Here is a 139103-nt window from a genome sequence, read left to right as displayed (position 1 = left end):
AGGAGGGATGGATCGGGTCTTGTCTCTTGGACACTAAAAGCTTAGCACCAAATCTGGGTTTCACCCCGTGGCACAGGCTAGTCCTTCCGGCAGAAGTTTCTGCCGAAGCCCCAACCCCCAGTTCCCGTTGATCACCCTGCCCTTGCTTTCTCTTTGTTCTGCTTACCTCCAACTACCTTACGGTATAATCCGTGTCTGGCTGTCCTTCCAGGCAGCCGACCGAGTGTCTCCTGTCAGAGCCAGATGGGAGGAGAAGCTCTACAACAACTAAACTCTATTTAAAGTTACTCTCCTCTCCTCATATTTGCACACCCCCAAAGACCCGGCCCAGCTCCCTGGGGAGCTGAACAGCACACCAGGGCTGACCCCCTGCCCCAAATCCCAAAGCAAATCCCTGTGGCAAGGGCCTTGCCGTGGCGTGTTGAGCAAGCCCCGCGGCTGGCAGCCCCTGAGAGAGGGGGAGACAGAATCTAGCTGTGGCCCCGTGTCGGGGGCGCCCTGTGCCTGGGAACCCAGACCCCACCACCGGGGTCAGGCAGCGCCTGGAGGCCGGGGCTGGCAGTCACGGGGGTCACAAGGAGGTGTCAGTAGAAGCCCTACCACACTCTGCAGTTAGAAAGTCCAGGGGGCTTACAGAAGGGGGTTGATTCGGGGTTTGGGGTTTGTCCTGGTTTTTTTTTTTTTTGAAAAATCAAATCAGCAGAGGGTTTGCCATCCAGAAGGAAGGTTTCAGAAGCCTCAGGAACCCTCCCACCTCTTTGAGTTGGAGTATGCCCCTTCCAGAAGCAGCTTGTTGAGTCCTCAGCAAGTAAAGGAAGGCAGCGGGCTTTTCCAAGGGAAACTGAGGCCAGGATCTAGGGAGGGCCTGGGAAGGCTGAGGCAGACCCGGGTTCCCGGCTCTCCTGGGTGTTGTCTGCGCTGGCAGGCTGCTGACGACAGCTCCACGCTGACTCTCCGCTCCACTCCCATCTGCATGCCAAATGCCCCCTGCCCTGGGTGGGGGCCTCCCTGTAGAAAATTCTTTGTGGCCCAAAGGGTGGAGATGGGGCGGCTGGCAGCAGGGTCTCCCCTTCAAAGGGCAAGGACAAGCCACACACAAAGGGGAGGAACTGCCTGCCTGAGAGGCTGGGCGCAGCCTTCCAGGGGCACACGGGGCCCCTGTCTCTTCTCCTAGAGCCTATTGTGGGTTTTCCTGAGGCCCCGGGTGGCTAGATCCCACCCAGCCTGGGCCTCTGCTGCTTCTTCAGCCCCCTCAGCACCCCTGCCCACCCCAGCCTCTGGCCTTCTCAGTGCCCCCAGGCCAGTCTTGGACTTCCCTCTGCTCAGCCGTTCCCCTGTCCAGCCCGCCCTCCCACCACGAGGCTCACGCCTATCTGTTGGTTCAGTTACAGCAGGGGAGGGCTTGCTGCCCCCAGAGGACACATCTTCCCCAGGAGCGCTGCTGCAGGGCCTGGGGCTCTGCCATCCAGGGCACTCTACTCCTGTACCTGCCTGTTACGCTGCAGATGCCCTGGGAAGGTGCCTTTTAAGCCATCACTTGGGGGGAGGGGAGGGGGGTTCTGCATCGGGTCACGCTCTGACAAGGTGTCCTGGAGGGCAGGATGGGAAGGGGGACCTCTGGGGGCAAGGATGCAGAAAGGGGGCTGGTTAAAGGGGCATTAGTTGGGGCTCTTCCACGAAGAGCCTTCGTCCCTGCGAGCTGGCATTTGTGGTTTTCGGAGGGTAGGGGGAGACTCAGAGATAGGGGAGGTCAGAGGATAGTCCTGCTGCCTCCAGCCTCTCCCCCACTCCATAGAATCAGAGTGTTGGAAGAAAGGGAGCCATGAACTATACCAGGAATCCCCCACAATATCCCTGGTTCTCAGGCTTACACACCCACAGTGACAGGGAGCTCACTACTTGATGCAGCTGACTATTGAGGCTGTAATATGTGTGTTCCTCATCTTGTCAGAGCACCAGACCCTTCTCGACACCTACCACCCCACCCCTCCAGCATGTCTTGAAAGCAGCTCAAACTCAACATGCTAAACTGAGCAGGAAGCCCGCCCCTCCCCAGCACCCCTTCCTCTGGGGAGGCGCTGGCCTCCAGCTGCACCTACTCCAGGCCCAGCCACCTGCACCGCTCAGCCTCCTGCAGACCTGCCCCCTTCTCTCCGTCACTGAGTGCCCTTCCCCAGCCGGCTACCCGCAGTCTCCTGGGCCGTGGCAGGAGCCTCCTAACTCACCCGCTCCCGTTCACTCTGCCCTGTCCCTTTCAGCATCCACACAGCAGCCAGCGTGACCTTTTAAAAGCTCTAAATACAGTCACCACATCCCCTAATCACAGCTCTTCAGGAACTTCCCATTGTTCTCAGGCCTGAGACTACATTTCTTAATGTGGTCCATGAGGCCTGAAGAGCTCGGCCCTTGCCCCCCTCTCTTGCCTCAGGGCTCCCCTTCCCCCACGTTCAGAGTCCAGCCACAGGGCCGCACCCTGTCATAGCTAGGAGCACAGACTCTAGAGCCAGATTGCTGGGTTCAAGTCCAGCTCTGCTAGTTCCTGGCTGTGTGATGTTGGGCGAGTTGTTTAACCTCTCTGTGCTTTGGGTTGTCCCTCTAAAAAATGGGGTGATGATAATAAAGAGTATCTCCCTCTTACTGAGTTCTGTTTTTAGAATTTAAATAGGTAAAACGAGTGCTTTGAGCAGTGCCTGGCCCTCCACTAATCGGTATGGCAGTCTCCTGGAAAGAGTCAAGCCAGATCCCCCTCCCCGCCCCACCCCGCCCCCATCACAGGTGTGCAGTGGAGGGACAAGGGCTCTGAATCTGGTTTCCTGGTTCAGATCCCGCCTCTGCCCCTCCTGACTCCCGGTCATTATGCAGTCAGTCCCTCGTTCACAAGTGGCTGCTGAGAGTGCCGAATGGATTCATCTAGGCAGGAGCCCTGCCTGCTTCATAAGAAGCCCATGATGGTGTCAGGTGTCAGCCGGTTCCCTGTGCCTGGGCCGCTGTCCCCTTGGTTAGTTGCTGGTCCTCCTCAGGTCTCGGCCCTGCCCTGCTGTCACTCCCCCCAATGAACCAGCCTGGAGAGCCTCACCCTTGCTCACCACAGCTTGGTGACAGTGGCTGCTGCTTCTTGGGGTGCGGGGTTTGTAGACTCCGGGTGCCGTGCCTGGAGAGTAAGCGCCACGGGCAGTGTCTGCCACAGCTCTGTTCCCGCACGTCCAGGCGCTTTGCACCGCTCTGGTCTGTATAGATGCTCAATGCCCGTTGGTGGCAAGGCAGGAAGAAGGGAAAAGGCTCTTGGCTTTCTCTCCAGCACCCTCTCCCCAGTCCCTCCTTACTCCGTGTCGGGGACCCTGCTTCATCCTGCACCATGCCCCGAGACCACCCCAGGCCCCTTGAACCTGTGGTCCCAGGCCCCATTGACAGCCTGGCTCCCACCCATATCCACATAGTTCCAGGGCCCCCCCTCCACCGACTCCCTGAGGCAGCAACAGGGCCGGAGGTTAGCTGAAAGGAAGGACTTTCTCACAGGAAGGCTGGAAAGCTCACACAGGGGCACTCACCTCCTTCCCCCGACTTTTTCTGATCTGCAGAGCCCTGGGGAACACTGCTGCGTGGGTCTGGTGAAACGGGGACAGAGCCAGCCTATGGCCTCTGCCCGACTCTGGGGCCCCAGTGTCCTGGCCCTGAGAGCCTGTGATCGGATGCCAGGTCTGTGGCACAAAGAGAATTGTGGAGGGAGGAAGAGGACGGTTCCCCAGGCACACCCCATGGCACCCACTCCCGGCCCCCAGGGCAGCCCGGGCCAGTCCAGTTGGGGTGGATGCGGTCGAATGTCTCCATTTCCTCCGTTTTGATTTCCCTGCGTTGACCTGCCTGTGCTCCGGGGCATGCAGCCACCCATGGGCCTGTCCCCTTAACAAAGCCGGTCCGTGGGGCCAGCCCCTCCTGCCATCCCTGCGACTGGGCCCAGGGGCTGGGTCTGCACAGCTTCCGTCCTGCCTCTGCGCCTTTGCTCCTCACCGGAACGCCCTCACTCTCCCATCTCCGTCTCTCCAAATGCTGCCGAAGCCCACGTCCCCCAGCACCCGTTCTTGGGGTGCTCAGGGGCAGACCTCAAAGTGTGGTTCAGTTCAAGTGTGGATCAAAACACCGGGCCAGTCCCTGCCCTCAAAAAACTGGCTCGGTCTCCAGCAGCGTGGCACAGGGTAATGGAAAGGGCTCTAGCAGATGGCATCGAGCGCCACGCCGTGCCAGGCATTGTAATCAGACGCTGCTGTGGGGACGGGAGCCTTGCTCAGTGTGGTTGTCTCAAAGGACAGCTCCTTCTTTCAGCCTCTAGTCATCAAGGTCAAAGGGCAGGGCGGCAGGCAGGAAGGACCCTCACTCACCCTCCCTCTTCCAGGAAGAGGGGTTCGGAGTTTCCCAGGAACAGAGGCATGGCAGGAGACTCGACCACATGTCCACAGCAGCACCTGAGGCCGGGCCAGCCTTACTGGAGCAGATGGGAGGCCTGGTACCAGCTCAAGAGACAAGGGGCCTCCGCCTGGCCACCAGACAAAATGAGCAAGCGTCACAGGTGCTCACCTTCTTCACATCTGGACACTCTGTTTGTGTTTCGATCTCATCTCGTTGTATCGCTCTATGTGTCCTGCGTAGTCCAGTGGATAACTGATATTAGCCCCATTTTATAGATGAGGAAATCCAAGTCTGGAGGGATTGTATCTCTTGCTTAATACACAGTGGGAGAGCCGGGACTGGAGCCCAAGGTCCTGGGACTCCCAGATGTCGTGCAGGCCCACAACCGCGCTGCCCGGCTCCGCTCGTGCGGCTTCTTCTGCAGAGTCTGAGGCTGTCTGTGCTGACCCCAAATAGAGTCCTACCGCAGCCTCCATGGGCAGGTGGGTCCTGATAGGAGCCGTAGACAAATAATATCAAAAATTAACTACTAAATGACGTTTTCCACCAAAATACTCAGCACAATGCCTGATATATACTGCTCAATGTGTGTAGCTATTATTATTAATATTAACATATTTAATAATTCCTCCTGGTAAGTGCTTTATGGTTTCCAAGGCACTTTCCACAGCAACACCTGGGTAGTAGGCTGGGGGGGCAACAGCCCCATTTTACAGATTCCCCAGGGGAGAGGTGCCAAGGTCAAGGTCCCAGCCCTGGCGTGTGGAGCTCACCTGCTCTGGGCTGCAGTGTCCGCACCACGACTTGGACCCGCCCACCCATTACAGAGGCCCAGGTAGAGCCTGAGCCCTTTAAGAGCCCTGGGATCAAGCACAGGGAGGGAGTGGCCCTGAAACCCAAGGCCAGGCCTCTCTGCATTCTCTGGGGGGAGTAGTGAGTAGCCGCCTGGCATTTTCCCTTTGATACTGATACCGGCATTTTAATAGCTGCAAAGATCAGGCGGGTGCTGTTTCGGCTCTGGCCGTGCAGCGCATTCCAGGAGGCCCTGGCCGCCAGCAGGGGTGGAGCGGGAAGGCTGCTGTGTCCAGGGCAGCTGGGGGTCCATACCGGGGTCTTGGAAGGTTTTCCCCAGACCCCTGAGGCTCAGGCTGGGCCTGTCCCACCAGGAGTCTCAAACTCAGGTGCCTAAGGGGGCAGGCTGGTGGGCCACATAGGTGAAGCTGGCCAGGGGGAGGGCATGGTGGTGACCTGGGCAGCACGTGCCCACCTAACAGGGGAGCAGCCATCACTCAGTACCACCCGGTCATCACCGTGGCCCAGTATCGCAAGACCCTTCCATTGCACAACGGAGACTGGAAATCCAGACCTTTATGTGAAATCTCCTGATTTGTAAGCTGTTGCTATTTACTGATCACCTACCCTGTGACAGGACTTGTTCTAGGCCCTGGGGAGGGGGCAGTGAACAAAATAGACCAAAATATCCATGTCCTTGTGGAGCTTACCTTCTAGTGATCAGGGTAGAAGGAAGCAAGATAAATGAACCAACAGTACAACAGAATCCAGAGGGAAAGACAAACAGGCAAGAAGGATAGTAAGTATATTGCAGGACGGTGCTGGGGGCAGAGGAGGTCTCCCTGAGCGCGAGATGCTGGTTAGGCAGGAAACGAATATCCCAGGCAGGCAGGCCCGCCAGTTCAAAGGCCCTGAGGTAGGAGGAAGCCTGGGGCGCATCTAGGAGGCCTGTGTGGCCCCCTGGCGGCCGTGTTGAGAACGCTCTGTGGGGCAAAGGCAGGGGACCCATCAGAAGGTTATGGCGGTGACAGGGCCAGAGATGAACAGGCTTGAACTGGGTGTAGGGTGCAGGTGGTGGAAAGGGGTCAGATCCTGGATGTGTCTAGAAAGAAGAGAGCAGGAGTTGCTGACCAAATGGGCGTGGAGTGGGAGAGAAGGAGGCATCACTGATGATCTCCAGGGTCTGGCAAGATGGAGCCATCATTCCCTGTGACGAGGAAGACATCGGAGGGGCAGGCCTGGGGGAGTGGGGACAGAATATGAGGAGGCCGGTTTTGCTGAGCTAATTCTGAGATCCTCTCAATGGAGATGTCAAGCAGGCAGCTGGATATGTGCATCTGGTTCTGGAGGAAGCTCCGGGTTAGAGGTGCAGGGAGGGTGGCCATCACGTACAGATGGCCTTGAAGACACGAGCCGGGGTGAGGGCCCCTAGGAGCCAGAGCAGAGAGCAAAGCAGTGAGGCTGGGCCTTGCGGCCTCCACACAGGTGAGAAGCAACCAGCAGAGGGGACAGAAGGAGCACAGAGTGGCAGCAGGAAAACCGGGAGGGGGGCATTCTGGCTGGCTAGGGAAGAGAGTGTGTCAGGGGAAAGCAGGGCCAGCAAACACTGCGACAGGCTGGGGTGAGAAGGACTGTCCCCTGGGCTTAGCAGGTCACCAGTGACCTGAGGGATAGCACTTGGCCGAGGGCGGGTAGGAGCCTCTCGGGGGGACTCCAGGACAGAGAGGAGGAGCTTGGTCCAGAGAGGATTTTCTTTTCCTTTCTTTTTCACGGTGGGAGGAACACAGCATGTTGGCCCAGTGTCATGTCAGGGGTGGGTAAGCGACTGCTACATCCCGCCCAAAGCCTGTGTGTGCACTTATGTCTTTATGGGAACACAGCTGTGCATGCTTGGTTTTCGGGTGTTCTATGGCTGCCTCTCGCCTCCGACAGTAGAGCCTCGGGGTTGTGTCGCCGAGCGGCTTACGCAGCCCTAAACATTCACTCGCTGGCCCTTTACAGAGACAATGGAGCCCTATGCGAGCCAGGGATGGAGTCTAGAGGAGACCATTGCTGATGCGGGCGGCTGGGGAGGGCCCCGGGCGCAGCTGGACGGTTGGCCTCCCGTGGGAGGAGCAGAGAGAAGGGGCAGGTGTGGTCACAGGCACGGGTGGCCGGGATGCTGGTGGCCGGAGCCTCTGTAGGCCTCTTCTGCTTGCTTTTCTCTCAGAACCGTGCGTTGACAGGGGTGTGGGGGGAAGGGCACTGGGGTTGGGAGGGTGGAAGGCAGGAGATGCAGGGGCAGCGAGCTGATGGGGCCAGGAAGACCCCGTGTGCCTGCAGGGCCCTCATCGGGATCGTGGTGGTGAATGAAAGCCAGGCCAGTCGGCGAGGCCTGGATGGTTCATCACTGCATCTAACTGGTGCTTGAGTTCCGTGGCCGTCACGAAGCCATGGAAATGTCAGGGGTCTGTGTCACTAGAAATTCGGTCTCTGCCCGTGAGGAGGTCAATGATGGAGAAATGTTTATGGCGGCCAGCTGGCCTCCTAACCACTTCGTATGGCAGGGGCTTTAGTATTCTGGTCATAGTCAGTAACTATGAGCTGCGGGACAGGCCCCCCGTGGTCAGTGAAATCAGTCACTTCTAACTGCTGGAAACAAATCCAATGAAAAAAAAATCACTGTAGGAACCAAATAAAATACATCTAAAGGCCGATTTGGCCCCAGAGCTACCAGGTTCTCACTGCTACGCTGGCATCAGAGAGCACAGTGCCATTGTCCACCTCTGACCTTGGCTGTGTTCGTCTCCCTGCCCCCCTGCCCCGCCTTGCGCCTCGGGTTCCTCGCCTGTACCACGAGTATCACAAGAGCTAACATCCACTGTGTGCCTCCCGGGTGTCCGGCACCGTCCTATGCATCGACCACTCCAGTCATCCCACAAACCCAGGGGGGTAGGGACTCAAATCTGCCCAGTTCTGAGAACTGCATAGAAACCTAGGCAGCCTCTCCCCGGATGTGTCCCTCGCAGTCCCTGTGCCAGTGCGGCCCACCCTGTGTGGTTCAGCGAGCTGCCCTTTGAAAAGCAGGCAGTCCAGGCGCTGGTGCTCAAGGCCGTGTGCCTGTCCGTTTGCCACCATGGAAGTGACGACTCCTGGGGAGCAGGAGATGTCCCGGTCTACTTGTTGCCACGTCCTTGGGGCCTTCCCGATTGGTTCAGTGATTTGCAAAAAAGAGGTTTGGTAGTGGGGCCGGTGGGCTGCTCAGCCCCCTATCCCCTACGCCTGCCCAGCCTGCCCAGCCTGGCTGTGAGGCACCCTAGAACAACAGTCACTGTCCCTGTCGCTGGGATCAATCAGGAGCCCAGACCTAGACAGGAAACAATTAGCAAAGAGCTGAGAAAAGCAGGTCATTGTGCCCATGATGGTGGGGTGCAGGAAGGCCACAACTGGTTTATAGGGCCCTGGGGTTGGGGTTAATTTCTTTAAGAGCGCTCCGAGGACATCAGACACTGAGATTCCCTAGATGGGACGTTCTCCATCTGCTTCTTATTAACGCAGACGCCCGTGGCCAGTCTTTGATCCAGGAACAGTCCTCCTGCCAGCCCCCAGGCGTCCCTTTCTCCCCCTCCATCCCCACCAGCCCGCAGACCCTTCCCAGGGCTTGGTCTTCCAATTCACTGACTCCTCTCCTCTGTGTCCTTTTGCAGAAATGGAAACTCCACTCTCGGAGGCGCCGGGAGGCCCTCCCGAAGACGTCTCCAGGGTGTCACTGCCCGCCAGGTAAGGAGCTCTGCGAATAGGGCACCAGGATGGGTACGGGCACCAGAGGCCCCCTTAGTGGGTGTGCTGTAGCCGCATGTGCTCAGAGGGTCGCTTTTCACGTGAAAGATGGGAATGACAAAACTCGGTGCTGCTTACCTTCCCTCTGCGGGGCTTGGCCCGCCCACCGTCCCACCTGTCACTCATTTATTCAAGTTCATTCATTCGTCGACTCTTCTATGGGGGTGCGCGCCAGGTCGCAAAATCAGATATGATGATGGGCGTGGCCACGTTCAGAAAATCGTGAAGCGTCACCACGAGGGCAGGGACCTGGCTCATCAAGTTCCCTGTTGTGCCCCCAGCTCCGACACATAGTAGGTGTACAAACGTGTTCCACGGAAGAATGGATTACTCCATCCTTGTAAACCTTGCCCGCCTAGCTAGACCGCTCGGGGTGCTGTGTGTTCGCTGCGTGGCATCCAGGCTGTCCGCATAAACGTGCACGTGCACACGAACTAAAGGCTGCAAGGTGATGTGGGGCGTCATCTGCACTCGGATTCTGCTTTTGCCTTTCACCGGCCCTACTGCTCCCACCACTGCCGAGGATGCCTGTTCGGGTACTCTTCCTCCGCTGCTCACCTGGAGCTCCTGCTCTGTGCTGGGTGCCCCGCTGGGTGTTGGGCTCAATGGCACTGTCCACTGTTAATAATGGTAACTGGGTTATAGCTCCTGAGGACTTTTCTAGGTTGCTGGCCATTATGATTAAGTTATGAGAATGACAGACAGGCAAGTCTCATTGTTCCCATAATTGGAATGGGTTGTCCCTCTTTGGGGGTGAGGAAAGAAGCTCCAGAAAAGGACTTGGTGGGGGGACACTTTGGAGTCATCACAGAGGGCCTCTGCCAGCTCCAAGTAGGCCCTTTGACACCCTCTGTGAGCATGTGATGTAGGCAGGACACCCGCAGGGCACAGGCGCCCAGGGGCCCTGGTAGTCCTCACCCAGAAACCCCAGGCCAGGGAATGGAGGCCAACAGGTGGTGAGCATGTGGGAAACGGAGAGCCCATGTTCTCAGAAGAGTGAGGGAGCTGGGGTGGGAGTCACAGCCCAGGGCGCTGCCCAGGGAAACGGTGGGGCCCTGATGGGATTCAGCTGGTCCGTCGGGAGAGGGTCACCCGGGTTAATTAAAAGGGTGTCCAAGTCCTGGGAAGCTCCCTCCCTCCCTCAGGGCCCAGGAGATTGAGCCCTGGCATCTGGGAAAGCTTTTGGGAGAAGAATGCCAAGATTAATGAGATGGGATGAAGGTGAGGGAAGGGTGGCAGGTCCTGGGCAGAGCACCTGTAGCATTGGGGTTTCTAAGGCAGCCCATGCCTCGGGTAAGCCTGTCTGTTCAGATAAGCCTGACTCGTAGCTCTCAGTCGATTGCAATTATCTTTTGCTTAAAGTCTAGAATGCTGCTGAAGGGCAGGACATTTGGAGCCACAGAAAATAGAGGCTTGAGGTTCAGCTCTGACATTTACCAGGGGCATGACCATTAGAGAATGATTTAACCTCTCTGCCTCAGTTGCCTGGTGTGAAAAGTGGGGATAATAGCCACTTTGCAGGTGTATGGTGGAGACCCAGTGAGATAATCATGGAAGTACTTAGGAAGCACCATTGCCATTATCTCCTCAATTCCTCTTGTACTTAAAGATGTGCAGAAATCCTATCAAACACCGTGTCCTGGTGTGGGAGGGGCCGTGGGCTGCACATTTATGATAAGGCAGAGGCTTGTCCTTCTCCCTCTCCTTCCTGATTGGGCTTCACCTGTCCTGCCCACCCTCCAAGTGGGTGTCTAACCAATAGGCATCAATTTTGTGCTTGGGAGAGACTGGCTCAGGTGGTCCTGGGAGGCTGGGGGCTGGGGAGGGATGTGGCGGGAAGGAGGAAAATTCCAAAGCTGCTTCATCTGTCCTCACTTCTGGGAGTCTGTGGGTGCCCAGGGGTCTTGGACAGGGAGGAGGAAGTGGCAAAGCCACGGTGAGCAGCTCAGAAGTGGTGGGAAGGAGGGATGCGGTGGGGAGCAAAAAAGGCTTGACGCTGGACCTCTGTGGGGGTCAGCCACCAGCAGGGACCCAGCTGGCAGGAGACCGGAGGAAAGAGCCAGGGCTCCTGGGAGAGGTGTTCCGGGTGTTTGAGAATCACCCAGACGGCAGTATGGCTCAAATTAGAGATCAGAACCAGGAGAATTTAATCGAAGAGCCTAAAATTAAGACAAAATCGGGAGGAGACTAAGATGCTCTCCCAGCTTTTGGGAGAGGCAGCAGGAAGGGACTGGAAGGGCTGCACAGAGGCATCTCAGACAAGGGAACCACGGAGTAAAATGCATCTGCTGGGACGGGCTAGGTCCTGTTGGGCGGTCCCCGCACCTGCCCCTTCTGCCCAACCTGGGGTTCTCACCACACGGGGAAGTTACCGCCTCCACACTGGAGGCTGCCCACCGGGTTGCTGCCACGCTGTCGTGAGAGCCGCACTTACCACCACAGCCCGTAACCCAGTACCCGCTGCTTCCCAGGAGCAGTACCGAGCACTTCATACTGAAGCATGACCTTCCCCAGGACACTCCAAACAGGCAGAGTGGGTTTTGATGTTCTGAACTAGTCGCAAGTCTCCAGACTCAGGAGTAGAACGCCTCCCTCCTTGGGCCTGAACGATGCATCTCAGATGATTTCCTTAAGGTCAGAGTTTACAAACCACTTTAGGAACCACTTTGAGGTTCCTGATATTGGCAGAAGGACTTACACAACTGGAAAGTGCTGCCCACAAAGTCAGAGCACTACCATTTGTATCTTGCCAGCATCTAATAGCGTGCCCGTGCATAGTAGCATCTCCAATAAATAATCGTTAATTACCCTTCCTGAGCTATTGGATTCTTTCCTGTGCTCTCCCTCTGCCCTCTGGCTGGCTTCGGATACCCTGCTTTCACACGCCACACACCGCGTGCCACCCCACCCCAAGATGGCCCTGCATCTTGCCTGATGCTGATCTTTCACCGCTGTTGGGACACAACACAGAAACACGCATTCTTTCTGCCTTCTGTGGCCGCTGGGATCCGAGCCTAGGATCTTGAGCCCGTGCCCGCCCCCAGTCCGCCTCTGCGGCTGGCTGGGCTAGGGCGGAGTCCTGGGTGTGTTCTTCCTAGTGGCCGTCTTGGGCCCCTGGACGGCCTCCAGAGGGCTCGGGACACATAATCATGGACAGAAAACCCACCTCCTTCCCTTCCTACTCTGACCTCGCCAGCATCCTCCCAGGATCCTCCCTGTTCCAAAATAGCCATGCACTCGCTGAGAGCTGGCTGCTCCTGGGTCATAGGCACTGTTTTCCACGGTTGTGACGGGCCTGCAGGCCTGGGCCAGGGTGCTGAAGGGTGGGCCTCACTAGGACAGTCCAGCCTCCAGGAGTTCAGAGGAGTAAGCATGGGCCGTTCGTAAAGCATAAGGCCCTGGTGGGACAGGAGAAGGGCCTTGGGAACAGAGAGACGCACCGTGAGACTTCCCAGGCCACTTGAGAAGAAGAATACGGAGGCTAGGGAAACTCCCATTTCAGTCCCTGTTCCCAGTAACGAGTGAGCAGCAGGACAATATAGGCTCCAGCCAGCAAGGAAGCAGCTCCTCCACGCCCGCCGCGCCGGGGCTGGGGGGCTGGCCGGGTGAGGGGTCTCACACGGAGCCACGTCCGCTGAGCTGCTGGAGTAGGTGACTCCACTGTGTGGGCCTCACCTCCGAGGCGAGAGAGGAGCCCAGAGTCCAGGCGGTTTGGACCGCAAATGCAGGGGCGAGGGGGAGGCATGGTGAGGTCTGCGCCTTAGCGCCTTGGCCAGCCGTGGTGCGGAGGCGGGATGAACGGAAGAGAAGCTGCCCTCAGCCTGGCTTGTGGGAGAGACCACGGCCATCCACCGGCTTACAGTGTGCTAATGAGAGGAGTGTGGAGTGCCTGGATCCCAGAAGAGCCTGGGACTCGGGGAGAACTTGACTGAGGAGGTGACCCTGGAGGTTGGCGGAAGGGCATCTGGTCGGGGTGTAGACTTAGGTGCCGCCATAACAACAGAGCTCCCAGTACAGGCCGTCAACAAGGCAGAGGGGGGTCCTCTTCCTTAGCAGGCCAGAGGACAGCGGGGCCGCGCTGGGAAGGTGGCCTTGCCTTCTTCATGAGGCCGGATGCTGGCAACTGCCTTGTTCTCACCATCCCTGGCTAGTGTGAAAGAGGAAGGAGGCTGGGGGAATATATGCCCAAACCCTCAAGAGCAAAACTTGAAGGGAAAAAAAATCCCAACACGCATCACTTCTGCTCATGTCCCATTGACCAGTACTTAGTCACAGGGTTGCCAGCTCCCCGGGAGCCCGGAAAGAGGATTTTTCTGCTGGGCAGCAGGACTGCCAGACGCAAGTCTGTTGCTGTGGGAGGGGGGAGAACAGGTAAGGGAGGACCAACTAGCAATCTGCATAGACGTCATTCCAGCCAGAGGCACCCGCATGGACAGAGGCTCTGAGAATAAGAAAAAGGCAGAATATTTGGGAAAGACGAGCAGTTGGAGGAAGCTGGAGCATAGAAGCAGTGATCTGAAATAAGGGGGGGGGGGAAGACAGCAAAGGGCCAGGCCGAGGAGTTCCAGCTCTCCCCCTTCGGAGAGAGAGAATCGGTTTTCATCCTGAGGGTGATTGATTAGTAATGGCTGCCCGGGGTGGGCAGAGTCCGATTGGGAGGCTCCACCCAGGCTCAGTGGAAGATGCGGTCATCACTTAATGATGTCTGTTGTGAGTGCAGGCGTGGGGAGCAGTAGCACCTGTGTCCTGGCTTTGTTACCCCTCAGGAGGTGATGTGGCATCAGAGAGGGGCCGGGGAGCAGGGATGTGACCTCATCCAGTTTGTATTCTAGAGCAGTAAGTAGCAATGATGTGGAGGGTGGCTTGAGGGCAGAGAAGCCCCTTCCAGCCACGAAAGCTGCCAATTGATGTTCAGGTTGAAACTGCCTCTCCGGGCTTGATTATCTTCCAGAGGTGGAAGAGCTGGTGTCCCCATGTCCGGAAGCCCTTCCTTTGTGTAGCCTTGCCCTGTTTGCACAGGGGGCAGATTCCCCCCCTTCCCAGCAGTCTCAGGGCATTTTCATGGGCAGGGACTGTGGCCAGAGCCTACCTTCTACACTGGGCCCCCCTCACCTCTCTTGGGCAGCAGCAGAGCAGGCCCACAGCCCCTGTCCCTTGTGGTTCTCCTCCTTTTAGACTCGGCTAACCCAGAAAAGGGAGAATTTAGACCAAAGTGCCCCAAAGTGCCCCATCATTAATAAAGAAAAAGACGCCAGAGCTGATGGTTTTATTAGGCAGAACATTTACACTAACGAAATACTGTTTTCAGGTAAACTCTGCTTTATATGCCAATAACGGATGGGTTAATTCTGAGTCACCCCTGGCTAATCCTTAAAGCACATCCCTGAGGGCCAGCCTGATAAGAGACCCTCCTGTTGGATTCCAGCTCTCCCTCTTTCTGCCTCGGCCAGGCTTTTGTGTTGTGTCGGCTTCCTTCCCCTCTGCCACCCTCGCCTCCTCCTCTTGCCTTTGCAGTCCCATCTCACGGCCCATCTGACCTCCCGGACCCCCAGGCTCTGACCCAGTGGCAGCATCAGTGCCTCCTGCTCCTTCACCCAGATACTCCATCATCGCTGGGTCCTTTCAATGCCACTCAACTGCTCAGAAACCATCCATGGCTCCCTAGTGCTCATACGCCCTCTCCCCCCCAAGTAATAGGCCATTTGTCTCTTAAGCCTAGGCTCTGACCAGTCTCCTCTTATGTTGTACTCCTTTTCTCTCAGTAAAACTGGACCACTCGCCTGCCCTGCCCCTACACTGGTGTCTCACCCGTTCACATCCACTCACGCCTTTCTGATGGCTTTTTTCTGTTTCTACCGGATGGACTCTGAACCCCACCAGGCCTGCTACGGCATCCCCGCAGCTCCTTCCATCCTTCTCTCCTAGCAGAGCCTTGCTCCTTGGTTCTGCTATTTGGCTACCTTGCTAACAGAATGCCTGGTGTGCGTTCAGTGCGTAACCCGGGCCAAACCACCTGCTGGACAAGTAATGTGTCTTCAGAGGGGAAGTGAAAGCAGACCAGGGTGTACACACCTGTGAGGTTTCTCTTCGGCTGTGATCACTGACCATTTGCTTCAGGTTCGACAGATGCCTGACAGCAAATCTCAGCGTGAGCCTCTTACACACAGAGAGGAGGCTTTGTGGGTTTCCGGGTGGGGAGAACCCTCGACCCCACCTACAAGCCACACCAGGAAGGCTCCGTGACATCTCCCCCTGGATGTGTCACGGGTCTCCTGTCCTCAAAGCACACACAGCTGAAACCAGCGTCTTTCTCCCGAACCTGGCCCATAGCCAACACCCCCAGTCCTGGGGAATGGCCCTGCCACCACCCCACGGGCCCAGCACCTAGGCCGGAACCTGGGATTGAGCCCGGACCCCGCCATTTCCCTCACATCCCACCCACCACCAAGCCCCACTGATCTCCCCCGCCGATTCTGGCCACCACCAGCACACCTGTCCCAGCTGCCACCGTCTCTCACCTTACTCCCTGAAGGAGCCCCCCCCTCAGGGCCCCTCCTCGGATCCCTGAATGGTGTTTGAGAAAAGAATGCACAGCCCTACTTAAAGCACTTCCTTCTTTCATTCGCCCTTAGGTTAAAAGTCCCGACCTCTAATGCGGGCCTGCTGCCCCCTCAGGCCTCGCCTCCTGCCAGTGTCCCTTCTTAATGCCCAAGCAGCCTCCCTAGGGACACCCATGTGCTAGAGCAGAGGCTGTGGGTAAAGGGAGCCAGGGCCGACCCAGAGCCAGGATGTCGTGCTTTAGAAATCAGACAGCCAGTCAGTGAAGCTCAGACCCTGGGCTCCAGATGCAGGCACTTCCTGTGGCCTTTTGGCTCCATTTCAGGCAAGCAGCTTGCCCTATGGGAGGCTGGCTGTTACCTCCAGGAGGTAAGGAAGTCCCCAGCCAGGGGAGCCAGCGTGGGAAGGGCTTCTCCTCCCAAGGCTGCCCTCTCGGCACTTCAGAGCCGCCTGGGGCATTCTCCAAAGTTCATTTCTTCCCTATTTCCTCCGGAAAGCACTGCCAGATCCCCAGCCCTCCTGGACAGCACTGATAATGTGTTTCTCCTAGATCGGCTCTGATAAGGCCTGCTGGGTGGTCGCTGGGATTTGTAGTGAAATAAAAATAAGGAAATGGAGGGTTCTGGAAAGGCAGTGTGCTGTGGCTAGAAGAGCGCTGGACTGGGCATCGGTCCCTAACCCTGAGGCACTCTGAGCCCGTCACATCCTCTCTCTGGGCCTCAGTTTCCTCATGTGTAAAGAGAGGTAAATAATGGCACAGTATCTGGTGAAGTGCGGGGTGGCCCCACAGAGCCGCCCCTGCTGAGAAACACTCTCTCGTGCATAAGGGAGGAAAGGGTGTTCCCTGCAGCCCGTGTGCACTGCGGGGAAAGGGAAAAGAAAACCTAAATATTTGTCAGTAGCAGAGTGGAGACACATTGTGGGATGTGAAACTGCGGTACTTTCACCGCTGAAATACCATATACAGGGAGCGTGAATGAGCTTGACCTTCAGGCCGAGCAATGCCACGGATGAATCTCATCTTGTTGAGGGGGGAAAAAGCAAATTACAAGAGAATATGTACAATATAATTTATTTATATAAAGTTGAAAAACGTAGAAAACAGCAGGACACGTTATTCGGGGAATATACGCCTAAGTGATAGGTTTATCGAGAAATGCACAGGGGTGATAAACATCATATTCCAGGGGGAGGAGGGACGAGGTAGGGCTGGGGTCCCTGAGGGTTTGGCTATATGGGTAACTCTTCTTTATTTCTTTGTAAAGATTTTATTTATTTATTTATTTAGGGAACTCCCATGAGTGGGGGAGGGGCAGAGGGAGGGGAATAAAGAATCTCAAGCCGACTCGCTGTTGAGCGTGGAGCCCGAAGAGGAGCTCGATCACACAACCCTGAGAGCACCAGCCCAAGCTGAAATCAGGAGTCGGACACCTAACTGACTGAGCCACCCAGGCGTCCCTATATTGGTAACATTTAAGCTAGATGGAGGATATGCCAGGTTCATGCTCTTTCTTGGTAACAACGTTATTGAGATATAATTTGCATATACAATTTATCCACTTAAAGTGTACAGTTCAGTGGTTTCGATCTGTTCGCGGAGCCGTGCAACCATCGCCACAATCAAGCTTGGAATATTTCATCACCCCCGAAAGAAACCCTGGACCGTTCAGCTGTCACCCCCACGTCCCCGCTAACTACTGCCTAGTTCTACGAATTTTAGTGGTAATATCCATGCTATAACATGTTACGGTCTTTCATTCCTTTTTATTGCCCAATAATACATTATATTATGGTTATAGCTCTTTGAAATATTTCAAGATAAAGCGTTATTTAATCATAAGGCTGAACAGAGGATGTTGTTGGCTCAGAGGAAGTGGGAGGCGCCCTTTGGGCTGGGCTCGGTAACTAACTGGCATTCTCCACCAATAAGGCTAGGACACTGCTTGGGGCTTCTATCCCGTGTGGGGGGCCTTCAGCCCCTCCGGGCTGGCAGTAATAGTGCCAGCCCTACCAGGACCCACGTCCACAGGGCCAAACCCGGCTCGACTGGACTCTAACACCCAATCCCCCCAGCCCTCCCTGATGCTGTGCAGTCCCCTTTCCCCTCCTCCACCCTGCTCTCTGTCCCTACCTCTGAGACATTGCCGTGACTCACCCAGGCATGGCTGGTGGCCTTTGCCTCTGAGCTTTCCCCAGAGCTGTGCTCCCACAGCTGTTTGGCCCCATGGCGAAGGGGCAGCAGCCAGCCCTGCAAGGTCCTTAGCTTTTCTGAGCATCGGCCTCTCCCATCATAACATGAAGGTTCCCGTGCCCGCCTGCTGGGCGGAGAGGAACGTTCCCTGAAATAAGTCGTGTGTCCGTTATACTCGTCTTGTCTTGTTCAGGATGGGCTTCTCCCAGTCTGACTCCCGCGTCACAGGGAATGGTCCCAGCAGCACTGTGCCGTCTGTCAGGAGGAGCGCTCACGGGTTCGGCAGCCGTGGTACCCAGGGGACCTGCCTGAGGAGAGGCAGGCGAACCCAGCAGCTACAAACGTGGGCCCTGACTCCCGGCAACCCTGGGTTCAAATCCCAGTCATCCTCTTCTACTCATTAGTCACGGGACTATGGATGAGTTAGCTCTCCACCCCATGCAAAGTGGGGGTGATGCTAACACCCAGCTTTCCAGGCTCCAAACGGACCCGACGCATACTTGGCTCTACAAGACTATTAGTTGCGGTGATGAGGGGGGTCGTGTTGAGTGGGAAAGGGTCCTGGTGAGATGAGGTCACGAGGACAAGCAACAGCCTCCACCCAGCTGCACCTGGCCACGTGAGGTCCTAGAGGAGAGTGCCACACCATGCCACCTAATGTGGTGGGGAAACGTGGCTCGGGCTGCAGAAGGTGTCAGCTCTCTCCTGCTTTCCTTTCCGCCCCGCTGGAGACGAAGTCATTCCGACACTGAAAAATTCTGGATGCCTCTATCTGCAGGACGCCGTGCAACGCACCGCAAGGGACACAAGATGGGTGATGCGCAGGCCTGCCCTCAGAGAGGGCGATGGGGCGGGAGCCCCCCGTGTGAACCCCAGCTCTCTGTGTCTTGCTCTTCAGCACTGAAAAAGCTACTAACCCCTCTGAGTTTCCATTAGCTCATCTCTTACATATAAATAATGATCTCACAGGGTTACTGCAAGAGCGCTCGGTCAACTGTGGAGTCCTCCACCATTGACCGCATTAGAGGAAAAGCAGCCAGACTGGCCCACAATGCAGTTACTTAGTGGGATGTAGGCTGTGTGAGTACTCGGGGACACAGAGAGCCATGGACCATGGCAGAGGGAGGGGTAGTCACAAGTGGGATGAAGCTTGGCCCCTTGGATGGGGCGTTTGAGATCACCGCTGATGCCAGGGGCCGGAGGACCTTGCAACTGGGGTTTAGGAAGAGCCCCACCGTCCTGCATGCCACTGGGTCCAGCCACAGCCTGGAGCGGGAACCACCGGGCGGTGGGATTTTCTGAAAGGTCGTGTTCACGCTCCTCACCCACGCGGAGGCAGGCCGTCTGCTCGGTCTGTGTCCTGAGAGAGAAACGAGCCACATTTGTAGCAGCTGTTGTTTGGGCTGCGGGTGACTCTGGAATTTTGCAGAAACTCCAGAGAATCGGGGATAGCTATCTGGCAGGGGGGACTCACGGGTGGGCAGCAACACCCTCTGTGTGTCCATTTCTCCCTGTCTGTCCACCTCCCTGTGTCAGAGAGGCCAGCAGAGGAGATGAGGAGAAAGAAGAAAGCATACTGCCCAGGTCCCAGAGAGCCACCCGCGCCTGTGATGATTCCACACATCTGTAGCAGGAGCTCAGCTGTCAGTCTTTCCCTTACAACTGCCCTGTGAGAGCAGACACTGTGGATGTGGAATTAAGTGAACCCCCACCTCCCACCTCCAAACCCCAACCCAGCGGAGGCAGGCCACACCCCAGCAGCCAGACTTCTGGGCTGACTATATGTTCTTTACAGCTCTGGGCTGCCCGTGGGCTCCATCAGCAAGTGACCTTGACCCCCGGAGGGTTATCAGCTGCTCAGTGCCCTGGGGCTACCAGGCGAATCACAGTCCCTCCTGTCCAGGGTTAGGTAAATGCTCAACAGGGTTGGAAAATGCAAGAGAAGGAGTGATTGCTCTTAAAGGGAGGAATCTAGAAAGGCTTCGAGGAAGAAGCATTTGAAGCACGCCTTGAAAGACAAGTAAATCACCAGTAAATAAAAACATATATAAAGACATCGTGAGCTAAGGAAACAGTGTAGTAAAAGTCTAGAGATCTAAGGAATGGGCTTTTTCGCTCCCTCCCCAATCTGGAAATGGAGGAATGATCCAGAATGACTGTAGCAAGCTCCCACGGAGAGATGGAGGAAGAGATAAGGCTGGAAAGAAAAGTTGGGGTGGGGGAGGTAGCTACGGAGGGGGTTGGACATCACCCCGAAGAGGCCATGAGGGTCTCTAGGAAAGGGTGGGACAGGATCCAGCTGTGAGAAGCTGCAGCTGAGAACGAGCTAGGGCCGAGGAAGGAGCCAGGACGAGGCTGCAAGGCCCCACTAAAAGAAACGTGGAGTAGCATGTGGAAGGGGCCACGGGGAGTGGTAAAATCACAGAAGGAAGATGGGCAAGTGTTGGCCATTTGTTACATGTGGGCAAGGGGCAGTGCGAGGAGCGGCAAGCCTGTGAGCCCTGGTAACCACCAATGACCGTGCAGATATTGAGATGAGGAGAGAGCATCATACCTCCTGCCTGCAACACAGTACAGCTGACAAGCAGGCTGCGATGTGGGGCTGTGGTTCTTCCCAGTTCGAAGCTGAGGCCACTGAGTCTCCGATGTCTGGGGATCACACAGGTGGTGACAGGGAGGCGGAGCCAGGACTTGAGACCAAGCCTTCGAAGGCTAGTGCCTTTGCCCACAGGGGCAGAGCAGAAGGTCGTCAGGTAGAGAGGAAGGATACAGAGCTCTCTTCTGGACAATCTGGGGGTGGGGTGGCTGGGGAGGCAGGATGTCCCCGTGGAAGTGCTGAGGGCCCTGGAAGGGCTTGTCCCGGGGACAGTGGGGTAGGAAAGCTCTGATCCTTTGGCCTTAGAGAAGAAAAGCCTTCATCTGGCCAGCTGCTGAGGTCCCTGCTCAGGGCACAGGGAGGGCAGGGGCACAGAGAGTGCTGGAGAGTCACTCCTCCCACACCAGCTCCAGCCCCATGTGTGCCGTAGAGCTAGGGGCTTGTGCCAGGCTGCCGAGGGCGGAGGGGATCCCCACCCCAGACTCCGTGGAGGGTGCCCGGATCTAGCCTCTGCCTACTCTGCCCCTCAGGGTCCCAAGGGATGGCTCTACCATAGTGTTGCTAGAATATCAATGCTGCTTTACAGAAAAGGAGCAGTCAACAAGAAGGGCCCGCGGCCCTTATAAGGGACTGGAAGGTGGGATATGCTGGGAACGTGGCTGCAGCCCTCACTTTCTCCTCCTGGAGCTTCCCGGCTGCCCACTCTGTCACGGGCTGCCCCCATGCCTCGTCACAACCCAGCCAGCCTCCCACCACAGAGACTCCCTCGCGGGGTCCTGTTCCGTACCAGGCCAGCCTGGATGCTCCCCGATCCAGCCAGTGTGATTGCCCGCATTGTGCCTTGCACACCTCACGTCCTCCTCCCCACCTCCCTCCGAGGTAAAGGCTCCCATGAGCATGTTTTCCAGATGAGGACCCTGAAGCCCAGAGTGCTTCCATTGAGGACACAGGGCCAGGCAGGGGCAGGGCTGGGCCTGAAAACCGAGTCCAAAACACCCGAAAATGCGTGCTTCCAATGCGCGTCCTCTGGGGTATGTCCGGCAGCTGGCAGAGTGCTGCCCTGCGCCACGGCAAGCCGACGAGGACTTGGCAATGGCCAGAACACTCGTCCAGGGGGGGCGGTGCCAGATGAGGCTGGAGGACATTCACTGATAGTGGCAACAGCGCGTGTCTGTGCCAGGCGCCGGTGTAAGCACCGTATCGCATTATCTCATGCAAGCCTCATATTTACTCAAAATGGCAGATACTATGGTTATCTTCGTTTTACATGGAAGAAGGACCGAGGCCCAAGGACGTATGCAATGCGGCCAAGGCCCCGGAGCTGGCGTGTGCTGGAGCCACAGCGATTTCACGCAGAGGGAGCCAGAACAGCCAGAATGCAAACTTGCTTTCCCTCTCTCTGTCTGTCTCCGTGTCTTTCCATCGCTCACTCGGCAAACAGGTCTTGAGCACTGGTTCTGTGCCCTGCCCTGTCCTCAGGAGACTGAGAGGAACTCACAGTCTGGGTAAAGAGATGCACGGGTCTAGCAGCGGCTGCTGCAGAGACGCAGCGCGCAGACGAGGCCGGCCCGCAGGTGAGGCAGGTGCGTGCTTTGCGAGCTGCCCAGCTGCAGTCCTGGGCCCGGCCCTGGGATCCCAGCCCTGGGAAGTGAGCCACAGGCAGGGCAGAGACCAAGGGAGGGATGCTGTGGCGACCCACACGGTTGATGGTGGCCTGCAAGCTGGCGTCTTGACTTAAGGCACCAGGGCCCCGGGACTCAGCTCCTGGGTGAGAAGCAGGAGAGGCCCCCAGTGCAGAGGGGAGCTGGCTGGGCATGCAGGGGTGCAGCAGAGGTGGGTAGGGGCAGGGCAGACAAAGAAAGGAGGAGAGGATTACGAGAGAGTCCGACCCTCCAGAAGCTGAGTGGCAGCGGGGCTGGCTCAGGGCCTGGCATCATTCTTTCCAGCTCACTTCACGAACTTGCTTTTGGACTTCTTGCCATCCCCTCCAGCCTCTGCCATCTGTGTGCGGTGGGTACGGCAGGCCGGGCACTGTGGGCATGTCTCCAGGGGGGCAGGGATGCGGCTGAGGGAGCCAGAGGTGGCTGGGCCGATTCCTCCACCCAGTGGAGGCCCTGGGGAGGCTCCCGGCGGCGGGGCTGGGGGTCGAGCCCGAGAAAAGGGCTCCAGGAGGAGCCCGCCCGCCGCTTCAACTGCCCAAGTGGGGAGGAAATGCAATGAGCCGGCCTGGCGTGAAGCCCTAGGAAAGTGCCCAGCGACGGGTATATAAGTAGACTCTGGCTGTCCGCATAGTTATGCGAGCTGTCACAGCGTGGCCAGCCCACCACAACAAGACAGCAGGGAGGGTGGGGCAGGCTCCAGACGTCTTGGGAGCAGCGTGTGCGGGGCGGAGTGGCCATGTGTCCCCAGACCTTCTTGCGTGTGGGCACGGCGGGCTGACTCGTCTGCATCCCCAGGCTCTGGGGCGCCTGGGGCTCGAGGGCTTTGGCAGCCGAAATGCCTCCGTTGTTGACCTTTAGGCCTGGAACCTGGTGCCAGTCCTTCTCAAATGAAGAATTTCCGTTCCCGCACGATGCTCGTGAGTCTGGACATGGTGGCCTGACCCATTAATCACGGTTGGCGTTGGTTTGGGCTGATGGGTCCCGCATTCTCAGAGTTCCAGACACTTGACAACATCACCCCTGGCTCTGTGGTTCTTTGCTGGGCGGCTCTCAGAGGCAACGAGCAGCACGCAATGCTCTGTTTTTACCTTAAGGAATGGGGGTAGATGACTCACTGGGCTGAATGGGCACTGACCCTGAGACACGGCACTGGAAACCCAGGAGATCTTTCTTTCATGGCTATTATGTCATTGTTTTGAAGTTATGTGCCCCGTTCTCCTAAAAGGGCAGCGTTCTGGATAATCGAGTTTCCTTTCTGCTTAATCGAGGTTGTGCGTGTCCGTGATGCCTGTTGCGCCTAATTTTTTGTAGGTGTAGACCATTCATTTCCCGTCTCCACTTCAGCCCTTTGTTTCTCCTCCATCAACCATGAGAGAGAACCTGACTTTGGAAAGTGTTCAACCCTAGAAGAATACAGCTCCCAACACATACAGTTATAATATTGACATCTGCCAATGTGCTCCCCAACTTAGCTGAGGGAGAAACAAGAGGAGCTAGCCGTGCATTAGGGGAGGGGGGGCAAGAAGGCTTTACTCTGGGGCTGGGTTGGCCTAATCGTGCATCCAAGCAAGCCCTCCGACCAGGGATGGAGCAGGAGTGTCTGCCTTCCCAGTCCTGCCAATGCCCCGTTCCACCCGAGGGGACCTGCCATCCCTTTGCTGTGAATGGGGCAGCTGTATAGGGGACGCATGCGCCTCTTTGGGATGTAAAACCCACTGGTGTCCACTCGCTCATCTTGCAGTTGGAGAAAAGGAGGCCCCCAGAGGGCGAAAGGAGGTTGCCCTAACCTGCATGACCACATGGGGACTGGAGGCATTCTCCATTCCCGCTGGACTCGTTCCACCACATCCTGTCCCCCAGATGGTCCCCAGAGCCACTGCGGGTCACAGGGAGGTGGGAGTTTTACGGACACAAAGGCAAGGCAGAGGGATACAGAACAGCCCATGGCCAGTGTCAGCCAGCGCCACGGGTCCTTGCTGCCCCTCGAGGCCAAGAGCTCCGGCCAAGCTGGGTGTCTGGTTCCGGATACCAGCAGACAGCCTGTTCTTCCTGACAGGACTAAACACGACGCCACATCCCTAAAACCGACTGGCCCCTAGAGCCACCGCCCACTGCACAACTATTTCTAGGAATGAAGTCAGGTCCAGCCTCCTCTGCTCTCCCCGGGGCGCTTGCTCACTCAGGCTTCTACTGGCCTCTGCAGAGGATAATGGATCCCACAAGACTTAGGAACTGGCCGTGGCTCTCAGTTCTCCGTCCTCCATGCCCAGCCCCTTGGGGGTGGACACTCCGGGCCATGCAATTATGTTTCTATAGAACAACGGGCTCAAAAATTCAGGGAAAGGAGGGAGGGAGGGGAGGAAGGAAGGAAGGAAGGAAGGAAGGAAGGAAGGAAGGAAGGAAGGGAGGAAGGGAGGGAGGAAAGAAGGAAGAGAGCGAAATAGAGAGACGGTACCAGAAGGGGAGGTCATTTCTGATACTCATTTCAGTGGTTCTGCAATGGGGTACGCGTTCCTCATAGCATTTGCCCACCTTAACGCCCCCTTCCTCTCCACGGATATGATGAGTCACTTTCTTGGTAGCTCCAAGCTCTCCCAGCCCTTCTCCACTCCTGTGTACCCCTGGTCTCTGTCATCCAGCCAGCACAGGAGCCAGGGCCCTGGGGATGGATTGTCCCTAGACACCGCGTCCGTGGTCCCCCGGGCAGAGCACGGTCTGCCCCTGCTCCAAGGCAACGAGGCAGGCCCTTCCCCAGATTGCAGGGCCCACAGAAACAGCAGTGGCCACACATCTTGTCTCGTCCCTCCCTGACTCGTGTTAGAGTCGGCCAGGCCTAGACAAGATCCTGTATGAGCCGGGGCTTTAAAGATAGGCTCTAAAACCCAGAGAAGACAAGAGGTTCTTTCAGGGTCACCCAGCCACTTCTGGAAGTGCCCTGACTAACCAGTGACACGACTGTCTGCTGGCTGAGTTCCGGGATCCAATTGTGTTACACTGGGAAAGTGACGTGAGCTCTCAGAGCCTCAGCTTTCTCATCTGTAAGATGGGGGCAATGACAACATTTACACGGCACTGTTGGGGGCATTAAGGAAATGTGTGTAAAGCACTTGGTACAGTGCCTGGCACAGGGGAACTGCCTAATAAATGGTATTGAGCTGCTGTCACCCCGCTGTCCTGAACCTCAGCCCAGCACCCTTTTAACTGCTCGCATTGCCCCTCTGCCCAAGTGCCCTGGGGACCAGCCCTTCCCACGGACTGTGAGTAAGAGCCCCCCTAGGCTGCCCAGCGGTTGCAGCAAATGTGACTCTCTCCACTGAGCCCCATGCTGTCTACAGAGCCCCCGTGCTCAGGTGGACCCTTTATAAAGGCTTGAGATCAATGCTGGGAGATGGGGGCAAGTCCTGGTTTTTGTGCACATGGCGTGGCCCTGACTCTCTGGACCTCAGCTCCCACATCTGTAAAACGGGGCTATGACAGCCTCACGGAGTAGCTGGGAGAGGCCCAGCAGTTCCTGTCTGGGAAGGTCCTTTGAAAGCTCTGCAATGGGTTGCCATTTGCTCTGAACCTGCCAGTTGTTGTTTTCATAGTTATATGAAGGTGGACAAGACCTGACCCCCTCCTTCTAGAAGCCCATCCCCTCACTGGGTCTCTAAACAGTGTCCATAGGAAACAGTCCCACTTGGATCCTGCAATTTGTACATGCCAGCTGTGGGGTTTAGAAAGCATGGTGGTCTTAGAAGCCTCTTGGGGAGAGGGGACCCCTTCGTTCATTCCTTCTTACGGGCAGACGCGGTGCAGGCTCTAGGGGTGTACAGATCAGTCTGACAGACAGGTCTGCCCTCCTGCAGCTTCCGGTCTGGTGGCAGAGGTACCAGTAAGCACATATGGAAATAAATAAGAAAAGACCATTGATTGTTACAATGAAAGTGAACCAAGATATATTTTCTATAGGGTCTGGTTGGCGGGGAGCAGCATATCTATGTTTGATGGTGATCAGGGAACACCCCCACGAGAAGGGGGCATTGACCTGACAACAGGGAACCAGCCGTGCGAAGAGGTAACAAACGATTCTGAACTCAAAATGTATCGAAAGTAAGCCTGGCATAGAATAAAGCACCATAGAAGTGCTGATTGAATAAATGAATTAAATAGTTAAATCAGAGGCTGGGGAGTGAGTGTTCTGAGTAGGAACAGCGTGTGCAAAGGCCCTGAGGTGGAAATGAGCTTGAAGTGTCCAAAGAAGAGAAAGGTCAGAGTGGCCTGATGGAATGAGGGAAAAGGTCAGACCGGTCGTGGGGCCAGCCCTGCGGTACCTTGCACACCTTGGGCGGTGGTTTTGTAAATTTCACCCTCAATGAGCCAGGAAGCTACTGGAAGATTTTAATAAGGGGAGCCACACACTCAGGTTTACATACTACCTTCCTCTTGGCCCCGGTAGAGAATGGATTACAGAGGTGGAAAAGCAGGAAGAGGAGAGCCCGTTGTGGGTGCCCAGGTGAGAGGCGACAGTGACAGAGGAGATGTTTTGGAGATGATGCTGGCCCGCCTTGTTCACGGGCTGCCTGTGGGGGTGGAAGACGCAAGCGTGCAGCTGGGCTGTGAAGGGGCAGTGAAGAGGGGCTGCAGCCCGAGGTGCTGCGGTGGGGGCCAGTGTCCTGGAGGGATGGGTGAGGACTGGAAGAATAGGCTGGACGGACAGGACAGTCGGTGGCATTGAAGGAGTCTGGTTGCTTGGGGGCCCTGTAACGGACACACACGCCCAGCAGTGGCGCCAGTTTGCTAGAGCGAGAAGTCAGCTGAATGGCCTGGTTTCACCTCTGGTTCATCAGGATTGCCCGGCTTAGACCCCGCAGAGAGGGCCTGGACTTGGGGGCAGGAAGAGACCAGCGGCCCGTCCTTACAGTTGTGGGAGTATAGCGTGTTGGCTGATGAGAAGCAGAGGGCCCTGGAGTCAAAGATGTCCCGAGTTCCCCTTCCTGCATTTCCTTCCCCACTGACTCCCAAAATACTAGGATCATGGGCCCCCCTTTGAAACTTGAGCGAGGTAAGTTTAGACAAATTAAAGGAGGTCCTTCTTCTCACAGTGACTCAGGAGCTCAGGGGACTGGTTACCCACGAGGGGGTTCAGGCTGGGAATGTCACAGGATCCCAAAGGGATCTGGGTAAAAAGACAAATTGGAGCCCTAAGTGGCTCCTGAGAAGAGACCTGGGATCTGTGTGACCTTTACGTTGACGTCAGAGAGGAAACCAGTCCCCTGAGGCTTCTGCTGGCAGTGGACTCCGGAACCTTCCCAACCTAGCCCCATGGGCCTCATACCCCCGGGCGCCAGAGCTGGAGGGCCCCTAAACTGCCCGCTCAGTCCTCTCCTTTGACGCAGGACACTCCTCTGTCGCCCCTCTGCCTGAAACCCCGCAGTGGCTCCGGTGCCCTCAGAACAGATTCTCACTCGGCCGTCTGGCCCTTCTCTCCCCACAGCCCCCCGTCCACCTTACAGCCTCGCTGCTGCTCAGCCTTCCTTGGGCTCTGTCCCTGCCAGGCCTTTGCCCCTGCTCTGCCCTTGGCCAGCGGGTCCTCCCACAGAAGCTTATCTAGGGACGCCCTCCCCGATTCCCAGCCTTCCCCCCACCAAATGCCTCTGTTAAATGTTTGCAGGTCTTCTGAGCAAAACCTCACCCTGCTGTGTCATCATGGCCTGTTTGCATGTCTGTCTCCTCTCTAGACAGTCAGTTCTGTGCCCTTTCCAGCATCTGGCATGGAGAAGACTCTCGCCAAGTCATAATTTAAGGTATCAGGCCCAGAGAACAGAATTGCTTGCACGAAATCACAATAGCACCCTTTCATCCGTGCACGCGTTCATGCATTCAACTCCTACTATTGAACACTCGCCCCACGCCAGTCCTTGCTAGGTGCTGGGGACCCAAGGGTGAGCAAACCATGACACCTGCCTGACCTTACAGAACTTATGGTTTAGTGGGGGAGGCAATTCCATCGATTGCACCAGCAAATGTAAAATTGCAATGGTAACCAGCCCTACCAAAGGGACATACAGGGTTTCATGAAAAACTAGAAAAATTCCTTAAGGTCAGAGAGGTCTAGGAAGACTCCCTTGAGGCAATGATCCTTAAGGAGTAGAAATTGAGGGCTCCTGGTGGCTCAGTTGGTTAAGTGGCTGCCTTCAGTTCAGGTCATGATCCCAGGGTACTGGGATCAAGTCCCACGTTGGGCTCCCTGCTCAGCGGGGAGCCACCTTCTTTCTCTGCCCCTCCCTCCTGCTCTGCTCTCTCTTGTTATCTCTCTCTCTCTCAAATAAGTAAATAAAATCTTAAAAAAAATAAAGGAGTAGAAATTGACCAAGCAAAGAGGAATAGCTTGTGCAAGGGCCCTGGGGTGAGAAGGAATATGGCAAGAATGAGGAATGGAAGGAAGAGCAGGGTGGCCAGAGCAGGGAGTTTGGGAGACAGAGTGGTATGAGACAGGTTCGGAAGACCAGCAGCAGCTGGAGTGTATGGGGCTTTGCAGGCCACGTTACGGTTTTGGTCTTTATTTTAAGAGCAACAGGGAGCCAATGAAGTGTAGGGAGCAGAATCATGACCTGATCAGGTTGGTGTCGTGAAAAGCTCCCTGGCCTCTGTGCAGAGCAGGGACGAGAACCAGGTGCCTGGTACCCAGCCCCCATGTGATGTTCATATTCTGTAGCCCTCCCCCCCCAGGTCATGGCATCTCTAAGGACGGCATCCCTCCCCCCACCCCCCACAGCATTCATCTGCCCAAGCTCACAGGGCACTAACATAATCCCCAGCCCAAACGCCGGCTTTCGATGATGCCTTCGTCCTCTCTACACCCTTGTTTCCAGCAGCCAGCGCAGGCTGTGGGCGCCCAGATGCTGACCCCCATGCACTGAGAGTAAACTGTTTATGTTCTCCAGCTTCAGAGCCTGTGGCCAAAGGCTCTTGCAAAAAAAACCTGTGGTTTGTGGGATGTCAGTTCGGGAGGATGTGGGATCATCTCCTCCAGTGCCCACTGTCAGAACAGGAAGGGGGGGTGCCTGGGGGGCGCAGTCGTTAAGCGTCTGCCTTCGGCTCGGGTGTGATCCCAGCGTTATGGGATCAAGCCCCACATCAGGCTCCTCTGCTGGGAGCCTGCTTCTTCCTCTCCCACTCCCCCTGCCTGTGTTCCCTCTCTCGCTGGCTGTCTCTATCTCTGTCAAATAAATAAAATCTTAAAAAAAAAAAAAAAGAAAAAAGAACAGGAAGGGGACCCAGGGAGGTCCAGAGTCTCACAGAGTGTCCAGGATTCACCTGGGGGCCGCAGAGGTCCCGCCCGCACTAGACCTGGTGTGATGTTAACTCCTCCCCACTCACCCACAACCTAGGGGTGAGGCAAGAAGATGGAGTTACAGCACGGGGCTGGGGAGTCCAAGTCTGGGTGTCGGGGCGCAACACCCCTGGCCGTGAGTCCCACCTTTATCGATGCGGGCTCTTGGACCAATTACCTAACCTCTTGGGTCTTCCTTCGTCGACACTGCCATGTCCATTATGGCTGCCACTAGCTACGTAGGAGTCTCTATTTCAATTAATTAAAATTAAATAAAATTGAAATTTTAGTTCCTGGGTCACACCTACCATATTTCAGGTACTCGTGGAGCTTGTGGAAATTGTATGGGACGAGCACAGATGTAGAACATTCCATTACTGCAGAATGTTCTATTGGACAGCTTTCAGCTGTAAAGACCATGAGAAGGCTCCCTGTGGATCGTGACAGGATGAAATGAGGCAATGGGTGCACAGCCAGTCACACGGCCCCAAGCATACAGTAAGTGCTCAACTAAAGCTTACCGGGACGGTGAGGATGGTGATGAGGTTGAGGGCGGTGCACTGACTGCTGCACTGATCAAAACATGCCGGAGCTCGGCATCAGTAAGCCCGGATGTACTTGTCAGGAAAACGGTGTTGATCGTCCGCTCTGGGCCAGGCACTGTGGAAGGTCTGTGATAGGTCCCAAACTTAAGCAAGACACGGTGCTCATCACCTAGGAGAGAAGCCCACCAACACACGGGGGTGATACCCCACGAAGGGAGGTGAGAACGTCCCGCCATCAAGATCGGTCCCGTCGCAAATCCCAGGTGATCTGAACTTGGTGCTTCAGTCCTCGTCAGCACAGTAGGGACATAATAGTAGCCAACTCCATTGGATCGTTGCGCAGACTTGAGCGGGTGAACGCTGCGGCGTGCTTAGCACAGCAGCAGACACAGAGTGACCGCTAAGGAAGGGTCAGCTGTCCACGCGGGCAGGGTGACGACCGAGATTGTCATTTCTGTCTCGGAGAAGGGAAGGGTTAGCTGACCTGTTTGATCATTTGAGCAGGGCTTAACATCGTGGCCGGCCATGAGTCCCCTAGCTTAAAGGCGTCTGAAACCATAAAGTCCCTCTGCTAGGCGAGCGCACACTGGAGAGAGGAGGGCCCCCCACTGTCAATTACGGCCGTGCTGGGGAAGCAGGCGGGAGCGAGTCTCAGGTCCTGAGCTGGTATGCTGGCTTTGTTCTGGAGGGCCTGGCTTCCATCTGGGGAATCCCAGCAGAGGTGACGTCATATGGGTTTTGAGAGTTGAGTAGGAGTTTACTGGAGAGGACTGCAAGAGAACCATGTCACTAATCCCTCACCTAATGAGTCATTTGATTCTCTGTCCCTCAGTTTCTTTACTTGCAAAATAAGATATTTGGTTGGGTGGTGCCTAAGAACTTTTCTGAGTCGCATCTTCTGATTTGTTCTGTGGAAGGTTCGGCACTTCTCCGGAGGTCCTGTCCCAGCAGGTGCCAGCCTGGGGCAGGCCACAGGCCTTCTCCCATCTCCCATGACATCTGTGTCCAGTGATGTGCGGGCGTCAGGGAGGACGGAGGAGTCACGGGAGGGGCAGTCTGGGCATGAGTTGCAAAGGAAGTGGCTGATGCCAGAGGGGCCATTGGCCAGGTCTTTGGGCTCTGGCAGGCTCTGAGCCCACCGAGCACCTCCAGTCTCCAGCTTCCCATGCCTTTCCAATATTCAGATTCCAGGACATAGTCCTGACTTCTGTACCCCAGAACTGCTCAGTCCTAGAAGTCTGTGGGAAGTGGATGGTAGACCTCCCTGGCCCCTGATACTGTCTGCTCTGTGTCAAGGCCGAGATAACTTCTACTCACTCCCCAGGCCTTGGATGACATGTCCCATGCTAGGGGAGTTATCTCGAACCCTCACCCGATTAGTTTAGGTCCCCCTTGGTTCTGGGCCTGGCACAGGGTCTGGCACATAGTAGGCCCTCAGCACATGAGAAGAACCTCAGCTGAGGGGACAAAGGCTCTCGGTCCTCAGCACACGTGTCCTACTCAGCTGCAAGCAGGCCTCGAGCACGAGCAAGGGTGAGAACACACGTCTCTCCCGTGACCTCAAGAGGCCACATACACTCTATAGAGATGGGATAACAGGCCAGGGGCTGAGGAGCAGAGATAGGCGGAGAGAGAGTCCCGGGTCTCCTTGGGTGTGGCCCCAAATCCCCTCAGGCCTCAGTTTCCCTGCCTGTAGCATGCCCAGAGTGCCCCTGAGGCCTCTTCCTATGCTGCCCTTCTCTGAGTCTGGGCCAGGGCCGGGGTTCCAGGCTCCGCTCAGCCGTGCCCTGCTGGGTCCCACGTGTTCTTCAAACTTCACGCTCTGAGACGTCTCTGCTGCCTCCTTTCTTCTCAAAATGTTCTCCTCTCTTCCGGGACCCTGTTTCTCCTCGGTTTGCTCGTGCCTCCCTTCTTGGTCACCTTTGCTGCCTCCTCATCTCCTTGCACTGTTGGGGCCCCTTGAGCCCACCCTGGCCCCCAAACCCTCCCCCCTAGGGACCTTGTTCATTCCAATGACTCCCATTTCCACGCACGTCAGTGTTTCTCAAATTGCGGGTCCCAGCCTGTCAGTGTACAATCAATTTAGGGGGCTGTGACCAGCATTGTTTTTAATTAAATGAAATCATATAAAGACAAGTGAAATAGAAAATATTACGCGCATCGCCCCTGGTAGGGGAGCTACTGTTTCACGAGGTTTTTTGCTTCTGCGGGTGACTGACCTTCTTATCCTAGGTGAGTCAAAAATTGGAAAGACACAAAGACTTGGGCTCTGCCATCTCCCAAATCCCCATCTTTAGCCTGTTTCTCTTCCCTCGGTCTGGATCTGTATGTCCAGTTACCTGCCCGCTGCCCATCTCTCCTGGGATGGCCCACAGGGAGCTCCCAGTTACCGAGTCCAAAACAGAAGGACGGGCCCCATCTTCCCTCTTGTATCTCCAGCCTCAGCGAGAAGCAGCCCTCTCCACCCACCTCCAAGACTAGAAACTTGAGAGTCACTGCAGCTTCTTCCCAGGCCCTCCCCCTCCGTCCTCCAGACACCGTGCCCTGTGGACTCAACCTCCTTGGCATTCCCCGTGACTGTCACCTCCTCCTCACCTCCTGCCACCACCTTACTGCTCCCTACCATCGGCCCTCGTGGGAAGTCTTGCCATGGCCTCCTAATACCTGCCCCCTCCTCTGTTCTGGTCCCCTCCACCCATTAGACTTTGCAGCTAGAAAAGTCTCCCCAAACTACAAGCCCAGGCAAGACGTCCTTGCTGAAGACATTAAACTCCCCGGGTGCTTCCAGGATTCCACTTCCAGCTCAGCGTGGTCTCCTCCTGTGTTCCAGCCATGCCACTTTGGCCTCTGCACCCCGCCAGCCTGCTTCACCCTTCCTCTGCTCAGCCTGCACCCCCTCCCCAGCAGGAATCAGCTCAGGCCACCAGATCTGGAAACCTCTTCCTGCCTCCTGCCCCCTCCCCTACCCCCCCTTCCTGGCGCTACCCCTGTCCCCTACATGTCAGCCTTCTTCCAAAACAAAGCCGACATCCACCTGTAGCAGAATCACCCGCTCTGCTTAAAAGTGCAGATGCCCGGGTCCCACACCAGACCTACAGCCTCAGAATCTCCAAGGGCATGGCCTAGAAATCTGCATTTGGATAAGACTTCCGGTCATCCTTTTCCTGTTCTGGAAGCCACTGTTTTATATACATTTCATTTGAGCGAATTCTTTATGTTCATCTCTCTTCCCCCCCCCACTGGATGGCCGAGGTCCCGGGGCAGGTCCTAAGGCAGGGACAGACACAGGGCCTCGCTATCCGTTTCCCAGAGCCTGGCACAAGCCCTGGCACAGAGCCGTGCCCAGGCAGTTCTGAATGAACCATTCCTGGACGTGGCACGGATCCAGCCCCCCCTTCCAGCCTCTGCCGGAAATAACCTTTTATGCAGGCTTTCCTGAGTAGTTTGCGATCTCTCTGGGAGGCCGGGCACGTTTCCCTTGGTTACGGGGGAACCTAGATGAAGAGTGGCCCTGCCCTGGGTGACAAGGGGCTGGGGGTAGCCCCAGGACAGGGAGCCTGGATGAGGAAGGGGTCTGGTCAGGCTGGAGGGGGATTGGGGGAAGGCGTCCCGGTTCCTAATCAACAGGAAGGGCCTTCTTCCTCCAGGATCACTTTTCAGCCCAGCTGCTTGGACATAACCTGAGCTGGGGTTGGGGCAGTGGGGGAGGGGCGACGACAGATAGACGGGCTGATGGGCAGGCCAGCATCTGGACACACAGCCGAGGGCCCCGCACGCCTGCCGGGCTCCCACACACCCCCAGTGCCCGGGAAGGCCTGTCCAGGGAGAAGGCTCAGCTGGTTAATACTTACTGCCCTCCTGTTCCCCTCCCCCAGTGCTTTCCTCCCCTCCTCTGCTCTCTCCAAGCCCAGGGACATTCAATCCTTCCTTTGATGGACAGCCAAGAAAAGACTTCTTCCACATCCTAAATTTGTTAGCACCAGCTAATCATCTTAACCTTACTCCCTCCTGCGCTCCCAACAGGCGCCTCCTTAAAGACACAGGGTGCTTTTTTGATTCTCAGCAAGGAGCCCCCAGGGAGAGGTGGGGGGACCAAATTCCCACCCCCTGAGGTCCCTCTGCAGTGAGCAAGCTGTACAGGAATTTGGGGTGGGGGCAGCCGTGGCAGCTCTCCTGCTCGGAACCCTCTGGTTGCGCCTCCATCATTCTTAGCTGGGCCTTCCCAGCGGGAGCTGCCATCTGCCCTCCTCCATCCGCCACCGCCATCCTTTAGGGGCTCCTCCCCACGACACTGCTAGAAAACAGAAGCTGGCTAACTCCCAGGTGGAGACAGGCCATGAGTTCTCATGCTCAGACACTTCACCTTACCCTCTCTTATTTTTTCACTTTTTCTATCCTCCGTCTTTCCCGGCCTCTCCCCCTCCTCCTCATGACAGCCCCCCTTTCCTACAGGCTTTCCAGTGTGCCACACACCATGGTGGGGGCTTGACTCCAGCTTCTCTAGAGCTGTGGGAAGTGGAAATTCTCACACCCATTTTGCAGATGACAAAACGAAGGCTCAGAGAAGTGAAGGACTGTGTCTGTATACAAGGTCAGCCCTCGAGGCAAGGCGAGTGCTTGGACCACAGCCTGACTCAGGAGCCGTGCTGTTGACCACGACACCATCCGATCTCCCAGCACGCCTCTGCACTGCTCACGCATGCACGCGGATTAGTGACCTACCACAATCCGTTCAGCGTTCAGCGTAAGCACCTGCGAACACCTCATCCAAGACCAGGGGCGCACTAGGCCCTCCACATAGGAGTGCCCCCTCCCCCATCCCGTCCCCTCATCTCTCTCTCTCTCTCTCTGCCCTTTCTCTTTCCCTCCCTGCTTACAACCCAGGTGAGAAGAGCCAGGACAGAAGAGAATGTGGCCACAATCTCCTTCTGGCCCTAAGCCTCTCAATAAATAACGCGTCTGTGTATAAACCACGGGCTCTGCAGCATCTCAGCTAGGGAGGACAGGCCTTTGCAGGGGAGGGATTAGAAACCCTGCGAGGGAGGGACAGGGGCTTTTGGCCAAGGTGGGGGAGGGGCTCTTACTCCCCTCTACCCTCCCCATCTGTGACCCACAAAAACCATGTGGCAGACCCCACAAAATTACCCAAGAAACTTAAAGAACATTCGATAGATTTTCCCCGTCAAGGTCCTGGGGGGGGGGGGGCTGGCCCACTGGGAGAGAGGGAGGGCAGGGCGGGGGGAGGCTCTCCCTGCACAAGGCTAGATGCACACCCAGAGGAATGAGAGTCAGCAGCACAGCCCTTCTCAACCCCCGGCTCCACCCTCCTTCCTCTGCCCGCATGTCTGGGTGCTATAGTGGGCTGTCTGGCCCCCTTGGGCTTCGGGTCATCTGCTCAAGCCTCTAGATCAAGGTGGGGGGGCCACTAGCAGCAGCCGGGCTGGGGGGCTCTGGGGGAAACATTGCCCAGCAGATGGGCTCAGATGGCTGCGTGAGTGTCCGAGGTGACTGACAAAGTGTGAGCAAACCAAGCCTGAAATACGTTAAAGTCACCCTGTGGCGGACATCCTCAACCCACGGGGTGGCTTCCTAGCAAGAAGCAGAGCTGAGTTTTTTGAGTGCTTAGTAAGTGCAAGGCCTTTACGTCCCTATGTCCTGCCCTCGTGGTAGATTGCAAGCTGGTACTATTCGTTCCATTTTACAAATCAGGAGACGGAGCCTCAGGGGAATGAAACTTGCTGGGGGCTCCATACTTACTGAGAGGCACTGGGATTTGAACCCGGGTGTGTGAGGCTCCACAGCTCAGGCAGCTCCGAGGACACGTCGGATCCGGCATTGTGAGGATGTCGGGAGTATAAGCAAACCAGGCTGCGTGCAAGAGAGGTCAGCCCGCAGCGCACCCGGACTTCCCGGGTCTCCTAGACGGCCTCTGCTTCACCTGTCTCCCCCGCCCCAGACCTCTGCTGGGTCATTCTGGAGACGCATGGAGCAGGGTGTTTCATTAGACCAAAAAGGGATCCCCCTCCCCTATGAAAACAGAACGAAGCACCCCCCACAGAAGAAACAGCTGGCGCTCTCAGGGAGCAGGAGGACAAGCAAGGAGACACCGTCACCGCTGACCACCCCTCTGACGGCTCCCCTTCACCTTCCGTGTCACAGGCGGTCTGGACGTTTGTGAGCCACGGGCTGCCACATCCAGCCCACATGTGCTTCTGCAGCACTGTCCCCACGGGACTTCCTGCTGTTGTCGCCGTGACCCACTGCCCAAGATACCCTGACCCCCTCTCTGCCTGAGCCATGAGGGGAGTTTGTCTCCACGTTCCCCTCCGGCTCAGACCGACTACAATTGCCTGAACGGTTTTAGCAAAAACAAAGTGAAATATCCAAACCATGTTTTTATATGGCTTAGAATTTTAAAAGCATCTTGAGTCACCATGCTTACAACAACAGGTTTCTGGCCTGCAGGTCCTCGCCAGGCCGCACCCTGCTTAGCCTCTGAGATCGGGTGTGTTCAGGGTGATAGGGCCGTAGACTCGAGCAACGGGTTTGCGGCCCTAAACCAGAGGAAGCTCATTTCCAGGCCTCAGCCCCATTCTCTGGTCCCACCAGGGACATGATAGAATTTCTCTCCCCTGGAATCCCTTTCCCACTTCCTCTAGGAGGGCAGCAGGAGGCTGGCAGAGATGCCTTGGTGCCCTCGTTGGGCCCTCGTCCTTTCCCTCCACCCGCCATGGAGGCCCACGGTGGGGACCAGACTCAGCGGCCAGGTCAGCCCTCTGCTCTGCTCTTGGGGAAGGGCTGTGGGATTATTCCCTCATGCTAGCAACTTCCTATTTTTATTTCCTTATGATAAGAGGAGAGGCTGTTGCTTCTTTTTTTTTTTCACATCTCTGTTTGATCCTGGCCCCAGCCCTCCCCCACCCCGGGCCCCCATTCGGAGGATTTTCTGGCCCTAGTAGCATAGAGGAACTGGTTTTTCAGAAGTCTTGTGTAGCCTTGTATTGTCTCGTGTCGTGTTCAGGGGCTGGCAACAAGGAGAGTATCTCCTGACATCTTCCCAGGCTGCCTCATCTTGTCCCCAGGGCGGGTCACCGCTGTCATCCCCAAGTGACTCTTTTATGGGTGTTTTTTCCCATCTGCTGAAGTCACAATGTTCCTGGCCTCCTTCCAGGCCTTGCCCACTGTGGGCTGCCTAGCGGATTGCAGCTTCCCTGAATTGTCCTGCCCCCGTGCCTGGGATATGCACCGGTCCCACAGCCAGCTCCCAAGTGAGGTCAGAGGTCAGGGGAGCAGCCTGGGTTGACCATCCTGGGCTCCAGCAAGTGATTTATTAGCCACTGTCTCCATTAGGGGCTGTTAGCACATCAAAGCGGTGTTTGAAAAGCATGGAAAAGTAGAGACCATGACAGATGACAGACAGTAGCTGTGGCCACACCATCGAGCCCGCTCAGTGAGCAGGGGGTGGAGGGGAGGGTGTCACTTTGGTTCTTGACCCCAGCACAGGTAAGATGAGATCCAAATGTCCATGCTCCTTAACATGGATTCATCCTTCAATGCACGAACCCTTGGGTGTGGAACTCTGGGAGTCTAGGCTGCATGGCGCCGTGCAGGCAAAAAGAGTGGATTCTGGAATCTTTAAGACCGGAGTTCAAATCCCAGCTCTGGCCTCTGGGAGCCGTGGGAAATGGGGCTCATCACGGACTGTCTCAAAGCCTGTGCCTTGCTTCTAGCAGGATGCCGATTACAACACGGCTCCTGGAGGCCTGCAGAGGGCCGGAGAGGGGACAGGGGCCCACAGGTGCAGACTGCGTGGCTGGGGGCGCTTGGCAGATAGGATCTCTCAACACAGGGCCCGGTGGGGGCCTCCCAGTGGCCACCCCCACTCGGAGGAGGACGCTGCCTCTGGTCAGGGCTGGGCTGGACGTCGTGCTGCCCTCGTGGGGACCCCTGTGCTCCGGCTCCTCAGCCGTCTCCCAGCCGTGCGCTGACAGACAGGCTGCTCTCCCGAGGCGGATTGTGGCCCCGGGAAGCTCCTGTCCCATGTGGGAGGGAAGAGAGGAAGCCAGCGGGCCAAGGGAGGGGCGGAGCTGTGATGTGCTCACCCCAGGTAGCTCGGCGCCGCTGCCTTCCCACATGGGGCGTGGGGGCCAGGCCACTGAGGGGGCCCTTAGACGAGCTGGTTCTCTTCAGCCAAGGCAGTTCCTGAAGAGATCTGACAATGGCAGCACTTTCAGCGTCTGGGGGGCTGGACTTCACCCTCTGAAGGGAAGTGGGGGGCAAAGCACAGCACCCAGCACTGGGGCCTTTGTCCAAGCGCCAGGACAAAGCCTGGACCAGACGCTCCACCTCGGCCTTCCCGATGGGGAGCCATGCATCCCTTGGGGAAGTGCCAGGTCCCTGGAAGTTTCTGTGGCCTTCCGCTTTACTCTTCAGAACTGGGAGGTTTATCAGACTCAGTGAACACATCTGTTCCCCTTTGGCTCTGACTTTTGAGGATTCTTCCAGCTCAGACAAGTGGGAGAATCAGAGGGAGCTCTTCCTCTATCCCTAAGCCAAAGTCTGGACACCCCCAAAGGTCTCCCAGTGCACTGGGGACATACCAAGCTCCTTAGTCTGGCCTCCAAGATCCTTTGAGTTCTGGCCCCTGCCTGGCCTTCCTACCGAATCTCGTGTCGATCTCTTCTTTTCTCCCAAAGCTCTAAGGCAGAGCTGCTTAATGGAACTTTCTACCATGATGAAAATATTTTATACCTGTGCTGTCTGATACAGTAGCCATTAGTCACATGTGGCTATTTAATACTTGAAGTGTGGTTAGTGACACTGAGGAACTGAATTTTAATTTTATTTAATTTTAACGTAATGGCCACAGGTAGGTACTGGCTACTATATTAGACATCACAGTTCTAGCCACATAGGCCTTTTTCTCTATTTCCCTGAGACACAAGCTTGTTCGTACCTCAGGACCTTTGCACTTGCCATGGTTTGTGTGGAATGATCAGCCCTTGGATCCTCTCACAATGGCTCCTTCTCATTTCTTAAGTTTCAATTCCAATCACTTCCTCGGAAAAGTTTTTCTCTACCACTGAGGTTGAAGCGTTTTCCCCAGTCCCAGCCGTCTCCAGTGCATTACCATATACTTTTTCATAGCAGTTATCAATGCCTGAATTTTCTCACTTAATTACTTCTGTTTACTGTTTGTTGCTTGCAACTAGAAAGAGTAGTAACCATGTAAAACACACTGATTTACACGGACGGACTGTGTGCTGGGTACCGGTTTGAGTGCCTCACATACACTGTCTCATGTAATTCTCACCACACCCCCATGAGGCTCGTGCTGCTTCATCCCCATTTTACAGATGAGGACACCAAAGCTCAGAGTTTGACTTGCCTGAGGTCACACGCCAGGACTCACTCTCTTTTTTAGTTCTGTAACCCCAGTGGCAACTTTGGAAGTGCCAAGCACTGAGCGCCAGGCCTCCAGAAGTAACTGTTGACCCAGGGCTGGCTAGGACTCTGCTGGGTGAGGAAGCCCCGGCCCTGGGTGTGGGCACTGGCTCTGCAGCTCCGTGGAGCTGGAGCAGTGAGCTGGGCGCGGGGTCCGGGATGGCACTGCATATGACCTAGAGTCGAACCCCTTCGACCCTAGGAGACTCCTGTGGGCTGAGTGGGGAGAGGATTGGGCCCGGCTGGGCTAAACGGACAGATCTTTCTCCTGGGTAGTAGAGTGTGCTGTCAGCCAAGGTGCACTCTCAGTGGCTAAGGCTGGGCTGGGGTCGGGACTGGGGCAGAGACAGGGCTGGGGCAGAAGCAAGGGCTGAGCTGGGCCTAGGGCAGAGGCGGGGCAGAGGCCAGGCTGGGGCAGAGGCTGGGCTGGGGAAGAGGCAGGGGCAGGAGCTGGGCTGGGGAAGAGGCAGGGGCAGGGCTGGGCTGGGGAAGAGGCAGGGGCAGGGCTGGGCTGGGGAAGAGGCAGGGCTGGGGCTGGGGATGAGGCAGGGGCAGGGCTGGGGCTGGAGAAGAGGCAGGGGTTGGACTGGGGCAGTGGTTGCTCCGTCTGTGTTTATTGTGCTTTCCTGGTGCCTCAGGCAGAAAAGGACCAGAACTTTGGAGACCACCCAGCTTTCCCGTCTGCACAGAGCTCTCACACTCTCCTGCCGTCCGCACCAAAGCCCCAGCCTGGGGCTGTCCAGCTGCAGGAAGGTGGGGTGGAGGGGCTGTGTGCAGAGCTGCAGTGGGGAGAGGCTTCTCTGCTGTGAGCTCCTTCATGGGAATCAGCACCTGATAACACAACCTGCTGTCCTGGGGGACCTGCCCGCTCCCCCCCACCCCCCACCCCCGCCCAAATGGCATCTTCTCCTATTTAGAAAGTCAGATGGGGCCTCCTGTGGGGAAGGGACTTTCCAGGAGGAGGGGATGCTGGTGGGCACAATTGAGAGACACTTCCCCCTCCTCTTGTTTCTGCAATTCCGTCCGCATTTCCTGTACAGTCTGCGTAGCACCCCTTCCCCCTGAACAACCCCCCACCCCCGCCACTGCACACAGGGCATAGAGGGGTGAGGAGCTTTGGACAAGGAGCCTGAGGCACACGGGCTAGTTCCAGCAGAGCCTTTTTTCTGCTGGGTGCCCTGGAGGAAACTTCCCAACCTCCAAGCTCCAAGTACAGTGCTCTGAAAACTCTCGGGAGTTTAGACGTGTGAGGTCAAAAGCAAGCGAAAAAAGTCAAAAACAATCCCATTTCCTTAGCCTAAGAAAATAATTTATCAAAGGTGCTAAAGGCACAAAGGTATTCATTGCAGCATAAAATAGGAAAAACCTAGAAACTTCCAGATCTAGCAGCCAACACATCCAGGTAAATCATGATCTATTGTGCCGCCCTTTGAAAAATGGCATTTGGAAGGCTGTGCGATGTGGGAATGTGTTTACCTTGTCACTTAGGGGCAGGGGGCGGCGCACCACGGTACGTGCCCGCTCCCTCCCACCCTGCAAACGTAAGGCTGCATGTGGAGGAAGATCAGAGGCAAGAAGAGAAACTGGAAACAGTTGTGGGAGAGCAGGGGGCTGGGGGTGAGGGACGATGCTTTTCTTTCACAAAATGTCCTTTAATGTTCTTAAAGAGCTGTTTTAACAATAAATAAATGTCAGAAAAACAAACCAAACTTTTTTTTTTAGAAAGCAAAGCCAAATGTAAGATCCAAAGTGTTTTCACTCTTCTCAGCTCAGATGTCTCCAGTTCCTGGCTCCTCCTTCACCCCCGGCACCCCACAGCCCCAACCCGTACTTGCAAGGTCCCGGGCCAGCCTGGCCCCCAGCCTGTCTGGCCTGGCACACAGCCTACAGGGCCTCACCTCATCCTCTCCTTTTCCTCCTGTCCCTTCCCCTGTCACATGACTAAGATAGCGGTTTCCACCTCTCTCTGCTTGTCACCGGACTCTGGCTAGAGCTTCCTCCTCCTCTGTTATGAAAGTTCTTTCCCTTGCAGCTGCCCTGAGACCCTGGCCAAGGAAGGCAACTATGTTTCCTCACAGGGTCAGCTCCAACTGATTGGTTGTCGCTGCCGAAAATATAAGATGCAGCTCAGAAATCGACTAGTTATGTCTGCCATGGACCCCGGATAGAGGTAGTGGTATGTGTCTCGGGTATCTGCTCTCCCAGAGTGTTCTGGTACTAAAAATAGGGCTCTGACATCTGGGTTTCATCTCAACCCTGCCAGTGGTTCCCTGGAGAATGGTGGATGCTGTACCCCTTTGTCTTGGGTCAGGAAGAGGGGAAGCCCCCAGTGCTCCGGGCAGTGCACTGGTGTGGAAAGAGGATGAGCTTTGCAGTCTGACAGACCCGGGTGAGAATCCCAGCCCCACCGTTTATTAGCTATTTGATCTTAGACAGTCAATTTAACTTCATTGAACTGTCCTATTTCTACCTGGAAGTGACCACATTTGCAGAAACCTTGTGCTACAAAAATGAGAAGTCGTGACTAGAAAGCACCCAGTCTGCTGCCTGGCACACAGTAGGTGTTTTCATGGCCGTCCTGGGGCGCAGGGGTGCGGTGGTGCTGTTCAGGCAGGCGGTGTGACGGAAGGCCCACACAGAGGCTCCAGGTGGCTGCCCGTGAGTGCACGTATTTCTTTCTGGCTCCCTGTTCCATAGCTACACACGGGTGCCTTAACCCAGCCCTGTGGGCAAAGAACACGGCTGTTTGAGACACAACTAATTGAAAGAAACAAGCAAATTTTTCACTAGATTATGCCATTATAAATGAAAACACTCTGTACTGCGACCAAGCATTAACATTTATTAATTACTAATCATGGTGTATACACACACACACACACACACACATATATATATTCTTTTAAAATTGTGTACAATTTAAAGATAAGAAAAATAGATAGCCAGGTCAGGTAAGTACCTCACTGATTATTATTTTATCCCAGTTATGGCTCCAGGTAACCCTGCTTCCCCTCCAGGCCTGAGTAAAGCTCCACTTTCTTACTCACCTGATATCCTGAGGTTTGGGCCTTGGTCACTGCTAGTCTTCAGCTCTGGGCTTCCATGCCTCGTGGAAGGAGGGAGGCAAAGAGGGAGAAACGTAAGCACTCTCGACGGCGGCATAACCAAACATTCCGCACTGGGGTAAAGCTGACGCTGCAACGCAAGTCTGTTTCCAAACACGGCGATGACATTGTTGCTTCATAGAGCCTTAGTCGGGTGCTAGCCCGTGGGCCTGCCCACGTACGCATTCTCGAATTCAGCAAGGATTTGCCCAGCACACATTCTGGGCCAGCAGCTCCGGGCTGTGAAATTGGAACACGGCAGGCCTGGAAGGCCCCCAGAGACTGTGTATTACAAACTGGCAACTTGCGGCCCAAATGCAGCTTCTTTTTTGGCTTGCAGAGTAGTTTTTTATATTTTCTTCAATTAACATCAACATTTAGAAACCAGAGGAGTTTGCATCAAACATCCCATTTTTCTTGAATGTTTTCAAGATCCAACAATAGTGAGACTGCACCCCACCCTGGCAGTATTTGGTTGGAGCTGACGAGTGGTGATTCCACTGTGGGCACACAGGCAAGCCCTTAGCACTTTGCCCCGGTCTCTGTCCTGCCCTATCACACCACACCTGGCCTGCTTCATTCGTTACTTATCCGGCTTCTTGCAGGCGATGGGGTTTGCAGCATCCGATCTCCCTCAGCTCCTCTCAGACAAGTGACTACAAAACAAACGAGCGTCCCCATCAGAAATCTTACATTCCAACAGAAAAGACAAAGAAGGAAAACAGGGAATTAGCATTTGTACACAGAAATGAGAATGACAACTAACTGACTATTTGGAGGGCTTGGGAGAGAATTGAGCATGGTACCGTGGGGTCGCGGTAAATCAAGGCCAACTGCTTGGAAGAGGCGGTGCGCAGCTGCGGTATTTATGCTGCGACCTCTGCTGGAGAACCTTGTGTGCATTTTAGATGTGGCAAGGGAGCGCCGTATGCTCAACTGCTGACTTCCTCAGCGGCTCACTTCCTGGAAGGACCTGAGGGGACGGGTGGGGTGGGAACTCTCCTAGAGAGCTATCTCCAGGTCACAGGGGAGGACCTCACTGCTTCTCAGAGAATCGGTCAAAGGTGACAAGTTCAAGGGAGACTCCAGAGCCATATCGAAATAGACTCGGGGGTCGGATCCCGTAGAGCTTGATGGGTGCCCCATCCCTGATGGATCTCCAGCCCAACTACACAGAGGGGTGACTTGATGGGTACTTCTCCCCAGCCCCCCGGCCCCTCTGCCCTGAGCCCGAGGCTGTTCCAGGAAGCTCGTGGCAAGAGAACAATGCCGGCGGCCCTTGGCCTAAATATGCAGCATTGGGCCTGTAATCTCCACCAGCAAGACCTACCCCCCAGACTTCCTCGCTCAGGACTTCTGAATCTGACCCCGACATGGAAGTGTCAGGGGCCCAAGGAAGCAAGAAAATGCGTAATTTGTCCCGCTGGTTCAAAGCTGGCGACTTTAATCTGTACTGTTTGAGTCAAATGGTCACCAGCCCATCCTGCTCTGCTGATCTCAGCTTGCTCTGACCCCTGTCTGTTTGTTCTCCCTGGTTTCCCGGGTTTCGGGGGCTCGTCTGAGAGGCAGTGCAGCAGTGAGACTAACAGCCGGGGGCCCTGGAGTCAGCCTGCCCCAGCCTGTGACCCCGAGCAGCGGCGTACCACCTCTCTGCGCCTCCGTCTTCTCGTCTGTGGAATGAGAGTGATAAAGGTGCCCATCTTATAAGGCTTAGGAAGGGTTGGGTACGGTAATATCCCTAAAGCATGAAGAACGATGCTTGGTGCATGGAAAGAGCTGAGTGTTAGTTGTCCTTCTGGTTAGAACACAGAAGGTAGCATACCCTTCCAGGAAAGGACATCATTATTCACAACCAGAAGAATTGTCCGAGCTCTCATCTACTGAGTGCTTCCTCTGAGCCAAGACCCGTGCTAAAACCTCTTACCTGTATTCTCGCATTTACTTCTTGAAATCCAATGAGGTTGGTACCATCGTCACCCCATTTTACAGAACAGGACACTGGACCTCAGAGAAGTGAAGTGACTTGCTCAAGGTCACACAGCTAGCAAGCAGCAAAACTGGGATTTGAACCAGTGGCTCTTTGTCTCCCAAACCAATGCTCTTACCTACCATTCTGTGCGGGGGCCCAGTTTGATAAGCAAAAGACCCAAGTGGTCAAGTCACGTTTCTATTCCATTACTTCTCCGTAAAGGAGGGATGAAACCCCGAGACCACATGTGTAGGCGGCTGGCTGGGGCTCCTGCTCGATGCGCAATGTCTGCGTGGGGTTAGCAGCCGTCCTCGGTGGGGGCGCTCAGGGCACTGGCTGGAAGGAAGAGATGACGGGGGTCTGAAGTAAGCCGGTAGGTGAGGTCGCGCAGTCCTCAGAGGGACTAGAAAGGGCATATTGCAGATTGTCTTTCTCCACAGTCTGACCCTCTCGCCCCACCATCTAAGTTTTGTTGACTCTTACTTGCTTCCACGGTTGAAGCAATACATGCAGGGGTTAAAAAGAAAAGCTTTAGGGTGTAGCTAATTCCGGCTGTCAGCTCGGCCACTTACCAGCTGTGTGACCTTGGATAAATTAAGTAACTTCTCTGTGCCTCAAGAGCCCCATCTGTAAAATGGAACAATAACCGGACGGAACCTGCCTGCCGGGGTTGCCGTGGCTCTTTGGTGAGGAACGGCATAGCTCCGGGGCTACGGATACTCTCGGGTGCCCCCGTGTGACCATGGGCCTGTAACTTGGCCTGGGCCTCAGTTCCCTTATCTGTTAGGTGTGGATCCTAGGAGTGTTACCTGTAGGGCTGGTATCAGCGAGACGATGCGTTACACGCTTGGCTCCTGTTACAGATTGGTGAGTACTCAGGGCCTATTAGTGTTGACGACAGTGCTGAGACGGAAGACTCAGGATGCCAGCCCCTCCTGGGTCATCAATAACTGTGACTTGAAAATAAAAAAGCCCTTCCCCGGGAGGTAGAGGCCTGTGTGTAAAGATAAGACTACAAAGCCTACGGCATGGCCCGGCCTCTGAGGGATAATGTCCTGTGTGGGTCTGACCGGAGCCGCGACCCCGGGCTGGCCGCCCCTCCTTCTCTCCTTCCAGCAGTTGCCCCATGGGGCCCTGCCCGCAGGCTGGTGACGTGTGAGCGCCCCAAGCAGGGCCTGCCACAGGAACATCGGATACGGGTGGCCAGATCCGGTGTCAGGAAGAAGGTCCAGGGTCAGAGGTGTGGTCCTCCTGCAGGGACCGATGTGACAGCCCAGGGAAGAAAGTAAAGCCCGGCTGGGGGCTGGGAGGGGCAGTGCAGCGTCTAGTGAGGACCACCGGCCCCTATGGCACCGGCTCTGTCCGTGAGCTCGACTCTGCAGGCGGGGAGCCGCCCAGAGGACTGGAGCCAGGGCCCGCTGGCCGGGCCGTCCCCAGGAGGCTGTGGGGCAGCACTGCCTGTATCATGGTTCGTCCCCCATAAGCACGCCCACCTTTCAGGGTTTTTTTGTGGCTCAAATGAGGGAAGGTGAAACCAGAGCCTTGAGAAGGCACAACCCAGCCACAGAGCCCCCAGGCAGGAGCTCCCTCGGGAATGGGCGCCCAGCTGGCTGAAGGCCCTGAGGGGGAGGGCACAGCAAGGCCCGCAGCAAACCTGGCCCAGATGGCACTCAGGGTCTGGGGCTGAACCCGGGGGGCAGCATGGGGGTCCCGGGCTGACTCGGGGGTCTGGGAGGTCCGCGGGAGGCAATAGGTCGGACGACCAGCACATGGCTCTGCTGGAGGGAGAAGCCGGCCGGAAGCTCAGGCCCAGGGACGGAGTGTTGGCGGAGGGGGGTCACTTGGAGTGGGGAGGCATCTCCCGAGCTGGAGAAGCAGCCCCCAAGAACAGCGGCAGTGTCTGAGTCTCGCCCATCCAGCACAGCTGGCCCCGCGGCTGGCACTGCGTGGATGTTTGCGATAAGAAACGTGTGCAGCGAGCATGGTGGGGACGCAGCTCAGTCGTGCCAAGACACACTCCTCACCCTCCTAATCCCGCGCCCAGCGCTGCCCTCAAGCCCCGGCCTCCGCTGAGGGTGGGCAGACAGGGCCGGGCTAATTCAGCCACTTCGCCCACTACTTAGCCTTCCAGGCCCCCTGCTCCCTCTGGCTCCCAGGGCTGCTGCAGCTGAGGGAACACAGGGGTGGCCGGTGGCCATCTCTGGTCTGAACTGTTGTCCATCCCACCTGGGGCTGGGCATGGCCCTCTGTCCCCTGGCAGGGTCCCCACAGCCAGGTCCCCATGCTTCTTCTCCTCCCCACCTATAGGAGCCCTCCCAGCAGCCCTCCAGCCACTTACCGGAGCCTGGGGACTACTGCCCTTGGGGACAGGGCTGGGGGTCTGGGGTGGAGGGAACTGCAAGCCTTCCCTGGGGAGCAGATCCTCCATCCCTTGGTGTCCTCAGCTGTGGGCTTTCCCCCTTGGCCTGCTCAAACTGACCCCATCAGAACTATCTTCACAAGGACCCTCACCTCTTCCTAGCTGGGCCTGGGTTGGGCTTCTCTGTAGACCTAGGGCTGCGTGGAGAATGGTGGAGACCCGAGGAAACTCAGGGTTGCGTTAGAAAGGAGGCAGGGAGCAGAAGTTTTGGAGAGGCCACCAACAGAGAGTCTGTGACCCAGGCACACCTCTGCGTCCCCACGTGCGGGGCAAGGCACGGAGCCTGCCCTCATCCCACCACCCTCTGTCAGTACCCAGGCACCCACCAAAGAAGATGGGAAGCCAGGACATGAAAGGGGACAATCTCCAGATTGAAGGGAAGGGTTTGCCAATGGCAGAATGCTCCAGAAACCTCTGGAGCTGACCTGAGGCCCTGCCAGGAATGAAGGTCACCTCCGTGGTGTCTTCAGGAAGATGGCCACTTGAGCTGCCCTCTGATGGCTCCCTGCTGAACCTGGGGACCTCCTGAGGCCAGAGCCTGAAGTGAACTGGAGGGGAATCTCATTGGCTGCTCCCTCCTCTGCTCACGCCTCCCACTCCCTCTGCCATTCCAGACAGCTGGATGGGGTGAGGGGGAGGGCTGCAATGAATGCTAGTCTCACCCCTGGTGTGAGGTGTATCTGGGGGGTCCTGGGTAGCCAGCCTCTCCACCTCCATCTCTGCTGTGCCCCAAGGTTAGACTACTCAGCTTGCCCGATAAGTCAGAAAAGGACCCTCATGCTTCTCCTACTGGCTTCCCCATTTCTCAGCCCCCAGGTCGCTCTAGTTCCAAGATGACTAATAGGTTCCATCTCACGTGCCAGTTCCTGCTGATTTATAGTGGCTGTGTTGGAAAGAATGATGAAGGCTTGTCAAGGCTCATTGGGGAAAGACTAGCTGTGATTGATTAGCAATGTCTGCAATGAGTGCAGAAGGAGAGCATGTGGTGTGTGTGATTTTAACTGCTGCCTGCTCCTCTCAGGACCTGTTACTCTCCACCAGCCACACTGGGAAGGTCTGTGGATGACCGGTGGCCAAGAGACATCATCATGGAACAGATCTAAGAGCTGCACTGTGCTGGGAAATGATTAACAGATGGCTCTTGGGGAGGCGGGGCTACTTTGTAGCTTTTGCCAATTTCTGTGGTGTGAATACTCCCATAATGGCCAATTTCCAGCTGCCAATGTGAAGTCACTGAACACGGAGTTGGAAAGAGATGCGTACAGTCGGCTCTCGCAAGACTATAGGGCGACCTGGCTTCAGTAGTTATGTATTTTTTCTCAGAAATGTAAAGCCTCCTTCCTCCCCTCAACACTCTGCCAACGGTAGGCTGGGATGAGCACTGGACTAGGATTCAGGATCACGTACCAGCCATGAACCATAGGCAAGTAGGTCCCTTCTGAGCCTCAGTGTCCTCATCTGTAAAATGGGAGTTGGGTTGGGGTGAAGCTCAATGAGTACTCTGTCCGTTGCAAAGCTGGGTTTGTCAGGCCCGCTCCCAGAGCACCGCATCCAGGGGGCTTCCCAGAAGTCAGCCTTGGCCCTCCCTTGAAAGCCAGTGTCCCTGCCGTGGGGCTGGAAGGGAGAAGGCCTTGTTGTTCTCTTTGATGTCGGCCTCAAAAGATGGAGGCTGCCTGGGAGCTCGTCCAGCTTCCCTTAGCAGCCCATCGGGATGAACGTGACTGTCACTGATGAATTTCTCGCGATGGCTCTTAAAGCTACTCATGTTTCTCTCCTTTACCACCCCTTACGACAGAAGTGGCTCCATTTATTTCTCATGCACGTACCTTCGAGCTTCAGGGAGCCCGTGGTCCTGGAAGGCTGGGCCACGCTGTGGTCATGCCGCCGTGGCATCAGACAGATCTGGGGTCAAGTGCCAGCTCAGGTGTGCATGAGCTCTGGACCGTGAACATATGTCTTAAACTCTTCCCGGGCCTCAGCATTTTCATCTGTAAAATGGGAATAATAATAATAATAATAATAATAATAATAATAGCTATTTCACTGGGCTACTGGGGGCACTAAGGGACATAAAATACCTAAGGTTCTTTGCATAGCGCCAGGCACAGAGTAAAGGCTCAATACAGGAATTGTTATTTGTCCTAACAAGGTCTTGAGTGGGGGTAGAGCAGGCCGACCTATAAAAGAATGGGATCCCCGAGTTGGCAGACCACAAGGCTGAGTGAAGCCTGGGGCCTCAACATAGGGGCACAGGCGGGATGCAGGTGCAAGGGGCCCAAGGCGGGACCGGTCCCATTAGTCCGGGGCAGGTTTTCTCGCCCCAGCAGAGCTGACACGGGCCACCTCATTGTTTGTGGCAGGGAGCTGCCCGTGCATCTCGGAATGTTCAGCAGCATCCCCGGCCTCTACCTACCAGAGACCAGAAGCAGCCTCCCGGGTGTAATAATCAGAAAGGTCTCCAGATATTGCCAACTGACGATCCCCTGGGGTGCAAACTTGCCCCCCCTTGAGAAACCCGGCTCCAGCAGGCACAGCATGCCCAGCGCTGTCCGTCACCCCAGCTCCAAGGGGAGCCTGGAGGCAAAGCATTTGTCCTGGCAGAATGGGTGCGTCGGCACGTGGCAGAGCCAAGCGGCAGGTGTCAGCCGCAGGCGGCTGGCAGCAGGCAGCAGGAGACATGGGTCGAGGCTAGGACCCCAGCTGCTGGGAGCCCCGCGGCCAAGCAGGGTCAGATGGCGGCTCATATGACGTGGAACCTGGGTACACCCTGCGGCTCTCTGCTTCCCTGTCCAGGGCCAGACTGGATCCGGGGTCTGGGCAGGCCAAACCCTCAGAGGAGGTGGGAAGAGGCTTACCTGCCCACATTAGAAGGGTAGGAGGCTGAGGGCCAGGCCTTCCTTTCCACCCCTCATGACTTTCTTGACCTCTAGCTCGAGAGCACAGGCTTCTGGGTAAGAGAGGCCTGGTTCAAATCCAGGCTTTGCTGTGCGGAAATTCAGCCTAAAACACACACACACACACACACACACACACACACACACACACACACACACACGTAAAAGCCAGACACCACTCTTTAAGACAAGGAGGCGACCCTAGCTGGTCACTTGGCCTCTAAGCCTCAGGTGCCTCGCGTGTGATGTGAGGATGCTGGTGGCACCTCACGTAGTCGTCGTAAGGACTGAACGTGCGGTTCTAATGACCCTGCCCAGCAGGACACCTGGCACATAGCAGGCACTCCGTAAATGTTGATTGATTGACTGGACACACCCTCCCGTGACAAACTTTCTCCCTAAATCCTTTTATTCATTATAGTTCTCTTCTCTGGAATTTCTCCGGCTTTCTAACGTAGGAAACCGTTGTCTTCTCAAGGGGAGGAAATGAGTTATTCATCTCTGTGTCACTAGAGCTTAGCCTGGGGCTTGGTAGGTATTAGGTGCTTAAATAATGAAGTTTTTCTTCCTCAAAGGGCAATGACTGTGCCTTATCCTTCTCTATATAGCCACAGCCCGGCACAGCGAATGACACACAGGAGGCGATCATCAAATGTTTGTTGAATGAATGAATGAATGAATGAATGAATGAATGAACATACAAAAAATGGTTGAAGAAACGCATGACCCAGAATGCTACCCCGGGACTCTTCCTAGAAGTCCATTCCTCCACGTCCATTCAGGAGGAATATCGCTGTTTACTTGAAGGAGGTCAGCCAAACCCTGGAGAAGACAGCAGTGTCCTCCCCGAGGTAATAGGTGACAGATATCAGACAGAGGGAGGAGGGTCTCAGGCAGAACCGCTGCTGTGGACCCTGCCTTGGGAGCCTCGCTGCAGGCTGCTCTGCTTGCCCCAGGCCACTGGGATGGTCTTGGAAATTCTCCGAGCTGTGTCAGACCCCAGGGTGGAGTCAGGTGTCCTCCTCCTCCCTCCTCCCTCTGGCTGCGGCAGTGTGGGCGCGGCTTTGTGAGGAAGACCCAGGGCTGGGGAGTCAGGAGGCCTGGGCTCTGGCCCCATCCCTATCGCCCAGCCACACAGTGACTGCATGGTCACTTCCTTCCCGGGGCCTCTGTTTTCCCCTCCGTACATTGAGGACTTGGTATGGCCTTGGGGTGCGCCTACCCTTCTGTGCCTGGCCGTGGGACAGGTCGGTCAGCAGCCATGTTACTGAGGATGGCCAAGTGGCCACATGGGAGACCCCTCTGTAACATCAAGGCACTGGTGGATTTCACAAGCCACCTGCCAGCTGCTGGGCACTGCATACGGCATTAGTGGCGTCCAGTGCTGGTGGGCGGCAGGGCGGCAGTGAGGTTTTCCAAGGGATCACTTGAGCATCACCAGTGACAGGGGAAGCATGTTTATGATAGAAATAGTCTTTTTTTTTTTTTTTTTAGTAATTCCCCTATCCTACTTTCCCTTCCTAAGGTATAGAGTCAAGTAACAAACAGGGGTTCTCCCCATTCCTGAAGCCTGGTTGGGGGAGTGGTGGCCTGGAAGAGATTGACACAGCCAGATGCCCCTTGCATAAGAAAAAGGAGCCTGTAACCAAGAAATGGGAGGATCTAGAGAAAGGAGCCAGACGCTGAAAAGCTGGGCATGCAGGCGAGGGAGAGGTGCAGAGACGGGGCAGATCTGTGGGCAGTGTTGGGGGAGGTGCAGAGAGAGGCGCGGTAGTGAAGGGCCCGGGGACGGTAGCTCAAATTTTCTGTGCCTCAGTGTCTTCATCTGCAAAGTGGGCATAGGAGAAACTTTCCCCGAATGGGAAACACTTGAATCAGGCCGGGCACCTAGCAAGGACCATGGAGATGTGTGCCGTGACGATGGTGGTGAGGATGATATAAAAACCCTTGAGATCTTCAGTAGAATTTCTATCACTCTGGGTGGACCCAACAGACGGGTCTCCTGGGTCAGCTGCCCAGCGGCATCACACACACACAGCAGGGGCAGCTGACAGCAGGCTGGGCCATTGCCGAAGCTAGGCTCTTGTCCCCGGGGATTCCTCTAGAGCTTGCGGCACCAGCATCTGGGACGCTGTCAGGCCCAGAAGGTACAGGGCATCTGCTCTCCATGTGGCTAACCCATCCCACACTTGCCGGGGACCGAACGTTGTCACCGGCCTGCTTCTCCTGGAGGCTGGCCCCTCCAGCAAGCTGCACTCCGGGGATATTTTCAGATTCTGGGTGACATGGCCCTGCCCCTCTGCCTAATAGGTCCCAGATGCTCCCCTCCTCCCGCCACCTCCCTCCCTCTGGCTGTTCTGCAACCATGCCGGCCTGCCTCGGGCCTCCCCACCCAGTCACTACTCCTCTTGACTTATTATTTTCTTAATTTAAAACATTTTGTTCCCCCTTAACGTGACAGCTTGACAGGGGCCAGCATGAAAGCGGCTATTTCCTCCTGGTGGGACAGAGAAGCAGGCAGAGGAAGGCAGAGAGAGGGAAGCCGGCTCCGGGGAACGCGAGGAGCCAGGGAAACATGAGGAGTCTTTCTTGGCCGAGCATAAAAGAAGCAACAGGAGTAGCAGCTGTGTTAACGTGGCCATGTCACTAGGGGCCCCACAGACGCACCAGGCCCAGCTGGGAATCCCGTGGGCCCTGGGGGTCTCATGACTCACATTGGGCTGAAATGCCTTCAGTTCACTCTCCTGTGGCCGTGGCTTCTTCTCCACCTTCCCTCCGCACCCATCCTCCTGCCCCCTTCCTGGAACACTGGAATTTGTGATTCTTGGCTGTCATGGGCATTGAGATGGGGCCACTGCTGAGGCCTGGGGGTCAGGTGGGGGGGTGGGGACAGGGGGGACAGAAGAAGGAGAGAAGAAAGAGAGGCGTGGAGGGAGGGGACCCCTGGGCACAGGAGGGCAGGGAGGAGGAGGGCGTGGGCAGCAGACCCAGGAGGGTAGAAACGCCTGACTCACCGCGTAACAGAAACCAGGACAGGCCAGATAGCCATCAGGCAGGGAACCCAGTACGGAACGTCGTTTGCCCCTGCTGCTTCCTGCTTGTTTTCTGTCGTACTTCATGGAAGCATGGAGAGGACCGCAAGCAAGCTAGTAACCATCATCTCTTGAGCTTTCGACGTTTTGCAATGTGGCCTCGGTGCCTATGGCCCTGAGTTCTGCAAAGCGACCCGACCGTGTCTCCAGGTTGGGGTGGGGCCCCGAGGAGCCCATGTTATGGGGCGGGAAGTTAGGGCCCCAGCCAGGCTGCGCCTGGGGCCCAGACCTCTGGATTTCTCATCCAATAATGAAAATATGGAGATGAAATAAAGGGGGAGAGATTATATTGGTGAAAGTGGGCCAGGAAAATACAAACGTCGAAGACCAGCTGGAAGGCCCTCAGCCGAAGGATTTTTGGACGCTGCTTCTGAGGCGGCTGTGCCTGTCCCCAGCGGCCCACTGACCCTGGCATTTTCTCTGTCTCTTTCAGGACCTCCTGTAAGTAACTCCAGCCGCAGCCCAGGCTTGCACATCTGAAAGGCCTCGTTCCCTGCTGGTAACCGGGCCCTGGGAGGGGGGACTGACAGCTGGGCCCACCGCCTTCCCAGGGAGCCCCTGTGTTCTCCGCACAGGTCTGCAGGGTCCCTCCGGAGTGCTGACCCAGGCAAGGAGGCCTCCATTTCCCTTTCCAACCACCTCAGCACCTCCCCGGGCAAGACAATGGCTGCCCCCAGGGCACAGCAGGTCCCAATTTCAATCGGAAAGCCTGGCGTGGGCCATTGTTAGGGCAGCTCCTTTGTCCCCAGAGGAGCCCCTGGACTCAAAGAAGCTCCAGGTATTAGAAAGAAGAAAGATAATCTCTACTCCGTCCTGGTCCTGAAGGGTCTCCAGGCCTTTCGGGAACAGGTCCGCGTGTGGCTGTGCGTGCGGACTGCTCTTGAGGGCCTGCCGTCCACACGGCTGTGTGGGCAGCTCCAATCCGGCCAGCTTACCTTGGGCCGGTGGTCATGGCTGGTGGTGCTGGTGCTATTTTGACGTGAGAGATCAGTTTCAGTGGGCTAGACAGTGCGAGACAACACAGATACGGCAGGTCGGGCTCCTTCCCCTGGCGTCGCCCTAAGGCCCAGGGCGGGGCGGGGAGCCCAATCACTTCCAGAGAACCTGAGAAGGGCCCAAGGAGACTGTCTCCCCGAAGTAATGGATCCAGTGAATAGGAGCGCGTCTTCTTTGAGGACAGCATTTGATACCCCAACAAAAGGCCCAGAGGTTGCAGGGGGACCTGGGGATTGGAGCTGAAAGGGCGGAGCCCCCACACCAGATCTTTGTCAAGGTTCCTGAAAGCAGCCTTATCCCTGGCCTTGCTCAGAGCCACCATTGCATGGTCGGTCCCCTCTCGGTCTGTCCTTGGAGGGCAGCTGGCCCCATTTACAGTCAGACCGTTATTTACCATCACCTCTGGTCCTGAAAAGGCACATTGAACCCGTGCTGCCATCCTGCCCAGCTCTCTGTCTGCCGGCTCGCAGAGGGAGGAAAATCGTGTCAGTCCCCGAAAGCAGGGGGATGATTTATCATAGCATGTTTTAGATGTCAGATCTCAATTCCTGTCATCAATCTTCCAAAATAAACTCCGCCATAGGAAACTTCAACAGACCACCTGCTGGGAACGGGCTGCTTTTCCCCTTCATTCTTGACAAAGCCAAAAAGAGTCCTCATTTTCCCCACTCCTGGGAGCTCCCCCAGACACCCGGCCCGCCCCCGTCCCCCGCCCCCCAGGCCAACCTGCCAGGGTCAGCTCCAGCTCGGGGTCCCTGCCTCACCAGGAATGTAGCTTTCTGAGAGTGTCCTCCGGCCTCATCGCCAGAGGGTTCCCAGCCAGAGAAGGTGTTGGTTCCCCTGGGGGCTATGCAGTGCGAGAGCAAATGAGTGGGGATGGATATGGCTCTCCCTCAGTCCCTGCCCACCGGGCCACCATCTGAGCCAGGAGTAAGGGGCAGGAGCCCAGGTAGCTTCCCAACACGGCCTCTGTGTGCGTCCTGCACCTTGGTTGAAACTGCCAGGAGGAAATGGGAAGCTGGCTGGGGTGGGAGTCACCTCTCAGCCCTGGTCTATCTGCTTTCCGCAAAGGGAGAATGCTGTTGAGGGAGGCAAGGGATAGAGAGATGGCAGCTGGTGGCAGAGCCGGTCACCACCCTCTGAGTGTCTCTTAGGAGCCCTTCCTGGGGTAGCTCTGTACTCCAGTTAGAAGACCCAGGTTCCCACTGGCCCAGGATGGCCACTGCCTAGAGAACGCAACCAAGGAGGATGGATTTAAGTAACAGCAGGAATCATTTAGATGGTAGAAAAACTGTGGACACCAGCGCCCCACCCTTCGTGCCCATGGCAGACATTGCTAATCAATCAGGAGGCTTCTTAACATAACATGTTACCCAGTCGCTACCAATCCATTGGAGTCTGCGCATTGGAGCTGACACCTGCCGGCCACGCCGGCTGTGGATTTCAGAGCACTTCTTAATGGAAACTGTGAGGCTGAAACAGGTGGCAGAGGGAAGTAGGGAGGTCTCTCTCTCCAGAGGAATACAGGGAAATATGTGATGTCCCGCGGCCACCCTGGCTGAAGGTGGTCCTTGCCGAAATCCGAGCTAGCAGTTGCTACGTCTTAGGTGCTGCTGCGTTTGCACGGTGCATAGGCTGTGCCTGCGTCCGAATCCTGGCTCTGTCACTTCTAGCTACGTCACCTTGGGCGAATTGCTTTAATCTCTCTGTGCCTCGGTTTCCTCCTCTATAAAATGGGGTTAGTAATAGCGTCTGCCTCTTCCAGGAGTTGTGAGGAACATACATGTCGTGATATGTGTGTATGCATGTATATATGTATGTGTTAGAATATGTGTTAGAATATATTTCCAGTTAGAATATATTAACTCATTTAAATCCTAGATGATCCACATTCTGGGAAGCCTTTAACTTTAAGGAAGAAATGATTATTCTGTGGGTTTTTATTCATTTATGTATTATTTCATCTATTTCTACCCACCTGATTCTAAAATATATTTTGGGGTGATTTGCAAACGCGATGTGGAAACAATGGAAGAGGGTGGAGAACAGAGGCGGGAAGGGATCCAGAACTGATGACGTGACAACCTCCTATGCAAGATGAGCCACTGAGTGGGCTCTGAGCTTCCTGGTGACCAGAGCAAAGAGGAAAGCAGAGTTGTTCAAGTCAGGCTGCAGGAAGGTAGGAGCGCCCCTGGCGCTTCAGTGAAACACAGCTGTTCCTGGTACTGAGACCCAAGACAAGTCCCTCCCATGTGCAGATGAGGTAGGATGAGTAGGTAGTGGGTACACAGGAGCGGTTGTAATCTGGCCCTTCCGTCCCTAGTCGGGGTAGACCCACAGTGTGGAGTTGGAAACCCTCAGCAGGCCTGTTCTTTTCCCTGGGATGTGAAGGAGGTGGCGCCCCGAGTCTTGCCCCCCTCCCTGGTGGCATCGGAACCAGGCAGCGTAGAAGGGACGGGAAGAGGGTATTGGCTCGGTGCGAAAGCTCTGGGTTAAGGAGGCAATCTGGTGCCCGAGTTATCTTTGTGGGGGCCTGGGGAAGGAGGCTGAGTTCCCAGGTTCAGAGCATCCACCCTCAGGTTCATTCATTCACAAATAGGAATGAAGGACTGACCATGAGCTCAGCACTCCTCGAGGCACTGGAGACACATTCATGAACAGAACAGAAAAATCCCTGCTGCGGGAGCTTATGTTTTCGAGCCGTGGGGGCAAAATCAAGCAGAGTGAAGAGATGGGGAAGGGTCCTGTGCCCATGAGAGCCCTTATCCAGCATTCCCCAAGGACTCCCTGATGGGGCCTGACCTGGGTTCTCTGTGGGGGAGTCCCTGCACCACCTCCTCTGGGATGTCCTCAGGAACAAGGGCCAGAGAGGGGATGACTTATTCCTGATGCTGCCCGGGTTTGCCTGAGCAGCCCTGTAGCAAATGGGCTTGGACTCCAGGGAGCACCCCGAGCCCCACTCCTGGTTCTACCTGGGGTTCACAGGAAGAGCAGGATGTCTGGAAGGAGAGAAACCACATCTGGTAGCAAAGTCTCTGCAGGGAGACCCCAAGGCCAGCTCCACACACCTGCCGATGCTCTTCTCCAGTAACCATTATAGCTAGCATTTATTTAGCACTTGCTGTATGCCAGCCCCTATGTCTCACATACATTATCTCATGTGATCCTAAGAGATAGCTGTCATTGTTCTCCCATTTATGAGATGAGGAAACTGAGATACAGGGGGGCCGAGCAGCTCATTCAGGTGCTGACTCGGGAGTGACAGGGCCAGGATTTGAGCACAGGCAGCCTGACTCCAGAGCCCAGGCTTGTAACGAAATCCTTCCTACTGTCTCTGTTACCACCTCTCCTGGACCCCGTGCTCCAGCCCTGCCAGCGCCGCGTCTCAGCTCCAGAAGCTCTCTGCAGGTGTTTCCTCCCCTTTACGAGGTGCTCCATGATGCCCCGAGGCATCATTTGAGCCCTTTCTCGGCCAGCCTCTTGTAGCAGATCCATCTGGAAGTTGAGTACCAGAACCAAAAAGACATGCTTTTCTCGGGATTTGCTTGGTTTCGGAACCACCTGCTCTGCATGTTGCTCTGATGGAAACTATCAGCACTGGTAGACATGCTGTTGAAGGTCTTCCTCTTTCTCGTGGGATTTCAGATCTGTTACATGGAGCCTTTACTCTGGGCCCAGGTCTGTGCGAGGCAGCAGTACTAGGGCAATCGGGAAAGGGCTGAAAGACACTGCTGTGGTCAGTGAAGACGCTCCGGGAACCACACAGGGCCAGGCCTCACGCATGATGGAGACCAGGTTCCTGCCTCCCGCCCAGCACTGGCTTGTCACGGAGAGGCCTGAAGCTGGTTGGAGGCATCAGAGGAAGGATGTCCACCTGCCTCCCTCACCTACCATCCAAACAGAAGGGAAGAGGCCCCTGGAGCGCCCCCCACCCCCACCCCCGGCTCCGTGGTCATGTTCCATGAACACAGATGGAGCTGTGGCAGTTCATCAGAGCAGACATCTGGCTTCTGTGTGGTGGGACAGAGAAGACCCAGCCCTGACCCCCTCAGGCCCTTTCCCAGGCCAGAGCCAGCACGCTGGAGGGGTAGAATATCGCACTGCCTGAGACAGAAGGCTCAAAGAGGGGGGAGGGGTCGGTGAGACCCACAGCCCTAATGATCCTTGAGTTATGAGGGGCAGAGACATGGGAGGGAACATTCTAGTCCTTCTTTTCCTTGTATCTTCCCTGGGTCTGACATGGAGGAGACCCCCACTAACTGCTTTTCTGAATGAATGAATGAATGAATGCTAAAACTGAAAGGAAGCTTAGTGATCAAGGTCCTGCCTTCCTTTTGTTCATAAAATAACAAAGGCTCCGCGAGCACAAGTGACTTCAGGCCACACAGCTGGCTGGGCAGTGTGGAATGCTCAGGTATTAATACCTTGACCTTCGAAAACCTCGCTCTTTCCCCCCTTTATTTCAGGGTCCCGCTGGAAGACCTGGCCTCCCAGTAAGTAGCTTTCATTTCTTCCTTCCTGCTGTCCTCCCACCAAGGGCTGGCTAGGTGGGCTGGCGGCTTTCCTTCAGGTGTGGCTGGTGAGGCCTCGCTCCAGCCCCTCTAACCTACAGCCGAGGGCAACGCTCCTGGGTAGCCCTCCTGGGGCCCCAGGCAGGCAGATGACAGCATGCAGGCCCTTCCAAGGCTGGACCTGACCTCTAGACTGAAGACCCTCCAATGGGGGGCGGGAAGGGGAGGCAGCCCCCTGGCCTTACTGCCTATCCTCCTACATACCAGTTTAGCTTAAGACTGCTGCCCCTCCTTTGTTCTGTGACCTCTCGTGAAAGGAGACTCAAAAACTTTGTCCCCTTCCCCCCAGTTACTGTTTCTGAATGCTAGAGAGGCTGAGCCAAGTAACCATGGGGCCTTTGGATTAAAAGTAGAAGTAATACTAATAGCCGTCTCTTATTGAGACCCTAGCACAGGCCAGGCACTACGCTCGTCACTCTCCGTATATCAGATTTGTTCAACTCAGTGAAATGGCTGTTATCATACTCATATTATAGATGAGGAAACTGAGACTCAGAGAGGTAAAATACCTTGTCCAATTGTCCAAGCTTCAGTTGACACCTGTGGGCACCATCTTGTCACACACATTTCATACTCTGTTTCCTGCGGTCTGTGCTTGACCTTTGAGAACGGTCTTTAAAGTCTTCAAAGACATGGCTCTGTGGGATGTAGCCTGGGGCATAGATGCATTGAGCGCTAGATACCGTGAGCCCTAGGATGGCTGGGGAGTCGGGCAAGATGCGGTTGCCAGCCAGAGGGCCAAGGTGGGGTGTGGAGGGCAAACCGGGGCTGGCATCAGGTTGCCCTCCCTGCGCAGAGGGCCACATCCATTGGATTCCAGACCCTTCTGTGCATCCCAGTTACTCTTCTTTTAGACATGAATTACACTGTAACCCCTGGACTAATCTAGCAGCTTCTAGAATTCATGTCCAGCAGTGACTTTCTTAATGAAATGCATGTGGGAGGGTGTTTAGCCTTGAAACTGGAAACTCTCCCTGTAAGTACTGAGCCCCGGAGCAAAGGAGGACGGGCCAATCAGTCCCATGAAATCCAAGGAGGGGGAAAATCAGATGACTGGGGAGAACGTGGGCAGAGTTTGTTTTTTCTGACAATGTCCACCTTTAAAAAGCATTTGGGGGCAATTCACAGAGCAGGGGCTGCTGCACGGAGTTCCCAGTCTCTGGCCCTTCCATGCCTGTCCCTAACCCGAGCATTTTATGGCCAGGACTGCAAAGAACATTAGTTTTAAAAAAGAAATGAAGAGAAACCAAAACACACATCCTGCAATATCATTCAAAAGCCCAAGAGTGGGTGGGCCGTGTGGGTGCCATAGCCAGCATGCGGCAGGCCTGGTGTCCTCAGCAGGAAGGGTGGACCGCCGATCCCCAGGTCCTTGTCCCCCTCATACTTCCATGTGGGGGAAGCTGGGAGGGACCCGCCAAAAGATTTGCTGCTGCCAGCCCCTTGTGAAATGCAAAAAGTGTGAAGCACACGCATGCTTGCACAATTCACTTGCCCGCAGCCGTGCTGGGCTCACTCCCCATAGACACGGCTTATGCAACAAGCCCCAGGTGCCAAGCCCCGGGAGAAGGATTTCCAGGGGCACCATCTCCTGACCTCCTCCCAGCAGCCCCTTGAGAGAGACACAGGTGCTCAGGCAGGTACAGAAACAGATCCAGGCTTATCACCAACACCGCTGCCCCGCCACACTTTTGCAAAGGTGAACGATTTACAAGCGACACCACCGGCCTGTGTGTAAGACCCTAATTTCAGAGCCCTTGCTGTCCCCGGGTGCATCCACATACATCCTGAGATGCTAACTGTCCCTCAAGGCATGTTGCCTCGATGGGGTCAGCAGACACAGAACCGCCCCAGAAGTGCTCACAGCCTTCAGGGGAAGCCACAAGCCCAGCCCTCTCCTGCCCAGGAAGCCAGGACAAACACCGTCTGATTTTTGGACCCCGTTGCTTTCCGTCCTTCTAGACTCCTAGCGAACCCCAGGCCCCACCCCAGATTTTACGATGTCTGCACACGTATGATTGCAAAAAAATATTTTCTACCAAAAGGGAGAGGAACAAAATTTACTAAACAGATTTCCAGAGTGAGAAGATGTAAACCCTGGCTACGAAACAAAGCGGATCCCTTTGAGCCCTGAAACTCGTGATGCAGCCATAGCCACGTGACTCACCGTCCTTCCTGTCAGTGCCAGGGTTGGCCGAGAGGAGGGCAGGGAGAAGGGCTCTGTCATAGCCTTCTCGGACAGAGGGCCTGGGGAGGAGTCGGGGGACGTGGGCACTGCGCCTCAGCTCTGGCACGGAGAGACCGCTCACCTGTCACGTGGGGCCACCACTGCCCCAGCTCTGTGCCTTGGAGTTGAGTGGGACGAGGATACGGCACATCCTGGCCATAGCCGGACTAGACTGTGACAGCAGAAGTCTAAGAGAGGAAGGGCCTTGGACCCCTCATGAAACACATAGGGAAACTGAGGCTCAGGCTGGGGACCAGACTCCCGCGTTAGTGCACTTTGCGCCGCACCGTGCTGAGTACAGATGGTGACGGGGGCGGTGGCTTGCCTGACAGTCCTTGGGGGCTGAGTGGGCATCATCCCAACCCTCCGTGCAAAGCAGGTCTTGGGGGCATAGCCAGCCCACGGGGTCCTTCCCACGCTGGCCCGGCTCCAGCCACATCTAATTGTTTCTGCCTCCTTCATCAGGGGGACAAAGGTGCCATTGGGATGCCTGGACGTGTGGTGAGTTGGCGCATTCGTACCCGCTTGGGTGGCCGTCGCTTGCTTCTTTGTGCCGGCCTGCCCTGCAAACCATGGCAACCCCCCAGCCCCAAGGAGGGGGTCAGACCCCTCTCTTCCCCCACCCGAGTCAGCTTCAGAGAGGGACAGGAGGAAAGAAGTTTTATTCCAATCCTTCCCTGCGTGTGACTTTACTCTGCAGACAGCTGCCATGGCAAAGGAAAAATCCAAGAAATGGCACTGATAAACTTCTTTGTCGATCACCTGCCGGCCGGTTGGCAAGATGAGGCCCAAGCCCCTCCTGACATCAGGAGGACTCCCGCCCACTCCTTCCCCACCCCCGAGGCCGGAGCTCACCGAGCTCACCGTCAGATTTGCAGCTGCTCTGCGACCACCCCCAGCAAGAGCAGCAACCAAGGGCGAGAGAGGCCGCCTAGGGAAGCACTACAGAAGCTGCAGTGGAGCGGGCGCCCAGAGGCGCCCTCCCTAGACAGAGGCAGAAGCCGCGGGGACAGTGCTGGCTCCCAGGCGGTCCTCCAAATCCTCCCCGGGAGCCTGGGAGTTAGACGCTGAGTGTTTCCTGCTGAAAACTCCAGATGAAGAAAGGGAAACTGGACTGTTGGACAGGGAGGGTATAGCTCGGAAGTGGGACAGCCGGCACTAGGCCTCAGGGTCCCAGCGCCAGGCTTGTCCCGGGTGGCTGCCGGCCTCCAAGGGGCTAGAAGGAGCAGCTCAGGCCCTGGGGGCAGCCCGAGGGGCTGATGGCCACACGCCGGCCTCACCAACACCGAGCGAGTCTAGGACGTGCCCAAGCTACTCTCTCTGCCTACCCCCAACTCCCCGACAGCCATCAGCCTCCACCTCCACCCCGGCTCCCCGGGGCCCCCCGATTACCCCCACACCATCCTTCTATGCCACTCACGTGGCTTGCCTCCTGACTTCACCTCCTCTCGGGTTGGGGTTAAGGCTGGGTATGGCACCCTTGCGGGAGTTGGCTTGCCTGGTGTGAGCCCGGTGCTGGGAGAAAAGGCTTCCGAATCACAGCTAGCGCCCGAGAGCACTCACTGTGCGCTGGGCGTCGTGCGGAGAGCCTTGCACATTAGCTCATTCGGTCCCAAGAACAGCCTGAGGTAGGAACACAATCTGCCCCCATTTCTCAGATGAGAAAAGCGAGGCTCAGAGGTTAAGTGTCTTTCTTGAGGTCGTGCCTGACCCTATCCTTCCGCTTCAGTTCTCTCACTCCAAACCCTGAGTCCCCCAGGCTGTCACTGGTCCTTTCCTGTGCGCGGCGGGGAGAAAACAGCCAGCCAGCCTTTCTCAGGGGCTCGCTGTGCATGGCCCTGCGGCAGGCACGCTCTCCACCGGAGCCTCCCAGGAACCTGTCCTATTGATAAGCATGTAAAGACTCAGTTTGCCCAGGATTGGGGGGGTGTGTGGAGCTGGGGTTGGCACCCAAGCTGTCAGACACTGAGATCCTGGCTTCTAACAGGTAGGCCTCAGGAATTTCTACCCTGAGTGCCGCTGCCAGCCCGCAGAGAAGGCTGCAGAATGCAAAGGCCTCCCTCCTTCCTGCCCTCCTCCTTGGGCCCTCATGGACATGTGCCCCCAGGAAGTGTCCGTCTGAGCTGAGTTTGGACCCTCAACAGTGGGGCCAGGAGGGAGGGCCACAGGAGGCCCCCAGTTCTTTCTACAGAAGGCTATTTTCAAGCCACTTGGGGGTTTTCATGCTGCTTCTGCTATTTTCAATGTGACAATGGACCCATTTGGCTGCCCAGTGGGAGTCCTGGCCCGAGCCACCTGATAAGAAGGGCGGCCCCTGGGTGTGAAATGCCTGAGTTGACCTTGTGGTTCTCACCAGAGCGGGACCACTGGCTTCTGTGGGTTAGGGTAGATTGGAGCCGTCTATCTGCGGATCGCCATGGTTACCGGCACCCTCGGTGACCGCCCAGTTTCCTCTGCATCCCAGACCCACTCTCCATCCTCCCAGATGTCTGCGTCCTACTGTCTGTCGTCCGTACTCCTCCATTCCCTCTCCCGCCATCTTGCCTGGCCGGCCCTGACGACTCCTGGCGTGTGCAGCTTGGCAAATCTTTGTGCTTGGTGCTCAGCTGGACCTTCAGACCAACTAAACGCCACCTCGCAACACAGTCCTCGGGCAAGCCTCCCTCACGCCCACTCCCCCCAAGCCGCCACCCCCTCAAGTGACCCAGTCAGCTGGGGACATGTCTTCTCATGGCTTCTCAGGCAGATTTTCTGACCTGGATGCGTTTCTCTCTTACTCTCTCTCTCACACACACACATAAGGCTCCTGCCGCTGTTTCTCTCGGTTATCCAGAAGGCCCGCTGGGGCCAGACCCCGGGGTGGGGCAGTAGCCATCCATGCGCTGTGCTTCTTGGATGTGGGACCTGTCGTGTGTCAACATCTGTGTTTTGTTTTGTTTCTTACTTCACAGCGATTTCCTGTGTTTGGTCATTGTGCCTTTAACACGGATTCTTGCGTGTGCCTCTCTCATCCTTTCTTTTTTCTCCTCCCCCTCCACCCTGTGTTGCATGTGGCTGCCCCAGGGAGTAAAGGGCCAACCAGGCGAGAAGGTGAGTCCTCACTTTGCCCTCCACTCTTCCGCCCCAGTCTCTTCCCCTTGGACTCTTGGGGATCCTTCCAGAGGCCCCCATCTCAGCAACTCCCCCCGCCCAGCACGCAGGCCCCAGCACTCTGCCCTCACAGGCTCTCCTGGCCCAGTGTCCAGGCCCCTGACTCCTGTCTAAGGGCCCACCTTCCCTGCTGCATGGGTCTCCCCACACCGAGGCTGCCTATGGCCTCGCCGTCTCCCTTCCCCGAGGCAAGGGGAGCACAATCGCTGTTTGGGGCAGCTGGTTCTATCCCTCCCCAGCACTGCTGGTGCCCTCGGACATAGAAATTCTCTTCGTGCTGCCCCAGAGAGACTCCCAGGGCCATAGAGCAGAGCCCCCTCAGAAGCCAGAAGCCCAAGAGACCATTCTGGAGCATTAGCCCTGGTGGATCCTGAGGGATCAGAGAACAGCACATCTAACCAGTTCACTTTACAGAGAAGGAAACTGAGGCCCAGAGCGGGGGTGGGGCTTGCTGAAGGTCCCATAACAATAACGACAAGTGGGGCTAGAAGCCAGACCTCCTGATGCCCAACTCAGCACTTCCTTGCCTGTACGTGGCCGTGTGCGTTTTCGAGAGTCCCTCCGTCTCCAAAAGAATGACAATGGCAGCAAAACATGAGCAGCTGTGACGTACTAAGCTGTCAGGTGCAGAGGTGTTTTGCCCCCATTCTCCCAACTAACACTCATACAGCCCTTCCAGGGAGTTGAATATTCTTATTTACATGAGAGAGAACTGAAGCACAGAAAGGCAGCTTCACAGACCCAAGGTCACACAGCAGCAAGTGACAGAGCTGGAGAGGAGCCCTGGTGCGTCTGATTCCAAGGCTGGGTGTCCTCACCGTTGTGCTATGCAGTCCTCCAAATAGAACGAAAACTGTCATTCGGTCCCACCCTCACAGGGTCCCCTCCTGGGGCTCCACGCTGCCCGGGAGAAAGACGAGGGACACAATCATTGCATAAGGACAATTGCAAACACTTGTTAGCCCCTTCATGCACCAGGCATCCTTTTAAGCACTTTACAACATCATCTCATGAAACTTTCACACCCGTCCTATGAGACAGGTACTACTATCCCTCTCTCTGGTTACAGATAAGGAAACTGAGGCAGAAGGAAGTTAAGTAGCCCACGGTGACACAGCTGGGAGGGAGCAGAGCCGAGCTTCAAACCCAACGGTTCTGGCTGGTTCCTAGCCATTACACTACCCTGCCTCGTGTAACAATTACTGCGTCATTGCCGTGGTATAAACAGTTACAAATTGGAGATCACTGCTCACCTGGGTGTGAGGCATGACAGTCACAAATGCATTTAGGCCCTTTGCTTCGGAGGGTAGCAGAGCAGCCCTCAGCATCCAGTTCGCAGAGGACGGATGTGGGCTGGGAGAGCTTGCCTGGCAGACTTGCCTGGCAGAGCGAGGCCTGGGAGTGAGGCCCCGGGCCTTTCGTCTGCCAGGAGCGGGGTTCCCTGTGGGAAGCAGCAGCCGGCGCTCTGCGCAGCAGGGCACGCTCTGGGTCCTCTGCCCGGGCATCATCTCTGACCCCCCATCTGCATCCCATACACCTTCGTCTTTGTGTCTCCCTCCCTGCCCCCAGCACCTACACGCACGTGCGCGCGCACACACACACACACACACACGTGTAGATATCTGGGCAGCTCGGCCACCTTGGGTGGCACTTGGAGCTCCCAGCTCAGCAGCGGCCACCATCCTCTCGGGGCTGAGAATTCTGGCCCCACTTCACCCCTCTGTGTCACTCACATCAGAGCCAGGAGGCCCGAGGCAGCCCCGCCTGCAGCCTCAGGGCCGGGGGCCCCGCACAGCGAGTGTGTTCTTGCCCCCATTCTGTTCTGAGCAAACGCACCCACATGGCAGCCGGCTCACCTGTTGCGGGCCATGAGCCTCCTGGGCGTCTGGGGGCTGGGGAGGGGACCAAGGGGCTCTGAGGCCAGGGTGGGGCTGGGCCAGATTGGAGGGCGCAGAGCAGGGCAGGGGTGGGGGCGAGGCCCCAGGGGCCTGAGCTGTGTGCCCTCCCCCTCCCTGTGTTGCCTGTTGCTCACCCCTGCGCTGAATCCCTTCCTCCCTCTTCTGCCTGATCCCACCCCCCTCCATCCCTGGTCCCACATCTCATGCTACCGATCACCTCTCTTCCCTCTTCCTCTGGCCTCCCGCTACCTGCTGCCCTTCTCACTCCCTCCCCTCACTCCCTCCCGGATGCACCCCTGTGTCTCCTCTTCTCTGATCCCCCCACCTCCCTCCACACCCTCCGACCCTCTCTGTCCTTCTGGCCTCTGGCTGCGCACCCCACTCCCCTGCGCCCCTTCCCCACCTGTCAACTACTTTCTTTTCCTCCTCCTTTGCCCGCCCCTCTCCCCTCCTGTCCCTGCTCCTGTCCCTGTCCCTCTCCTTTCTCTCTCTCTCTCTCCCACAGGGGGCCCCAGGAGATGCCGGCATGTCCATCATCGGCCCCCGCGGCCCCCCTGTAAGTGGGTTTTGCTCTTCTTCAGGGTGGGGGTGGCTGGGCCATTTAATGACAAGGGTTTGGGTGGAGGGGAGGTAGTCCTGGCTGTGCCTCTGGGTCTGGTGGCCACCGCCTGCAATGTGGTCAACCAGGCCAGGCCTGCCTAAATATACCTAAATTACAGCCTCTCAGAGCGTTCGCGAGGGCCACCCTTTGGCCAGGAAACCAGCAGCTGTGAGGTGGCCCTGCTGTTTACAGGCAGGGGAGAGAGTTCTCGCTCTTCCCCAGATGGGCTGCTCCAGCTTTCCAGGGGGCAAGCCTTGTTTCCAGAAGCCCCTGGAGCAGATACCCAGCATCCAGACCCGCTGCTCCAAGCACGCGCTCATGGTCTCGGCAGAGGCCCGACCCACCACTCGTCCTCAAAGCACGCTGGGCACACTGCTGGGTTCCTGGTTCTTAGTCGCCTCTACCCAGTGGCCCGGGGCTCAGGGAAATCAGAGGGTTCCCCTTCAATATGTTTCCTTAGGGACCAAAAGAGGACATGGGTGATGGTGTGGGAAGATGTTGTGACTATGGGAAGGAGAGCCCAAACCAGGGGGCTTCAGTACAATCAGCAAATGTCAGGGTAGAAAGGACCTCAGCAATGGTCTAGCACAGCCCCCTGGGAAACTGAGGCTCAGTGAGGGGCCAGGGGCCCACACATAGAGGCTGGGGCAGGATTAGAACCCAGGACCCTTGGCACCCAGGGCTTCCCCCGTAGATCAGGCTACCATCTCCATGCTCTTCTGTGCACGGACTAACTTCTGGGGGTCTGAGGCTAGCCCAGTGGAGGTGTGGAGTCCAGCCTGCCCATTCCCCTGCCTTCACCAGAGGGAGCCAGTAGTAAGCGGGAGCACCTCCTACCCACAGTCTAGGGAGCGGGGTCAGAGAGCAGATTGCTAAGTCCCATCCAAAGGAGGGGCTGTGACGAGAGGGAGGAGCTGAGGCTCAGCCATTCAGGGCTGCTTGGAGGTGGGGGGGAGCAGGTCAGAGTGGGGAGTCAAAGAGCAGAGCTGGGGAGTAGGGCTGGCAGACTGGTCAGGGGCCTAGGCTGGAGGCAGGGTTGGAAAGGGCCTGGGCTGCCGAGACCTGGCCTCCTGGTCAAGATTCCCTCTGGCTCAGACCCCAGCAACGATGTTAAGGACTCACACTGGGCACTGAACTGTTGGCAGGCAGCGTCCTGAGACCGCTACACGCTGTAACTCACCCAATCCTCACGAGAACCCCAGCAGTAGGCACTATCAGCACTTCCATTTCATGGATGAGAAAAGCCGGGCGCAGAGAGGCCGAGTGACTTTTCCAGGATCATTCACTCGAGTGTGGCCATGCAGGGATCCAGTCGCTCAGCCTGGGCCGTGTGGCTCGGAGTCTGCACTCTGCACCCTCCAGTCGTGGCAGGCCGCCAGGCCGCAGGGTTACTGGCCTCCTCTGGGCCTCTGGGCTCACGTGGCCACTGCACCAATGGGGCCTTAGGCTTCTGTGTGCATTACAGCCGCCGCCGTGTGCCTGTCCTGAGCCCTGCCGCTCCTGGCAAGGTCACCGAGAAAGGACACCGAGAAAGCCAGTCTCCAGATTCTAACGGCCGGGACCAAACCTGGGGAGGGCCTGTTAGGTGGACAGAAGAGTAACAGAACATGGGCCCTACCCCTTGGCCACCACCTCGGCCTGCCTCCCGGTCTGACCACAGGTCCCACTGTGTCGAGCACGCCGTCCTCCAACACCCTTTTGGCAGTACCGTGCCAACGAGCTACCCAGAAGTTGTTTGGTGCCCCTTTGGAGAACATGCTCGGGGGCAGGGGTCTGCCTCAGCTCCCCTGGCTTCTGGCTCAGTGCGCGTGATGAGGAACCATACCATCAACCAACCAGGGATGATGAATCCCCCTGCATGGGATTTGACTCCGGTGGCGAAAAGTAGCTTCTATTCCCCTAATAGTGATAAATTCCATCCCCTGGGCACCTATCCTGTCCTCGGGCCTATGCTGAGAGCCCATCTATGCTCAGGCCTCTGTCGGTCCTCCCAACAAAGCTGTGGGGCAGGCCCTCCAGCCCATCTTCCAGAGAAGGAGACTGAGAGTTTCCTAACTCACCTGAGGCCGCTCAGCAAGTCAGTGCTAGAGTTTGGGGCGGGCCAGCTTCGCCTCTTTCCAAAGCCAGCATTCTCGCTGCAACCCTGCCTTCCCTGTTTCAAGCTCTACCCTGTAAAAGAGATATTTACCTTTAGAAGAAGAAATAGTTCTCCTTGTGGGGGCAGCTTGGTGGTACGGAATGGATTTTAGTACCAGGAGGCTTAACCAAGCCCAGCCTCCTTCTACCTTGGCCTGTGTGGGTGACCATCACCCCAATGACTGGGCCTCACTAGAGACCAGTGCGACCACCTCAACTCCTCCCGGGAAGCCACCCAGAGCTGGTGAGAGCAGGGGGCAGGGGAAGACACAGGGGACGTTTGTCATTAAGGGGGAGAGACCAAGTGGGCAAGTGCTCTGTGGCCGAGGATTATGGGGAACGTGTGGCTTTCCACTCAGCCAGAAAGGGCTCAGAATAAATGCCCCTAATAAGAACCAGCCCTGCTACTCTCGGGGGCCACCTGCATCCTCTCTTGGGGCTTCTTCCTAAATAGTCCGAGCCAAGGGGGAACCAGCCAGGAACTTTGGGAAAGGATGAGGGTGGTTACATTCCAGTGAGGCAAGATGCTGGAGTGGTGTGCCCCATTAAAGCGAGGGGGAGGCCAGGACACTGGCTGGCCCAGCAGACACTGGGCAGGTCATCTGCCAGGCTAGGAAACACCGTGCATCTCACGGGGAGCTCACTCCCTCCCTGAGCCCCCCAGCTTGTCTGCTTGCCTGAACGTTCAGCCCTCACTCACAAGGAGATGCCCATGCTGGGTCGATACACCTGCTGAGTGTTTCTTCATTTATTCATTCCACGAACATTTGTTAGGCACCGACTGGAGTCTAGGTGCCGGGTAGACAATGAAAATCTGACCTCAGCCTGCTTGTCCCTGTGCAGAGAGGCCAGCAATGCCGCAGTGATTACGATGTAGCCCGTGCTCACCCATGACGGTGAGGGAGTTGTGCCGACATGGACGAGGCACCTGCCGGGGTGGGGGAGGGGGCACATAGAGAAGGCTTCCAGGAAGGAGGGGTAACTAAACTGTGATCAAGGAAGAGCAGAGTTGGGCCACGTTGTGAGGCTGGGGAGGAGCCCCCGAGTTAAGACAGGCTCTTATAAACCACCGGAGAAACAGGGAAAATGCATTGTATCGCAAAGCAAGGGCGAGCCTGGCGAGGGGAGCAAGGGCCCAGTCGAAAAGGACTTGGACAGGGTCTTCAGGAGCTGGGACTCCATCCTGAGGGCAGTGGAGAGCCTTGGTCTGTGTGCAGCTGCAGATGGCCATGAGCAGATTTGCAGTTTAAAAAGATGTCCTGAGCCCCCTGCTCCAGCGCGGAACGTGTTTAGAAGCGGCTGCAGGTAAGGGACGGGCTGGTAGGCATTTGCCGTAATCAAGGGCTGGGCTGGTGGGACCTTTTGGAGGTGGATTTGGCCAATTCACTGATGATAAAAGTGAGGATTGAGAAAGAAGGAGGAGTTCAAGATGACTCCACGTTTCCGACTTGAGTAACCAAGTAGATGGTGGTGTCCTTCTCCAGATAGGGGAGCGGAGTTTGCTGGGGAAGAGAGTCTAACCAGAACTTGAGATGTCCTCATAATGTCCAAAGGGAGACGCTTGGCCCCCCATTTGTGGCTGGAGGTCAGAGTTGGAGCTGACTCGCTTGGCTCACGAGAGCAGATCATGGCCCCCCCTCCTGACTCCGCGTTCAGTGACATCACGGTGGTAGCTTAAAATCAGCCGTGGTGGGAGCTTTATTTACACCACAGAGATTAGCAATTGCTGTACAAAGCAGGGCTCTTCTCTCCCACTCTCTGTCACCTCAGCCAACGATTAAACACTGACCAGCGTCTTGTTGGAAAGATAGTCAGCACGGACTTGGAGTGAGAGGTCAGCTCTGGGCAAATACAGGACTGACCCTCTTTCAGGGTCAGAGAGAAGGGAGGGAGAATTAACCTTCTGTCTGTCTATGTGGATTCGCCCCACACGAATTGCGGGTAGGAGTAGACATCGGGGTCTACTTCCAAAGAGCAGGGCTCCACTTGGGTCCCTCTCCACCCTGGCCTTGAATTAAGGGAAGAGATTTTGGAGAGCAAGGTAAACTTCTCCCCTTGTTCTTACATGGAAGGACATAGCATTAATCTATTGTTAACCTATGAATAAATCGATAATCCGTAATTTTAATAAGCTCCCAATCCCAGTGAATTCTTTATGGGGTTGGGAGTCCAACAAAATAATGCTCATTTCATTTGGGGGAAAAAGTAAGCTTTCAAAAGATGTCAGGAAAATTCAGAAAAATAGAGTAAGAGGAATAGGGGAGGACGGGACTGGTTGTCCTACTAGATACCCAGTGTATTATAAAAACAGAGCAGTTGAATAGAACAGAATGGGAAGCCAGCAATAAAGCCAAACGCATCTGGGAAGTTAGTCCGTGGTAAAGGTTTCATTTCACAGTAGGAAGAGAAAAATAGATTGCTTAGGAGAGGAGGCTGGGACAGGGGACAAGCCATTTACCAAAAGGTAAAGCCCCCCCCAAAAAAAGAAAAACTAAATCTGTACTTCACTTGTTCTATCAGAATAAATACCAAATGGATAAAATACTTAGATATGAAACATGAAACCATAAAACACGAGGACAAAATGCGAGCGGACATTTATGAAGTCCTCACTGGGAAAGGCCCTTGGAAACATGCATAAAACCCAGGAGCCATAGGAGAAGATCGATAAGTTTGTCCACCTAAACGCAAAACTTCCACTGGGCAGGAAATACAGCGTGAGAAAGACAAATGCCAGATTGGAAGGAATACTGGCGAGGCACGTGACTCTCAAAAGAGTTGCCCTCCTTGACAAAGAGCTGTCCTCGGGTCAGTGGGAAACGAACAAGCGAGGGGAAATTGTTGGTAAGGGACACAAACAGGCAGTTCGCAAGGCAATGACCGGCCCATAAACACTGAAGAGAGGTCCAACTTCAGCGGGTCATTGAGAGACCTTAAATTAAAATTGAGTTCCAGGCCTCGCCGAGTGCCTTACCCAGCCCAGCATCTCCAGGAAGTAGAGTCCCAGTTTCCATTTGGTCAATGACAACATTCTTCCCAAGATCCTGAAAAAGCCTTGGTTAGCCCAAGGTTTGGCTCAGAGTTGGGGAGAAGCATCCCACTCCCGGGCAGGCTCTGTAATTAGCAAACCATGTGATTATCCTTCCCGTGTAAACATTATCCCAAGTGGGACTTGAAGATGTTTCTTGGAATCCTCTCCTCCTGACCTTTTTTGCTCGGGCCTCTCGGCATTCAGAGTAGTTGAAAGTTTACACTGCGAGGTTCCAGAGGCCACATCGCAGGGTTTCCGGGTTTTCTCCTTAGTGCTATTTTTAGCATCACTTACGCTTGAGAGGAGCGAAGCCCTGGGTTCTCTGATATGTGAAAGGCATCTCCTCCCTCCTGCCCTTGGGCTGCCTGCCACAAGCCCATCCTGACCCTGTAGGACACTGCAGCTCGCTCCCCACTTGACCGACGTTTTCATCCTGATGGCAGGGTCCCCGTCCCACTCAGCCGTGTACCCCGAGCAGACGCCTCTGGGCACTCCTGTCTGTGGCTTTAAGGAAGACCCAAGCAGCCTGCAGATGTTCCCAGTTCACAGCAGATGGGTGCGGAGAAATCTTCCTCCAGATGGGGTCTGATTCTGAAACTGCCACTTGGCAGGGACCCTCGTCTATGGCTCCGAAGGCTTTATCCTGGTGCTCCTCAGTTCGGTTCACTCCAGCAAACACCAGTGGTGGCAGCTACCATCTCAGCAGCCTTTACAAGTACAATCGGATGTGATTCAGTGACTCGTGAGGTTACGCCGTTGTCCCCAATCCTATAGGAATGAGGAAAGGGAAGCCTAAGGACTTAGTCACCCAGCCAAGGCTGCTGGAGGCAGAACTCCGCCAGACTCAGAGGCCCAAGCTTGAGAGGACATTGAGGCCATCTCGGTCAAAGGGAGACTCCCAGCTGAGGGCTGATCGTGGGAAAGAGGGGGTGTGTCCGGGGAAAGCAGGGGAACCGTGTGCCTGAGCTAGGACTAGGGGAGATGGGGCAGGAACGGGGCTAGTGAGACCAGGGTGGGCGGTGAATGACATGTGAGGAGAGGGGACCCTCCTGCTCAGCCCTCCGCAGCCCTGGGTCCGCCCGGCCCCATGCTGCTGCTGACCTCAGCGCATCTCTGTTGTCTTGAGTCTGGACCAGAGGCCCCCAGGCTGTGACCAACGGCTTCTAGTCTCCAGCCTGAACACCTACCCGCGTGGCACTCTGCACCTGCAGGAGAATGGGCGTGAATGGAGATTGCCCAGCAGTGGGGGCAGGGGGCTGCTGGCCAGGGCGAGAGGAAAACGAGTGATCTGACCGTATGGCCTGAAAACACACCTTCTGAATGTCAGCTACTGCTATCCAAACCGTCCTTACTAAGGGGCCCTGGGCAACGACTGTGTGAAAAAAAGGACTCAGAAGATCGCAGCCCGGGAGTTCAGGGGGGGGCAAACCGGTCCCCACTGTCCACGCTCTCTAGCTACCTGTTCACATGTCGGGGTTCAAGGCATGGAGACCGTGAGGAGCTCTCAGATGACTTCCCAGGAGGAACCCAAGGATGCTGGGCCCCTCCTTTTCCCCAGACCCCGGAGGAGGCTTCCTCTGGTGTTCCTTTCCATCTTTCTCCAGCCTCCCTGCTAGCCAGCTCGCTGGGGGGAGCATCTCCCCCGGAGGACCCCAGAGGAGTGGGAGGGAACCCACGGGCCGTCTGGGAGCAAAGGGGACTCGGTCTAGCTTCAGCCCCTCCTCACCCATCCTCACTCCTCTCCTGTTCTTTCCAGGGTCAGCCGGGCACTCGAGGTTTCCCTGGATTTCCGGTAAGTAGGGAGGGCCGGGATGAGCTGTGTCCCTGGTGACCTCTGGGCCTGGCTGGGTTAAACTTCATGTGGGGCCAGCCCTCAAGCTTCTCTTGACCTTCCAAACTCTGGCCAGTAAGGACCCTTTCCTGAAACCTCTCCAGAAGAGCCACTGAGGAGAGTAGCTGGCCCTCAGCCCAGAGTGCAAGAGAGGACAGGGACAGTCATAGAGAAACGAAGGGACAGCAGGATAGGTGAGGAAAGTCACAGGCTGGGGAAAGCCCAGCAGGACACTGGAACGTGGAACAGATGACGCACTTCAGGGAAGCACCCTCCAGCCTGGCTGAGAGGAGACCCGCCTACAGGAGGCAATCAGGTGGCCATCTGGATGTCCCGTGACCCCCGCCCCCAGGGTCCAAGACAGTTCTAAGAGGGAGGGCAGGGAGCAGCTAGCCATCCTTTTCCCCGGGCCTTGGTGCTGGCCAGCCCCAGGCTTTCTAGCAACATACAGTTCACTTTGCACTCGGGGTAAGGAGGAGGAGGTAGGTCTGTGATCGCCACGGTGACTGTCATCCATCAAGTTGTCCCTCGTGCCAGAGGCTGGACAGGTGACATTCCGTTCACTCCTCACAAAGACCCCTTGTGCAAGACTCTATTATCCCTATTGTAGGATAGGAAACTGAGGCTTAAGTTTACCCATGGTCATATAACCAGTAAGGGGTTGAGCAGACACTTGAACTCCAACTTGGAGGCCAGAGCCTATGACCTTAACCACCACCCTGGCCACCTCTTTGGCAGGAGACCTGTGCTGCTATCTTTACATGTGGCCTCTTTCCTCTTTCAGGGTCCCATTGGGCTCGATGGCAAACCGGTGAGTGGACCCTCTTGGGCTGTGAGCTCCTCTCCCTCGCTTGATCCAGGTCACTAACCCCGGGTCCGCAGTCCTTCTGCAAGACCCCAACTCCATGGGAGAAGCTCCAGAGAGAATGAACGTTCCTGGGGCGGGAAATCATTGCCGGTGGGAGGCGGGGATGGGTCATTAGATGAGTTGCCCCAGACCCCAGTGGGCCTTCCCTGGGCACAAGCCCCCGGCCACCAAGCTGGGCTCTCAGCGTCTGTAGAAAGAGCCACCCCTAGAAGCTGGTGTTTCTGAGGGGTCCTTGGAAGGGGCTGCAGTAGGGAGTGAGGTGGGGGGGCTGCAGGGAGGGAAGGGGGTGGAGAGCTCAAGCCGCTGAATCTAAATGGAGCGTGGGCACCTGTCCTCTCTGCTCCCCGGCACCAGGGTGCCCCCTGCGCCTCCCAGTCTCCTCGGGTCTCCCGCCCCGGTGGAGCCCCCCGCACACCCACCGCCACAGGGAGTCTGTGTCCCCATCTGTAGCTCCTCTCTCCGTCCATTTTAATCCTTTGGACATGCGCCCCAGACCCAAATGTTCCTGAGGGAAAGAAGACCCCTCCCCACTCCTAGGATAGAGAGTGGGGGAGAGCCGGACTCCTCTGATGCCCTCAGAGATGACAAGGGAAGGCAGCGAGTGCCAAGCCCAGCCCCACGCACTCCCCTCGCCCCCGACCGCTGGCATCCTCCGGATGAGGGCTGGCCACCCACCTGGTCAGTCCCCCACTGCAGGCCGGAGCTGAGCACAGCAAGGGGTCTGGCGGCCTCTTCCACTCAGCTCCCAGGACCCTGCATCCCTCCAAGCTGCCCGGGGTGTGTGCATGGGGCAAGGGCTCTTGAGAGGCTGGCAGCTGCTAAGTCGTACCCAGCAAAGGGCAGCGGGCAGGTGACCTTGCCCAAGCCAGCGGGTCCAGGATGGGGAACGAGAGAACAGGTGAGGAGGAGAGACGTGTGCAAAATGAGCAGTGGATGATGGAGGGGGCAGGGTGGGGGCTTCGGGGTGCAGTGTACCTGGCACTCACACTCTTCTCCTTCCAGGGCCACCCCGGACCCAAAGGGGAGATGGTAAGACCCCAGCTTTCCTGCCTTCCCTTGAGGGGTGGGGGGTCAGCCTGGCCCTCATGGGCCACAGTCAAGTGCCGCCCGGCAAAGGCAGCCCAAGTGGCTGCCCCCACGGTCACTCCCCAGCTGCATTCAACGCATCCCCTAGGTCCCACATCAACACAGGGAGGAGAAGCAGGCAGGGGGCTTCTCCACCTGAAAAATGAGGAAAAGGAGGTCCAGAGAGGGTCCGAGTTCACATTGTCCCACAGAAGTAGAGACAGGTGCCCCCAAACTGCCACGCCTTCGCCTCGGGGCTGAATGTAAACTCAGGGTGTAGGGAGCCATCTAGCACTTTCTCTGCACCTGGATCTCCTCGCACTGGCCCTGCTCTGGGCTGCCCTGGGACTCCAGCCGCTCCTGCCCCGCCGGGCACAAAGCCGACTTGGAGAAGCAGACCGTTGCCCCCACCTTCCTCCCAGCCCCTTCCACCTCTGCAAAGCCTTGTAAAGGGATTTCCTGTCTCTCCGGTCTCCCCCAGGCCACTCCTTCCAGAAGGGAGAGTCTCCCCCCTTGTCAGGGGCCGCCCACTCCAGGGTAGGGGGCCAGTTCTCCGTGGAAGGGATGGGCCATTTAGAGGAGATGGGCCAGGCTGGGCTGGGATGCTATCCAGCCTCCCTGGGTGGTCACCTCTACATTGGGAGGACCCCCCCTCCCGCGGAAGGGCCTGGAATGCGCAGCATGGCAGGCTCCCCGCCTCCCTGGCCAGCCTGGCTCTGGTGTCTGTCTTCCTCCAAGTGCAGGCATGAGGACACTTTCCACTCACAACTGGGGTGCAGCCACGGCACGGGAGGCCAGAACCTGCCCGCCGAAAGAGGTGGCTCCCTTTGTGGATGGAAAAGGGGACCTGGCCTTCACCCCAGCTCCCCCTAAATTGCATGGGACCCTCAGCCACACAGCTCCTTCTGGGCTTCAGCCTGTCCGGTTAACTTAGGCCCAGCTACCAATAATTGAGGGTTTTCTATGTGGTGGGCACGGGGCTCAGTACTATGCATGCCGTATCCCCTTCATCCTCAGCATGGGCCTGTGCTCCAGGTCCTACTAGACACCTGCTTGACAGCGGTGGACCCTGACACTCAGAGAGTCTAAGTAACTTGCCTCAAGTCACACAGCTGGGGTGCGTCAGAAACAGGATCCAAACCCAAGTCTCTAATTCCTCCCTCCACGTTTTATTGCTTCTTCCCGTCCTTCTTTCCCTCTCTCCTTCCCTATCTCCCTGCCTCCTTAATACATTCGTACTGAGTATCTGCACTATGCTGAGCACTGTGCCAGGTGCCGGGGTATAGACAGGAGTAAGAAAGACACTGCCCTTGCCATCCTGTAGCTCACTGTCGAGTGGGGGAGCATGCATTTAAACAATCACACGCATAATTAACAAATTGCCTTGGCAACCAGCGTTATAAAAAGACAGCGTCAGCTGGCCCGAGAAACCTCGGTGTAACAGTACTTCCTCCAGGCTGAGGGGCAGAGGGGCTTTCCGACAAAGACTTGAACTGCGGCCCGAGGGATGAGGGTTTAACTAAGAGAAAAAGGAAGGGAAAGAGCATTCTGGACATGGGAGAATAGCACGTGCAAAGGCCCTGAGGCAGGCAAGTCCTTAAAATATCCACAGAACTGGAAAAGGGGCAGTGAGGCTCTCGAGGCCATGGGTGGAAGAGCTGGCTTTGGAACCTAGGTGTCCAACCAGCTTTCCTGTCCAAGACCACCCCCACTGCAGGTACATGTCCTGTTGCCCCTCCCCTGTTGCAAGCATTGCTGTGCACACGCATGAAGCAATGGACACCAAGGCAGGAACACTTCCATGCTGCCATTGTTCCAGAGGCATTGGGGTTTTGATGCCAGGAGTTTGGGGTGCTTATTCCCTCAACCCCTCCCTGCCACCTTCTTCCCCTTCCTAGCGGCCTGACACTAACCATAACACATCCATGGCAATCCCGAAGTAATAATGATGGTCAACTAGGCACTGTTCTATAATCCTCATAACAGCTATTATCCCTACTCTACGAAAGGGGAGATCGAGGCACAGAGGGGTTGAGTACATTGCCCAAGGCTCCACAGCTTCTAAATAACACAGCTGGGATTGAGACCCATGGGGTGGGATCTTACCACACTCCTTTCTGCTACCAGAGCCCTTTGTCTTGAGGGAAAGGAACCTTCTATGGGGCGCCCCCTCTGCCATCGCACTGCCCCACCCCACTGAAGCACCCGTGAGTCTCCCCTGTCTGTTTGGGGGTCAGGGAGGAGACCCCCTAACATGGGAGGAGAAAGGGTGAGGCCGTCCCATCTCCCATAAGCCCACACCAGTGTGATAGATCCCCTGTCTGCCTCTTAGTCATCCATCAAAATCTGACAGGCCCCAGAACCATTAGGCTTCTGTTTGGCTTGGCACAGGGACCCAGCACTATTAATTCAACACACTGTCTAGTGTAATTATCTTGGCCTGTTTATCATCTGTCTGTCTCCCACTCACCTCCATCCCCAGATGGTTTCCCTTCTGCTAGGCATCCAACATGGGGGGCTAGGGCTCACTCTCACATGCTTAGCCTGTGTCCTCACCTCAAAAGGGGATCCCCATACCCCAACCACCCCACAAGAGCCCCCAGAACCTAATGTAAGTAAGGTGTAGACAGGATCGGGGATCCCACAAGCCATAAAGGAGAGCCGGGACTCTGAATGCACATCTTATCCCTCCGCTCAGGGCTGTGCTGAGGGTGGGAGGAGTTCAGTCCCACCAAGCACTCACGACAGTGCCCGGCCCGGGGGGGGGGGGGGACAAGGAAGCACTTAGCGCATCACCCCTAACTTATCTTACAGGGCAGCTGCTATTCAGCTGGGGCTAATTGGTGCCGTGTGTTGTTGGGCCTTGAAATATTTAAGAAAAACTTGAAATCCAGATTTGTGCCATACTTTCTTTGCTCTTAAATGTTGGCAATCCATTGAAATAAAACTGTGTGGCATCAACACGATACCTCTGGGGACCGCTGTTGTGCCACGGGCCACCATCTGGGACATCTGGGCTGGGTCCTCCAAGGCCCTGCAGCCCCAAACCTTTGTGTTGCTCTCCTCAGCCGCTGGCCCTCCCCTTCTCCTCCTCTGCGTCTCTTTGTCATGAGAGAGGGTGGCCCGGTCACCTGCAGGCTGCTTTCCTGCCAGATGGGGCATGTTCTGCTGGCCTTATGCTGAACACCTGGTCAGCCACATGGGTTCAGTGCCCCACGGATTGTCCCAAAGCCCACTTGTCCCTTCCCATGAACCTCCTGGGAATTTCCCACTTTGGTTGTTGGTCCAGTTGACAAATCAGGGGCAAGAGAGGCTCTTCTTCCACCCACATAGGCCCCTCCAAGGAGATGCCGAAGAGACAGGTCCCGCAGATGGATCCCCACAGGCCCTCAGGAGGGTGGCTGGAGGGGACCTCAGGGCCACAGGGGCTGAGGCACTGCCTGTAGCTCCAGCCAAGTCTAGAAGCCCTGCCTTCTGAGCCCCAGCCCAGTTCAGAGAGCGTGGCGGAGTGGAAACAGCTGGACCTTTGCAGTCAGCAGACCCGGGCTCTCGTCCCAGCACCCCCGCTCCCTGAGCCGCAGGGCCCCGTCTCCATCACCTCGTCTGCGAGGTGGAGCTGACGCGAGCGCCTTCTCCGTGGGCCAGTGCGGGTGTGAACTCAGCACATCCTGAATGCCGGCCTCGGAGTGGGTCCTCAAAGCATGCACGTGTCCTCCCCTCTTCCCCCCACACCATCCTCAGGTCAACTCCTGAGACAACCAGCTGAACCTTGTGTCCTCCTCAAAGGACAGGGGTCCACCCTGACCTCAGGCTTTTTTCTCAGCCCTGCAAACTTGACAAGACACTCCAGAAGCACCCCCAAGACCCCTTATGTTCCTCTGAGGGGCCCAGAACATGGCTCAAGTCGCCAACCTCCTGCTTCCTCTCTTCACCAAAGCTTCTCCAAAGCCCCCCACATGTACCCTGAAGCCCTTCTGCCTTGGTGGGTTTCATGCTGAGGCAGTGCTGAGTAGAAGATAGAATGTGCCAGGGTCTCCTAGAGGCTTTGGGTCTCTACTTTTTGGCTGCAAGAGGAGACAGGCATGTGCGAGGCAGGGCAGCCCAGAGCAACACAGGAGCACCTGAAGTGTCCAGGCAGCCCCCTTCATGGCTGGCCCGTGAGAGGACGATGGAGGAGCGGAGGAGGAACACGTGCGGGCACCAAGGCGCAACTGGTGACACCCACTGATGGAGGAGGAAGCTGAGACTGGCTGTACAGTCCACACCACCCAGAACATCTCGGGCGCAGGAGGACCGGGCGATGGGTGGTGGAGCCCAGCCTTCAGGGCTCCGTGCACTAGCCCTAGCTCCTGACACGATCCGGTCCCAGCACGGTCCCCACCCAGGCCCGCATCTCTGACCTTGCCCGGCCTCGGTGCACCCACTGACCTGTGTGTGTTTCCTCCCACAGGGCCTGACGGGTCCCCGAGGACAGCCGGTTGGTACCTCGCCCTCGCGTTCCCCAGCAGGGAGGCTTCGGGCCCCTGCGGCCTTAGCTTCACTTTCTAACTCTGCCGTTTCTGTCTCCTCATAGGGACCTCAAGGACAAAAAGGAGAAAAGGTAAGCCTGATGGAGGTTTTCTAGAATTTTCATCACAGGAAACAGCCTCCCTAAAGGTAGAAAGCGGTCCAGAGCGGTTATTTTCAAATGTTCGCGTTTATCCGCAGAGCCGGGGCATCCCCCGTGGTGTGGCGGTGGATGAGCGGGGAGAAGCAGGGTGCTCTGGAGGAAGGGTGACCAGGAGTCTGACCCGCCACAGACCCCTTCTCTGCCCCTCCCGCCTGCACCCCCGGGTGCTTCCGGAGCCCCGCCGTGAGCCTCTAAGATTTTGAGGTGTCTCTTTGTAAACCACTGGCCTGGCTCCCTTCCTGGCTTTGCACGTTCTCCATTTCCTTACGTATCTGAGGGAGGCTCTTCCGGGCTGGCCCTGGGCCAACAGTACAGGAACCTGGCACCCCCACCTCAGAGAAGGTGTCCGCGAGGGCCCCGTTGCGCACAGCCCGCCTCCGTGTCTGCAGTTCCCATCCAGGGACTCCTGCTCAGGGTCATTCAGTGGGCCCACCCAAAGGGTCGACCTTCTAGAAGCTACCTCCAGCCAGGCATGGAGCGTAACTCTTGACTGTGGTCATGGCAAGTGGGATATGGCAGCAGAATCCTGCCCTACGTTCCATGGGGCCGTGTCCAGGCAGGCCTCCAGGATTTCTTCTCTGCTGCCAGCCAGGGCCAAGGGAGGGAGTTAGTTCTGCCTCAGAGAGTTTAGTCCAGGACCAGCGCAGGGCTGCTGGGTGGGGAGTACGTGTGGTACGTCCACAAGCCCTGAGGATGCCCCTCAGACACAATTTCCCCAGAGTACCTAATGCCCTCTTTTTCCCTCCCTTCCCCAGGGTCAGTGCGGAGAGTACCCACATCGGGTAAGTGAACCCCTAAAACTGATCCATCCCTGGGGCACAGCCCCCAGCTCAGCCTCATCTACATGGGGCCCCCAGCACCCACAGAGGTTGGGGAACAGAAGCGTACAGCCCTCTCCACTCAGCAGCCAGAGCAGCGACCGTGGGGGGGGGTTGGCCCCCCCGGGAGCGGGCCGGGTGGTCGTAGCGCGCTCGTGCAGAGCTGGTCTCCAGCACCCATGTTCGCCCACCCGTGGTGTCTCTGTGTGTTTGCCCTGGGCCGGCCTGCAAGCCTTCGGGCGTGTGTGTGTCTGGAACTCCCGTCTCTGGCCCTGCGTCCCCTCTGCCCATCGCCTTCTCTGTAAGGCCGGGCAGCTTGTGTGAGTGTGTGTGTGTGTGTGTGTGTGTGTGTGTGTGTGTGTGTGTGTCTGACCGGGTGTGCGTGTCTGGCCGCCTGCTCCAGCTGAATCAGAGGGACTTTTGGGTTAGTCACTGTTGCAGATGACCCAGACCTCATGGTGGGAGATGACCGGGGGCCGGCTGTATCGATTCAAGGATAAAGTCTTAGGACTAGAGGAGGCCTTCTCCAAAACAGGGTGGGGATTTCTGAGCTGCGATGGTCTCCCAGTGGCCCCAGGCCGCAGCTCCTTCCTTTGCCTTGCTTTGCCCCTGGATATAGAGCCCAAAGCCTGCAGCAGTCCTGTTAGGAAGCTGCAAACTGAGCACCAGGAGCCAGGGGTCGTTCTTGGGACAGGGCGGGCAAAGACGTGGGCCCTCCAGTGAGAGCTCCCGTGAGCTGGGACCAGAAACATGTCGCTCTCAGACCCTAGTGTCCTTGTGCCGCGGGCCTCGTTGTGCCCTGAAGCACACACCGTGTGGCTTCCCCGGCTGCCGCTCTCATCAGGCAAGGAGACCGAGGAGGTGAAGACAAGCGCAAGTCAGGCTCAGAGCCAACGTGGCTCCAGAAGGCCAGCAGAAGGCCTTGCTAGCGGTGCCCGGCCACTCAGACTCTGAGCCCTGGGTTCCCGGGCCAGGGAGAGGCTGCAGGGGGTCTTCGCCATGAGCAGCTGGGGTAGAGGTTGAGGCCAAAGCGGGGCTGGGCCCCGGGCAGGGGGCGCCGGCCGGTAGCAGTGCAGACAGAGCCCGTCAGCGGCATGAGCTCCGGGACGCAGGGGCCCTGGTGTTCCGGCCGGCCTGATCCTGATACAATAATAGAAGGTCAGCTGTGTTGATTTGAAACGATGGGCTCACAGGATTGTTATGTTACCCGAAAGAAAGACAGCATCCCCCGGCACAAAGACAACAGAAGAGCAGACACATTGGCAGGGTGTCATCGTCGGACCTTAGCGAATGTGTGGGGGTGGGGGAGGGCTCTCTGCCCCATGATTCAACACAAGAAGAGAGAGAGAGAAGTGATAGAAGGCTCCAGAAGCCCCTTGGCCATGGAGTGCAGCAAAGCTATGGCCATGGCAGGGTAGGGAACGAGTCCGGCAGGGGTGAAAGCAGATTTGGGTGCTCAGCTGTTGGATAGGGCAAGGCAGCGGGCACCCCCCGGTTGATCCAAAAGTGGGTAGGAAAGCAGGAGGCATCTAGGGAGCGGGGTCTGTTGGTCTTCCGAGGGATCTACAGGAACAACAGGGGTGCCAGGCCCCCAGGCCCCCAGGATAATGGGAGATCGAGGCAGGTCCCTGCCTCTGCTCTAGCCTGCAGCATCCCAGGGAGGGAGGGAGAGAAGGGGTGGGGAGTGGGGGGGACGGGGTTCCCTGGGACAGGGCAGCTGGTGTCTGTGGGCTCCAGCACTCATGCCCCGGTTGCCCTGTCTCTGCCACCTTGGCCCCTCCCACGCCAGGAGCACCTAAGCAGCACTCTATCGGCTCTGCGCTCCAACCAGATCATTACCCTGAAGGTTTGTGGATTCTGGAAGGTTTCTGGGCCCCTCTCTGCTGAGAGAGTCCCTGTACGCAGAGCCCAACATTGCACATCCCCGGGCCCCACAGTGGGAGGTGGCGGGGCTCTCGGGGCAGCCGTGCCCCTAAAGGCAGCAGGGACCTAGAAAGGCCAGTTGGGCTCCCAGTTCTTAGCTCAGGGCCCTCCTGTTCTTAACACTCATCCCAGGGGGCTTGTGTGAGTTAAAATGCTTTTAAAAACAAGAGGTCAATTATACACCAACTTTGTTGTCACATGGGCTCTAACCACTTCCTAAAGCCGTGGGGCACTCAGCTTCCATTGGTAGAGACTAGAAGCAATGAAAATTTCCAGAAATGAAAATCACATTAGATAATGTGATTGAACATTGCCTCCCCTCCAAAAGTGGTTGAACATGCTGGAGACATCCTTGCCCAGCCTTTATTTTCCAAACGCACCCGCCCCAGGGGGAGACCTCAGTAGCACTTAGCTTATGCCCACACCAGCCACACCCTCGGCCGGTTCAGTCCCGGGAGCCCGACTTGGCACTGCCCTTGACCATCCTCCCCAGATTTGCTGACGCTAGCCTTTCTCGTTCAACCAAAAGAAGAACCCAGAGTTTGCCACACACCAGCCTGGCTTCGAGTACCCATTTAGCTGGTCCCGTGGCTCCCGCCCAGGTTCTCGACATCTGCGGCCGTCGGGCCAGCAGCCCCCATCCACGGCCAGGGACAGGCAGGGCCGGCAGTGCAATGGTGGGCTGTGTGTCAGGAGGCCACTCTCCCAGTCAGGGGGTGCTGCTGGCCGACACCCCAAGGGCCACTCCTCCTTCGGGGAGGGTGTGCTGTCCTAGGGCAAGCTCGGCGCTGCGCCCCTCCAGCCGCGAGAGGGCGCCATCCACACCTTCCCTCCCTGTGCCTCATGCCTGCTAATCACTCTTCTCTCTTCCTCTCCTCCCCTCCCACTTGGCCACCCTGCCTTCCTGGCGACATTCGGCATCCTTCTGAACATCTGCGATCTTTGGCCTTTGCCCTCTGGCCTTCCAACTCATCTTTCTCCTCAGCTGCTGCCTCTCCTCAATTCAGTACGACTGGCTCCACCCCCAGTCATAAAAAGACGGACCTTCCAGGTAGACACCTTCCCTTTGTCCAGACCACGTGCGGCGTCCCCAGGGGCTTGGCAGGTCTCCGGGCCCCGAAGGGCCAGCTGGGACTGTAGACAAAGGCAGACCCTCACTCTACCTCGGTTCAAGTCAATTAGGCAAAACCGGACCGGTGAATGTCATAGATGTGGAAATACACGACCCCCGAGCCCGGGAGACCCACCAACACGGCACAGTCCTCGGAGCAGCCGGCAGTGACAGCCGCTGCGGGGTGCCGGCCACTGCGCTGTGTGTGTGACAGGCCTGATTTCATTCCACCCTCTCCACCGTTTTCAGACTAGGGCACGATCGTGCTTAGTTCACAGATGAGGAATGGAGGTTCAGAGACGTGAGGCCGTTGCCCGAGGTCACACACCCAGCAGATTGTAGAGCACGCAGCTGCTCGGACTCCTATGAGCTGTGGGATTGGGGGCAAATTGCTTGACCTCTCTGTGCCTCTGCTTTTTCATTTGTAAAATGAGGGCATTAAGAATTCCTACTGCATAGGGTGACTGTGTGTGCGAAGCGCTTGGGATTGTTTCAGTGCACAAATTCAAGTGAATTTGTGCCCAAGGTCACACGAACAGTGAGAGGCAGAATGGGAAGCTGGCAACCAGGTCTTCAGACCCCACATTCGTGGCTCTCTTGGTTGGACCCACCCCTTTATATTTAGAAAAGGTTTGCTTAGCACTTGATGGTTTGTAATCTGAGTTTGAGGAGTGAGGGAATTTGCAGAGGGAATGGAGCCCACAACCAACAGGTGTAATCATTGCGAGCAACTGCTTCCTTCTTCCTGCCTTATGAACCCAAGGAGGCTGGGATAGGACCAGGTTACAAAGACCACAGAGCCAGGGATCCAGGCATAGGCACTGCAGCTGGATTCTAGGCCCGGTGGCCCACGGCGGCTGCATAGGCCCCCAGCCCTCCTTACGCTGTGCAGGGGTCACCCCCTAGGCCGCAGGGATGCCAGAAGGGGCGGGGCTCTGAAACGCTCTCCGAAAGCAGACAGTGGGGCCCCCAGCCACCATCTGGCCCCACTCAGGAGTCAGGAGCCGAGAGGCCAATAGTTCAGGCACCTGATTGAACGAGGCTGAAGAATTACTCCAATTAACAGCTAAAAATACGGAGGGACACGTGATGCGTGTGCTCCCCGAGCCTGCATATCCCATTACGGCCGCCAAATCCTCGAGAGCCTCCATGTGCTCCCGACGCTTACTCCAAGCACGGCTCTTCAGGGGGCCCCGGCAGCTCAGAGAAGCACCAGCCCCCCGCCCCCCTGTCACCCGCCCCTACCTGTGTCGCACCCCACTCCAGAAGAGCTGTCCTTGCTCTCAGACCGGCCGTTCGCCTCGGCCCCCAGGAGCCACCTCCTGGCCTCAGCTGCCTTAGGTGCTGTTTGCTCAGCCTTGCTGGGCTCCAGGTGCCGCGGTAAGAATGCCACATGGGTTGTCTGGTGTAATGTCGCACCAGCCATCCGGCGGTGCAGGGGCCGTCGTCATCGTGCCCACCTTACAGAGGAAGAAACTGAGAGGGTGCCCGGGATTCCATCCACGCCCATGCGCATTACTGCTTCCCTTTTCAAGAGCAAGGTGTGGGTGAGCCAGAACTTTCTGTGCTGCCCTAGGTTTCCAAAGTAGAGAGGGAAGCGTAGGGCCCCTACTCTGCCTGCCGCAGAGTCTGCCTGGAGAATAGGGTTTTTCTGCTGCCGGCCGTCATGGGACGCAAAAAGGCTTGCCCATTTCCTATCAATAAACCAATGTTGATTTTACAGGCTCTGTAAGATGCTTAAACATTGGGTCTAACATTTGCTGAAAGAGGAAACTATATGAAATATGATGTACTTAGCAGATGGTGTTGGAGGTCATTTCCAAAGCGCAGAAAGTTGGACAGTGAGCAGTTTTTTCTGGGGGCTCATTTGGAATGAATAAGAACAGTCTGGAGTTCCAGTTTGGGTCCTGGCTCCCCACGGAATTCTCCACGTGACCTCGGTCAGGGAGCTCAACTTCTCTGAGCCTGTTTTCTCTTCTGGGGAATGGGGCTCGTGACCCATTTCTGCCCCGGCCCCCTCCGCCATGGACACTGTGTGCCCTTGAGTGGCTTTTCGGAGGGTACAGCAGGATGAAGCCTGGGCCCCAGCGTGACCATGCTGGGTGCCATCTGTGCGAGGATGTCCCAAGCCAGCGAGGTTCCGGCAGGAGCTGCTAGAATCGCACAGTTCTCGCTCTGAGGTTGTCACCCCCTGTTTCTACTTATCTTTTCCTCCTATGGGGCTGCAGCAGGAATCCTCAGCCCCCTGTCCCTGTCACAGAGGGTTGCTGAGAGCGCACTGAGAAGGCTGGCCGGCCTGCAGCTCCAGCCGCCCGTGTGCCCCAGCATCCCCGCCTGGAGCTCGCACCCCTTCCAGGCTGTCCTGCTTAAGTTTGTCTGCAGGGATGGGCCCCTTCTCATAGGAGTTGACCCCAAATGGTCCCTGGAGAGCTCACTTAGAAAATAACATGACAGCTTCGGTCTAGATCTAGGATGACCCTGGTTGGCCCCTGGCCCCATGATATGGGTCACATGGACCAGGCTTTCTCCTCCTCCTGAAGGAACACGATGCCACCCCTAGCTCCCTGGGCCCTCGGCCGGTCCTGGACACAGGCACGGTGGGTGACGAGGGCTGGGCTCAGAGCAGCTGACTGAGGAGTGGGGGCGGGGCAGAAGCACGCTAATCCAGACCCATGCAGGCATACAGCACTTTACAGTGTCAGCACTCAACCAAGCCCAGGGCTGCAGACTCAACTGTCTTCTGAGGCCAGGCACAGGCGACAGAAGTGACAGAAGCAGGCCGCACACGGAAGGGATGGGGAGGGGAAACTGAGGCACCTGGGGAACCCGGGCCACGCCTGAAGGATGTGACTGCCCTCGGAAACGTGGGCCTCAAGGGCCAGGGCTCCCAGTGTGACATCAGAAGCCCCCAGTCCATATGTTTTACACAAAATCTCTTGCCCACTTCTGTGGCCTCTGGGGGACCTAATTACCCCCTTTGACACTCGGGGCCAAAGAACCAGACAGCAGAAACAAGGAGCTGCTGTTGTCATTCGATGCCTGGGAGGCCCAGCATAGACAGAGGATGTGACAGCCACAAGGAGGGAGGGGCCGAGGCAGGCCAGGCTGAGGACCACCTGGGCGGGCCCCCGCACATCTGAGCGGGTCGGGCAGGGTCATCTCACTCAAGCCTCTGTCTCTGTCCCCAGCAGGGCTCTTGCTCTGGGGCCAGCTGCTGGTGCGGCAGGTCCGCTCTGGACCCCCCTCTTGGGGGCCTAATGTCTTGGCCATCTCCTTGCTGCCACTGGTCCCTGCATGCCGTCACCACCACAGCATCATCACGATCACGCCACACCGCCTGCCCACCAGCACCCACGGCGGGGCCTTCACCGGGTGCATGACACTAGGGCGGGAGCCGCTCCCCAGCCCTGGGCCTCTCCCTCTAACTCTTGTTTCTACCAACATCAGGGTGAACAGGGCCAGGCCGGTATCCAAGGCCCGCCGGGGCCACCAGGCCCCCCTGGACCGAGCGGACCTCTGGGGCCCCCGGGACTGCCAGGGCCCATGGGGCCACCTGTAAGTATCTCCATCTTCTCTCTACCACCTCCCCTCCCAAGATTTGTCCCAAGAATTCTCTGGAAGCATCCAAACCTTACATCACTGACGAGAGCCTGGGTCCCCACTGAATGGGCGGAAACACTTTGGCAAGGCCCCTGGACGTGGGTGGCTCCTGCGAGAAACTGCCCATCCCTGCCACGCTCACCTGCTGCACTCTGGTTGTGAAAACCCAGCTGCTGGGCCCAGGCTGCAACAGCAGTCCTTGCCTTCCGGGGAGGAACTGCTAAGAGGCTGCCCCTTTTGCTGCTTTAGATTCCCAGAGGTGGGATTGCTAGGTCATGCTGTGGGCCTAGGGAGCCAACAGGCACCCCCCTCCAGGCAAGACCACGCTCAGGCAGGAGTAGGTCAAGCCCAAGGTGCATCAAGCCCCCCTTTCCAAGCCCGAGCCAAGACCCTGCTCTCTCGACCTATTTAGTGCAACAGAGCAGCGGGGCAGGCCCCTGGACTTCTTTGCCGAAAACGGGTTCTCCCGTCTTAGAGCCAAGACGAATGTCCTATGTTACTGAAGGGACACGGTTAAGGACAAAGTCTGTTTAATAATGTTTCTTTCACGTGGTTGGAAAAAAAAAAAAAACAACCTGATTTTCTTTCTTATGACAAAGACGTCATACAGGGATTTGTGAAAAATTTGGAACACGGACAAAGAAAACGTTTTAAATTGTCTATTTTGCCATACCCAGAGCTCCCCATCATTCCCATTTTGGAGGGTCCTGCTGTTTTTCCCCTTAGACTTGTCCGCTCGTAAACATTTTCCACGTTGGTCACGTTCTGAGTAACGTCACAGTTTGTGTCCCGTTACGTTTTTCACTTAACACCATAAACTGCACCCTGTCTTTGGGCCGGAGTTTCCCGTGATGTGGATTTTCGGGCTGCTGGGCCTATTTTGGAGTGAAAAGTTCCCTTCTGTGCTGTAGATCCTGAACATAAATGTGTGTGCGTCTCTGATGCTCTCGCTGCAAAAGATGCCCAGATGTGGAATGCCTAGTCAGCGGTGTCCCTGCCACTCGTCCCGGTCGCTCATGGAGTACGGCCGCCTTCCAGCTCGCCGGGCCTCACACCTGGGCCCCGCAGCTGCTCTAAGTGTAGGGTCCCTCCAGGTCGGGCAGCGGCTCTGGGCACCCAGGGCACCCAGCTTGGTAGCTCAGCTCAGTGAGAAAACCTGCCCAACTTGACCTCCACAATGGATTTTCAATATTTCTGTGTTTTGGGACCCAGGGGAGGAAGATTAGTCTCACTTCCATGGGTTTGTAGATGGGAACACGGAAAACCTGAAAGGAAGTGAAATTTAGGGAATTAAACCAAACCAAGCAGAGAGAACCCCCCCAAAAAAAACCCTCAAAATCCACTTCTTTACTGACCACTACCCCCCAAACGTGTTGGGTTCCCACTTACTGAACCCAAGCCAGGTGGTTTTCTTTGTTAGGTTGTGTATAAAGGAAAAAAAAAACCCAAGAAGCGTGTTTTGAAACCCATGGAAACAGACCAGACTTGGGCATCTTGCTTTTCTCCAGCCCGTGGGTGCTGCCCAAACCTCGGCCCCAGACCACAGTGGAGCCGGGCTGCCCTGCCTCTCCCTCGGCTCCCACGGGCCCGGGGCCCACACCACCTCCCCATGGCCGAGGGCTGTGGTCACAGCCCCCTGGGCCGAAGGAGACAGAAGGCTCCCCCAAAGCCTGGCAGGGTCCAAGGCAAAACCAAGGCTCTGCTGGGCAAGGTCGGCGTCCCAGGGAGGGGTCCCAATTAGGAGGTGGGTGGGTGGGTGCGGACATGGACCAAACCACACTGTCATTTTAACAGGCTGCCGCTGACCTATTTTCCAGTGGGTGAGCACAGAGGAGATGCCCACGGAGCCCACATTGGCTCCAAAGGGAGCTGTGAGCCTGTTGTCCCCACGCGCCCTCCACAGGTTTCAGGCACCGTTCCAGGATCCTCTAGAACTGTTCTCTAGCACCTCCAGAGCTCATGAGAGCTCCTCGAGCACTCCTCCGCCCCCAGCCCCTGCCATCAACACGCCGACCTGCACAGTCGGCCAGCAGACTCCATCTCCACTCACCCTGCTCTTGCTTCCACAGGGCTTACCCGGGCCTCCTGGACCGAAGGTGAGGGTCCGTCCGGGGGAGGCGCTGCATGGGTGGGACAGCGGTCTGCGGGAGGAAGGGAAGGCAGCGCTGCAGGCTACTGAGCGAGGAGCTGAGAGTGACTTCCGCGAGAGACGGGTCACGCCTGGCTCACTTCAAAGTGCCACCCACCTCTTGGGAACTGCTTGGCCCCCACAGAGATTGCACCTGTGTGCCCAGCACAGCGGGTGCTGTGCCCAGTGTGGAGGCTGTGCTCTCACCCCCCGAGGATCTTAGAGTCTGGCTGGAGACTCCAGGTTGATGCCCAGGGCACTGTCACACCATCCCAGTAAGAGAGGGATTCGTACGGAGTCAGAACTGGAAGGGACCTCCGGGATCATCTCGTCTCTTGGGAGACTTCGTTTTGGAAGCCCGCTGTGTCAAACTGACTCTCCCTCTGAAGCGGGGGACCCTGGGGCTCTGGGGGCCAGAATTTGCAATTTTGACCCTGCCCAAGCTTTTTTTACGCACGTGGAGGCTGAGAGCCCCAGGGGCAGGTGACTTGTCTAGGTTCAGCCGAGTCGGGGTGGAATCACAACCCAAATCTAGGTCTTCTGGACCCCTGCCAGGGGGACCCTTGCCACCACGTCCCCGCCTCTGCAGGGTGGGGCTTGTTCTGAAGAGAGGAGACTCTGTTGGCCTCAGAGGAAGCAGAGCTATTGTTCCCGGGAGGGCTGGAGCTCAGGAGGATTTGCAGTCGTTGAGAAGAGGCGTGGCAATGTGAGGGCAAGAGCGCAAGCCAAAATGGGGCATTTGGGAAAATCCCACTAATGGTCTTCTCGTTGTTCCCCCAGGGAGACCCAGGAATCCAGGGCTACCACGGCCGGAAGGTAAGGGGGAGGGGGAGGGAAGGACGCAACCCCCCCAGTGGTAACCCAAGTAGGGCTCCAGCACAGCTCCCCAGGGGCAGGACTCGGTCGCGTGCGCACATGCATGTTTGCACACACACTTGTCCAGCATGAGCCTCATATTTCTGAGGTTGGCTGGGCAGGAGTTTGTGTCTCTACTTGAGGGAGGAGGAGGCTCAGAGGGGCAGGACCTCAGGCCATCAGTGGCCCAGCACGACCTCAGACCCAGGTGGGTCTCCTACTGCCAACCTGGGTCCCTGTGTCTGTACCAAGGCAGGTCAGGTTCTCACTGGCTCCCTGAGGGCCTGGTAAATGGGAGAAGATTACCAGGGCCCACCCTGGGCAGAGCTCCATGCTGAGCACGGTGGGGGCTATGGGGTTGCGGGGTCCCCTCCCTGCTTTCTGGCAACTCGCAGTCTAGAGAGACAGAAAGATTCCTGTATGAATAACCCTGGTGAAGGCAGATTGGGCTAAGCTATCATCACAGAGTGTTGTGTGAATATGGGTGGTGGGGGGTAGAGAGGTGAATTCCAGGTTGGGAGGGGTTTGGAAAGTCTTCTGGGAGAAGACAACCTGCGAGCTGGTGAGTGGGTGGGTGTATCAGTAATCTACAGCTGTGTAACAAACCATCCCAAACCTCCTGGCTTAAAAGGATGATTTATCTCTCGTTCTGCTTCTGTGGATGGGCCATCTGGGAGTCCTGCTGCTGTCCTCTGGGCTCACTCCTGCAGTTGCGTCAGATGATGGATGGAGAGGCCAAAGAGGCCAAGACGTCTCATCCATATGCTGGGTGGCCGGTGCAGGCCGTGGGCTGGGGGTTCCGTTCTCCCCGCCACGGCCTCTCGGCCCCCAGTAGGCCATACAGCTTTTCTTACAGCTTGGTAGGCCCAGCACAGTGTTCAGACCTGCCAAGTCTGAATGCATGAGAGCTTTTCCAAAGCGTTCATGGCCATCACACTTTCTGAGGTCCTTTTGGTCAAAGCAAGTCACATGGCCAAGTCATGAGGCTTCGGTGGGGCGAGGGGAGGGGACTCCGCCTCCACTTCTTGTGGGAGGAATAGCAAAGCATTCATGGCTATATTTAACCCACCACTGTGGTCCTTCAACCAGCAAATCTGAAGGGACATGGCATTTTAGACAGGGAAACAATTTGAGCAAAGGCCCAGAGGTGGTCATTACAGTAACAATAATAGCATAAACATAATCCTCACAGTAGTGCCCACTTACTAAGTGCCTACCGTGTGCCCAGGCCGTCCTGCGTGACCACCCCGTGAGGCTGCTACTGTTCTCCTATTTAACAAATGAGGAACGTGAGGCTTGCGCGACGTCTCATGGCTCATGAAGGGCAGAGCAGGAACTCAAGCCCAGGCCTGGGTCCTTCCCGTGGCACCACCCGCTGCCCGGAGCCCCGCGCAGCCCTCCGGAGCCCGGACCCTGGCTCCAGGAGAAGAAAGGAGGCAGGAGGGAAAAGGAGGACAAGAAGGGGGAGGGAAGTGGGAAAGGGACAGATTGCTCTGGAGAAGAACATTCCTCGCACTCTATAATCGGGCGGCTGCCGTCACCACATTGTTTTATGGGTGCTTGGGGGGTGAAATGGCAAGACCTAAGAGACCTTTAATTAGTTCTGCATAAACTGAAAAGTTTGTATGGTGTCAGGAAGTGGGAATTATAGCTACTGTGGTTGCTTCCATCCACGGGCACAGACCCGCAAGACTTACTACCGCCTGGTGCAGTGCAGGCGACCAGACGCTCCCCCGGGGTCGTAGTGATGCCAGTGGCTGGCAGCCGTCCCGTGGCGGGCATCTGCACGCGCGGGCCAACTGGAAATATGGCTCAGCCAGAAAGGAGCCTGGGGGTCTGTTGTCCAGAGGATGGAGAGGCCTCCGCTGAAGACTGTGGCGTCAGGTGACTCTCAGGGGCTACAGGGTCCTGTCCCACGGTCCCAGCCCCACTGTGGAGCCAGTGACCACTATCTCCAGGCAGAAGTTTGCTTCCCGTCAGAGCTCTGAGGTAAAGACACCAATGCCCAGGGACAGGTGCAGCAGAACTTCCCGCGTCCGACTCAGCCAAAGTTCACTCTGTCCGCATCCCACCTGGTCCTTACCGTGGCCCGTTAGAGCTCATTATCCCCCCCGCCCCGCCCTGGTACAGATGAGAAATTCAGAGAAGTTACTGCTTTGCCCAAGGTTTTAGAGCTGGTGAAGGACCATGCTGGAACTGGAATCCAAGCCCAGAGGCCGGTCTTCTTGTCCGGGCACAGAAGTGAGTGCTTCCTCAGAGGGTCTCAGCCTAGGCTGAGCTAACTGCCCTCCTCCCCGTGCCTTCTCTGGGATATGGAGACTTATCTCCCAAGCTCCTTCTTTGTCCATCAGTTCTCTCTTTTTCTCTCTCCTCTCTCAGCTTAGAATGAGGCATGGTTGGTGGGGGGGGGGCTAGCAGCTGGGAAGATGTGTTTGCCCCCACCCCACCACCCAGGGAGGAACGAGCAAGCGCTGGTGGGTGAGAACACCCAGCTGGGACAGAGCATGGGAATGCCCCTGTGTTTGGGGTGTAAGGGGAGCCCATGGGACAGACCCTCCACGTCTGCTTCTTTGTCCTGTCCTGGGGACTTGATACACATGCAGGGAGGCCTTTCTTTCAGCAAGGGTGCAATTGAACTCTTAGCAAAGACGTTTCTTGGCCTGCAGTGTTTGCTAATGATTAGTTCCGTCCATCATCACCACCGCCGTCACCCCCAGGCAGCTGGACCCAGCCTGGCATCCTCTCAAAGGCCAGCCAGGCCAGCAGGGCAGGCTTCCCCTCTAGCGCCTTCGGATCAAAGCCCAGTGTGGCCAGCAGGCCCTGTGCTGCTCCCCGCCCTGCTGGGGACCAGCCCTTCTGCCTAGACCCTGAGCACAGGGTTGCGCACCCATGTGGTACTAATTTGATCCAAATTTATGATCCGGTCCACCCATCTACTTTAAATACATTGTAAGATGCAAAGTGTGTTTAAAACATTACAACCTTGGCTCTCTTTCAAGGGGATTGATGGGTATTGTCAGACTGTCTGTGGATCACAAAACCTGGTGAGAGCTTATCTGTAAGCACGTCGGTCCGTCTGACTCGGCAGCGGGGGAGCATTGACGCACAGGCGGTCTGGGGGTAAGCCTTGGGGTTCTCGTGAAGGACCATGACTAAAGCACACAGTCTGTTCCCGCAGGCCAGCGGCTGTGTGTTTCCAGACCAGAGGAGGCAAGATGTGCCAGAGTGGCTTCTGACGGCACTTAGGCCTTCTAGAGGCCGTGGGGAGAAGGTCAGATGGGCCCTAAGGTCAGATGTCTAGGGCACTGGGGTGAGGGTGAGAGGAGCAGAAGCTTGCCCACCCAGCCCAGGTTGGCTCCCCACCCTATGGCCATGCCAGTCCTTCTCGCCCCTCCTCAATCCTTCCACAAAAGGGCACGATCACTCGGCTCTGCCAGTCCGAACAGGGAGCCACGTGGGTGGACAGGCGGCTGGGGAATGGCAGCCAGCATTATTACAGCTGCCTGCTGGCCTTTCCAACGGGCCAGCTGCGGACGTGCCACTGTGCCTGCATCAGAGTACCGAATCCTGAGAACAACCCCGACAGGAAGGCTTTAGTCTTAGCCCTAATTTACAGATGAGCAAACTGAGGCTCCCAGAGGTGAGTCCCGGAAGGTCCACAGCCAGGATGTAGTAAAACCAGTTCTGTCTTACCCCAAATCCTTGCCCTGAATGACTTTATTACCTGGGCCCTATGAGCTGGGAGAGGGGGCAGGTGCCACGACTTCTGATTTCCAGTAGGCCCTCCTCCCCTGGAAGGAAAGAAGATGGGGGCTGGGCTGATTTCCTTCCTGAGAGAAAAGGCTGAGGCTGGATCCGGGCCTTTCTCTGAGCTTCCTAGGCTCTCTGCGAGCCGACCTTAGGGTCCTTGATGTGTTTCAGTCAAAGAACCCAGGAAGCAGACAGCTTTGTCCATGGGCACCGATCCCCCAAATGATTCCCCCAAGGACTTAGCATGGTCCTGGGATTTCCATTAAAGGCAAGAAAAGGCGGCTTGTCTCAGGCCCGCACCACCGCTCTTCCTGAGACCCCCCGGACCCCTCTGGCTCTCAGAGGGCCTGAGGAACCCCAGGCCTCATGCGGCATTCACACACAGCAGAGCGCTCCATGCAGAGAGAAGCCGTAGACACAGGAGCCTCCTGGGGTGGGGACAGCACTTTCTTTCAAAGCCATGAAATCCCACTGGGGACATCCAGACCATTTAAAATAAAGCAGAGCAGGGATCTGAGACATGGGCCTCCTAACTGAGGCCTCGTGGGGGCTGAGAGTCTCACCCCGCCGGCCTCCAGCCCCCAGCTTGTGCTCTCTGGGCCCTGTTTCTCCCACACTCCAAAGCCCACAGATTAATTAGAGCTGACTTTTCTTTTTGGAGCTAACTACAAAATCAACCGATCTCAAATCGAGATTACAAGCCAGCCGCCCTTCCAAAGCCCTGGCCTTCGATGGGGCGCCTGACCCCGGTAATTCCCCAGATTACTTCCTGCCGGCCCTAATTACCAGAGGACCTGGCATCTCCCTGGTTCCAGTCCTCCCCTGTCTGGAGCTGGCTGGGGCAGTGAAGGAGGAAACGAGCTGCCTTTTCCTGGAAGGGAGGCCTAGGAACCCTTTAGGGCAAAAAGAGACATTAGCCCGCCTCACCCGGCTTTCCCAGCCCAGAAAAGGGCCCTGGTCCAGGCCCAAGGCCTGAGCCGCCTGCTGGCCTCCCCCCTCCACACACACACACACAGAACCCTCTACACCCGGCTCTCAGACAGGCCTTCCTCTTCCCTGCAGAGAACAAAGAGTCTGTGTGGGGAGCAGCTTCACCCCGGGCCCTCCCCATGGCGCTGGGCTGCCGCGGGAGCTTCCCACGAGGGAGGTCCATTCATCTCCCCACACTCCTCAGGCCTGACCTCTGCTTGGCTGGGGAGCTGACCTTAAAGCCCCCCACCTCCCTCCAGACTATGTCTTCTTGCCAAGTCCCTGCCCTGCTTATTCAACAAACAGTAAATCACCAATTAAGAGGCCACTCCCACAGGACAGGAGCGTGGCCATTTTGTGCTCCAAGGAGCTGGCTTTCATCCTGTCTCAGTAAACAAGGGGTCCCTCCACCTGGAAGCCAGGACCGGAATAGAAAACCTACTGATGCTGCAAGACGCTCTGTGCCAGGCCCGCTGGAGACTCAGTGGCATCGTAAAAGTCAGGGCTAAGACGGGCCTTCGAGGTCATTTGAGGCAGCCCCCTCTCTACCCACCTGTGCTCCCCCAGAGCTTTCTTAGCCACAGTGACTGGAATCTACCCCTTCCTGGCCAGCAATCAGGCATGGGTTCTTGGCAGCCTCTTGGTTAAAGAGCCGGGCTCCTCGGTGGTGGGATGTCCTGGCCTGGGGGTTGCTGGCCTGGTTCCCCGTGGCCTCCAGCGTCCATGCACTGTGTCCCTGGGCAGGCACAGAGTGCCCACCTCTCCCGCTGCTGAGTGGTGCAGATGGGGTCTCTAGGAGCCACTGGGGGAGCTCCTGAGGTCCTACTGGGAGGATGAGGGAAGGCAAAGATAGAGGGGATAAATTGGGGACCTCGGACTTGGACAGAGTATGAGAATTCCCTCTGTACTTAAGATGAAGACACTCGCAAGTTATTGAATCTAAATTCAGCACAATTCCAAACTCCAACTTTCTAAACAAGAACACTGTTAAGAAGGGAAATGGGACAAGGGACCCTCACAAAGACACACCGAGGGGGAAAACTGTGCGAACAGAAGTCGTGGTCCGCCTTTTGGCAATAGCTGTCAGAAACCCCGTTCTCACTCCCTGCAGTCAGGTGCCCTTGTCCACAGCCACTCTGAAGTCCTTGACAGTGACTCAGCCCTGTCTCACCTCACAGATCCAAGCATCAGTGCTTCCTGGTGTCAGACTGGGCCGGTTCCCAGGGCAGAGGTCAGGCTGGGGTAAGCCCAGCCTGATGAGAGTGGAATGAGCCTGCGGGGTGGGGTCAGCTGGGGGCACCCCTGCTTCCTGCCCGACAGAGGGGTGGGAGTGAGGGAGGCCTGAGATGGGATCAAGAGAGCCTGGGTCATCTGTAGAATTAAGAGACTTGACCCAGAGGGCAGGGAAAGGGCGAAGGTCAGCCACGCTAACGAGGAGGGCTGCCTCCTTTGGAGGCCCCAAGGGGCCCGGATTTCCCTGGAGAGGGTGGTTTTGTCTTTACATACAAGCCTGAGCAGGCTGAGGACAACCCCAATTAGTGGGAAACCCTCACTCCCGGGGTTCACTCTGCACTGCTCCTGCTGCGATTGGAGACAGAAGCCCAGAGATGGGGCTCGAGCAGACCCCACCCCACCCCCCTTGCTGAAGCATCTGCAGCTGTCCCCCCGGGTAGGAGGGAGGGAAAGCTGATACCCACTGAGACCCCTCCTAGACCAGCATTTCCCCCACAGCCAAACTCCCTCCTCCACAACCTTGTTCTGCGGCTGCCAACAGACCCAGGGTCCCCTCCCCAGCTCCGACCTCTCCCGGCCTAAAGCCTCAGCTAAAGGGGTGGAGCAGTGGTGGGCAGGTGGTCTCTAGTCTGACTCACTTTGCAGAGGAGAATCCTGGACCCAAAGTGGGAAAGAGGTTTGCCTAGGGTCACACAGCCTTCCTGACTCACAACCATTTCCCCCAGCTGGAGGCTGGAAGAGGCAGGCAGGGGCATTGAGGAAAGGCTGAGCGAAAGACCGGGGAAGAGAAAGGGCCAAGCTGATCTCCCACCTGTAGCCCCCACCCCAGGGGACCCTGCCTCGGGGTGTCTTTGGGGCTAAGTCAACCCGGTTGGGGCTGCTGGAATGTTAGCAGGAGATCCTGGTCCTCTGAAGGAGACAGTGACAGGGGCCCTCAGCTGACAGGGGCTCTGACACCCTGTTGGCCACAGTGGCCAGACTTCTGACAAGGTCCTGTGGCGCCCTCTGCTGGCCACAGAGCAGACCTGCAGTGGCAGGCAGGGTCTAGCCCAGCTCCTTCCTCCAGGCTCTGCCTGTGGTTAAAGACCCAGCCCCCTGCCCCAGAAGCTGCCCCCCCCCTACACTAACCCCTTCACCCTTATGAGGCACGGACCGAGGGCCCTCCAGCTGAGAGGGGCTTTAGAATCAGCCCATCCGGTCCTTCGGGTTGGCATACGACCCTGCATACCTGGGCTTTGGCAAACAAAGACCTGTGTTCAAATCCCTGTTCTGCACGACCTTGGCGAGCGCACCTGGCCTCCCTGAGCCAGTTTGTTCACCTGTGAAACAGGAATCAAATCCGTTGCTACATCGGAGAGGAGTCTTGGAGATTGAGTAGAGGAAAGATGGAAAGCTTTTAGCCTTGTGCCAGACCCATGGTGGACACAGTAAATGGCGTGTAAGAGGGATTTCCCAGAATCTGGGGCCTGGGGCAGTGACTCCTCTGCTGTGTTTGCTTCCTGAGTACAGCTCCACTAACCCTGCCTGCGGCTCAGGGGTCCTGGTGGGCCAGGGTCAGGAAGGGCTCCTGTGTTTGGAGCTAAAGATTCTGGGCCTTTTGCAGAACACAGAGACTCAGCCCAAGGAGGATGGACGTGAACCATCCCAGACAGACATTAATTCGCGCGTGCAGATTGCAAATGCCGAGTGGTCCCCGCTGCACCCAGGAACCAGGACTGGGTATGGGCATTGCAAAAGGCCTCACAGAGGAGATGGTATTTGACCAAGGCCCCTAACAATGATCAGGGTGTTGAGTTAAGGGAACAGCAGAAAGGCGTAGAATCCTGGGGCACCTGGGTGGCTCAGTCGGTGAAGCATCTGACTTGATTTCAGCTCAGGTCGCGCTCTCAGGGTCTTGAGATCAAGTCTCACGTCAGGCTCCACGCCCAGCACTGCGTGTGGGGCCTGACATGCTGGGCATGGAGCCTGCTTGAGATTCTCTCTCCTTCTCCCTCTCTTTCTCTCTCTCTCTCAAAAAAAAAGGCATAGAATACTGAAAATGGGTGGTATTTTCAGGGAAACAGGGAGTAGGTCTCAGGATGCCAGGTGATGAGGCTAGGGAGGAAGGGGAGGAAGGAATGCCTGGCCCCTTTTCTATGGGCACTGCCGGGCAGCGGCTGTTTCGCAGGAAGGGAGTGTTACTGTCCAGCCTGTGTCCTGGGGAGCTTCCCCGGATGCCAGCGCCAAGGCGCAGTCATGGAGGAGAGAGGCTGGAAGAAGTTCTAGCTTTGGTGAGCAGAAGGGTGGGTAAGACTTCCCAGATGATGGCAGAGAAGGGAGGAGAGCAGCGGAAAAGATGGAGGCCGTGTGGGACCGGTTTCCCCCTCTGCCTGTAAGCCTGTGGTACCACGGCCTGGCCTGAAGGCCACAGCTCTTGAGACCTGAGTGGGGAGGCTGGGCCGGGACACAGTCTGTCGGGACCCTGTGTTGCCATCCCCAGCCTTCAGATGCCTTCGGAAGCAGGGAGCTGCGGCAGGGTGCTGTCCCCTGTCGCTGCTGGCATTCGGAGCCTGGGTTGGGGCTTCATTTGGGGTTCAACTCACGCAGACAGGAGCTGCCCTCCTTCCTCTCCTGAGTGCCAGCCCCTTCTCACATAGTAGGTTAGTCTTGACTCATCTACTCTTGACCTCCATCTGTCACTAGCTGTCATCTCCGACCCCATCTCTTTCCTGCCCTTCCTGAGCTCACACCCCCACTCCGTAGGTCTGGCATTTTCATGGGGAGGGAAAAGAGGTTGAGGAGAAAGACGGGACACTGCTGAGATCGCAGAGCAAACCCCACGATGTCCAGAAGCCACAGCTCTCTTGGGGCCTCCAGATGGGTTCCAGGCAGCACCCTGCCCCCACCCCCCACCCCCAAACCACAGGCTGGCCCTCCGCCGTGCAGGGCCAAGACCCACGTGCCCTCGGGAAGGGTTAGACCCAAGGAAGCCGGGAGGAAGGGGAGCCCTGGATGAAGAGGAGAGGCAGGAGCCCGTGTGGCTCAGCCAGCAGGTACCGCGAGAACAAAGCTTCGGAGTGAGGATGAAACAAGAAGCAGGTGACCACGAGAGGGAGGGATGCACAGGTGAGCGGCCAAGTGCACCGAGCTCTGCCCAGCTGGGCCTCTGGCTGCTGGTGGAGCGTGCAGAGCTCCTCCTGCATCCTCCTCGGGACTCAGACTTTGCTGGTGAGCCTCTTTCTCTCGGGGCGCCTGCCGTGAGTTCACATAGCTAAGAGGAACAGCCTGCGGTGGCTGCCGGGTCCTCAGAGCTCACTGTGAGCTGGACAGCCATCGGAAGCTTCCAGACCAGCCAGCAGGGAGAGCTCGTGGACGTCCTTGCAGGCCATGCTTCAGGGGCCAAGGCCCCGGGTGAGTCTGGTCCTCTTCTCAGTGTTTCTTCTATTTCTTCCTTCAGGGAGAACGGGGCATGCCAGGGATGCCAGGCAAACATGGAGCAAAGGTACCCCCCACCAAGCCCCGGTCCCCGGCAGCCCCTCCCCTTTCCCCCCTTCCCAGCAGCCCTTGCCTGAGCTCCAGCCCTCTCTCCCAAGCTTTGGGACACCTGGGTGCCCAGGTCCTTCTCCTTCCCATATCTTCTGTGAAGACAAGAAGACAGGGTACACATTTCCTCCCCAGCCCTCTCCCCCTGCACTACCAGCTACTCTCCCAGGCAACTCTTCTGTTTGGCCCATGAGCCAGCACTCACCAGCGCCCTCCTGGTGTGGCCCGGCCTCCTCCCGGGCATCTCTGGGTCATAAAAACCCTTCTCGGCAGCTCTGACTGCCGCCCCATGTGGGGAGTAGGGACTCCCTAAAATCATCTCCACTTGGGACTGACTAAGTGGTGCATTTGTCTGCCTATTTACCTCAGAGTGGCTGGTCTTGGGCTAATGTGGAAATGGGGTTCACTCCCAGCTGCTCCCCAGTCCATGAGAGCACAAGTCCAGAGAGTTCTCTGTAAGAAGAATCCCACCTGCCCACTCAGGTGTGAAATCAGCCATCACCCACTCTCCCCTACCACGGGGCACTCCCTTCCACTGCCTTCCCTTCCCATCTCCTCTTCCTCCTTTCCTATCCGACTGAAGCCCTTCCCACATTGCACCCCAGAGATGCCCCCACCTGGACACTCCGGGGCTCCCTGCCAGGAGGGCTTGGGAGTTGAGCAGCTGGGCGGGAAGCCTGGGGAGCCCAACTGGGCTGCTCAGAGCCCCTCCCTTCCTCAGGACCCAGGCTCCCTGTGCCAGACTCAGCCGCCCACCCTCACTGTGCGTCTGGGCAGCAGGCAGAAGCAAGCAGTCTGCCTTCACATCCCCCCCCCCCAGGGGAGGCTGGGAGGCTGGCCACTCCCTCCATGCTTGCCCCAACTCCCAAAAGTCTCCATGCCTTTTTCTTCTCTCTGCCAGGGAGCTCCTGGAATTTCTGTGGCTGGGATGAAGGTCAGTGGAAGGATATCACTCCGCACATTAGGGGCAGGATGGGAGGGAAAGAGGAAGACAGAATTGGGGCTTCAGGGACTCCGTGGGGTGGCCGCTGAACCAAGGAGGGGGCAGATAGGGCTCAGAAACATTTCTCTTAAGGCAACGTGTATGCCGTTATGTACCTGAACTAGAGATAGTTAACTAAGCCTTGCAAAGTAAGTAGCGAAGGTTTACCAGCCTCGGGTAAAGCAGCACCCTGCCGGTGTGCCAGAAGACCCAGAGCTTTCCTTTATACTTCAGAATCCAGCACCTGCGTGCTCGCAAAGCTCCCGAGAGGAGAGCGGGAGTCCTTCCCCTGAAGCCCAGCCTAATGGCGTTTGGTCGGCAGGCAGATGGATGGGGGCACCCAGAAGCCCAGATGCGGATCTCCCAGCAGCCCCACGGACAGGGGGCACCGTGTCCAAAGCAAATGCCCGTTCCTTCCTCTCGCTCTTCGCGGGGTGCCTCACTGGCGCTCACACGTGCCACATCCCTCGCCTAGGGGAAGAACAGGGAAGAGTCCAGGAGGCCTCCTTTGGCCTGGGACCTGAAGCCTAGGCAGAGGGAAGCCCTGGGCTGGCCAGATGCTTCACCGACCCCATGAGGACCTTTGCTCATTTACTCCTGCACTAGTTTCTCACTCTCTCTCCTTCATCTCCTTACCGGAGTCTTCTTTGTTTCCACACAGGGTGAGCCAGGGACCCCAGGAGCCAAGGTACTGATACAGAGGGAATGTTCTGGGCTGCACGGAGCATCAAGCATGGGGTGGAGGTGGCAGTGGCTGCTGTTGTTATGCCCTCGGTCCTCCTGAGGCTGGCCTGGAGCTGGGGGCCTGACTTAGCAGAGGAGGGCCCACCCAGGAGGGGCCTGCTGGTCAGGAATGCCTTCCCCTCCCTGGATCCTGGCCTGGAGCTCCGTCAGTTTGCCTGCACACCAGCTCCAGCAGGCAGTAACTCTTGTCCCCTGTCCTGCAGGGCTCTGTCTCTCTTGTCTCATTCTATAAGGGATGTAACATGAAAAAAGTTTCCATGCCAGTATGTTTGGGGAAATACAGAGTCAGAAATATTTCACAGGGTTTTTGTTTTGGGGGTTTTTTGGTTTTTTGTTTGTTTTTGTCTTTGTTTTACTGCAGGCCTTCTCAGGGCCTTTAAGATGCTATATGTATATTGGGAACCTCTAAAACTGTAATCTCTGGTGTAGCATTTTCAAACTTTTTGACTAGAGCATCCTTTTTTTTAAGAGGAACATCTTATGGGACTAGTACTCTGGAAACGCTGGTTTACGATCACTGTCCACCATACCCCTCACTACCCCCCCCATCCTCTTATCAGTGACTTTCTCTTCTTACCCCAAAGGGAAACCCAGGAGCAGCAGGGAAGCCAGGGCCCCCAGGTTTGCCGGGAAAGAGGGGGCAGAGGGTAGGATACTGTGTCTCTGAGTGTGTGTCCCCTTCAGACTGGCCTCTGTGGTCCTCCCATTCCCTGCCCCACCCCCATGGCTCGTGTGCTGCCTGCAGTGTGTTTGGGGTGCATGTGTCCCCAGGAAGAGAGGTGTGCCAGGGTGGCCTGGCGCAGCTTCAGAAATCCTGCACTCGGGAACACACCTTCCCTCCTGGAAAGCATCGGTTCCCAGGAGGAAAGACCAGCAGAAGGAAGGCCTTCCTTCCCTCCATTCCCACTCTGCCACGGCCTCCGTAGGGCAGCACCTGCACCCTTCCCCCTTTAGACTCAGCCTGTCTCAGGGCATGCCCCAGCTCAGGCACACCCCAGCCACGGCCAGGCAGGGCTGTGGGGGGGAGGGGTCCTAGAACTCACTTCCGCCCATCACCTGGGCCCTCACCTGGCTCCCTCCCCTCCCTTGCGAAGCTCCAGGCTATTACGTCATTCAGCTTCTACCCAAGGGCAGGTGGCAAGGGGATGGCACCTAAAGACTTGGTGTGGCATCCTCTGTGGCTCCGGTTGGAAAAGTCATCGAGATACCTGGCAGTTTATGACCCCAGGGCCCTCCGTTTCTATTATTAGCTCCATCAAGCTGTGGAGAGGGGGGCAGAGCACTGACCTGCTGGGGTAGTCTCGGGGTGCTCTCCTGATACGGGACACTCTGGGAGTGCCGAGTACCGTCTTCATGGTGTAGAAGATGGAGCTTCGGGAGAGCTGGGGAGCGGGCCTGCCTCTGCCACTCGAGGCGGGGGGTCGCTCCCGGCCACGGAGCCTCTCCATCTGCGCAGTGAGAGCAGGGCTCTGTGATGCGTGTCATGGGGGAGAAGGTTCTTCAGGGCGGAAGAAGATGCTCGGGGCGGGCTATTAGCTTGCGAGGGCTGCCCGAACAAAGGACCACAGGCTATGTGGCTCAAGCGACAGAAGCTTACTGTCCCACAGTTCTGGAGGCCAGAAGCCTGTGGGAGGAACCAGCCCTGGTGACACCAGGCTGTGAGGGAGAATCTGTCCCCTGCCTCTCTCCTCGTTTCTGGCGGTTGGCTGTCATCCCTGGTGTTCCTTGGCTTGTAGAAGCGTCACCCCGATCTCTGCCTCCGTCTTGACATGGTGTTCTCCTGGGCGTGCATGTCCCCATGTCCAAATGTCCCCTTTATAAGGACAGCAGTCATATTGGATCATGTATGACCTCATAACTCCACTGGTTACATCTGTAGTGACCCTATTCCCTAGAAGGCCACATTTCGAGCTACAGGGAGTTAGAACTTCAATATACGGATTTCGGCAGGATGAAAGCCAACCCATCCCAGGAAGACTTCTCGAAATAGTCCTCCAAAGAAGTCTAGTGAGGTGGTGTTTGTCCTCCCTGGAGGCAGGGAGGAGGTCGGCAGAGACCTGGGGCCTCTAAATGCTAGACATTTAAAAAATGAAAGGAGCAGAGTGGCTAAAAGGAAGAGCTTCCCCAACTACTGGCCTTCCCCACTGCTCGCCTCTCCCCGGGAGACCCCCCAAAGGAGCCGAACACTCTTGGTGCCTCTCACTTTGTACATGATAAGGGCCCAGCCCATACGGGAGCAGGAGAACAATGATCCAGGCCCCCACCAGCGTGAAGTGGCCCAAGGAAGGAGTCAAGTGCAGTTGGGGGTCCGGCGGGAAACGGCCCACAGAGCGGCAGGGAGGCAGCAGAGAGAAAGCCAAGGCTCTCTTTCCAGTCATCCTGGAGAGACCGTTCCTAACCCTGCACTGTCTGCTTCCCTCCACAGGGCGAAAAGGGGGCTGCAGGCCCCCCTGGGCTACTAGGCCTCCTGGGGCAGAAGGTGGGTGTTGGCAAGCTCGGAATGGCGGGTTCTAGGTAAAGGCCTTCGGGTTCATCTGCACCCACATTCCCGTCCCTGAACATCCAGGAGCCCCAGTTTTGGAGGTGTCCCTCCCAGACTGGGGGAAAGCAGCTGGGACACAGCTAGATTCGCACATGGGGTACCACATGGGAGGCCCTGATTGGCAGAAAATGCCCATATTCAAAGACCAGGAGCTGTGACCTTGTCAGATGTCTTCCTGCCAGCTCTGAGCATGTGCTCCCTGGTACGTGGGCTCCATGACACTCCATTAAAAAAAGAAAAGAAAAGAAGACTTGAGGTCAGATAGGTGTGGGGAGACAGGCCCCCTTGGAATATCACAGGCCGCTTTCCAATGGGGGCTCAGAGCACCCTATGGGCAAGGAGCCCGGGCGGCTTCATTTCCCTCTGACCGCCTTAACACCCGTCAGCCACCAGACCCTTTTCTTCACATATCAAATATTCCTCACCCCTGGAAGCAGGGTTCCATGGACACACTCTGCGTAACAGAGTCTAGACCCAAGAATGGTGGGTCTCTTGTTTCAGCTCCATACCTGCTCCCCCAAAATAGCCAGGTCCCTTCTCTCCTCAAATCCCATGGCCGGTCAGACCAGGCCGGGCTTCTGAGGGGCTCTGTGCCCAGCCCGGACCACGGGGTGGTCTGGTGCCCTCACTCCTGGGACCTAGGAGAGGAGAAAAAACAGGGAATGGCCACCTCCCTCCAGAGCTAGGAGGGCCTAGTGATGGTTACTCTCCCACTCTCTCCCCCTTCTGCCCCCAGGGAGAAAAAGGCGATGCTGGCAACTCCATCGGAGGGGGCAGAGGGGAGCCTGGCCCCCCAGGACTACCTGGGCCCCCAGGGCCAAAGGTGAGTTTCCCTGGGATCCGCACTTGAGGGAGATGCTCCTTGTGGCCTTTATCTTCAGCCCATTCTTGAGGACTCTGTCCTGGGCGCCTTGCCTTCTCTCCTGCTCCAGATGTGTGTTTTTTCCAGTGGATTCTAGAAAGACAATTTGGACTGAGCTCCTGATTTTAGTGGTGACTGTTTGACTATGCAAGAGAAACAGTCCGAGGGCAGACTGTGTTATCCAAGATGGTCCCAATGATTCAAGCAGCTATGCTGTAACTGATTCAGGCACGGACGGCTGCAGGGCTTGGGACGGACGGAAGGGCCCCTGCCCAGGCGCTGAATACGAGATCAGTGATCAGTCGGGCCCCATCTGGTGCTGGCACCCAGGAGGCGGAGACGGGGGCCGAGTAGCAGCAGTGGGGTCAGCAGCAAATGGGACTGCCCTCACCTTCCTTACACTGGGTGGAAAGTGCAGTGGTGAGATAGGGTTTCCCGAAGCGGATGGCTCCTGCGATGCCTGGTTTACTCCAGCAGCCCGAGGAAGTGCAGATGGCCTCTTTCTTAGCTTCCAACGAGAGGACTCGTTACATCTTCCAAACAACACACACATTCGCTCCACCAACACGTATCAAGGGGCTGCTGCGGGCGGGGCCCTGCCTGGGCTGCGAGGCTGCAGAGAAGCTGCCCTCAGCTTGCTCACAACCCAGCAGGAGAAACAGACCCACAGTCCACAGGGACGTGGTGGCAGGCGCCAGAAGGAAGCCCACAGACCGGCAAGACGAAGTGGCCGGAAGGGTCTCGGGCAAACGCCCACGTGCCCATCAGACCGTGGCGGGAAAAGAGCTCCCTGGCTTGAGCACCGGCTTTGCTAAAGGGGGCCCCGCCTCTGGGCTCCGGGACATCCCCAGGGTCGGAGTCTGTCCCCGCAGCGTGTGGATCCCCGACAGGTCTTGGGTTTTGATTTGAGGTTGGTGAAGTCTGGTCACTACTGTCCCTGCATCCTGGGACACAAGAGGGGAAAGCTAGAAGGCCGTTGCCAAGCCCGTGTCCTCCTTAGGGCCAGGCAGAGTGCTGACTAAGGGAAGTACGCGCGGGGGACCCCCTCCCATCTCTCTCTGCGTCTCCCCTCCTAGGCCTCCTGGGCCCCCTCCCCACAAGCCCGGAGCCTTCGTGGTCCCCTCTGTCTCCCAGGCGGGACCTGCTGAGGTGTGCCTTCCCAAGTGTTCCACGTTCCAAAATGACCTGCCTCCCTTTGCGGGGGCCAGATGGCTGTCCACACCTGGGGGCTGCAACAGAGCTGGCTTGTGTGTTATCCAAGAACCGGGGAGCACCTGGCACTGAGGGGTGGACCCCAGTACAGAACTCAGAGGCAGAAAGGAGCAGACAGGGAAGGCTGCCAGGAGGAGGTGAGACCCAGGCTGGACCCACGGGTGGATGGGAGTCAGATGAGTAGAACGAGGTGAGTTAGTAGAAGCCAGTGCAGACAGAGACAGAGACCCAGACACCTAACACCCAGAACATCAACAGCAAGACCACCCTTCGGCCCCTCAGGGAGCTGGCCGAGCTGCCGTGCGTGCCCTCAGCCCATGTCTCTCCTCTTCCCCAGGGAGAAGCCGGCGCTGATGGCCAGGCCGGCCCCCCGGGACGGCAAGGAGACAAGGTACGGACGCTCCCAGTTCTGAGATGAGGGTCAGCTTGGGAGTTCGAGGCCTAGCTCAGGGAAAGCATGAGCAGTGGCCGTCCCTACAGTCGGGCCCCAGGGCCCAAAGCTGACGGGTCGTGACTCCTGGTGGCCATCTCTCCTGTTGGCTTGGGAGAGCTTTCCACTGAGTCAGCAGTCATGCCAAAGCTGGCCCGGGGATAGATGCTTGGGTTGGGGAAAGACCCAGAGCCCCTGCTTCTGTTAGCTTCCACGCCCCTGGCAAAGGTGGGGCTCCCACTTCTCCCCAGCGACTTCCTGTGGGAGGGTCAGGTCGAGGCTGCCCTGTGCCTCACAGGTGCTCAGGGACGAAAACGCTGTGGGGCAGGGAGGGAAGGGGCAGGTCATCGGCAGTCCACGAGCTGGTCAGCTGCAGGGTCGGGAGGAGTCAAGTGATATTAAAAGCTCGGTTGTCCCTTTATATTTACTTTCTGCCTTGATTTTTAAAATGTGTCTTTAACGTTCACATTGTCCCAGAACCACTGGGACTGTGGTTTGTTTTCATGTATTCCCCATGGTTCTGTCCTGTTTCCAACAGGAACAACCCCCTGCCCCTCCCCACTTTGGGAGGCTGAGAGCTCCTAGTGCCTTACGCTGAACTGCCGTTCTCCATCCTGCCGTTTGGGGCTGTCCCCGGCAGAGAGGGCGCCGAGAGAACCCATGCTCCCTCCATGGCAACTATTGACCCCTCAGGAGATTGGCAAAAAGTTCCTGAGCTCTCGCTCCTTGAGCCAAATGGAAATAGAGAGAAGCAAAGGGCCTGGTCCCTGGGCCCAAACACGTAGCTGCCGTAGGGGGCTGGGGAGAAGTGGCCAGGCAGGCGCAGGGACAGTCCCTAACAACTAGCCCAGGCCAGGAAGAAGGTCTTTCAGGGAGAAGCCAGAGGAGCCCAGAGGCGCTGGGAGGAGGGCAGGCAGGCAGAGCTGCTCCCTGAAGGGGTGGGGCCTGCACTTTCCTGCACAGGAAGGTCTGCGGCCTCCTGGCCTGAGGGAAGATGAGCCTCCGGCCCCTCCATGGCCCCTGGCAATGGCTCCTCTGGGGACAGCAGGTGCTTTGGGGCCCAGCTTTTGTTGTCCCCATTTCATTCCAATTTTGTCCTGCAACAGGGAGAGCCCGGAGCAGCTGGAGACCAGGGACCAGCGGGCCCCAAGGTATGAGCAGCTCCCCCGGGTCAGAGCTCAGCACCCCGCTTCCCTGGGGTCACAGCGTGAAAGGCTGGCCTCTGGGTCTTGAGGGGGAGGGAGGGAGAGAGACTTCTCTCTGCAGCCGCAGTGGCCGTGCTGGGACGCAGTCTTCTCTCGGCCTGTCTAGTCCAGAGTTGTCTCCTAGAGTCTTCTGTGTTTGTTCTAGAACCTCTGGGCCCCTCTGCCAGTGTGGGGAGCCCCCCGACAGGCTCCCCGGCCTGCAGCTCTGGGTCCTCCTGCGTGCAGCCGGGCACAGCCCGCCTTGGCCACGACCCCATCTGGTGGGGAGCAGGCTGCCTTGCCCCCCGGCCCTACGGCCCCGGCCCGCGGTTCAGACCGCATTTGTCTTGCAGGGCACCAAGGGGGAACCAGGGAAAGGGGAGATGGTGGACTACAACGGAAACATCAGCGAGGCTCTCCAGGTGAGTGGGAGCCGGCCCTGTGGGGTGCTCGTCCGTCCCGAGTTCTGGAGCCCCATGTCTTCAGTACCCCTTTCACGTGGTGGAATCTGTCTTCCTGAAGCTGTCCCCCTTTTGCATCAGTTCAATCATATGTCAAGGTCATATGGTGGCTGCCCTTTACGACAAGGTTTGCCCACCTCAGCACCATTGCCAGTCGGGGCGGGGTCGTTTTGCAGGGAGTTGTGGGGAAGGGGGGCCCGGTATGTTGTAGGCTCTACCCACTAGATGCCAGGAGCACCCCACCCCTGGTTGACAACCAAAATATGTCCCCAAATGTCCCCTGGGGTCCAAACCCCAGATTGAGAACCAGTCCTTTAAAGGAAACCCTGTAGGATCTGAGGATCCATGTACACGGTGTGGTACCCTGTCCGCATGCCAGCAACAGTCCCCCCGCTTTCTTGAGTGGCCCCCTATCTTCCTAGTCTGCATTCGGCGTTTACAAGTAAGTACGTCGGAGCCTTGAAATCTGGGTTCTGGGGAAGAGGGGAGAACAGGGGAGGGTCCCAGTCAGTGACCAGGGAGAAGCGGAGTTGTTGCGTCCCCCCTCTGTGGCAAAGCGAAGGGAAGGCTGCAGTCCATTTCAGGGCCTGAGTCTGTGGTAGGACAGCCTCAGAGCAGTGGCGGCGAAATGTAGGGTATTCTCTTTCCAGTCTCTGCAAACCTCGGGGAGAGGTGGGGGCGGCATGGGGTCGGGAGGCACGGAGCCCACGAGAGGGACTACCCTACTGCGTTCCTAAAGGGGGCCCAGCTCCCATGTTTCCATGCCTGGGCCAAGGGGAACCTCCAGACGGCTCTTGACTTGTTCTTCAACTGATTGTGTGGCATTGGTTTTTAGGAGATCCGAACGCTGGCCTTGATGGTAAGTCTTCTTCCTTCCCTTGGGCACTGGGCTGACGGCTGGGGGGCTGGGGGGGGTGGGGTCGGGGGGTCGGGGGAGGCAAGGCCTTGACAGCTGGCCTCCAGAAAGCAGGGGCGGGGCTGCTGGATGAGGACTGACCCTGAAGGACCAGGGCCGAGGGTGATCTGAGCCTGAGCAGGGGCTCTCAGAGCCTCCCCTAGCGCGGGTCCTGGCCGTCCTCTGGAGCGGCTCTTGACCCATTCCACTGCGGACTCGTGACGCAGAGTCGATGCTGGGTCTCCACGCAGCGGCGTCAAGGGGACGGAGGTACAGAGGAGGGTGCTTTTATGTTTCTCCTTGTACTCAATCTTCAGCTCATAAAATGCATCACCCTAAAAAATCAGGAGCTACACAACGTCCACTTTTTCACCTTTCCTAGAAATCAGTGTCATTTTCTGCACTTGGAAAACCAGTGAATCCCAAGCCCAGATTTTGCCTGCGTACCGACTACCAGTGACAGAACTGTGGATATTTGTAGTGAATATTTATGGTTAAAACTACCATGAGGTTTAACTTCCAGGTGGAGAGAAGAAAGGAGATCACAAAGTTCTTGGAATTTCATTTCACTTAATATTTTTATTTTTATTTTTTTGTAAAGATATTATTTATCTATTTGTGAGACAGAGAGAGAGCAAGTATGCGTGGGGAGAGGGGCGGAGGGAAAAGCAGGCTCCCTGCTAAGTGGGGAGCCTGACACGGGGCTCAATCCCAGAAACCTGGGATCATGACCTGAGCCGAAACCAGATGCTTAACCAACTGAGCCACCCAGGGGGCCCTCATTTCACTTACTATTTTTAGTGGCCATATGCCACAGGACACTTAGGTTTGCACACTCCCACACTCAGACACCCATCATATCTTGCCCCAACCCAGAGACTGGTGATGTTAATACATCACATGATTCTAGAATCAATGAGCTTCATTGGGGGACATTAAAATATACTATTTGAAATAGCTCTCCAAAGCAAAACTTTCACGGGTGGAATCTTTTTTCTTTTAAAGTTAACCTCGAGGTCTCATTTACATACAATAAAATGTACCCACTTTAGCTGTGAAATTTGAAGAGCTTCAACAAATGTATATACCCATGTATCCACCACCCCAGGCACTCCAGAAAGTTCTTGCATGTGCCTCAGGAGTCAATCCCACACCTCCCCTCGGCCCCCGGACACCACTGATCTGCTTTCTGTCATGGTGGATTAGATCTGTCTTTTCTGGAGTGTCGTCTGCGTGGACACTCGCAGTGTAGCCGTCTGTGTCTGGCTTCTTTAGCTCAGCGTAGAATGTCTGGGTCCCACCCTGGCACGGCAAGCACCCGTGCCTGCTTCATTGCTCGCGGCTGAGTAATATCGCACTGGATGGGTGTCGCACACCTGCACCTGTCGATGGATATTGGCATTGTTTCCTAGAGGCATTTTGAAGTCCCTGTCAGGGGAGGTGAGATTTATCTTCTTGGAGCCCAGGGGTGCTCAGAGGGAGGAGGAAGGAGAGGCTGGTAGGCGTGGCTCCAGGATCCCCCCCCAACCCCGACACTCTAACCCAGACACGCTCAGTGCTTATCTGCTTTACATTTTGAAGTCGCATGCTATTTCCTTTGCAAAAAAACATGTTCTTGCCACGGATGAGATGTTTGAAAATGATCGATGCCCATAAGCCAGCCTCCACATACACCCCTCTGGCAACAGGGCACCCCTTCTTGGATGGAAAGTTCTTCCACAGGTCTTTCTTTTATTTCCTAGGGGCCCCCTGGTCTTCCCGGACAAATCGGCCCACCCGGAGCTCCAGGGGTCCCAGGCCAGAAGGTAACACTTGTCTTGACAAGGGGGCTGCAGACCCCGCAGAGGGACCGCGTGTGTCCCCGAGTGCGGGAGCCGATGGGTGACCCTCCCATCTTCCCTGCAGAGCCACCACTACGGCGTGGCCTCTGACTCCTCCCACTGCTCCCAGGCACCCCAGGCCCTGTCTTGCCCACATCGCAGTCACCCTCACTGCTGCCACCTCAGCTCTGCCGTTCTTCCCCTGCTGTCTGACTTGGGCGGCTGTAATTCACAGGCTCCTCGGGTGTGGTGGAGTCTGGGTCTAGACAAGCCACTGCTCCAGGCAGAACCACATGGGACCCCAACCCACCCACTGGGGAATATGGGCCTGGAGCTCCTCCCCGATCTCCCCCTTCCTTCGCTCCCCACCTTTGTTCCCCTTTATACTCTGCTGCAACCCTGTGATTTTTGCAGAAGGCCCTGCATGTTTGCACCTCTGTCCTCTGCTCATGAGGGCCCCTGCCCTGAAATTCCTTCCCCTTTTCCCTAACTTTCCAAGTCCTCGTATTTCAACCCAGCTCCAAGGCCACCTCCTCCTGGAAGCCTCCCCTGATCTACCAGGCAGAATTCCCTGCCCTTTCCTCTCTGCTCCTCTCATAGCATCATTTTGCCTTGGTGATGTGGCTTGTTCTTTATTGGCCGACTCAAAGACAGAGGCCAGGACTCTCTTATCTCCCTCCCTGCCCTAAAGAAGGGGATTGGGTTGACGTGAAGATGCAGGGTGCTCCCTGTGGAGCAGGCAGGACAGGAGGGCTGGGCTGGGGGGACTGGGAGGCAACACCCCTCCCACAGACTACCCAGGGTCCTCAGAGGCAACGTGTGCGGTTGTGGCTCAAATGTGGACTGCGGAGCCGGGACGTAGCTGCACGTGGCACCAACCGCAGGCCTTGTGCACACGGCTCTGCCCTGGGGCCCTCACCTTGGGACGCAAGCACGTAGCTCCAGGGTGACCTGGCACATGGGAAGTGTGCCGTGAAAGACAGTTCCTCCTCTCCGCTCTGACACTGACCTTCCGTTGTTCTGCCACAGGGAGAGATCGGACTTCCAGGCCCTCCAGGCCACGACGGGGAAAAGGTAAGAACAGACACTCCCGGACGAGCCTCCGAAGATGGACCTTGACCTGGGCTGACGGGGATGGTGGGGGTGGGGACTGAAGGCTCTGGAAGAGGCCCAGATGTGAGCCTGGTGGGGAAGGGAGTGGGGAGCACAGGGGCCCACTCTGCAGGAGCCGGAGCCCCACACTGCTGGCCCCAGAGGAGTGGGGAGAGCCCGCTGGGACGGGCTGGGGCTGGTGCCGAAGCTTCTCCGATTCCAAGGGAGGCGGACAGGCTCTTCGCCTGGGCCGGTCAAGCACAGAAGGGCTGTGTCCTTTGGACGTCCCATTCTTTCGTGCTCTCTCTCGCTCTCTCTTTCCCCTCCATCAGTGTATATAACCAGTGTTGCTAATATTTTCTGAAGGGACCTCGAGGCAAGCCAGGAGACATGGGCCCTCCTGGTCCCCAAGGCCCCCCAGGAAAGTCTGGGCCTGCAGGAATGAGGGGAGAAGACGGACACGCAGGAAGCCCGGGAGAGAAGGGGGAGAAAGGGGAGATGGGACAGGCGGGCGCACCGGTGAGTGCCAGGGCGGGCCTGCCGGGACTCTCCCCTGGGACGTTTGCATGCCTACGGGGCTGCGCCACCCCAGCATGTTTCCGCAGGGTGCCCGCTGCAGACTGGGCTGGAAACCTGGGCTCGGGAGCTGGGGGCCGGGCACTCACCTGGGTTTCCCTTAAGCCCCTTGCTTTATGAAGGCCAGCAGCCCCCCTCAGGAGAGCAGGGACTGTTCTGTCCTCTCCTGTGTCCTTGGGGAAGTCTCTGAGCCTTTCAGGACTCTGTTTTCTTATCTCTAAAATGGGGCTAATCATGCCTTCCCTGGATACTTCACGGGGTTGTTGGGAAGGAGATGAGGTCACGGGTGTAATCTTGCCTCTTTGGAAAGTATGCAGAAGCCCAACACCCAGGGGAGGCTGCCTGTACAAGGAAAGCACCTTACCCAGTCTGACGAGGCTGCTGACTTGACCTGGGAGTCTGTTGTGGGCTTCAGTGGTTTTCATCTGTGAAATGGGCACCATGCTGGACCCCTGCCCTTGGAGGAAGGGAGCCACGCCTGCATGCGGCAGTTGGTCACAGATGCTCGACCGACGCCCTCGCTCTTGACTAACAGAGATCTTTGTCGATCTGTAGGGTCTAGACGGCCCAACTGGGGAGAAAGGAGAACCAGGTGGCCAAGGGAGACCCGGAGCAACAGGATTGCCCGGCCCTATCGGGCTCCCGGGATTTACAGTAAGGCGAGAGGGTGGGGTATGGAGGTTGTCAGCAGATGAGGGCACGCGAGCAAGGGTGCCCCTCATGGTCGTCACCAGCCTAGCAGATGCCTGGCCCTGCAACGAGGCTGCACTAACCTCCCGCCTGCCTGGCCTTGGGTGGGGGCGGGGAGGGGAGGGTCCTCTTGAAGAACAGCTACTCCGGGTGGAGCACGGGAGTGTGAACACCGGTTTCCACTTCTCAGCTCACAGCACGGTGGCCTCAGACACCAGCCCGGCTCAAAGGTGCTAGAGTCTCGGACTCAGAGTTCTCCTCTTAGAAGTATACAGAACGTCAGAGGTCAACCCATCCCACCTGTGACCCAGTGCAGGCAGCCCTCGGGAGCCACTCGCTGGGGCTGCCCCATTCAGCTGGGACAGGCAGGCAGCTCCTGGCCTCCTGGCATGTCCCCTCCACCACGGGGCAGCTCCAGGCTGGCAGGAGTGCTCCCAGACGTGGTGCGGAAGCTTCCTCATCACCCTCCCACCCCGGGCCCTGGCCCTGTTCCTAGAGCCAGAGTCATTTCTGCAGCTGCATAACGAATCACAAATTCAGCAGTGTAAACAATACGCACTCTGATCTCAGTGTCCATGGGTCAGGAGTCCGGGCTCGCCTCCACGGGGTCCTCTGCCCGGGGTTGGGGTCTCACGAGGCCGCAGTCAAACTGTTGGTCTACATTCTCACATCATCTTGCAGGCTCGCCGCTGTTGGCGTAAGTCAGTGCCTTGCCCCCGCAGGACGGCGTCCCTCAGCTCCTAGGGGCTGCCCAGTTCACATCAGAGCAGCCTGCTTGTTCAAGGCCAAGGCCAGCAGGAGTCTCTGAGTGCCTGCTGCCCACACAGGGCCGTGTGTGTGTGTGTGTGTGTGTGTGTGTGTGTGTGTGTAACATAACCTGAATGTATGCACGTTACAATTGTAACATAAGCCTGTAACATAATCACAAGAGTGACAGCCCATCACCTCTGCCATGTGCCATATTCTGTCGGCCTGAAACAGGTCACAGGTCACCCCAGGGTCTGTGCACCGCAGGATCCACACGTGAGATCAATCCTGCCTCCCACGTGCTGGGACCGCAGGTCCCCGAAGACTGTGATCTTGGGCCCAGTCCTGAAACCGCAGGCTGACTCTCCCGTCAGCCTCCGAGGTGGTCCTTGACGACACCTCAGCCCAGTCTAGTCCCAGTCTGGTTTGTCACAGATGTGCCGGTGTCCCTGTGCCCCCCCCCCCGTGCCAGCACCCACAGCATATGGTGTTTTGTGCCCACAGGGAGAGAGAGGAGAGCCCGGGGAGAAGGGGGAGCCAGGAGTGGAGGTAGGTTGTGCCGCTCGGCCTTCTGTGTCATGGGGAGGGTTTGACAGGGACCTCAGCAGCCCTCAGTCCCTCCGGGACGCACAGCGTTTCTGTGCTCTAGGAGGAAACGCACCGCTGCCCGACGTGGGGAGCGAGCAAGAAGCCGAACACTCACGGAGCACAGTAGCTCGGCCTCGGAGCCCCAGCTCACGGTCTCCCCACGGGTGTTCACAGAACACCTGCGCCCCACGGTGTTCACAGAGCACCCGCCGTGTTCCTTCCCGGTGCTAGAGTCTGGGGGTAGGAAAAGAAACAGAACCGCCTCTGTGCAGCAAACAGTCCCCGGCAGCAAGCGCTGGAATGGGAATGGTTAGCCGCTCGAGGAGCTGGGCGAGCAGCTAGAAGACGGGGCCTCTGAGCAGGATCTTGAAGACTTCGTAGGAATTTGCCCAGAAGCATCAGAAGCAAGCTTTCCGGAGAGACGCACTCTACTCTGAGAGGCGTGGTAGTGAAGGGAAGAGCAGGGAACAGCACAGAGAGATGTGCTCGGGATGGAGGCCAGGTTCTCATAAGATGAGAGGGCATCGGGCGTGTTTGTAGGCTCAGGGGAAGAGCCAAGAAAGCAGCAGAGCTCAGAAGCATGTGAGGGAGAGGATGTGGGGTGGGAGGGCCTGTGCCACCCAGACAGAGCCAAGGGAGGGACCGCCAAGGCTTCTCAGCCCCCAGAGAGGTCCCCTGGCCCCTGTCACCTTCGGTGTCACCAGGGCCCGTCCACACTCAGGGAAGCGAACTTGACGAGATGGTGTGTTCCTGAGTTAGGGGCGGATGGCCTCCTGATGAAATTCAGGAAAAGCTCTACACACAGAGATGTTCCTTCCAGAAGTGTTTAAAGTAAAAATTGGAAACAGCCTACATTTCTAACAAGAAGGAAATGATTCAATAACTTATGGTAATAATACTAATGGTATAATAGTCCCCATGTTTGGGAGCGCTCCTTGTGCCAAGCCTTGTTCCAGGCGCCGGCCAGGGAGAAACTCATTTCGTGCCGCTCGGTCGAGACACGGAAAGGAGGCTTGTGGGGAACATACAAAAGAAAGAAAGAAAAGAAAAGAAAACTGGGTTGCGGGTTAAATGAAAAACAGCAGAGAATCAAATTATAGACATAAAATCATCGTTAAGTATGGGCATATATTCATGTACGTTTTACACATCAAAAAAGAGTGGAAGGAAATGAAGTATTAGGAGTATTCAGATACTTATTCTTTCCTTTCTTTCAATTCCTTTTAATTTACAAAATATTTTAATGGGTCTATTATTACTTTAATTTTTTTATTTTCAAAATTATCGTACAGTAAAATTGGCTTTGGGAGGTAGTGTGTGTAGGTCTGTGACTTTTATTTAATACATTCATAGGTCTGTGTGGCTACCACCACAATCAGGATACATGCCCACTTATTTATAATCAGGAAAGAAAGCAGTAAACTTTTTAAGAAAAGAATATAGAGTTTCCGGAGATTGAGCTGAGAAGTCCACGGACCTGAGAGACATGAGGGGGACCCGGTCTGCCCAAGTTCAGGGGCTCCTCTTTGGTGGCCTGACAGAGGGGTCACCTCTCCGGCCACACTCGGTGGGATTCTAACCCTGGGAAGGCGAGAAGAGCCCCAAAGTTGAGATGGGGTGACCAGCTCGGACAGAAGCAGGCAGGCCCCCCTCCTGCCTCTTGGGTGGCCAAGTACGAGCAAATGGATGCCCAGCGTCAGAAACAAAGTCTGCAACGAGCACCATCCTTTGTAGAGAGAAAGACTCCCTGAGTCCCTCCGCCTTCCCCGTCCAGCACAAATCTGTCCTCCTACACTCTGCCTTTAATTAAAGGGAAGCAGAGACCAGCAGTCCCTGTTACAAACCGGATGGGACTTGAGGGGTATTCTTCAAAAGCTGCTCAGCCTCCCCCCATTCCACATAACCAATCTCTGCTCCTGTAAGCCAAATGTCTCAAGTTCAAATGCCTACAGGGGCCAGGCACGCAGCAAATGAACGAAGAGTTCCAAGTCAAAGACAATAGGGAGTGGTGGGGACTGGGGTCATCTGAAGATTTCATGCCCCACCTGGAGGGAACGCTTTTACTCAGCTCCAGGCAATTGTTGCCATACATGAACAAGGGCCTGCTGCTGCCAGGTTTTTCTTTTTTCTTTCTTTCTTTTTTTTTTTTTTTTTTCAAGAAAATCTGGAAGTCTAGACTTTTGACAGCATTTCCTGGCAATGTGTGGGGTTTTTTTCTTTTCAACATTGTGCAGGTTAATGAGTTGCTAGGAGTTTCTGCCCTGTTCTCAGCCTTCTTTTGGGAGACCACATGCTGGGCAGTTCTGTTCTCCTCTGGCTTTGCAGCTCCCAGCTGGACCCTGGGCCATGTCAGAGGGGGAGGCCACTTGGAGTGTAGCAGGGTGTGGGCTAACCATCTCCCTTTGGATTCTAGGTTCCTGGGCCTCCAGGGCCAGAGGGGCCCCCCGGACCTCCGGTAAGTGTGGAGAGCTTGTCGGCATTTCAGTCCACTGTGATTGGGTCCCTACCATCCCCTCACACCACCCCCCCCAAGCAGTCCCTGTCCCCTCCTCCTCCCAGGGTGGGATTTTGTCATCCACGAACCCCTCCCTACTCCTTTTCCCTCCCGTGTTAAACAGGAATGATCTCAGTGACACCAAGAAGCCTGGGCATGGCCAGCTGTCCTGGAAACAGTTGACTGGCACAGCAGCTGTAGGGTCTGGTCTCACCTCCCCGCAGGAGTCCCTCTGTCACTAAGCTCTGCCCTTGGCTATCAGACGCCTGCTCTCCCCCTTCCTCCTTCCTGCTAACCAGCAGCAAAAACATCTGGATTAAGATGGAAAGTGATGTAAAACCAGCCCCACTGGGTTGGCCTTTCCAGGTGACAGGCGATAAGATGAGGCCTTTACAGGGCCCCCAAGCATCCTAAACCAATAGATGCTGGTCCTTCCTCTGCAGGGGTCCCAGGCCCCACGGCACTGTGTCACGCATTGTCATTGGTGGAAGTAGTAGTAATAACGATGGTAGCCAGCACTTCCCGAGACTTCTCACGTGCCACACGCTGCTCCAAGCACTTCGCATATACCTACATAATCAACTTTTGCTGTGTTCCTTCCGAATCTTCCCTTCGTGAGACTCTAGGTCAGTTGTGGGGGTCACACAGAGACGCTCTGTCAGTCCCTGGTTGGGGAGGCCAGGCTCAGACTCCACCCCAGGTAGCCCCAAGCACAGACCCCCTTAGCACTCCCTCCACCTGCCCTGGGCAGGGACCCTGGGCCCTTGCTCTTTTGTGGTTCAACTTGCGGACAAGGTGTTTTTGACTTACCTGGAAATGCAGTTCTGAGGTACCTTGTTTTGATTTCAAATGCAGGGGCTCCAAGGTGTTCCTGGACCAAAGGTAAGAAGACGTCATGTGACAGGTGTGGGGGGTGGGGGAAGGGGCAGTGTCAGGGCCAAAAAGGAAAGTCCTTTGGAGACAGGTGGCCCATCTGGTCCCTTTCCCTAAATGGAATCATGTGACACTGGCCAGTGGCTACAACCAAGAGAGAATGAAGTCCTTTTAACACCCACCATTGACTGTAGGCAGTCTTCAGATTTAGAGCTGTCCCGTCCATTAATCCACCCCATTAGCGATGGATTGGATTCTTAGCAAACGACGAAATCCTTTTCCAAGTAACCTGCCCCAGACATTTCACTCACCCTGAAGTAGAGGTGGAGAGAGAGAGGGGTGTACTGTGGGCCCCCTCCCCAGGTCCAGGCCCATCAGTCTCTGGCCTGGGGAGGGGGTCTCCCAATCTCCCTCCTCAAAAACATTTCAACTGGATAAGAGGGGCTGGGAGCTGACGGCATATTGGCCCGTGCTCCTCACCCCACTATTCTTCAGGAGACAGTTGGGCAATTTTTTGCCCCAATTAGTTCGGGAGCCTCAGAGCTCCCATGTTGGCATTTCAGGCACCTGCCAGCCAATCTCTGCAGGGTCCCAGTTTTCCTGCTCTGCAAATGGTCACTTATGCCCAAGCCTGACCTGGAACTGCCCTTTGGGTCTGTCTCCGCTCCACCCATCCCCTTTTCCTTTGGGGAGCTCACAGTTACTACAGGGATACCAAGGACTCTAATGGAAGTAGAGCCAGGCTAGGAATTTAAGAATTCTTGGAGCGTCCAGCCTGCCATCCGTGGGCCAGCCCCCTCCGCCCCCTCCCTCCTCCAGCCTCTACATGTTCTGGTCTCCCCAGCCCACCCCTATCTCCAGGACCCCAGGATGCAAGAACGAGTTGTCTGAGACATGCCCTTCGGTGATCTCCCCCCTCCCTTTCCTTCAGGGGGAAGCAGGACTAGATGGAGCAAAAGGAGAGAAGGGTGTCCAGGGAGAGAAAGGAGATCGAGGGCCGCTGGGATTACCCGTAAGTATCTCAGAGCCAGCGAGCCTGTGAGGAGCCCAGCCGGGTGGTCCTGAGGAGGCTGGGGTGGCGGTGCAGGACCCCGGGAGAAGGCTGCTGCAAAACTGGGGGTCCTAACATTCTGAGCATTCCAGAACACTTCGTGTAGTTTTGCTTTCCCACCTGGGCAAGACCGTAGACTCTAATTCCCTTCCTGAGGGCTTCCTCTGGGCCAGGTCCTGGTCTGGTCATGGGGGGAATGCAGAGCTAAATAAGACAGGGCCCCCCCACCCAAGGAGCCCCCAGCTGGAGAGCCGCAAGTGGCCTGAGGACAGCCTCAGGCCCTACATGTGCCTGATTCAGAGGCAATAAAAATCCGCCCTTAATGGGAACTCAGCTTGGAGGACCTGGGAGCAACGAGAAGTGAAATGTTCTCCATCTCCCTCCTAGTTCGCTATCGTCAGCACTGGCCACAGCAGAAAAACTTGTACAGAGGCAGATTCTCTGGTCCCAGCAGTCTCAGGCCACTCAGATCTCTCATCTCAGCCCGCCCTGAGATCAGACCCCAGGTCGGGGCGACGGGCTGCCCTGGAGGCATCGACATTTCCAGATGTGGGGGCCGGGCCTGGGCGAATCTTTTGCCCCGAGCTGCAATGGGCTCATGGCCTCATCACTGCCTCCCCTGTGTCCAGGTGTGTGCACTCTTCCCCCCACCCTGGAGCCCTGGGCTTCATCCTCCCTCACCCCCCAGTGGGGCCAGCACTCTTTGTGGCTTGGTTTTTGAGAGCTGGAATGGACGTTAGGGACCCATCTACTCATTTTACTGATGGCCCTAGAGAAGAGAGAGTCACTTGAGGTCACGTATGAAGTCAGTGGTGAGGCCAGGCCAGAGGCTGCTCCTTCGCTGAGGCCACCGCCTTGCAAAGGAGCTCATTCCAGCCACTAGGGCTTCCTCTGTCCTGGGCACAAGGCCAGTTCCCACCCTGGGAAGCCATAAAGAGCAGGAGAACAAAGAGAAGCCCAATTACCCCAGCTTGGCAGAGCCTGAAGGTCTGGTTAATGTAATCACAGCAACCAAACAGCAAGAGCAAAAGGTATGATTACACCCTCATTAGCGCATCAACTGTAGGACGTTTAAGGAGCTGATGTGCCTGACAGACTATAGGGAACTGATGACTTCAACAGACATTTTCCCATGTCTTAAGCTGTGTCCAGAATGTTTAAGTACTCCTTACTAGAAAAGAGCCTTCCTGCCCCCACTCAACCACAAATCTCTCCTTGTCCGCCTTCATGGCCCCAACGCCCTAGTGAACACTGGAGAATTCAGTCAGGGGTCAAAATGCAAATGGCGCAGAGACCAAACAGGTTACATAAACAAAGACAGTGCCAGAGGAAAGACAAAGTGCCCCGTCTATCTTTAAGTTGTCAACTTTCAGTAGAGACACGGGTACAGAGAAATACTTTTGCTGGCTCAAGAAAATGACAGAGCAAGCATCTCCACAAATGGCAATGAACAGGGACTTCAGAGAGGCAAGAGGGAGTGGTGAGGACTGGGGCGCACTGGAGGCCATGTGTCCCTTCTTAAGGAGAACATTCCCTCCTCCGTTCAGGGGAATGAGGGCCCAGTATTTCCAGATGGTCTCATTTTTCCAAGGAAGCTGGACATCTGGCATTTTATGTGAAATCTCCCCATTTTCTAACATTAAATCAAAATTCCTTGCAACTCTGCAGACCATGCAAAATATGTCAGTGGCCTGCGTATGGCCCGAAAACAGCCAGTCCATGCCCTCCGCTCCAGACCTCTCAGAATAACTCGGTGCTGGTACTGCATAGACAAAGTTTGTGGATATTTAGTTGAAGTTCTGATTTTCAGCTTCACTTCCATAGTTTATGCCATATGGTAGCAGCCTGTTTCTCCAGAGCACCCTAGGGAGTTCTTCCTACTGGCCCTACGGAAGTGGTTCTCAGTTCTGACTACACACCAGAGTTGCCTGGAGCTTTTCAAACAAGTCATTACCCTGGCCTCACTCTTGGAAACTCTGGTTGAGTTGGGGTGGGGGAGGACCCAAGCATCTCTCTTATTTTATGTGCCCCCCCCCCCAGGAAATTCTGACCATTGCCGTGGGGTGCAGAGACTCAGCTCTCTAGGCCATAAGTCAGGATCATCCCAGAACTTTGTGACCCTACAACTGAGAAGGAAGGCCCTGGAGGATCCCACTACCCACACCTTTTTCCCTGTCCCCCCTCGCCTGGGGGCATTCCCCCTCCTTTCAGATCCTGAGGCCTAGGCTCATTTCTGAGGCTCCGCTGGAAGCCGTTTTTAAGAATTCAGTGCTCACTGGGCTAGAGTGTCCCCACTGCCTTCTCTCTGGTTAGTCACATTGGAATCTTTCGATAAATTTCCCTCTGGTTCTCCTAGGTGGGTCTTGGGGGCAGGTTCCCAGCCCAGCACTGGAGCGAGAGCACCTATTCGCGCCTACTGGGTGCTGCATCGCAAGTGGATTTTAACAGCATCCCACCTGCCAGCCAGTTCACTCCAGGGCATATTTGGCCTTAGACCTCTGCCCTCAAAAAGCCTTTTTCTCTAAAAAGACCCTTGTCTGGGAGAACAGGAAAGGACTGCGTGTGTGCTGAGCTGTGCAACCTCTCAGTGCCAGGGAAAGGTCAGGCATCGTGCAGACTAACATCTGAGGCCCCCCCCACCCCCCCACCTCACCCGCTGGGGCAGAAGCAGGCCAGCTTCTACCCACATTCCCAGGCCGGGTGCTATCACTCAGTACTGACTTCCTCGGGCTTCTCCAGCCTGGCCCGGTCTCCATAGTTGTGCAGAAGAGGCCGGGAAAGACAACCCGCCCTCCACGTAGACTTGTCCCTCTGCAGGGAGACTGGTCCTGGGAAGGACGCACTCCCTCTGGTTCCAGACACCTTCCCATGAATTCTCTTTCTGTATCCCTTTCCCCGGAGCGCTGCAACCCCCTGGCCATGGGATTTCTGAGAGGGGCTACCAGGAGGGGGGGGCAGGGGGCACAGAGGATGAGAAGGGGCGTCTGCACTGCTCCCCACCGGCCTGCTCGGCCGCCGGCCGCACTGCCACTCGGTGTCCGTTGTTGTTGGTTTCCGTGTGAATACCATCACCTGTCCTCCCCAGCTTATTTCTCCCGTTTTGTTTGATGACCAGCATTTGTGTCTGTCCAGAGTCACTGCTTCACTCACCTCTTCCCTCCCCGGTCCCTTTTTCTCCCTCCCGTTCCTCCCCTACCCTTCTTTCGGTCAAACTGTTCCCCTCGTCCAGGGAGCTTCAGGTTTGGACGGCAGGCCTGGGCCACCGGTGAGTGTCACTTCTCCATTACCCCTCAGCCCAGCCCACCCCACCCCGGGCCTGTGACCCCTCTCGTCTGTCCCTGTCCCGCTGTGGCCTCGTTTTCCCAGTGAGTCCTGCCTTCTCCCACCACCAACACCAGAAAGGTACCGTCTCTGCTCAGTTCAGAAATGCTCCTTCAGGCCTCTTGACCAAAGATGGGTGACCTTCCTCTGAGTTCCCTTGGCCATCGTAGGAACCCAGGGTCCTCAAATCTGACTCTCCTGACTGCCGGGCATGGGGTGGAGGGCTGCTCCAGCTGCACAGACTCTGTTCCTGACAAAGGCTGAGTGCGGCCTGGGAGCCCTGCCCCAGGGCCTGGGACCATGACTCACGCCCACCGAACACGACAGTGTCTGTCTGTGCCCGTCATGCTGTGCTGTCTTCATGCTGTAGCTCTATCTCCTGTCTGCCCACGAGGGCTTCCTAGTCCTGTGCAGCCCCCTCTGCTGTGTACTGGGGTGAGGCCGGTGTAGCATCTAGGATCACATGGGACGGTCCCAGCTCCGCACTCTGCAGGCATGTTACCCCACTTTCCGCGGCGCCCCGGCTGCCCTGCAATTCAGCAAGGGGATTATGCAGAGCAAAGGAGGAACACTTGGGTCCCTCTTTCTCCATTCTTTCTGATTCCAGAAAACAGGCATCACCTACTCATGACTAGAAAGCACCTGGCCTTTCTTCTTATGACAAGCAACTGAAGCATCACAGAAAAAGAGTCTCTCCTCTCCTCTCCACCTTCCAGGCCCCTCCCAGAGTGCCCCGTGAGGTCTTTAGGGAAGTGGCATTCCCACTGACACCTGGCACCTTCCCAGGGTCTAGGGATCACTGGCTATCAAGGGCCAGGAGGCTGGACTTCCCTGCCCAGGAGCCATAATCAGAGCTGTGTGTGTGCCCAGGGCCTTCCAGCCAGGGAGTCCCAGCTTGGCCCTTGCAGGACACTTTGGAGGCCCGGAAAACAAGTCTAATGAGCTGGCTGGGATGACACTGGGGCACGGGGGCAGGGGGATCAATTTTCAGGGTTTCATTTATGGCAGGGGGACAGGCCTGGAGGCGGAGAGGATCTGAGACTGATGCCCGCAGGAGCCTAGAGCTTTGAGAGTGGGAGGACCAAGAGCAGCCCCGCTCAGAGCCTCATCCCATGGTGTGTGCCCTCACCAAGCAGAGGAGGTGACGGGCCTCGCCCCAGACCACCTCCTTTCCAGAGCCTTTGTGGAGGCGACACTGTAGATTCTCCCATTCAGAGACTAGACCCCTTGTCCGGGCATTTTCAGGGCTTTGCCCCGCCCCCCACCCCCGCGAGTCCCCCCCATTGCACCCTCCTCACACCCAACGTGCCTGCCCCACGTGGCCAGTCAGGGCTAGGGGGCTGATCTGGGGCTGGAATCAGAGAATCCAAACCTGTCCTGCATTCTCACTGGACAGAGGGGAGCAGTGCAAATTCAGAGATTCTGTCCCCTTTGGACCTCAGGTTTTATTTTTCTCATTAAATCAACATCACAACCTTAAAGGAGAAGTTTTATGGGAAGAATAACCCTGCCGTGCCAATACTAACATTTATCGGCACCAAATGCGTGACGTGCGTTCATCCATTTTAACCGGGCAGCGGCCTCGAAAGCAAACACTCATGTCATCATCCCCCTTTTATGGGGGGGCGGGGGGGAACGGACCCTCACAGAGCCTAGAAGTTTCTCCAGTATCTCAGCGTTAACAGGCCTGGAGCCTGCACTTGGAGCTGGTCAGGGACTGCCGTGCTTTCTCAGCCATGACCCCCATCAGACCGCTCTCACTCCTGACGTGTGCATAGTCTGCCCTCCTGGCTGCAGGGGTCCCCGGAGAACGGAGAACGTCTTAGGGCTCTTTTTCTCCTTGTAAAGCAAACCAGCCTTTCCCCCACTTGTTCACGCCCACCAGCCAGCCTCACACCCTCAGGGCCAAGTCTGAGCAGCCTCCACACGGAGGCAGAGCAATACAGCCCTGAAATACAGACCTCCAGCTAGTGGGGGTGGAAAGCGGGAACCTGGGAAGGGGCTTCTGTGCACCATAGCCAGCCCCGCCCCGCCTCTAAGCCAAAGGCTCCAGCTGCCCCGACTGCCCCGGAGCCCTGAGTCCGGAGCGGGTAGGACCCAGCAGACCCCCGAAGCGCACTCCTCACTCTCGGATCCGGCCTGCCCCATAGGGCCGGGGAGCGGGGACAGAGGCCCAGCCGGGGAGGCTGAAGGCCAGGGCGGCCCTTGGTGGGGCGGGTGGGGTGAGCAGTGGCTGAATGACCCCCCCCCCACGCCTGCCTCTCTGTGTGTGCGTCTGCATTGGTCTCTGTGGCATGAGCTCCCCCCACCCCGCCCCCCGCATGCGGAGCTGCAAGGGCAAACAGGTGCCGGCCCTCGCCCCTCCCCACGGCCTCCGCCCCCATCCCTGAGTGCTTCAGGGAGCAAACGAAGCAGCAGTTCTCCTACCGTTTTCAGCCTTGGCAAGCTTGGTGGTGAAGCAAAAGGGTTTCCCTGCTCAAATCTGGCTCTGAGGCAGGGGGAGGCCTCTCTGCCCGAGGCCCCCACCCCAAACAGGAAGAAGCCCCAGTCCGATGACTGCCCTGAACGAGCCTGGCCTCGCCAACCCTGAAAATGGGCCTTTGGACCTTGCTCATCTCCAGCGCCGGGCGGGGCTCGCGGGGCTCCCCCCTCCCCACCGGCATCAGGCCGCTCACCTCTGTTTTTTTTCACCTCCCCAGGGTACTCCCGGACCAATCGGAGTCCCAGGCCCAGCGGGACCAAAGGGTGAGAGGGTGAGTGCTCAGTGGCCGGAGAGCCCACACACCAGGAGGGGTCCAGCGCCTCGGCCCAGCCACAGATCCTTGGCCCCAAACTCTCCTTAGACCAGCAAGCACCTCATCCGTGGCCTCGCCCAGAGACCCTCACAGCAGCCTGTGGGGGAGCCGGCCGGCCTGGGGGTTGCTCACTTTATCGCTGTGAGTGGACAGACAGACAGCTTCCTGTGCCCGGCTCCTGGTCACCTGGCATCAGTCACAGGCTCCATCTGGCCAGGCCCCGGGTGCTGCTGGGAGCAGACACACCTAAGCCTTGTGATGATATAGGGAGACAGCATGGAATGGAGTGCCCGGTAGTGTAAGAAAATCCTGGGCAACATCAAGAAGTCAGGAGGCCGGGGCGTTAGGCCAGCTCCCACAGTCACTGTCTCCCGTGGAGCGGGCGCGTGTGCCGTGCTGCTGGGGGGCTTGGCGCAGGGGAGGAGGAGGGCTGCCCTTCCTGTCCGCATCCACTCTTCCCGGCCAGGCCCCGGTTTCTGCACATTTGTAGGGGGAGATCACCGGAGGGCTACGGGGTGCTAGACTGTGCGGGGCTTCCGTGGAGAGTCTGCCCCAGGGGAGGCTCCGGCCCCCTCGATCCCGACCACACATCGCTGAGGGTGCGGAGGGTGGGAGCTTCTGAAGAGCCTCACAGGCGTCCCTCCCTGAGATCATAGCCACTTTGGGGACCAGGATGGCTGCTCTCAGGGCTGACAGTCGTGGCCTCAAAGAAGAAATCAAAGCTCTCTTTCTCTCTTCCCCCCTTCCCTGTCCATGCTGGTTTCCTGCTCCCCTCGGCTTCTGCTTGAGGCCAGCTAATAGTACCTTCAGGGCACTGTCCAGTCTTTCCAGAGGGCCTTGGGGGATGGGCTTTGCTGGAGGGAGGGTGAGGGGGCCTCCAAGCCCCCCGCGTGGTGTCATCCACACCAGTCACACCCTCTGCCGAGCCCTTGCTTCGTAGAGGGCTCTTTGAAGGCACCAGAGAGATTTCCCGGGTTTCCTACAAAAACAGAAAACGGTGGGCGGAAGGTTGTTACCACATCAGGGAGGGCTCATGGGTTTCTTTCTCCTGTTTCAGGGCAGCAAAGGCGACCTGGGGATGACAGGACCAACAGGAGCGGCTGGGCTTCCTGTAAGTGTCATGCTTTCTCTCCACCTATCCCTACCCCTAGCAAAAGCCCTGCCCGGGCAGGAGCCCCAGAGCCTGAGCAAACATCCAGAGCCAAGGAGGATGCTGATTTCCATGACAGAGGAAGCTGCCAACAGCCGGGCAGGTGGAACTGCCCTGCTGGGCACCGCTCAAGGCAGACCCGGGGACACGTGGCCCCTGGGGGGTACCAGATCCTCAGCCACGTGGACCATCTGACCGGATGCCTCTGTGTTCGATGCAGCGGGCGGGGATCTCACAGAGGAACGTGCCGCGGCACCTGCCGTCGAAGAGGGGCAGAAGCAAAGCCAGATCATTGCAATGCAAGAAGGAGATATTTCGTGACCGGGAAGCCTTCCCAAGAGACTGCCTTCCCCGGCTTCAGCAGATTTCCTGCTGTGTTGTTATAAAGGTGGACGGCCTGAGAGAGCCAGGACCTCTGTTTCCCTCCCACTTGAAGGCTGTGTATCTGTTCGCCAGCTCCGTGCTTGGCTGCCCAAGCGGCTTTGCTGCGGCCAACCCGGCCAGGCTTTGCCTTGTGCGGCACCCCTAGCTGAGCTCACGGGGAACAGCCTGTGCCTTGAACAGGGGATATGAGCAGCTTTGGGGCCACTTTTCTAGCAAGAGCCTGGAGGGAGAGCCATGCAAACACCTCTTCTGCCGGGAGAGTTCTCTGCGCCCAGACCGTGTCCTCTGCACCTGCCACCTGTTGGCAGGACTGAGCTAGAAGAACAGGGCGGCAGGCCAGGGCCTCGGCTGCGGAGCGAGAAAACCAGAACCGTGTTCTTGGCTTCACCCATAACTCATTATGTGTCTTGAGGTCAAGTCCCTTTGTCCCCCCTTCCGTAAAATGGGGATAATTAAGCCGGTCTCTGATGAATTAGGCATCAGTGAAGACCTTTCTGAGCCTGGAAGGAAGGCTCATCCTTTCTTTTCTCACGAACGTGTCTTCATTTCTGTGATTTCTTGCAGGGTTTACATGGACCACCTGGGGACAAAGGAAACCGGGTGAGTCTGAGCCCTTGCACTTTGGCTCTGGTTACTAATGTCTTCATGACGTGGTGGAATGATCAATTGGGGATTCCTGACCTAACATTGGCAAATTCAGTTCTTCCTGGTAAATCGACCTAAATTAAAAGGCTCTCTAGTGAGGAGCTTACTCTGTAGCATTCAGGCAGCATGGGGCCCAATCTTGAAATGGAAGCATGGGTTTTTTCCATGGCAAGGGGAGACTGAATCCCATGGTGGCCATCAGACTAGCATTGCCATCCAGCAACGGGAGCCACGTGCCACTCTCTGCAGCGCCCTGCTAATGGACCCCTCGATGGTATTTTTAGACCCACCATTGCCTGGTTGCAGCCTTCTGAGACTTCATTTCTCCAGGCATCCCAGGCCGCTGGTGAGAGAGAAATAAATTCCAGTTCCAAGCACAAGCACACAACTGTTGTAAGCAGCCAGCCCTTTAAAAACTGATCACAGCCATTATTTCTCTTGGAAAGAGTCCGCAGGACCATGAAGTGAATGGCACCTTCCGAGGTCCTTTGCTGTCCTTTGGTTTCTGCCATCATCACCAGCACACAGCTGTTGACCATCCCCTGCACCCACAGCCCTGGGGTAGGATGTGACACACACCACATATCGGACACAGGCCACATCTGGGCCCGGCAGGGACCATTTAACTGCCTCTGACCCAGAGATGAGCTGTGGGTCCGTTCACAGAATGTCTCATCTGCTGCTTCATTGCAGAGGTCCCCAGAGTGTGACCCACAGCGCCTAGAGGCCCCAGCACATCTTCCGGTGGGTCATGTTGTCCAAGGGTCTTGGAGGAGAGAACGAGTGGGAGGACAGATGGAGAGACAGGCCAGAACCACGACAAAATATCCCGAGCTCACACAGACGGTTGGAGGCAGAACAGGTGGCTCCTAGACCCCAGGTCCTCCAGCTGATCTTCGAACACTGATAACTGTGTTCGTGAATAGAAAATGCCAGAATCCATATGCTTATATCCTGCACCAATTCCAGGTCTTTACGTTGAAGATGTTTATTGTGCTCTTTGATAGCCCTCAATTCTGCTTCCTGGAAGCTGGTCGAAAGTAACTCAATTTGTTCCATATGTTTTATAAAGAAGAGAAGCAGGCAGAGTGACCGTGGAAGACCAAGTCTAGAAACCACTGGAATCATCAGACCTACTTGCAGAAATGTTCTGGCTGGGAAGCCCCCCTTCCTTCCTGTGCCATCAAAGGATGTAGGCCACTAAAAAAAAGAAAAAAGAAAAATTGATCATTCCACCTCTTGGCTGGCATACTAATAATCTTTCTAATTTATTTCTAAAGTGTTCTGGCTGTCTTTATCGTATTCAGTTAATACTTTTAAACCATTTCTTAGACTTTTTCAGTTGGCTTGCGGCAGTGGGCCATTCAAAGGCTGCACAAGCAGCGATGACCGCGTTGTCCTGGAGATGGAGGCAGGGCAGGCGGAAGCCCTCATCGCAGGTGGAGGGGCGGCGGGCGGCCGTGATGCAAAGCTCTGGGGTGGTTGAATGAGCCAGTGAGGTCCCCAGGAATCAGTGGGAGAACATTTCTCCTCCACTTCTCCTTCCTAAGGCTTTACAAACCTTCCCCTACCCCACTTGTCAATTAGCAACACGTCGCTTAGTAAAAGTCAAGTCCAGAAAACCGTCAGGTTGCACGAACCCGCTTTCCCGCAACTTTCCCGTAAACCGTAAAGAACAATCGACTTCTTCCAAAGAGCAGGTTTGCAAGTCAAGGAACAGCTTGTGTCCTCCATTCGAGAGCTCTGACCCCCAGGATGCCAGAATGTCCTGGAGGCGTGCCCCCTGCATCTCGCCTCCTCAAACAGACCTCTTTATACCACTGGCCCTAACAGACCTCTTGGGGGGAGATGTGAGGGCTCCGTAATAAAGCCTTCAAAACAAACAAGTTCTAAGCAGAGTCAGCGCTTTGCCACGGACGGTTCTTTCTCCCGAGGCCTGGAAGCTCAGAATAGTGACGCTTTGATGAAGGGAAAAGGCCAGAGGGGCTTCGACGACATTCTAGTTAGAAGCCTCGCTGTTGCTCGTGTAGGCGAAGCTGCAGGAGTTCGAGTCCCGGCCCCTGCCGGGTGTGAGAAGGGGGCTGCTCGAGGCCGCTCTCACACTTCACCGCACGTCACGCCTGGGCCCGTGGAGAGGCCCTGGCCGGTGTGCCGCAAGCCCTTTGCTCCGTCTTACAGTGAACGGGGACATCGTCTTAAAACTATGCTTCTCTGTGTCCCACCAGGCAATGGTCTTGGTGCCTCTTTCCCATTCCTGAAAGGGAGAAGGTCCTTGTAGTAGCACGCAAGGCCCCGAGCCCAAAACAGGCCGTTTTCTAAGGGGACACACATGACCATGTAAAGAATGTCCTGTCCTTGTCACAGGGGACACTCTTCCCGGCCTCTAACAGCCCCGGGAATTTGGCCCAGGAACCACGTTTAGGATGAAAGAGTTCATCACAAGATAAAGGGTGCCCCAGGGGTGCCTGGAACTCTTGATCTCAGCTCAGGTCTCCATCTCAGGGTCGTGAGTTCAAGCCCCACATGGAGCCCACTTAAAAAAAGGGGGGGGACAAAAAAAGATAAAGGACAACATGAATTTGGCATTTGGCATCAGGAAAATCGGGTGAAACGGTGGGGCTCCCTGCAAGCCAGCCAGCTGGAGGGTCTGCGTGCGTGCCGGGAGGCTGCAGTCGTTCTGCGACACGCCCCACCTGGGTGTGTGTGCGTGCTGTGCGTGCGCGTGCCGTGTGTGTAAGCGGCCAGCTCTGCCAGGCCCCCTTTGCCTCCTTGCCTCTCCACCCTCCGTTATGTCTTTTGGCCTAGGCCGGACTCTTCCTTCCTTCTCTCCTTCCATACTCCTCCCTGCAGACGCGCTCACCCCATCGCCGGACCCCATCCCCTCATCTTTCCCCTCCACTCTCCCAGCTTCAACGCAGTTCCTCCAAAATCAAGTTCTGTATCTGTATTTTTTAAAGACCTCCGCTGCTTGACTTGTCTTTGCCCTCTGCCCACCTAGAATCCCCTCTTTGCCAGGCCTCTTTTGTGTCACTCTGGGGGTGGGAGGCAGGGAGGATGAAGGTACGGCTCGCACTCTAGAACCTTCGAAGGACACCCACTTTAAGGCCATCTCCTGGGCCCTCAGGACATGGCTCCCCACGGTGCAAGCTACGCACCCTGAAAGTCAGGACCACCGCGGCCGACCCTCTGTTGCCCGCAGGGAGATCATCCGGGACCTGGAACCCCACCCCCACCAGCTCCTCGGGAGCTTTGCCCACCCTCTGGACGTAGGCAGCTGCGTTCACTTTTACCCCGGCCCGACCTGAGGAGAAAGAGGCACCACGTTGCTGGGAAAGTTTACCCCGGGGCTTCCCCACCAAACAGCTAGCGGTTTTGCTGGTCCACGGCTCGGGGACTCTTCCTGCCGTCATGTTCTCGTTGGTGGCCTAGCTCAGAGCCAATGCGATGGCACGTGTCCTCTTGAAGACCTCATTTTCCAAGGAAGCGTTTGCACCTTAGAAAACTCACTCAGAACAGTAAACTGGAGATTACAAGGAACTTCTAGAATCAAGAAAGTTGAGGCGTTTCCAAAGATTCAGAGAAACATAAAAAAGCATTCTTGTCCTTGGCCCCCCTCTCAGGAACCGTGCAACCTTCCACTGCAGGAACACGGTGGGTGTGCCGGGCCACACCGCCAGCAGCCGGCTTGGCTCCAGTCCGGGTTCACAGGAAGTAATCGTCGCCACTGTCATCATGACAAAGCAGCTATCATTACTGAGCACGGACTCAATGCCACTATTAAATGGCACTATTAAATGTGCACAAAGACATCACAACAAAGTTATAAGGCAGGTGTAATTATCCACGTTGCACAGGTGAAGAAAAATAAGGCTCAGAGAGGTTGAGTAACTTCCCAAAGACACACTGCTGGTCACAGGCAGGACCTGCTCTGGCTCTAAGCCTTTCTTCTGATCCCTGTGCTGCCCGCCTCCAAGGCCTCGTCCACCTCGGGGAGCACTGTGGAAGCCCCCCAACATGAGACAGCCAGCCTTCTGTAGTGGAGAACTGTTTCCAAGGAGACTCCCCACGGGCACACTTGGCCCCTTTAAAAGGAGACCCAACATAGGACAATCCAAGCTCAAATTCATTGCGGAGAATTCCCCATAGCCTTTCTTGAAATGGAGAGTGACCCTGACACATACAAAAGGGGGTTCAATGTAAAAAGATGATGCTTACTGAAGTTTTTCAGAAACAAGTGAGTTCCTTGAGCCAACTTGTCTATACACAAATCAGCTGCCTCTGATTCAGACCAGAGGCCAGAGCCACACATACGATAGGAGGACCTAGCCGAGAGCCAGGGGCCACCCAGGAGCCCTGGACACACATGTACACACGTGTGCTTGTACGCTCACGCACAAGCACACACTCGCACATGCATGCACGTGTATACACATGCCCAACACACACTCATACACCCGTATGTGCAGACATTCACACACACGTGCACACACACACACACACACACACCAGGACTCTAAATCAATCATTTTGCCCCCTAACAGAGTATCAAAGGGATGCCAACCAACTGGGACCAAGGTTGTCAGGTCAAAGTCTTTCCAAAATGGACCCTCCGGAGAAGGAAGTAGGCCCCGCTGTTCATCCCAGGCCCGCTCTGGGCTCAGAATTAGCAAGACTGGCCCCCGAGTAGCTTCTACCTGCCTTTCCCTCCGCCTCCAGCTCTGAGCCTTCCTGCTCCCCACCCCCGGGCCTCAGTTTCTTCCCCTGCTCCCCTGCCCACTGGCTTTAGCCAAGGTTTCCAGTGTCTAGAGGGGTGGGGATGAGCGCTGACCTCAAATCTCATTGGGAAGAATATCCTAATTAAGCCAGCCTATTTTCCCTCTTCCATTTTTTTTTTTTCTTTTTCTGTTTCTAACCTTAACACATGAATGATCCTGAAGTTTTGATGTTATTTTTTTCTCTCGGACTAAACCATTATTTACAGGGGGAGAGGGGGAAGAAAGGCTCTAGAGGGCCTAAAGGGGATAAGGGAGACCAAGGAGCGCCTGGATTAGATGCCCCCTGCCCATTGGTATGTCTTCATTTATCACTTGTCATTGTTCTGGTTTTTTCCTTGAGGTTTGCAAGTTGGAAGCCAAGAAGGCAAATAAGCTAAGCTGATGAGGGAGCGTCTACGCTGATGCTACCCAATCTATCCGTGCACTTGGCCGGGGGGTTCCGCCTGCTGTGGGGCGTGCCCTCACACCACAGCTGCACGTCATTCTGGCGACAGCCCTTCCCTGTGAAGAGGCAGAGCACTTGATGTGTGGAGACAAGAACCCCCTCCCCGAGGAAAGGGATTTCGGAGCAGGCCTCGGCTCCCCACTCCAGGATAGATTTGGAAGCCGGTGGAGCATTTGCGAGCCACACATTTGCCTTCTTCGTTTCGTGGCCGCCTCTGTGGCCAGCAGCTCAAGCTGTTGGAATCCCCTGTCAGGATGCAGGACACCCGGGTCTGTGTCTCCCTCGGGCCATCTAGGCCCCAGACGGGGTAGAACAAGGCCAGAAAGGGGCTCGTAATATACAGCCTCCCAGCGCCCACCAGCCATGCAACTAAAACAGCAGACCAGAATCAGTGGACAGACCCCCCCAAGAAGCACCCTCAAACAAGGTCATGACTTGTGGCACGTTAGCCGGGCTTCTCAAGGGCCTTCACAATCCTTTTGAAGGTTCCGAAAACTATACTACGCTAAATTTGAAATTCATTGGTGTTTATTCCAAGTGAGGCTTTAAACAGAGAGGGGGCCGGTTGGACACGTTCCACAGCTCAGCTCTCGCGGAGCCCAGGAGAGCACTGAAGTGGAATCTGGAAAGTGGGAATCAGCTGGGATTGGCGCTCTACTTGTAGCTTCCTCGAGGGTCCTGCATCCTGGCCGGGGAGGGACCTGGGCCTCTCCACTCCACCGTCGGAGCTGGCCCACCTTGACCTAAATAATCATCGTGGTTGGTTTTGTGAACAGGGACACCGAGGTTTTAAAGGAGAGAAAGGGGAGCCGGGGTTACCAGGGCTGGACGGACTGGATGCCCCATGCCCATTGGTATGGCCTCACCCTCCCCTGCCTGCATGGCCGACTCGGGCTTCCCCACGTGTGTGGTTCTCGCCTGCATGCCTCTCCGGCCGCCCCCCGACACACACGCCTCTTGCCCCTTCTCTCTCCCCGCCCTGGCTGGTCCCCAGGGGCTCCCGCCATGCCCCCTCGAGCATGCAGTTTGCCAGGATGCTTTCTTGGCTTCTTCCCGAAGCTGCTTCCAAAGCACCTGCCCTTAATGTGAGCCGTCCCACCGCCCCCCAAGCCAGCTCTGGCTGCACCTGATTCTCCTTTCACAGCAGCTTCTAGCCCTCCTGCCCCCAGAAAGAAAGCTAGGGAAGTGGATTCTCTGGACAGGTTCTCAGCAACCGTGACTTCCTTCGCACACTGCAGTTGGTTGGGCAAGCATCCCCGAGCTCCTGGCAAAAGACTTAAATGAGATGCCCGAGCCGGTGCCACACCCCTTCCCGCTCCCCCCATCTCTCGAGGTGGCAGGGGCTGATGATGGCATGCTCACAAACACGGTAGACTGAGAAGTTCTAGAACGGAGGTAGAAGAGGGGGCCACCCTGCCCGTTCTTCCAGGCTGGGTCTGGGGTTGCTGCCCCAGTGATACCACCAGCACCAGGGGATGGTCCAAGATCAGGGTTTTAGATGCTAAAGGGCTCGTCCCTTTTGCTCAAACCCTGGAAGATACTAGAAGACCATCCCTTGGCTTCCCTTCCTTCCATCTTTAGATGGTTCACCACCAGCAAGTCTGGAAGAGAATGGAAAGGTTGGGAATGTCGTTGAGGAAGAGAAGAGAGGAGACGGGGAGGCACTTAGGAGTCCTCTCCAAGCATGTCCCGGTGGAGTGGCCACAGTGCTGCTCGCGCCAGGCCCAGGTCCCCTCGGGCAGGGACATTCTCGACCCTGCAGCCGTCCAGGGGAACAGAAGATGGTGCCTCATTCCAAGGCAGTTGTCTTACAAGGCTCCTGCTCCCCGAAATGTCCCCCAGGAGGTCTGGAGTTTGCGGAGCTATCTTCATACAAGTCATAGTCAGATGAGGACCCGGGTCCCACATCCTGCCCCAGGATCCCAAGGGAATTATTTTTGAAGAGAAGGGAAAGTCTTGTAAGAAAATGTGCTATGTGGCCCCAAGAGGTGACCACAGAGCCCCGTGAGGAGACTTTTTAGGACCAGTGTACGAAACAAAAGAGTGTAGAGGAGCTTGCTTCCTGTCTCCCCACTGCTGAAACCCCGCCCGGCCTGATGAACCCAAGCATGCAGCCATGGGACCCCCTGGTCCCTCCAGAGCACCTCCATTACTCACCAGCCAGGTCTCCCCTCTGCCACATGCCTTCCATGATCTGAGCACCTTGTGTTCTGCCAGCTGCAGCCCCAGCCCCCTGCTCCTCTCTCCCACGCTCCCTCTGCCTGCCTCGCTCTCCTCCGCACCCCTGCCACCGTCATGGGCCAATGGGAATGCCGCTGTGGCCCGCGGAGGCTCCTCTCCCTTCCAGGGTCCATGTGAAGTGTTGCACCGTGGCGGCTGGGGAAGGGCGGGCTGGGGAAGGGAAGGTCTTCATGAGGCCCTGGAATGTACTACCTCCCCCTGCAGACCCTCCCTGACCCAGAGGGGACAACGAAGGTCATCTTCCTTTGGTCCTTAATGCGAACTATGTTTCTCACCGTTGCTCCTTTCCCCGTCTCCCACACTGTGTTATTGTGGACATGGGGGAAGGGGGAGCTATCTTAGTACAAGATAACTAGACTTCTTCGGCCCTCCGTGTCGGGCCGGCTGCCTGCTGAACGCCAGGTGAGCGGTTTAGGTACCTCTCGTGGTCTGGGGCACAGAGGGCTCCCCTTCAACTGCTTCTGGGCTGACCACTTGCTCCGGTCCCCGAAACCCTGTGTCCAGTCTTGCTGTGCCCTGGAATGTGGATTCTAGAATCTGGGCTGCAATTCTAGTAGACACAGACTGAAAACCAGATCTTTGCCCTGGTTCAGCCCCACCCTCCCCACATTGTCTCATGGAACTTCCAGATTCCCCAAAGGGTATGCCAGAGAGGCGGGGGCACCGGGGCCCGAGGAGACTCAGGTGCTCCTCAGGGGCCTCCATCAAAGGAGACAAACGGTGCACAGTTGATGTCCATCCTCCACTTCACCCCCCCCATTCCCAGCGATGGCTAAGGCTGTGCCAGAGGCCAGCGTCGCCTTGCTGAAGGCACCTCAGAGCCACGTGGTAATACCTGTGAGGCGACTTGCCCCTTTGTGTCCCGTGCTCCTCCTTATTGACTGTCATATGGACCTGCCTAGACGTCCTCCTCCTTCAGCTAAGGAAGAGAGGCAGCTCAGATGGCAGGAGAGCTGGGGACACCGTAGCAGCCATTTCATACAGCCACGCCTCCCCCGGGCTTTACAGAGCAAGAGACAGGCCGCCAAGTGCCGAGAGACTTAGTCATGAGCACCTAGCCCTCAGGACAGCCAGCGCAGAGACCCGCGGGGCTTCAGGCTGTCCTTCATGGGGCACTCAGGTCACCCTGCTGCCTGACCCCACAGGCTAGGGCAGCCCCTCTTGGCTTTGCACTGCAACTACATGGGACCCTAGTCAAGGGGACATCCTCCTGGCTTGCTTCCCAGCCCCTTCCGAGGCTCTGCCCTGCGGCAGAGAAGAGAAATAGACAGGAGGTGGGCTGTACCCAGATCAGCTGCCACAGGGTTGGTGGCCCTTGTCCCCCCATCCCGCTCGCTTGGGGGGCTGTCTCAGAGTCTGAGCCGTCTGCCTTCCTTCCCCACTGCAGGGCGAAGACGGCTTACCGGTCCAGGGCTGTTGGAACAAGGTAAGGCTGCCCGGTGGTTTGCGGTACCTCGGGGCACACGGCCCCCTTCTCAAGTGTGATTACGCACGTGCAATTTCCAGCCTGGGCCTCTCTGCAAATGACGTGGGTCGAGAAGGGAAGGCTCCCAAAGGCAGGGTGCCCGTTAAACATCCCACACGCTGCATGCACTTAGAGAACTTTCTAAAATGCTTTTTCAGGCATCCGCAGACCCCGGAGTCTGGAATTTCCATGAAGCCACACAGCTGACATCTTTATGCTTTGTGTGGTTAATTTCCACAGCACCTTTCCTCCGAGGACTACTAGACCACGTTTTAAAATTAGTTATCAGTAGCTATTCTCACAGTGTTCACACACGGTCATTTAAGCCATTAAGCCACATGATAACATTTATCCAGATGTAGGGAATCTGAGTTGCTTAAACTATACCCTCACATCGCTTCTCCACCTCATCGTGGAGACCGGCCGGGTCACCACTCTCCCCTTTCCGTTGAGCTGAAGCTGCCGGAGCTTCGTGCTTGCACACACGAGTCCTGCAGCCCAGCCCCTCCCGGGGCCCCAGAATTCCTACCAGCAGTGAGTTTCCGTGTGTTCGCCCTTGCATCGCCATCATTAAAGCTGTCTGACACCACAGGGCTGTGCCCCTGCAGCCAGGGGCCCCCAAGCACAGGGCTCCTCGACTTGACAAGGGCCATCGATTTGCTAATCCAGAAGCATTAGTGGGTCCTCGGCAAAGGTAGCCCCTGCCGTGCTGCTCCCCCTCCCTCCACCTTGCTCCCGCTGAGATGTCTCGTGCCCTCACGCCGTGGTCTCCAAGTGTTGGTCTGTCCTCATAAAAGGGCCGGAGAGCCCAGCATGTCCAAGAGTTGGGGCTTAGCTAATCAAGCCCTGTCTCAGTGACAGCGGAGGCCACTTACAATCAGACGAAGAGCTCCTCTGGGCTAAATGCCCAGGCTCTCATTAGTTCACAGGACTGAGTTAAAAGTAGTGAAACCACCAAGACGCCGGGCCCAAGGCGGAGTCCCTACACGGCCAGGTGCCCAAAGCATCCCGGACCAGGGAAAGGGAGAGCTCAGCCTCAAGGGAGAGGCTGCCCCGAGAATCCACCCCTGCAGCCATGCCTCATCCCCTTGGCGTGTTCCCCTAGACCTTTTAAAACCACAGACGCAGGGAAGAGGCGCGTGGAATGAGGTGTTTCCAAGATTTCCTGCTTCACGGTTGCGGCTGATGGTTAGGAGATGGGAGTGGTTGAGCTTAGAGGGGGAAGAACAGCTGCAGGGTCTTGGGGAAGCAGCCCGAGAGCCTCCTGTCTGTTGGTTCAGGCCATAAATTCAGGCTGGGAAGGTGCAGTAATTCATGAACAGCAGGACCTCCAAAGGCCACATGGAGAGCAGGTGCCCTCTAGTGTCCACGAAGGGGGTGACAGGAAGGCGAAAGTGATTTTCTGCTTTGGGGTGCAGACGCACTAGGGCCTTCCACCCAGGGGGCCGTGGTGCCCCTATCCAGAGCTGCCCGCCACTGCAGCCCTCCAAAGAGCACACTGCTTTCCCACAGGGAAGGAGACACCCACAAACCCACCAACACTAACTCTACCTTGTTTTGTGTGTTTTTGTTTTGCAGTGATGCCTCTAACCTGGGATTGGCCTGTGTGTGTGTTTGTACATAGAATATTTATTTTTATACAGTTTTCACTTTTTGAAAATGCCAGAAGTATGATGCATCTTACAGATTATTAAAAAAAAAAAGAAAAACCTACATATTTTGTACAGAAAATGCCAACCTCTTTCCCTTTGTTTACAAGATGTCTTGTGTAAGTCTACGACTCTAATACACGTTTTGTTTGTGAGTATGGGCATATGTTTGCATGATATTCGTGCACACTTATGAAGTATTGACGCTTAATAAATTATTGTGTTCTGGTGCCAAAGGGGGCCGGCCAGCACCGACGTGCTCGCTAGCTTATGTGTGAATTCACGGGGGACGTGGAGGTCAGGGGTGTTTGCCAGCTAGGTGTGTAAGAATATTTTAAACTCTTATGGATTTTCATTATTAAAAAAAATGAAACGTGGCAACTCATGATCCTGATCAATCATTAAATTTAATACATTCTTTCTTGCAAAAGCAGGAAGTCCCAGAAGCAGGGGTCCTCGGAAGTTTAGGGTAACGTATGGAAATGTGAGGGCCAACAGTGAGAGGGAGGGAGGGGTCACTTAAGCAAGGTCCCTTGCATGTCACATATCCCAAGTTCGTTGTGGTGCCATTTGAGCATTTCAAGTTCAAGTTCAGGTCTGCGGAAAGCCCCTGGGTCCCCAGGGATCCAAAGGGCTATTTGTTATTGTTTTTGGTATTGGGGTGATTTTGTGGTTTTCTTCCTTTTGAGCAACAGTCAGCAGTGACAGCCCTTGCTTCTGGTAGCTGTTCACGCGATGCACGTTTGCAAGGCTCCCTCCCCCCTCAGCAGCTGAGGCCATTCCACTGCGACCAAGAACGTTCGAAAACACTCACAGATCTGGGCCAGATTGGCCTTCCGAAGTTGGGTTTATTTTTTAAGAAATAGAGTTTTATAGAGTTCTCTTCGCAGTGCACAGCTTGGTGAGGGTCTCGGGAACCTTGCCTGAAAGACCACGTATGAACCACCCGTGGTGTGGCCCACAGGTCTACTGTTCGATGTTTGAAACCATAAATTGGTGTTGCTTTGGGGCTTGAAAATAGCAAACTGCTTGGGTAGTGGAACTGTCCCCCCTCATTTTATTTCATTTTACTTCTAATTTTTCTTAATAGATCCTTTCTTCATAGACAGGACAGTGGCAAACTTACACTCAGACTCTGTCCACACACAGTCCCATGAACTCTGCATGAGGGGGCGTCACGGCCAGGACACCCTTGCCACGTGGCTGTAATGGGACCCACAGGCTGCCCAGACCCA

General features: G+C 56.6%; 2 protein-coding genes and 2 long non-coding RNA genes across 13 annotated transcripts in view; 2 read left to right on the top strand and 2 right to left on the bottom strand.

Moving 5' to 3' along the window:
* The window catches only part of LOC130543071 (collagen alpha-1(XIII) chain-like), a 16683-nt gene extending 7708 nt beyond the window's left edge, over positions 1 to 8975 (top strand). The window contains exon 2 of the mRNA XM_057308825.1: positions 8883 to 8975. Coding sequence (XP_057164808.1) covers positions 8883 to 8975 — 93 coding nt within the window. The remainder of the gene's footprint in view (positions 1 to 8882) is intronic.
* Positions 8976 to 40956: 31981 nt separating this feature from the next.
* LOC130543035 (uncharacterized) lies at positions 40957 to 67595 on the bottom strand. The gene is made up of 4 exons (XR_008958047.1): positions 67427 to 67595; positions 48644 to 48805; positions 42373 to 43085; positions 40957 to 42048 (listed from the first exon to the last, which is right to left on the bottom strand). It is a non-coding gene; the product is annotated as an uncharacterized LOC130543035 (long non-coding RNA).
* Positions 58272 to 138241, top strand: COL13A1 (collagen type XIII alpha 1 chain). Of its 8 annotated transcripts, XM_057308685.1 has the most exons (38): positions 58272 to 58292; positions 61063 to 61098; positions 63661 to 63687; positions 66151 to 66201; positions 73170 to 73205; positions 74029 to 74055; positions 75115 to 75141; positions 79628 to 79654; positions 79751 to 79777; positions 80602 to 80628; positions 82454 to 82510; positions 87146 to 87253; positions 89368 to 89394; positions 90207 to 90242; positions 99670 to 99714; positions 100657 to 100689; positions 101399 to 101425; positions 103907 to 103960; positions 104760 to 104846; positions 106435 to 106488; positions 107634 to 107678; positions 108065 to 108133; positions 109008 to 109031; positions 110810 to 110872; positions 111917 to 111961; positions 112346 to 112498; positions 113111 to 113209; positions 114497 to 114541; positions 116994 to 117035; positions 117930 to 117956; positions 118879 to 118959; positions 122228 to 122263; positions 125019 to 125072; positions 126172 to 126225; positions 127213 to 127248; positions 132275 to 132361; positions 136142 to 136180; positions 137798 to 138241. In XM_057308685.1, exons 2-38 carry the CDS (start codon positions 61084 to 61086, stop codon positions 137798 to 137800), a joined length of 1794 nt encoding a protein of 597 aa, XP_057164668.1. In that variant the 5' UTR covers positions 58272 to 58292; positions 61063 to 61083; the 3' UTR covers positions 137801 to 138241. The 8 variants fall into 8 exon arrangements, with proteins under 8 accessions (XP_057164668.1, XP_057164669.1, XP_057164672.1 ...); XM_057308686.1 differs by lacking the exon at positions 63661 to 63687; XM_057308689.1 differs by lacking the exon at positions 82454 to 82510.
* Positions 109684 to 124911, bottom strand: LOC130543034 (uncharacterized). 3 transcript variants are annotated; one of them, XR_008958045.1, is made up of 7 exons: positions 124747 to 124911; positions 117885 to 117945; positions 117649 to 117739; positions 113805 to 113992; positions 112920 to 113126; positions 111807 to 112012; positions 109684 to 110449 (listed from the first exon to the last, which is right to left on the bottom strand). It is a non-coding gene; the product is annotated as an uncharacterized LOC130543034 (long non-coding RNA). The 3 variants fall into 3 exon arrangements; XR_008958044.1 differs by lacking the exon at positions 117649 to 117739; XR_008958046.1 differs by lacking the exon at positions 117649 to 117739 and having other exon boundaries at positions 111897 to 112012.
* Positions 138242 to 139103: the final 862 nt, after the last annotated feature.

The sequence above is a fragment of the Ursus arctos genome, unplaced genomic scaffold, assembly GCF_023065955.2.
Source record: "Ursus arctos isolate Adak ecotype North America unplaced genomic scaffold, UrsArc2.0 scaffold_7, whole genome shotgun sequence".
Classification (NCBI taxonomy): Eukaryota; Metazoa; Chordata; class Mammalia; order Carnivora; family Ursidae; genus Ursus; species Ursus arctos.
This window is presented reverse-complemented; position numbering and strand designations above follow the sequence as displayed.

Excerpts from the sequence above, each read along its gene's own strand:
- COL13A1 (XM_057308685.1), top strand. Across the intron at positions 63,688-66,150 it reads AGGGCCAACCAGGCGAGAAG|GGGGCCCCAGGAGATGCCGG; the intron begins GTGAGTCCTCAC and ends TCTCTCCCACAG. Across the intron at positions 117,036-117,929 it reads AGGGGCCCCCCGGACCTCCG|GGGCTCCAAGGTGTTCCTGG; the intron begins GTAAGTGTGGAG and ends TTTCAAATGCAG.